Here is a 144,179-nt window from a genome sequence, read left to right as displayed (position 1 = left end):
ATATGATAATAAGTGCATTCATTTGCACACTATATTTGCAAATGAACTTATAACGTGTGTACAAATGTATCAGAGACATAACTTACACTACTTTTTTTATCATACAATTGTTCAAAAATGTTTATTTAAGTTTTTCAGTTAGTACTATAGCAACACTTTAATATATATATATTATTAAATCAAAGTGTTGATTAGACTGATTGAAAAACTTTTAATAAATACTTTAATTTCTGAACCAAAATAAAACTTACCTGACATAAATGAATATTACAAAACTAAATTTTCACTAACGACCTATATACTTTACATACATACTTTTTTTTATAATATTTATGTCTGAAAAAAACGCATCAAAAAAAATATTGTTTTATAAATTAAATGTTACATTTTCAGACATAAAATAGCTTATAACATTTTTGTAATCTACAGGAGAAGTAAGCGATGAAACAATGGAAGAATACAGAGAATGCTTGTTGGAACAAATATCAAGTTTGACAGCAGAATTTAACAGCAAGGTTGATGAAGCAGTGGAGAAGATAAAGCAGAGCTACAGGTTCAATTACAATATATATTATACACAAACATATTATTCATATAATCATATACATATAATCAGATACATATAATCAGATACATAAAATTCATATACATATAATCATATACGTATAATAATATTCATTTACAGTTGCAATAAATAATACTTATTCTCACAGTAAATTTGTATGATATGACATATACAAACAAATAAGTATGAATCACATTCATTTACAGATGCAACTAAAATAAATCGTACTTATACTTACAATATATACAATAACATTTATTTACAGATGCAACTACACTTGCTACTTTAAAACTGGATGTTACAACTTCAACAGATTCAAGTACTCGAGAACTATGTGAGTTTTTGAATTAATACATATATGTATATATATTATAAGTAAAAATTTGAATAAATTATTTTTTGTTTGTAAGTTTACTCAAGAATTAGTGAGTTTTTTGATTAACATACAAAAACTATGAAAAATTTTTGCTTTATTTTGTTTTCAAACATTTGTTAGATTACAAATTAAGTATTTCTATTTTCATTTTCTCAATTGAATAGTTTTTATGTGAGCTGGTAGACATGAAAACTATGAAAAAATTTGTACAATAAATGTATCTCTTATTAGTACTTTGCCATATTTTACCAAGCAACTGAAATTTATAGTACTAATATTATAGTACCAAATATTACTTGATATTCTTGAAAACCTACTTTTTACTTTTTATACAAACTGTAACTCAATCAACAGTGTTTAATTACCAGCATTTTGTGTTATGCTAGAAATTAATAGTTAAGAATAAATTACAATTTATAGTTTTGAAACTAATGTAATTTACATATTTACTAATCGCAAGTTTTTGCAAACTGCTTTTACATATCAAAAGACATACTTTTTTTTTACTTTATATAAATTGTAACTCAATCAACAGTGTAAAGTTAACTGAGGAGATACAATTATGTTAATTTATATACTTATTTTTAACCAAATTTAAGGTTTTGCACACTGCTATTATAACTTATACAAACTAACCTTAGAACAAATTTATATATAACACAATTAAATCAACAGTGTAAAGTTACCAGCATTGAGAAGGTACAATTACGTTTACGTGAAAGTTCCACAGTTTAATGTGGATTGGAGTGGTGTTGAGTACAAGAAATTAGAAACTTGTGATCCAGGTTATTGATAAAAATACTTTTTGTAACAAAATTGTGTTTACACCAATCAATTTGAGGTTCAGTTGTGAAATAGCAGAACATTTTTCAAGAAATTTTGTTTTTTGACACACAAAACTTGCAATCAATAAAAACTATTTTCATTAAAAAAATTAAAACTAAATTTCAATAGACTTTAGTTATTTTATTATAGAACAAAATGAGGTTATTGAAAAGTTTTATTGAGGCTTTATACTTTTTTAAACAACCATGGTACTAAAGTATTATTAACTATCAACAAACAGAAAGTGAAAAGCTTGACGAGCAGAAATACAGAGACGACTTGAAGTTGAGAGCAACTGAATACAAAAACAAATTGGAAGAAAACGTAGCAGATTGGCAGCAACAAGTAGAAGATTGGAAGTTGCAAGCAACGAGTGAGTTGGAAGAAAGAGTCAAGTCGTCAGTACCAACTGACTACAATGGGTGAGAATTACAATTAAGTATATGTCTATGTATGCTATTAATAACTACTTTTTTAACTATAATTATTTGAGATTTAAGTGCTTATAATTAATGACTGATCAGCTAATAAAAAGTACTTTTATACAATTCTAGTTTGACAATTTGTTATCAGCACATTACTATTTATCAAAAATTGAATAGTGTTTAACACTTGATCTTATAGATATATCAACTAGCTGAGAATTACAGTTCATTTCAAAGTTACAACTTTTAATATGTCTTTATGTACAAATGCTTACTTAAACTTTATTATAACCTAACTTTGATATCACAACATAGTTATATCAAAATTAAAATAAAACTACTTGAAACAAAATGTTCAACAAAACCCATTTGTTCTTAAACAAAATTAATTATAACAGAGTGGAACTGACTGAAGATGAAAAGGACTCGGTACTTAACAATTTGAGAGAGCAAGCAACAACGTGGGTGGATTGCCAGGTGAAGATACTGAACATGAGATTGAAGAAGTTGCAGATGAGACTGGAAATCGGAATCAGAGTTTGGCTCAAGAGGGCCAACAGGTAGGTTGCATAACAGTTTAAAAAAATAAATTAGTTTCAAAAAACTAACTATCATTAGCATATACTAAAATTTGAAGTGTTTTACAATATGTTTTCATCTGTTTAGGTAGGTTGCATGCAAAACTTTTGATAACAGCAAGTTCTTCAGTTTCAAAAAACTACCCACCAGCATTAACTTATAGTTGAAAAGTTTTTACACAAACTTTCTTTCTGTTTTAAAATTCTTTAAGAAAGCTAAAAAGTGGGGAGTTTCAAAGTTACATGAAATTTTGTATAATAATTTCTGACATTAGTTAAGTTTTAATTCTTGAGAAAATGCTAAAATAAAGTTTAAAAAAAAAACTATTAGCTTTTTCTATAGTTAAGATTTAAGGTTCTAATAGTAGTTTAGGAGGTATTTTATATGATTTGTTCTTATACTTTTACTATTATATATTTAAACCAGGTATGTTTCAATGGTAAAGAAGAGGTATGAAGACTGTCTTGTCATGAAAGCAAAGAAAGTAGCAAGCTACAAGGAATGCTTGCAGGAAAGAATAAATGCTTACAGAAAACACCTTGAAGACAAACTTGCTAAAGTAGGATCCTTTTATTACTTGATAATTAATTTAACAACAAATATAGTGTTTTAATTAGGGATAGTTTTTAACCATTTTAAACTAAAAAATTAAAGCCTATAAAGTTTCGAATTAATGACAAGGTGCTTTAAAAAAATTTGGTATTATTCCTACATGCATTCACTTTGATTAACAACCCGAAAAAAAGTTTTAAACAGATTTTTGATGACTAAAAAAAGATACTTTCGTAGCAGGATATGTTTCTATTTTTGTTGAACAAAGCAAAACTCATTATTAAAATCAAATATAACAGTGTGTAGAAATGCAAATGAAATACTTCAACTCATTTTACGAGTGCTCATTCAAAGACATTCCAAACAGTGACAAATTCTCAAGTTTGAAAGAAGCATACAAGAACAAGATCGATGCAAGAGTTCAAGAGGTATTTAATGATTCTATTTGTTCTAGTACAGTTATTATTTTTCTATTTAAAATAACTATCAATCTAAGTTGGTTAAATAATCTGATATTTTGTTTAGCAATTTGTTTGCATTTGTTTAAACATTTGACATAAACTTTGACTTAAAGTTAATTTGGATTATTTAAAAAAAAAGAGTACATACTTTTTCTATTTTATGACACCAAATTGGTATAAAGGTTTACTAATTTATATTTAAGTATTCATGTTTAAGTTGACTACAATAATATTATTTATGCTAAAAGTAAAACTGCTGCAATTATGATACATCAATTTAAAAGTTTAAATTATCTATAATGTACATATTAGGTCGTGCAAAATAAAAAGTTAATATAATTACTGTATCACTGTATATTACGCTATGCAAAAATTTTATGTTAACTTTTTTTTTCTTTTTGTATTAAATAATCATCTGTATTTTATTTACTTTCATTTATACTAGGTGATGCAAAAATTCGATGATTACTGGGTGAACTGGCAGCCTCAGTTAGAAGCTCATTTCGAATGCGGAGTCAAATGCGTGCACGAAATAGTTGCTTCTTGTTACAACGGCAAGTACAAGTGGCAACTGGTGGCACCCTGCACCAGCGATCTCGTTTTCCAATATTAAGTTGGTTTTTAATAAAGTATTTATAAAATGTACACAAGTTTTCTATATTAAAACGCTTCCCAACAAATTTGATAAGCTTACTTGCACCAGCGATCTCGTTTTCCAATATTAAGTTGGTGTTAATGTAAATATTTAAATTAGATATTTAAATGTTTTTGATGAACTAAAAGTAATTCAATACTAGTAATTAGTGTTTTTAATATCAAGTTGGTTTTAAAATATTTTTATTTTATAAAATATTTTTATTTTGATAAACTTGAGAAACATTTTAAAAGGTATTTTTTATTAAAAATAAAAACATCGTTTTTACTGAGTAGGTAAACAAACCTCTTTAATATAACATATTGTTATCTAACATAAAGTTAGTGTTTAATATATTATTAAAAATATTATACTTGTCTTTGATACATTTGTTTGTTATGTTGTTACAGCGATGTTGTTTTCCAATATTAAGTTAGTTAGCATGTAATTCAATTTTAAGTGTGATTTATAAAGTTTTGATTAATGATCTATTCTAACGATAAGTTAGTTTCATATTTTATTACCATTTTATGTTTGGTTCCTCTGTGTTATTGGAAAACTTAAGACAATTAGTTATCAGCCAGACAAGTAAAGCAAAACTGACAGGCAAAACTGACACGTCAAATTTATATACTTTTTTGTCCAGTAACTTTTTGATTATCTTGTAAGGACTTTTTAAAGACTTTTTGTAGTTCTGTCTATTTGATAATACTCAATGCGCATATAAATTACTTTAAACATTAAATACATTAAAATAAAACAAAAGTTACTAACTAAAATATTTTGTATTATAATATTATATAATATATTAAATAATAATATAATATTTAATATTCAGGTTTTTGAAACACTGGATAACAAACTTGGAACAAAAAGTACAGCATATTTTGGTGGTGGTGATATTTGGTGAAATTATGACAAAATAAATTTGTACAAATGTCTTTGTTTTGTTTGTACTGTAGTTCTTTTATATTTTAGTTACTAATGGTGTTTGAATACCAAAAAGGATTCAATTACAAAACTATTTTAACAAAGATAAATTTCAAAATAGAATTTTAGAGAACAGGTTTGACTATTTGGCAGAATCAAATAATTTGGTATAATAGCTTGGACTAAACACAAATTACATAAACAATAATTTTAAGTGTATACATAACAATTTAATAAAAATGATCTGTAACTTTTACATAGTATAAGTTTAGAAAATAACTCAATTCAAAACTTACTGTTTAACAAAAAACAAAACCTAAAATTTTAAATTTCATCAATCAAATAATAGAAGTAAATTAATTTTGAAAAGTCTGTATAAAGTATTTAAGTCCAATAAACTTTGGAGATACAACTTGCTAAGCAAAAAATTCAAGTATGAAAGCATATAATTAACTAACACTAAAATATTGCAGTTGGTATATTTTGTTTAGCGCTGCCTTTGAATTCTTTTAAATTTACATAAAAAACCAACAACATACAGAATTTCAATTTGAAGAACAATTTGTCATACATAGCTAATAGGTTAAAGCCAAGTATAACTAAATCTTTTTGAAAAACTATTGAAAGGATCACTAATTTTTCTAAATAAATTAAAACACCACAGTCTAGTAATTTTGCAAAAAAAAAAACTAATAAAGAAACACAAATAACTAAGTAATAAAGTTGTTTATTCTTAGGTATTATAAGTTTTCAAGTTTTAAAATAGCCACTTGCATAACAATATGTAACTAATAATAATATGTAAATAATAACAAACTTTGAAGGAGCAGGTTTCTTTTGAGAGAAACTTTCTTCAAATATTCCACTGTACATTTGAGTGTTGAGTTCTGATAACCATTCTTCATTATTCCAAGCTGAAATATGTAAAATATAAAATAAAGTTAACCTAAAGTCAGTTTTTTAAAGTTCTGTTTAAAGGCATATTTATTAAATCTTCATTGTTCTTAATTGATAATAAAATAAAAACAGCTTATTAAAGTTTAAGATAAAATGTAAACAAAATTAAAGACTGAAGCACAAAAATAAAATTTTAACATAAAAGATATGATTACACAATTCCTTGATGGAAAAACTGTATTATCCAAAAAAAACTTAAACTAGTTTAAAACAAAACCTTAAATATTTTTAGAAAATAGTACTTTTAAAACCTTTAAAATGTAAAGCAAAACTATAATCTCAAAAAAGTGATTTAAAATAAATTTTATATATATATATCACATGCGATTGAAATGACATTACATCAGTAATATCTTTCTGCCTAGCTGACTTGACACATTTTATATTCTAAATCAAAAAAATAAAAATAAAACAGCAGAAGAATTATATTACATTATAAAAAAAAAAGTACAATTTTACAGACAAAATTTGCATATTTAGTGTAATAATGACATCATAATACAACAAAAGCAGTTGAAATGTCTTTAATTTATGCCTATAATTATAAGCTTTCACTTAAGATATAAATTATAAGTCTAGGACATGTATAAGTAATTTTATTACTGTATAAGTCAAAAAATCAAAAAATATGTGATTTTTGGAGTTTAAATCAGTTTTTTGGGCAGCAACTTTTTTTTTTTGTAAAATTATATTTTTTTTTTAGATTCTTTAAAACAAAGCAAAAACACATTTGAACCATATGTACTTATTTAAACTTTACAATATGACAAAAAAAAATGTGCTGTACTACCTGCCCCTACGTTTTACAGACAAATTTTGCACATTTCGGGTGATTATGACATCATAATACATCACAAGCAGTTTAATAAATCTTTAAATATATGTCAATAAGTATAAGCTTTAATTTAAGACCATTTAGCAGCTTGTACAGTTTATATCAATCAAATAATGTCTATTACTTAGTTTATTTTTTGTTATATAAAAAACACATTAAATATAATTTTTACATTTAACATATTGAGACTACTTACAATTAAAACATGAAAAACTTTTCTTGTTTTGTAATATTAAAACATCATTAGTATTAAAAAAAGTGTAATGTTTAAAAATAATTATTAAAAAATACATAATGTCATACCTGTACAATTTATTTCATTGTCTTTTGACTTTGACTTTTGATCACTCATGAGTGAGTTCCATTAAAATTTTCTTTCATAAAATTTTTAAAGGCTTTAAATAAGAATATAATGAAAAAAAACTTATAGTAAACCAAACACCAAAAAACAATGATTTAGCAAAATTAGATGCTGTTATGAAAAAGAGTCTAAGTCAGGGGTCAGCAGGTCAATAAAGGGTTTAAATGTGCTTTAAAATTAGCATTTTTTACTAATTGCTCAAACAAAAAAATAGGAGATAGATTATATTTGAAGATAAGACAAAATTCTTATTTTCTTGAAAAAAAATATTTTCAATTATTAAAACAATATTTTGACTAAGCAGGGTAGCACTCATTTTTCAATTTTTTTCCAGGTTTTCCAAATTTATATCAGGTTTTTAAAATTGCACATTTTGGGTCTATTAAAATTAAATTTAAGGTAAAAAAACTGTGTAAAATAGTAAAAAAAACATTGATAGAATACTAGTTTAAATATGTTTTTGAATAAAAGAAATTTTTGATGATGACAAAAATTTTCTATTTATATGATAGATTTTTTGAGTCAAATTGAAATTTTACTACTGAACGTGTGGAAATTGTTAAAATTCAAGGTTTTTCCAGGTTTTTTTAATTATTTTCGTTTGAAATTTTAGATTTTTTCAGGTTTATTTTTGCCTAAATTGTCAAATTCCAGGTTTTTCCAGGATTCCAGGTAAAGTGGCAACCCTGACTAAGGCCAACAGACCACAGTTTGCTGACCCTTGGTCTATATCAAAAAACCAGCATGATAATAAAAAAAAATTCCTAAATAGCTGAGTTATTCAAAAATAAATGCCTGGGTCAGCCAGAGATTTTAAAAAAGACTGTAAAAATAGGCTGATAATGTTTAAACCATAGTTTTACTTATATTGTTATTAAATTTTATTTTTTGATGTATAAATATTTGAAGTAAAAATGTGCTATACTGTATTTTTTCTAACTTTTTACTTCCACAGAATGTCATTTTTATCAAAATCTTTGTCCGCAAAAAAATTGTGAAATATACATTTTGTATTGCAAAGAATGAATTTGTGAAAAGAAATTTGCATTCTGTGTGTTTACATAAACAATAACTAGTAAAACTGAACTGATGATTATTTTTTAAAGCTGATTAGATACAGTGTATTTTTAAATTATTATTTAAAAATTTAACCTAGATTATCATTACAGTCAAATGATGAAGAAACTTAAAAAAAAATAATCATAACAAAAATCTAAAAAAAACAGCTAACTTACTAATTATTCAGAATTTAGATTTGGTCTGGTGTTGAAAAGCTTATTTACTAATAAGATTTTTTTTGAGTTTAATTTCAATTACAATTTTGTTACTATAACAGGATTGCCAATAGCTTTTTGATTTTTTTATGTTTTTTAAATTTATTTCAGATTTTAAAAACTACAATTTTTTTGGCCAATAAATATAGGTTACTATAACTTCAAGGGGCAGCAGTTGAACAACTAAATTTCAAAATTATAGGAATATTTTTGCTTTATACTATATTTATTCTATACCACAGCTAAAAATATTTCTTGCTTGTTATTAATGATGTTTATTTAACTGCTTACATTAATGTCATTTCAACTTTTATCATGAACTTATTTTGTTATAAATAAAATTAAGTTTTACTTTATTTTGAACTTATTTGCTTTATATTTATCAATGTACAAAACTAAATCAGTAAAATATAAGAAAATGATTATACTTATTTTAAATTATCAAGAACTTAATTAATTAACAAAAAAAAAGAAATATATTGTAAACTAAATAAGTTTATCTATAATATAAAATCCAATGTTGTTACTGATATGTTTCAAAAATTTAATAAAACAACAAGTTATAGATCAAAAAATTAAAAAGTTAATTTTTTAGATGTGTTTTATTTCAATTCAACTTAAATTTAATTTTAACTATAATGTCACATGTACTTCATCTAGAGATCTAAAAAACTGGCTTAGAACTAAAAAGTTTCTGTGAAATAAAAAAAATACTATTTTGTAGCATTTCTAATTTATTGTACCTAAAAGTTAAGTAAAGGTAGTCTTATTATCTTAAATTACATTGAAACTAGTTTTTATCAAAACCAATTTGGAAAATATAACTTTTGAATTATTTTTGTATACTCACAAACTTAAAGTAAAACAACAACAACTGAAAAACATCAGTAAAACTTAATCACTAATTAAAAGTTAAAAAATAAAATTAAATTAAATAAAACAAAAAACCTTCCTAATTATGTACATCTTTGTTTTCAAATATTTTTTTTTGTATATGTGTTGACCACTGGGTTTTAGTATTGCAAAGTTCAAGTCAGAGATTTTTCAATTTGTCATTAGGACCACATCAGGTCACAAACTTATAGACAAAACTATAAAACTTTTTTTAGTATAAATAAACATATTTATTTACAACTAATTACCCTTAAAGTAATCCAGCTTAAAAAAATGGTTCTTTACGTGCTATTTTTAATTGTAATTAAAACTTTATTTTTGATCAATTTTTTATATGTTTGGGTGTCTTATGGATAAGGGTAAAAGACATGAATAAAAGCTTTAAAAAAATTGCTGACTTAGTGCTTTTACAGATCAGACTGATCTTTAAGTATACTTTCCCTATGCAATGATAGATTCAATAGTGTTTAAATAAATTTCTTACTTTTTTAAGTTTGTTTGTATATATAGAAGCTTGGTTTTTAAATTTTGTTCAAAAGTTCAAATGAAAACCAGAAATACCCAAACTTGAATAAGTTGTATCTGGGCAAAATTCAACAAAAAATATAGCTTAATAAAAGCCTTTACTTTGAAAAAGATTTAATGAATTGACAATGAATCTTTTTTTTTTAAGTTTATATATAGTTATTTTAACTTTTAGTATTTCTGCATCGATAAAGATTATTTTTATAACGAAGTCATAGTCAGGCTATACACACATTTTATCAGTTTTTTAAGTTTTGATAAAACAAATCCGGCAGAAAAAAATATAATAGAATTTTTAATGCTTATTACGGGAAAACTTTAGCATAAAAACCTCTTCAATAAAGAGCAAACTTGTATTTTATTTTAAAGGAATTTTATCTTGTATTCATTTTATTATATCTTATATCTTATATTTTAAATTCTGTTCAAAAGTTTAAATGAAAACCAAAAATAACTAAACTTGAATAAATTAAATCGGGGCTAAAAATCAACAACGAAAACAAGCTCATTTAAAACCTTTACTTTAAAAAGTTCTAAAAAAAAGACAGTATTTTTTTATTTTTCGAGTGGAGCTAGTTTTTGAAATTTTTACTATTTCTTTATATAAATATATTATTTTTTAACTAAATCAAGATCAGACTTTTCACATAACATTTAAGCAGTTTTTAAAACTTTGATAAAACAAATCGTGGAGAAAAAAAACAAAACTTAACATATATAAACATAAAACTTATAAATATTTTTTACGAGAAAATTTTTGTAATAAAAACCTCTTCAAAAAAGAGCAAACTGGTGTTTTATTTTGAAAAACTTTTATATTTAAAAAATCGTTAAAAAGATAAAGAATTATAAACAGATCAAAGTTTATGTTTAAAGTAGTGATGTACCGGACCCACAATTTCGGGTCCGGCCGGACCCGGATCCGGACTTTTTTTTCAAATTAGAATCCGGCCGGAACCGGATCCGGACTTTTTTTTCAAATTAGAATCCGGCCGGAACCGGACCCGGACTTTTTTTTCAAATTGGAATCCGGCCGGAACCGGACCCGGACTTTTTTTTCAAATTAGAGTCCGGCCGGCACAGTTACCATAAGTAGCTATAAAGCTATAAATCTTAGTAAAAAAATTGCTTTTTTGGAAGGTGGTAATAAATTAGCTTTTAGCCCTTAAATAATTGCGATAAGTGATTTTACACTATAAGCTTATGGAAAAAAATATTGCCGTTTTGATAAAAAAATTGCTTTTAGAATAAATAAAACCCCCTTTTTTAAAAGCTTTAAAATTTTTAAATTCTGGTGACTCAAACATTTAGCTCATCTAGTAATAGCTTCTTGCTCTAAAGTAACCTTTAATAAAGAGTAAATCAGCATAAATAATTAGTAAACTGAAATTAATGTATGAAAATGAAATTTTTTGTCAAAATAAGTTTTAAATTAACTTAAATTTTAGCTTTAAGCTTGTTGAATGATAAAAGTAAAATTATTACAATCAGTTCTTTCCTTAAAAAATATTTAGAAATCTTATTAAAAACTGTCATTAAAAAGGTTAAGTTGATAATAATCTTGTTTGTTAGTTTAAGATAATTAAAATAATTTCATTGTTTGAATAAAATAAGGAGTAGAGTTTGAGACTGAAATTTATTCACCATATAGAAAAAATCAAACAGCTCAATTCATAGTATATTAGTTAAAAAAATGTCTATTCATTTTGATAGAAAGTGTTTTATCATTTCATTTTATACATATTATATCTTAAAAATTAACTTTATAAACTTCAAACTAAAATTTCCAGAATATTGTTCTATAAGTAAAGATAGCAATGTGAAAAAGCAAATTTTTTAACTCTTTTTTGCACTTAGACATTTTTTTACGTTTTTCATTTAATTTACTTAAATTAAAACAAACTTTATGCTGGTTGGACATGTTAATTGTTTTATTCAATAAAACAAGTTTACAAATCAATAAAACAGTTAAGCAAATATTTAAAATTTTTACCTACATACATATACAAAATTTTTCTAGACAATATTTGAAATACATGGTGCTCTTAAGTATTATGATTATACTAAACATTTTATTGTAGTGAATTTACTAATTCTTTCCTTTTATTTATTTTTGAGTTATTTATTGCATTTTTTTGGTTGCTCTTGTAGTAAGGGAAAAGTAAAATTTAAATGATGTAAAAATCAAAATTTAGGGTAGGAGACAGTGTGGGCGGAGCCCATGGTAGACTATAGTTTCCACGGTCAATATTAGCAGTAATAGGTTAAAAAAAGTGCTTTCCATTTTTTTTGTTGTTGTATAAATAGTTGTTAAGTTTTTTGGTTATTTTTTACTTATTATTATTGTTTTTAAATTTAGCTCAAAGTATTAGTCACAAGCAAATGGTGCACAGCCCATGACTGAAAGGTCCTTCTGCACACCAATCCATTGACCTTAGTTGTGAGCCACACATGTTTTCTTTTTCTTTTTTTAATAAATTTTAAGTTATAAATTGAAAATGTGCTTTTTCTCTGGTTGCTAATGGACTTATATTTAAGACAAAATTTGTATGAAGTTTGTGAAGTTGAATTTTTGGTAGATATATTAGTTTAAGATTATAAAATACTAACTGTTTCAAAAGGATAATCTTTAAAGGATATTTTTATAAAAAAAATAGAAAGGATCTGTTTTGATACAGAAGTGGTAAATTTGTTTTTTAAATTCTACCTGTAGATACAATATTGCACATTTTAGTTTTTATAATCAAAGTTAAATGTGTTTAGTGTATACAAGGTTCTCTCTGGCCCAGACTTTTAAAATACCTAATCTCAAAAAACGGAGGAGAAGATAAATTTTTAGTGAAATAATCTATTTTTGCAGTTTTAGTCTGCAACTCCTGTAAGGAACCTATTTTTGCCTCTTACTTTGACTGGCTTTATCTCAAAAATTATTTTGAATTTTTAAAAGCTGTAAAAAGCATTTTGTAGCTTAGTAAAAATATATAAGATAAGATCAAATTGTGAAAAAAAGTGTTTTATGATTATATGCCCCATGCCCTTAAATTATTTTCAAAATAATTACAAAAATCACTTCTTGATTTTTTAATGTCATTTTGAAACATTTGCAACTGTTTTGTTCGGTTTGTTGTTTTATATGGTGATTGGAAAATATTGATTAAAACAATAGATTTAATTTTGCATAGTGTTGAACTAGTTGTTATATTTTTATATATACAATTTACTTTGATGATTTTTTAAATAGTTTCAGACTAAAAACAAGTTTGATCTGTTTTAGGAGACTACTAACACTTTGTCATATTATATTGGTTTTCTATATTTGTGCTCCTGCACTTAATTTTACACTGTTTTTTGAAATACTTTTCAATTTGATTATAAACAGGGTTGCCACTATACCTGGAAACCTGGAATAACCTGGAATTTGAGAAATTTTGAAAAAAACCTGGAAAAACCTGTAATTTTGATCAAAAAACCTGGAATTTTTCATAATTTTGATATATTCAGTAGTAAAATTTCAGTTTGACACAAAAAATCTATCATATAAGTAATTTTTTTTGTCATCATCAAAATTTTTTTTATTAAAATACACATTTAGAGTAACTTAACAGTTTTTTTTCAAAGTTTTTATACTATTTAACACAGTTTCTTATATAAAAATTAACTTAAAACTAAAAGTGTGTACTTTTAAAAACCTGGAAGAAATTTGGAAAACCTGGAAAAAAAATTTAAAAACAAGTGGCAACCCTGTATAAAGAAACAACACACTTTATAAAATTTTCTCAAAAACTTTTAAAAGAAAACTTATTTAGTTCCCCATTTTACCTTGAATTTTAAACTAAAAATTTAAACAAGTTCTTTATAAAATGAACTATTATATACTGATAATATGTTTAAATATTTTTCATATTTTTGTTTAATAAAAAACCCATTATATTAAGTAGCTGTATAGTATCTTTTCATTATTTTTTACCTTTAGTTTAATTTTATACTTAAAAAAACAACTAAACTTGTACTTAAAAACTAAAATGTAGAACGAAATCAGATAACCAGGAAGAATTTTTTTTTAAATCACTGGCTACCCTGTTTATTAAAAATATTTTAACAAGTGGTATGGAATGTAAAACAGACCCAACTAATAAATTATTATAGAAATTATGTAAAACATAAAGATAAACTTTTGACAGAGTGGTAAAAAAATCTAGAACCCTGGAAAAACCTTGAATATTCAAAACAAATTACTAGAAGACCTGTAATTGTTAACAATTTTTACATATTAAGTAGTAAAATTTTAGTTTGACATGAAGAATCTCTCATAATTTTTTTTTAACACATTTGAAGTAGCTTAACTGTATCTTTTTAATGTTTTTATACTACTTAACACAGTTTTTAACCTTAACTTTAGTCTAAAACTGGACTGTGTACTTTCAATATCTGTACTCAGAACGGATATCAAATATGTCAATATTCAGCTTCCCTGTTAAATTTGTTTATGAATTACATGTTGTTTTTTGTTGCTCTACTTGTTTAAATTCTTAAAAAAAAACTAAATTTTTTAAAGAAAAAATAATTGATACATTAAAAGCAAGCAGGTTGATTTGAAACAAATTTTATGCTATGAAATGTTACAATTTGTTTAAATTCTTAAAATATTTTTTTTAACCTTGATTGTTACATCAAAAGCAAGCAGGTTTATATGAAATAAATGTTGATAAAAGAGAAATGCATGAGCATGAATGTTTTGTTTTAATTTTTATAACTGCATGCATATTTTTCAGCAGATATTTGTATAGTTTGATAAATTTCTAGATGCTTTTTAGTTTGTTCACTTTTTTTTCTAAGTAAAAGTTATAGAATATAATAAACATAACAATAAACTGTACAGACATAAACAAAACCTATAAATAGTATGGACAGATTATATATGTAATTTATTTATTTTTACAAAATAATTGATGGGTTTTAAATATTACCGAAATACTAAAAGTTTTACTCTAATGCACCATGCTATAAGTAGCCAGCATTTAACAAATGGTAGTTTTAATTAATTTGAGCTAAAAACATTTCATAAAAATATAGCTATTATTTAAAGTTATTTTTTGTACATTTGTAAAACTGTGTTAGTTGAATGCGCCTTCTGTAATATGGTGTTATTAACTATGAGTGTTCATTCGACATATATGAATTTTTATTTATTAAAAGTTTATTAAATGTGAATCAAACCTCACCCTACAGAAACTTTGAAGTACTCTAAAAATATTTTTGTAAATTAATTATGTAACAGTGTTGTAATTGTTGCTTAATTTGTAAACACAAAATTAATTAAACTTAGAATATAAAAACTAAATTCAAAAAAGTAAGTTAAATTTAAATTAATTAAATTATAAGTATACTTGGAAAAAGAGCAAAGGTCATTTTTTAAACTTACTGATTTTTTTTTGGCCTCTAAGACTTTTTCACAAAAGTTTTTGTAGTATGACTTTTTTTAATTTTAATAAAGAGAATTTGAGTAGATTTCTGAAATTATAATTACTATTAAGTTACAATCAATTATTTGTAGTGGAGGCTTAAAAACAAATCTACATCAGGCTCCCTCATCATTCACAATAGCTGTAATACATGTTAAAACTCAAGCTAAGATGCTTGAGGCAATACTGGGCATAAGCAGCTGCTTGCTTAAATGTTTGATGATAAAGTACAAGCTGCTCGTTTGAGGCGTACCGAGTGCACAGCTGTAATAAAACATGACCTTTGGCCCATGTGCAAGGATTACTCAAAAAGAAAATTGGAGATGACTTAAAATTTCCTTTTTGTTGACAAGGCTACTGTTAAGGCTGGCAAAATCAGCTATTTTGGTAAGCATCCAAAAGTTGTAACTATTTTTTATATACCAAATTTATTAACATTATGTAATATTGGTTCTGCTTGAAAAGAGTTATTTTTTTTAGAATTTAATTAAGTTCTTCTAGTTATTTAGTAGAAAGGTTTTAATTTCATATTTAATTTTTCAGTTTTTAATTTATAAATTTGTGATAATATTATATATAATTATTATTTATTTGTAATCATTTTGAAAATTATTTTAGAGTCTTTTGTAATATGAATGGGTTTAACCAAGTAACAGTTTTTTTTACAAAAAACGCTTGTTATTATAAATTGTAAATTTACCCAAAATTAAAAAGCAGTAAAAGTTGTTTAAAGCAAATTAAGTAAAACAAGCTACAAAAATTATACATATAAATTGTAACGCTTTTCTTATGAAATAGTTTTAGAAAATAGTCAATTCTAATTCTGTTGATCATCTCGAACATTCAAACATTATTATCAAAATCTCTTTAATCACAAGTTCAAAAATTATATGAATAAATTGTATATAGCTTGACTTTTATTTTTGACTTTGGTAGGTCTACTTGAATGCCCTTGTTCATGCACTTTTCATAACCAGTATATATATATTAAAACTACTTTATATATTATGTAGGTTGATATGAAAAATACTACCAATGAAAGTGGTTGGATAGAAACCTCAAATTAGCTTCTTTGTCCGAAATTAAAAATTTCAATTCAAAAAACAGCAGACCCACATTAGATGCTTCAACTACCCAATAATATAATTCAAGAGGTTTGAAACTTGTTTTTTTAGAATATGTTTTAGTGCTAAAAACATTTTTAAATGGTTAAGCTGAAATTTTAAACTTTGTAAAAGTTTTTTAATTACCTTTATACATGTCTTGTAATTTAAGATAACAGTATGTATTATTATGAACAAGTTGTTGTGTTTCCTAGAGGTTTTGCAATCTTTATTAAGATTTAAGTGTAAAATCACAAATTTCAGAGCTAGGTATGCTTGATATATTGAAATAGTTTGTTCTTAGTGTTTTATTTCATCTGAGTTTTTAGGAAATGAAAACTTTTTAGAGATGTTTTTTATTTATTAGTTTAGTACATATTTGTAGTTTTATCACTCACAGTTTTTTTTCTAAAAAGTTAAACTTAATTTATTTTTAAACAAAGAACATGTTCCTCTATTGTTTAATCATTTTATTAGAATTATAGTTTTATCAATCACTGATTTGTGTAAAAGTCTTAACAATTAGATAAAGTATTGTTTTTTAACTTAAAATGTGTTTAATTCTATTTTTTTGTTGTATTAAACTATAAGAGTGTGTTAATCTACTTTAAATTGAACAAAAAGATATATTTTTGCTGTTTTTGTTTTCTACATGTTAATAACAAATCATACATATAACATTTAAACGAACATTTTTATATAATTTTATGTTTAAAAGGTAAAATTTTCAAAAGAAAGTTCCTTCTTGTGTGAATTTTCTTTTAACTTTGATGCTACTTTAAGCTTTTTTAAAGAAGTAGGTGACTCTAAAAAAAAGTAACTGTTTAAAGCAATTTAGTTTTTGATTGCATTAAAAGTTTCTTTACTTTTTAAGTCAACTTAAATACCGACAAAAAGGTTATTATTTAGTGTTTTTTTATACTTATTTTTATTAAACTACATTTAAATAAGTTTATGTTTAAAAATTGATTTCAAAATGTTTTGTTTTAATTGATTTTCATATTTATGTAGAACAAACAGAATTACTCAAGCTTGCAATATAAAATGCATTTAAAAGCTTAGTTATTTAAAACTTATTTGAAAGTTGTATTGTAGTAAGTTATTTGAAACATGTAGTTTAATTTTTTTAATCTCAGAAAAAAAAAACTTCTAAAACGGAATTCATATATACTATATGATCAAAAATGTTGTGTAGTAAATTTTAAATTAATTAGATTAAAGGAACATAGCTTATTGTTAATTATTGTATATAAGTAAGCTCATGTAATGTTTTAAAACATTTAATATTAAATTTGTTTTTTTTTTTTTAAATCTCTGTTTTTTGTTACATCATTGGTAATATATGAATGCTTTAAACTAATTATTTTTTTTACCTTGTACATTGGAGGTTAAGTGTGTAATCTTTCAATTAATGTTGTAGTTTTTGATATTCAATTTTATATGAGTGTAAAAAGTATTTTAAGCCATATCTTCCCATCAATTTTATTTATTTTTAAAAGTATGGATAAAAGTTAGTTTTTTTATTACACACTGAAAGTTTTTAATTCAATTTTTAAAACTATAATTTTAAGCTCTACATTTTGATTAAAATTTAACTATTATGAATACCAGTGTAGATACTATTCTTAATCAACTTTTTTACATTTCAAAGTATATTTACTGATGTTGTTTGATCTTTTTTTTCATTTTCACTTAGCTTATGACATAAAACTACTAGAACAAGAATGTAAATAGCATATATATTTTTTAATTAATTTTAATAAATACCAATGTAAGTAATTTTTAAAATAGCTTTAATCCATATGTTTTCTCATTTTTATGATGAACATAACGGATTATAAGACCAGCTTCAAATTAAAAATAAAGCTTACATGTATCTTTCATTAATAAATAGATTTTACTGTTTTTAGGGTGTATTCACACTTTTAGTTTTGCTAAGTTACAAATAATAAACTGTTTCTTAACTTTTTCAGTTTATATATTGACATTTACTTTTTCTTTGATTTTTATTTGTAAAAAAGCTATAGTTTTTATTATTCTTTTTAAAGCGTTTTTTTTAGATTAACTTATACCATTTGAATTTTTTTTTTCAAATCTAAAAAATAATCAATAAAAAATAACCGTTAATCGGAAATTCTATTTTCTATGATTCAGTTTTAATAAGTACCAATAAAAGTATCTATTTTCTTTTTCAATAGCTTTAATTCTTATATTTTTCATTGTTATGATGAACAAAAAATATTATAAGACCAGCTTAAATTTAAATAAAATTTCTTCTATGTATACTGTTGTTGTTAAATATATGTTACTGTCTATAGGGTTAATTTACAATTTTTTTAAAAGTTAACCATTTAAAACTTTTACATGACTTTCACATGTTATAAAAATATTAATTATGAAAAAGCCTTATTTCTTTTTACTGAGAGCTTATAAATGTTAAAGGTAATGTAAAATAATTTAGGTATTGATAAAAATGTAAACATTGAATGCAATATTTATTACAAATAAGGTAAGTTTTTAATAAAGAAACAAAAGTATTTAGGGAATTTTTTGTTTTTAAAGGCATAAGTATTGATTACTTATATAAATTTAGTTTTAAAATATCGCTAAAACTGCAAACTAGCGAATGGTTTTTGTTGATTAGACCATTTAATGTTAATGTAATTTTTGCATTGTATCATAATATTTTTTAATATATTTCGTTGAAGTATATTAAATAGAAGTTAATGAATTAAAAATAACTACATTTAAAAAAAGTTTTAAAGTTTTATTTACTTAGCAAAAAATAGAAAAGATACTATTAACACAATTTCTTAAAATGCAAACTTAAGCAGCAGTGCAAACTCATAACTTGCACATTTAACCGAATGTGCGAACTCACAAAATTCTCCATTTAGAAATAATTATTAGTTTTATAAACAAAAAATTATAATTTTTGAAAGTAGCTTTTCAATCACCTAAAAAACAGTATAGGAATTTGCTCTGCTCTGATGCAAAGGCTTTAGTTTAAGTATTTAGTCATGAAAAAGTTTACTTTCATAAACTTTAAGTTTGTGAGAAAAGCACTTTACTATAACTTTTTAATAGTAAGCTAAGCATTCATTGATATTCAAAGTAAGTCAAACTTAGCTCTTGTGAGATACCAAACGGTTAAAATATTTTGTATGTCAAGTTTTCATTGAAAATTATATAAGGGCAAAAATAGCTATAAAATTCTGGCAACTGTGCCGGCCGGAACCGGATCCGGACTTTTTTTTCAAATTAGAATCCGGCCGGATCCGGATATTAGACAAAAATGGCAATATCCGGCCGGACCCGGATAGTGAGTCCGGTACATCACTAGTATAAACTAGCCTAAGTCAGAATGAGGTTTTTAAAAACTGAAAAAAAAAGAACTTTAATATAATAATAAGTAGAACAGCTAGCCACAAGGTTTACAAATTTAGGTCTTATTTACAATTAAAAATCTGAAATCAAGTTCTGGAACAAAATACACTAGAAAAATACAAAATATTGAAAACTGGATCAGCTCAAACTCATTCAAAATCTAAAAGAAAACTAGCCTGAGTTTTTATAAAAAACTAAACTAGCCTGAGGCAGTCCAAGATTTTCAAAAAATTCCCAAAAATTTTCAAACAAGCAGGGTTGCCACTGTTTAAGTCAATAAAACTAGCTAGAGTGATTATAAACAAGCCGGAGTCAGAATGAGGTTTTTAAAAACTGAAAAAATTACTTTAATCTAACAATCAGACAGCTAGCAAAAGGTTGACAATTTGGTAGTAAAGTTGTGGACTGATTGTGGTACACTTAACTTATTATTACTACCCATCATAATTAAACCCTACCTTATTTAATTAATATCTAACAAATACTAAATTCTAACTGAGACTACTTTCTATAATGAGACACGACAGTTTTGAGTGATGAATCTTTTATATAAAACACAACAAGAAATACTAGCATACACAAAATTATCAATTACTTTGGTAACACTTTAAAAACTGGAAGCTCTTTAAATCTATATCAAAAGACTTAAAACAACAAACTAAAAATTAAATAAAACTTTTAGTAAACAAGAAACTGTAAAATTTTTAATAAACTATTAAACTTTAAACCTGGCTTAAATATTTAAACAATTAAACACCAGTTGAAATATTCACTTTTAAAACAAAACACTACTTACAATAAGTATTCACAAAAAAGTTCAAGATATTTTGTTGCTTCAAGCTGCACACTAAACTAACTAACTGCTTACATATAAACTGCCTGTCATGTTCTGATGTTTTGTTACATCAGTATTTAGTTTGAAACATTTTGTCATATGATTCTTATTTGCTCGTACATTCAACGTATTAACTCTAAATATTCTCTGAGCACAACTTAAAACAATAAATAATGCAAGTATTCATTCCAAAGCTTTTAATTTTACAAGATATGTAAAGAGTTGCATTTATGAAATGTTTATTTCATAGTTCAAATGTAAACAAGTGTAAATTAGTCTTGGTACAGAATGAGCTAATCACGGTAGGTGTTTAATTTTAACTGACGAAAATGACTCTTATTAATTTACACAGGGTTTGTTTTTGAAAAAATACTTTTCAGTATGCTCTTTTTTACTAACTAGATCCGGGTTCGGCCGGATCTCTGTTTGGATCCGGCCGGACCCGGATCCGGACTTTTTTTTTCAAATTAGAATCCGGCCGGAACCGGACCCGGACTTTTTTTTCAAATTAGAGTCCGGCCGGAACCGGATCCGGACTTTTTTTTCAAATTAGAATCCGGCCGGATCCGGATATCAGACAAAAATGGCAATATCCGGCCGGACCCGGACCCGGATAGTGAGTCCGGTACATCACTAGTTTAAAGCAAAAAATTAAGCTCAAACATCTAAACTTATAACATATAGCAGTCGCCGTAGCAAAAAGTATACTTAGTCAATATTTTTAAACCGAGCTTAGCATGTAAAAGCTTGTTGACTACTTGTCGCGTCAGCTGCAGTCAAATGGCTTTCAGATTGGCTACTATTTTACTTGTTTGTTTTTTAAGTATGTACAAATAGTTTTTTTCGTTTTATTTTTAAAAAATTGGGTATGGCAGGTTAGATATGAAGGTATATATTAAAACAGATGGGTAACGTCGTCTGGGATAAAGGTATAGAATATAGATATTTTAATGCTGAATCGTTAGTTACCTCATGTGTCGAATAATATGAATGAAAATTTTTCTCAAACCTTACAATTGCAGCTCACCCAAAGTCTTAGTTTAAAGTCCTAATGAACATGCAGAATGTTTTTGTTTTTTGATAAAAACAACAATGCTAGTCATGAAGAGACAAGTTACAAAGGTAGAATTGTTAAATTTTACTCATTAACTTTGTTTTGTTTTTTTACTTTTAGTATGACCGTAAGCATAGGTTTTCTTGTGTTACGATAATTTTTGAAAAAAATCATTATTAGATTTGAAACACAAAATTTAAACATATAAAGCACGATTTGAAGTTAAAATAAAAAAAATCTCTAGAAATACTTAAATAAGACTTTGTATATCAAGTATGTAAAACCCTTTAATAAAACGCTAGTCAAAAAACCAACTATTAACAAGAAAAGCTGAGTCTATCAAGTAGAACTACGAGCAAAACAGCTTAGATAAACAAATTTTTTTACCAACAACAGATGCAGAGACACTATTTAAGAAAACGTTAAGTATACTTTAAAAAAAGTTTCTCGAAATAAGAGCATGTACCAAAATGTATTCAGTCGTGAATAGGTGATACAAATAGTAAAAAAAATCTTAGCTGTCAGAAGTCGGCAATCTTCAATATGGTTAAAATTTTAAAATTTCCAAGTATAGTATTTTAATCCTATGCCTTAAATAGTTTTTATATAACTATATTATGAGTTATTTTCTCTATTGAAAAAAACCCTACTTATGTACAATGAAAAAACTCAATTACACCTGTGTCTTAATTAGTTTAAGTCAACGTTTTGCTAATTTAAACTTTTGTTGATTGAATTTACTTTTTTTTTTAATGACTAGTGTACAAATTTCTTTGCGTAGTATACATTATCTATTTTAATTAATAATGTGCCGTTTCATTTGTAATTTTCCTAGTTAAAATTAAAAAAATTATATTGGGAATTAAAACTTGAGTTGGTATTTTATTGAGTTTTTTATTGACATGTTATGATAAGTAAAACTACAAACGAAACCTCCATCACGACGGTTTAGTTAAACTTAAAAGTATACATAAATACATACCACAATCTATTTATTTAAAACTTTTTGTTTTGTACAAATAATTTTGAAACATAATCTTACAATTTTGTAATTTAAATTTGTACAGTGTACACGTAAACTGTACTTCCATTATTTTAATTGATATTTTGTAAAATCGAAAAGTTACCATTATTTTTTTTTAACTTTTCAACTTTTTACTTACAAAAACATATATAGCCTTGTGCAAAATGATACCATTGTCTAAAAATGTGTAAGTTAATTCAACATGTATACTGCTGTTATAATTGATATTTAAGACTATTGCTACAAGCATAATAACGTTTTGACAGTTTAGTCGTTAAATGTAGATTATATTTTTGTTTGCTTATATAAATAAAATATAGATAAATATTTTTTAAACAGGGTTAAAAACACTATATTTTACATTTAAATATAGAAATAAGTAGTTTTTACTACGTTTATTTTTTCTACCCTTTAAGACCTCAAAATAGTAAAACACATAAAGATTAGGTTTAAAGAAGTATTTTTTAACTGACAATATTATAAAATTTACTTATTTTTTAAGCTTTCTGAGTAGTTTTAAACTAAAATAAGTTTGATAAAAATTTAATAGTACTTTATAACATACTGATTATCTTTTATGCACTTAAAATTTTATAATTAAATTTCCTCCGGGACAAGTTGCATTTATGCAGTTATATATTGAATAAATAAAATATTTCTATTGTGTTAAAATCCCTGATGTTTCGAATATGGAATGTGTGAGAATATTTCAACTGCTGGTTTATTTAATTAACGAAATCATATTACAATTAAGCATATTAACAACTTGTTAGTCAATCGTTAGTATTTTTTAAAGAATATTTCGTAACGAAATCAATCAAACTAATAAGTAAAAAGTATTATAATTAAAGACTTGTTTGCACTCAGCTACATTGTAAAACTAGTGAAATAGTAAATATAAACATTGTAAAATTAACGCTTAAAAACTGCCAACCTAGGTGTACTAGGTAATATAAAGAAAAGAAAAATTTTAGTATGTAGTTTAAAATATACAAATTACTTTGGATGTAACTTTAACATATAAATTTAAGATTAATTTTTATTCAAAACTGAAACGTTAAGTGTACATTAACTTTAGAATTGCTACAAATAATTACTATTTAGTATTTGAAATTTTTTGAAATTCAGGTTTGTTTAAAATTAAATAGTAAAACTACATTCATCACGCTTCCGTTTAAAATATATATTTACTTTTCAACTTTTGGTAACATATAAGGGTTTGTGAATAAAATATACTTAAAGCTGTTGGTTTTAATTCAGCAGCTTTTTTAGAATCGTTATACATTTAACTAGTTCATATAAAATATATTTAAAAAACCTAGTTGTAACTATTTCTTTTGTAAAAATATATTGTAAAAAACAAGATATGTGTTATAGTAGTTTTAATTAAATAAAATCACTCGACCAACTTCATAATAAAACCAACAAAACCTACAAATTGCGAAACTAATATTTGAATTCACAAGAACGCTTGACAATAGAACCAACAAATTGAAAGTTGTTTTAGTGCCAAGTTCACTTAAATCACATGTTGAAACTTTTAATTCCTGTGCCAATGAATGCAAACATCTTTCCAGAAATTTTAAAACCTGGAAAAATCTTTGCATTCATTGGTAGAAGGCAATAAAGCCGCAGTTTTACAAAAATAGCACCTTATCAAACATACATCGATCAAATAAATGCTCAACGGTTGGAATGAGCATGATTGAAAGTTGTTTTAAGGCCAAGTTCAACGCGATCACATGTTTGAAAGGTTTATTCAGTGTCAAGTGTTTCCAATTGCAAAATGTAAAATTGTGATTTGCTTGTAGAAAGGATGATTCAGTGGTCTGACCAAGGTTGGGATTTGAGTATCTTGTTTACCAATTTTTACAGAGTTTCGTATGTCTAAATTTAAAATGTTTCAATTAAGTGTGGTTCGTTTTAGATGATTTTGGTCAGAAATTGATTTGTTATTGCATATAAAAGATTAAAGTTTTGCTTGCTGCATTTAATATTAAAGTTTTTAACATACTTTAAATTTTCAAACAATTTAACAATTTTATTTGCAAAATTATAGCATTTATATCAGTAGATACTTTGCACATCAAGTAAATAGATTATTATGATTTTAAGCCTTGATATTTAAAAATACTTAAGTTTCAAAGAAATATTTGATAGCTTATCTACGTGTTTTAAAAATATAAAGATCAAAGAAATGTAATAAATATAAATTGTAGACTATTTTTTAAAACAATATAATTTTAAACGAAAATTTTCGAGTATTGGACTCATTAGTTTTCTTAATTATAATATGTAGTTTTTACAATATTTAGAAAAATGCATATGAAAAACAGGCGCGTTTTTTTACTAGAGAAGTAATTTGTTTTAAAGGAGTTTACTACATTCAGAGCAATTGACTGTAAAATCACAATGTATTTATAAATATAGAAATGTGTGCACCTGGGTTCAGAGAGTAATTTCTTGAGAATTTGTACAAAATCCATTTTTTAAAATTAGCTGTACCTCTAATATGTAAGTTGATTTTGTTAATTTGTTAATTATATTAACTAGTTTACAAATATTTTAAAACCTTACAGCAAAAGGTACGTGAAAATTTTTGCAACATTATTTAATGGTTTTTATACTTAAAAAAAATTTTAAAGTTAAAAATTTTTAAGAGTAAGCTTGATAACCGCAAACCTAAGCTTTAATAAAGACATTACATAAACTGTTTTTTCAAAAAGATAAATTTTGATACACATAGGAATAAGTTTGGCTATTTTTCTATTATAGATTTTAATCTGTAAAATTCCAATAAATTGAATTCTTTATGGTTACAAAGGTGGAAATGTATTTGCGGTACAAAATTTTTCTTTAAAAAGTACGGTATTAAGATAGATTTTTTCTTTGGATAGCTTAAAATGTTTTTATAAATCCAAAATATTTCCAAACATTAATATTCAAAACTAAATTATATCTTAAAGGTCACAAATTCTTACGTGCAAATAACTTCATTAAAAAATTAGTTATTAATAATTTTAAATTCTTACCAACAGGGCAAGGGCGACAAGTGATGACGTCATATATAAAACATAGTTTAGATTGTGATTTTTTTCTAAATTTAAAATGCAGCTTAGAGTTAGTTTTTATAGGAGTATCAGAACTATTCTAGATATAACATTTAAGTATAAGAAATAACTATTTACAAACAGTTTATGTTTTTCCACACCTTACTACATTACCCGCGTCTATGAAAGAAAATTTTTAATAAAAAACAGCTTTTTCTTAGTTTAAATTAATTGTTTTCCAACAATGTCTATTACCGCAATGTTCAAAAAAAAGTTTTGTGTTTAAAAATGATTTTATTAAATGTTTACTACTGAATATTGTTGCTTTTATTAAGTACAACAACTTTTTTTATACTTTTGTTTACTTACCTTTTCTTTTTTCTACAACAATAAAGTATTAAATTTATAAGCATTTAAGAACGTTAATTACACTACTAATTGAATTCTACTTCAAATGTTTAGAAAAGTACTTTTTATTCTTGATGTTTTTTACAAAAGAATCAGAAAAGTATGCAAAACTAAAATAAAACAGTTTTGTATTGATAAAACGGTTTTATGATTTTTTAGGTAATAGAATGATATTAGTTAGTTAGTTAGATTTTTCATAAAAAGTATATAAAGAATCTTTAGAGATTTCATGATATAAATTGTATATTGCTTAAACATAAATAAAATGACCTAACATCAGCTTTGTTGTAATATTTTTTGTCTATTCCTTGATTTAAAACAAAAATACATGAAATTAAAGAAATTCGATGAATTTAATTAACAAACACTTTTAATTCTAGGGAAGTGGTTTGTTCATTCACAAACAAAATTCCAAAATGCATCACAAGACTTTAATTTTGTATATAAACACTTTGGTTTTTTATAGGGTATTAATCTCATTCAAGAATTTAATCCGTTTAAAAGATATGTGGTCTATTGTAAAGCCCACAAAACTATCGATTAAACCTTAAGTAATTTGTTAGAAAAAAAAGCATGATATCAATTACTTATTCTTTCTAAAGTTATTATTTGTTGATATTAAGGAGGAGTTGTACTAAAAAGTAGAGCTATTTATCTAACAACAAAAGACAACAATATATTCTTTCTAAAAATTTAAACAGTTTTAATGTGTTCTTGAATATTTCCATAGTGATAAAGTTATCAAAACATTTATTTTTTATTTGCTATTTTTTAGTAGGTTTTGAATAAAACAAGCAGAATAAAAGTGAAGTTTTAAACAAATCAAAGTATTTTTTTTACAAAGTTAGCTATTAAGTTTATAAATTTTAAAATTAAAGAATAAATGAAACTTTAAAAATAAAAACTTTTTAAACGTTCTAGCACTTAACTGTTGCTGCTATTTTTTAGTTTTGTTTATAGTTTAGCTTTGAATCCGGAAATGGAAATTGAACTAAGATTATTTTAACTTTATTAAAGTGAAAATAAGTGTTTGCTAAAAACTTTAAGTTTTCTGCAGTGTTGTTATATAAATATAAGTAAATGCTAATTTACAATTTCGATAAATTACAAGTATAAAGTATCATAAAATAACTTTACTGTAGAATTAGCTACCTCATGTTTTAATTTTAATTTAAAATTTTTAATCAAGTATTGTTTTGTTTATCAAATAGAAATAAAGGTCAAATAAAAAGTTGAAGTTCATCGATAAGCTTGAAAGTGATTTTTTATTAAATAAAAACCAAGGGCATCTATAAAGCGTTTATCTCGAACGATAAAAATGATGAGTTATCAGTTTTTGAGTTTATCATACAAGAAAAATTTTAATAAAAATTTCGAGTAATTTTCCGTTTACAAATGTTCAAACTTTTTTTTGCCTAATTACGCGACTTGATAGCTTGGTGAAAAAATCTCAAGTAATTCATTTTGATTCGAGAGAATTTGAGCGGAAAAAGAGAAAGTTTTTGTCAGTACGAGAGAATAGATTGGTAGTTATTGCAAGTTAAAGCGAAAGTTAGCAAAGTTGTTAACTAGCTTGAGATATAACTTTGTATTTTGTCTATTATTTTCGATATATATTGCTATGTTTAAAGTCAGATAATATGCTAAGTTTGTTTTAGTGCGTTTCGTTATTGTTTAGTTTAGTAAACAGTTTTTTATTAAACTAACATTTAACTTTTTTTGTGCAGTTTAACTCAAGTTTTACTAAGAAACAAAAAAAAACATATATTTTCTTTATTAACTCAATATTAACTTGAACTTGATTTAAAAAACCCACTTGGTTGTTTTTGTTTATTGTCTAAACAGCAAAAACTTTTAAATTATTTATCGATGTTGAGAAAAGTACTTAAGCACATGTACATTATTTTTCTCCAGCCCATGTAACGCCTTTGTGCTTTAAAACGTTATTCAATCCAAACCGCACTTTGGCTTCTATGAAAGCTTTTTAATAATTCATATAGAATAGGAGCAGAAGTTAAGTTTTACTTAAGGGTTGCAATCTAAATGTATTAAGTTTTTTAAAAACAGTTGTTCAAAAGAAGGTGTTTTTTTTTATTTTACAAATTGTTCGTTGGAAATAGGTAAAGTTAAAGTTTTGTATAATGTATGTAGATATGTATGTTTTATATGTATATAAATAATGTGTATTATAAAGCTGTAAAGCCTTTTGAACAATTCATATATAGAAAAGAAGCTGTAATGAAGTTGTACTTTTGAAAGTAGGGTTGCCATTTAATTGCATAAAGTTTCAAAAAGCAGTTATTAAAAAAAAAAAGAATATTTTTATCATACAAACTGTTCGTTATGAAAAGTTAAGATATAACTTACTTAATATAGATTTTTGTACCACGGATATTATTTTTTAAACTAAGCTTTTAAAGATGTATTTCTGAGGAAAACCTATGTTTATAAGTTATAATTGTGCGTATACTATTCATTTAGATAACAAAATTAACTAATTGTTACGATAACTTTTATGACTCTCATTAGATAAATAGTCAACATAATTTAAAATTCTAATTATCATTTTTGGATAAAACTAGTATAAAATAGTCGAAGTTCAAGCGTAATTTTGAGATTAGAAAAAAATAAGCTACTTAAATTTGGTTATTAACTATATTAAAAAAGAAAACTTAGCCATGTAAACTTTTAAGAATAAACTAACTACAAAATTAATTTACATGCAAAGACGAATACTAATAATATTAAATAACAAGTTTTTAGACTTACTTAATTTTATACAATATTTCGCTACCATGGCAACTATCGGACTGCAACAACCCAACCACGTATTGGAAACCCAACCAGGACAAATTTCAGGAGTGACATTCCTGGCTGAGGGTACCGTGGGAGAGTTCAGGAAACCTGAAACTTTTACTGAGGTTAGAATAAATTTCTATAATAATCATAATTATATGTTTTAAAATCTTGTCTTTAATTTTATTTTTAGGTAAAACCAATTTTCATAATAAGTTTAAATAATTTATTTAAATTATATTTTAAGTTCAAATTAATTTTTATATTTTAAAGAGTATAAATGTTTAAAGAAATAGTTCCATTACTACTATCATATATTTAACTGATTTTGTTTTTATTTTTATACCTTTTAAGCTTGGTTATAACTTTTTTAAGTTAAAAAAATAGTTTTACAGCTACAGTTTTATAATCGTTGAGTTTTGAAACAAACCAGATTTTACAACATAATTACTTTCAATGTATAGGAAGTATACAGTGTATTTACATTTTTTAATAATAGTTAAATTAGAAGGAAGTTGTAAATTTTATAATTATCATGCTGATAAAGCGCTTCAGCTATAATAAAATTAAAGGTAGTAATAAGTACCAAATGTATTTTTTTCAGTAGAAGTTCTTCTAAAACCTTTTTCATTTTAACCATTGATCAATTGAAATTAAAAAAAATAAAATATTAGGTACTGGCAGGATTGAACAAACTGTTTAACCAATTGCAAAAAGTTAAAAAAAAGTTTAAATAAGTCTTAAATGTAATTATTTTCTACAAAAAAAATTTCTGTCGTAAAATATTTTATTATTCTACTAGTTTTAAGACTGTTCAGATATTTTAATTTGTTAGGTCTTATGTGAAACTTTTAAATAGTGTTAACCAACCAACTAAGCAAAAATTTAAACAAATCTTAAACACAAATATTTTCAACTTTCAGACATCAAATACTAAAATATCTTATTAGTTTTAAAAACTTTTACAATTTTATTTTTTATTAAACTTTGTCAAAAACTTTCAACCAATAAAATCGTAATTTCAGGTAGTAGCTGGATTGAACAAACTGTTCAACCAATCGCACATCAACATCAACCTCGTGAAGGCTTTCCTTGCCTCCTATGACGTCACAAAGGAAGATTGGAACGACTACGTCACATTCGCTGATGACACGTCAGTTGTTTGTTTTAATTAACAGTAGATTATAAAATAATAAACAAATGATATAAAGTAAGCTGTTTGTGTTTATATTTTAAAAAGTTCTAAAAAAAATATGTTTTCTGCTCAATTAACTGTTTTATATGATTTATTGTAAGAAAGTTTTTTAGTTTAATATTATTAAGTTTTTAATAAAATTTGTTAAAAAAATTCATTGAAAAAAGTAAAGGCATAGTCGAGCCATTTGACCAAAAGTTTGAACTCTTTAAATTTTTAATACTTATTTCTATTTAAAATTATTTTATTAGCTATGTATAAGTAGCGTTAATTACGTTGACACTTTATGATATTAGCATGTACTTAATCTAATTTGCATTAAATCATCGGTAGCTATGATAAAACATATTTACAAACTTTGTATAAAGATACATAATGTATAAAAAATTCAAATAAATTTATTTTATTTGTTTTTTAAACTTAAATAGTATTTAAAATAGTTCAGTTATTTTTAATAAAAAGTTTCAAAATTAAAACAAAGTCCCGAAAAAAAACATATTAATTCAAAAAGAGATTGAAAATTAGTTAATTTACTTTTTATATTGTTTCCAATTTGTAGAAAACAAGTAATTAGTCGTATAGTAAAACTAATTACGCTTCTTAGCTAGGATTTGGCATGCATTACCATAAAGTTAATCTGTTGTTTATTTGAAAACATGCGTTTTTGCAGAAGTTAATCTTTAGACAGTTTAAATATGGTACAGTTATTAGCTTATGCATTAAACAAAAACTTAAGTATATTCGAATAATAACTTTTAATTAAAACTTGAATTTTGTTTTTATTCAAAAAAATTAGAAATTTATAATGTATGTCTTAATTTTGAACTTTTAAAAAGTTTTTGTGGATAGTAATTATGATTAGTAGTAAAAGATTTTCTTTCTAACTTTACCTGAGAATAATTCAAATGTAAAATATATCTTAAATAAGTTATCATAAAGACGTGACATTTGAACTCTAGTTTGATAAAATTTTATTTAGTATTTCTTAAGCTGTTATAGTGTTAAAAAAGTTAGCAGACACTATATATACTTAATATAAATTACAGCTTAATAAATCAGTTGTTTTTAAGCGTAATATTAAAAAACCTACGGCTTTTGTCTTAATATACTCCAATTGAAAAAGTTTGTATGTAAGCCAAAATAGAAAACAATCTCAAGTAATAAATAGTTTTAACTTTTATACCAGCATTTTACAAAAAGCTGTCTCAAATATATCGCCTGTAAAATTTAACTCAAAACAAAAAATTTCAAAACCATATGTACATATGTCACGAGAATATTGTGAATCGTGACAAAAAGTTTATAACATTCATAATAAAAATAAAATTTATAAATTTATAATTGATCCAACTACAACAAACCTTTGTCAACTTTCCAATTTGACTTATAAAACAATAAACTAGTCTTATTGGTTATTTATACTTTTTAATAAAACGAAGGTTTAACCTATAGCTATGACGTTTGCTATTTAACATATTGTATCGTTTCCAATTTTTCATGACCAATCGTTTTGTCATTTACTTATAACTGTTATACAAAAGAAGTTTTAAACTATAGTCAACTGTACTTTAAATTAACATAAGCGTTTCCAACTTTTAGTTATAAACCAATCAATAAGTTGCATTGGTCAATATAAAACACAAGGTTATACAAACGCAATAGTCAATAAACAGGTATGAGCTTAATTTTAAGATATAAACTAACTGAATGATCAATTAAAAGTAGATTTAAATTTTATAAAACAAAATAAAAAATCATTTTTTCAAAGGTTTACTTAACAGTAAAAAGCACAAAAAAACATTTAGTGTTGTTAGAAAAATTGAAAAAGTAGTTCTAAAACTTAATTTTTGAAAAATCAAACAATATATGTGTATGTTTATTTTTTTATTATTATAAAACGTGACAACTAATTCAAGGCAACATAGATTTCTTAGCATGCAAAAAGGTCAATCAATAATAGAAATCATGACATTTTGAATAAACATTTTGTATAAGTTTGCGTTTTGATTTAACATTTATATACATTACAGTGTAGATATTTTTGTTGTACCAAATATTATTTTGAACCAAATTTGATGTAAGCAACGCGTAAGATAATCAAACTTATCTTAAATCTAAACTGTGCAATGTTTTTAATTTTAACTGAAAAAGTTCTTATAAGTGCCACTACTAATTTATAATGTTAGCTGGCAATAGAAAATTACAAACACTAAAAGTTATTTGATAGCTGAAGTGTCAATAGTTTTTTCATATTTAAATCTCAGCAAATAGTAGGTTTTATAAACAATATATCTAAATCATTTAATTTAGATTACAGCACTATATTAAACTCTATGTGTTTAAATTTTAAATTTTATAGCTTTAGCATGTGAATATACAAGTAATTTGAGTTTTATTGACAACATATTTCAACAACAGATACACAAGAAACCTGATTTGGGAAGGTGATGGAAAATTCAACATTGTACTTACTTGCTGGAATAAGAATCAATCGAGGTTGGTTTTAGAAAATATAACTGAATAAGTACTTAAAAATATATAATTTAACAAAATATTTAAATATAAATTTAATAATGTACTTAGTTGTTGGAACAAGAATCAATCAAGGTTTGTGTTAAATTAAATAAAACTAAAAACAATATTATAAAAAATATAATTGCACGAAGTTAGTAAACTTAATATTGCCCTTAAATGTTGGAATAATAATTAAATAAGGTTATAAAATAAAAATACAAACTTTAGAAATCACGAAACACGTTTTCAAGTAAAAAACAACCGAGCTTGCACTTTAAAAACTTTTATAAGCTATGTTAGTGTAATCATTTATATTTTTAGCATAGTTAAATCCTATTTTATACAAAAACATTTACTTAATTATTTTTTCAATAAATATGTTTTCAAGACAAAAAAAAAATTTTAATTATTAAAACATGCTTATTTTCAAATTACTTACAACAAACACTATAAGAATAAAAAGTATTTATCCAGTTCAATCCACGATCATTCGAAATCTCACTGTTTTATGAAAATGTTGGATGGAGAACTGACTGAGACGTTGTTCGACATCAACAGGGATTCCTGGAAACTGGAAACCAAAAGAATTTACACATTGCAGACCAATACTGTGTCTTATATTAATGGTTTGTAAAAACTTATTTTTCTTTTATTTTAGACCAATACTGTATCTTATATTAATGGTATGTATTTATATTAACTATTTTATTTAAACTAGTACTATGTCTTATATTAATGGTTTGCTACTTTGATAACTTATTAAAAAGAACTTACACATTACAGACCAATACTGTTTTTGATAATAATAGCTTTTATTTGTTAAATTTTACTAACTTTTTAGATAAATAATAATTCTTAAGTTAGTTTTTTTGTATTTGGTTAAGTTAATTAAATACTAAAAGATATTTTTTAGAACAATACTGTTTTATATATTAGTGGTTTGTAATAGAATAAATTTCCACAAATGAGTATTATGATCTGTAGCGCAATACTGTTTTTTAAATTAAGTGTTTGTATGTTATTATTATTTTTTAACGTTTGATACGTTTCACACCGATACAGTTTCATGAACTAATGATTAGTAATAAGCAAAGTAAATTAAAATTTCACTTACTATTCCAACAAACACTACAACTTAAATAAATGGGTTGTTACAAGTTCACTGGGTAATTTTCATTCTATTTAAACTAATCTACCCAAGCGAAGAGTCCTATAAAAAATATAAAAAAAAACTTTGGATATTATAACATTTTTAAAAGTATCCAAATCGTATTGCGGTTAAATTAACTTGTGGTAGATGTTATGTAATTTAAAATTTTTTACCAGTTTTTACCACAAAAATTGATAATTTAAAATATAAAAAAGATAATAAATTTTAAGAGTTATATAACATGCAAGGTCACGTATTAGTTTTTTAAATAGTTGAAAGATTAATTATAAAACAATAAGTTTTTGTATTTAAAATTGTAGTGTAAGAGTTGCTTATTTTCTAATTTAAACTTTTGTCTAGAAAACTAAAGTGCACAACAATTAAAACTAAGTAAATTAAAATAACAGTTTTAATTAGACTTGTATTTTGTCATACAATTTATTTAAAATATATATCTATGTGAAAACTGAAATAAATAAAAATCTTACAGTAATTAGCAAAATATGAAATTACATATTAAAGCAAAAATGTTTTTTCAAATGATATAAAATTCAAATTATTTGCATAATTATTTTAGAATATAAGAATTGTAATGAATACAATTCTTTTAGAATATAAGCAAACGATTTGACTTCCAATTTAATATAACTCACAAGGCTAAACAACACTACAAAACACATTTCTTTTGAAAGAAAGTTATATGATAATATTTGATAAGAATTTGATCTTAATTGACCGTTTACAGTTTTAGTGTTTAATCTTAAAATTTAAAAGTTAGATAATATTTACTAAAAAAAATATTACCGTTTAGATAGCTTTTATAAAATATAAAACAGTTCTCAAAATTTCTAATTTTGTATTATTTTTTATAGTATGTACTTTTTCCCTTTTTTTGATGTAAAGCTTAGTATTGTATTTTATTAACTATGGGGTTTATGTTTTTTTGAGTTTATACGGTTCTATATTACTAGTTTTCCAAATTCATTCGGCCGCACTGTATATCAAACGAATTTTATTTAAACTCCGCTGATTGAATAACAATTAGTACTGTTTATATTTACATTTTTATTATTCAGACTCATTCGGCCTCCACCGAATTGCAAACGAATCATGTTCGAACTGCGCTGATTAAATTAGTAAAATACATTTATTTTAAACTTTATCATTAGTCCACTAAATATGTAGCGTATTCAATTTGTATGAGTCATTGTTTTTTGACGTTCATTAACTTTCCAGACTCTTTTGGCCTCCATAGAATTGCAAACGAATCTTGCTCAAACTCGGCTGTATCCCTCCACATCTACTCTCCTCCTTTTAGGAAATGTCAGATGTACGACAAACATTCGTGCAGACCTGTTGAATTGGATATGACTTATAATGCCCTGTTCAAAGAAAGAATACTGCAGGTTTGTATGTAAACACATGTTTTTTTTTAAAATAAATATTCAACTAAGCTTGACTTATAATGCCCAGTTCAAAAAATATCTTTGTAAGTATGCAATATTATAGTTAAAATTTTGATTCTCGAGTTTAATTAGAGATGAAATTTTAAGCACTGGTCATAATAAAATGTATTCTGCATGTACAATACTTAATATTTTTATAATTTTATATCAAAAAGAGAAAAATTAAGGTTGAAATACTATACTTATATCAAGGCAGTGCATTACACAAACATTAACATCATTTGTATTAAAAAATATTTACTACAGAAGTTTTATAAAACATGACATGTCCAAAGGAAAAAAAAAACATATCGCGGGTACATATTCTAAAATAAATTTACAGCTTGGTTTTTGAAATAATAAAGATCAAGTGAAGTAAAACTTTAAAAATTAAAATTAGAAAAAGTTGAAAGTTGTAATCTTCTAAGCATTTAAGTTTAGTTTAGTATAAAAGTTATGTTTTATACATAACTAAGATACAATTTAAAGTTGAAAGCTTTTATCATAACGCTTATCATTAGAATAAGGGAGTCATAAGTTGACTGATAAGAACTTTAATTTTAAGACATCTTTAGCGTAAAACTACGCCCATTAAATTGCTAAATGACTAAGTTAAAACTATAAAATAATCATTTTTTAACAGTTTATGATTTTAGTTTGATAAAACTATACACCAAATAAATAATATCAGTTTTTAATAATTGATGATTTTTATTTGATAAAACTATACACCAAAGAAATTATATCAATTTTTACTAACTGATGTTTTTCATAATTTAAAGCAATTTAAACTACTGTTTTACTAATCAAAGTTTTGAAAGTTTATTATTTATTAGACAAAATCATAAAGCTGTTGTCTTATGTTTTAATTTTTTAAACTTTTTCTAATTTATCTTTTGTTTTACGATATTTTAGTTCAAAGCTTGAAATCGTTTTCAAAACGGAAAGTATTTTTTAATTTGTAAAGCTAATACAAAAGCTCTTAATATTTTTTTTATAAATCATGGAACGTAAGTTTAACGAGACAAAAGAGATAATTAATATGTTAAGCTAAAAAAACTAAAAACACACACTGAGCTGGAAAAATGTGTAAAATAATAGCATAAGATAGCCTTAACTATAGCTAAAATAATAATGCTAAATTTAGAACAAATTAAAACATTTGAACTACTTATAAATACTTATAATATATTCACAAATAGGGTTATACAACCATTTTAAAACTCAAGTGGATTTTGCTAGCTAAAAATACATATTTTAAATACTTATTAGATTTTAAAAGAACAACTATTAAACTGTCAATGAAAACATTATTTTAAACTCTTTCGTGATCAATCTTATCTACTTGACTGTAAAATGTTTATTTAACCAGTTTTACATGATTTAAACTTGAAAGCGCAAACCTTTAAACTTTAAAACGTAAATAATAGTTTAAATATATTGAAGACCAATTAAAATATTGAAAATATGCAACTTTAAATACAGTTACTAAGGAAAACGTCATGATATGGAAATTTTCGAGCGAATTAAACATTAAATTATTAACTTTTGTCCGTTTTTATCGTTTTTATGTCTTTTATGTCTGAAATAAACAAGTTTAATTTGTATTTTATAATGGAAACTGTAAGTCAAACGTTTTACCACTATTTGAGCGAATTTTTTCAATGTTATTTCTGCTGTAAAAATGAAAAATCCAAAAAAGTAAGTCACTTTTAAAGTTGCTCTGTTATTATTTAGCATAACAATATTTTTATTATAGTTTTTGTACGTTATCTATGAGGTAGATAAATTTGTCAGAAATTGAAAACTTTAAGTTTTGTTTAAGTTGAAAATAATTCGTTAAAATCCGGTTTTAGTTATTTAAAGTTTATAAAAAAATATTTTTTTGAATCACGTTTTACTCTATGTTAGGTTTGGAGTTTTCTTTATGAACCTTTGATTCAATCTAAAGTTTTTAAAAAAAAAGCATCTTAATTTGTTAGTAGTAGCATTTATGCTACCTGTTGTCGTTTTAAGCAAAAACGTACATTTGAAAACGTCATTCAAATTTCAGAGACAACTTTGCGACACATAGATAACAATAAATATGTTTATTTTAACTTTAAAACTCCCAAGTTCAAAGTTAAAATAACAAGTAATTTTCTTTTGCTTACTTAAAACTCAAGAGGAACAGTAAAACTGTTTTTCTTTTTCGGATGTATATAAACAATTTTTTGAAATAAACTGAGCCAAAGTTTTTGAACTCAAAGTAAACTACGTCATAAAAAAGTTAAATTGAATAATTTGGACAATTTTGTTTTTCATTGAAAAGGTTATTGTTTTTGCAGTTGATAAAAGTTAAATTAAAAGTTTAGACGTTTTAAGAATTATTAGCAACTTTATAGAACTTAGGAAATATGTTTGTGAAAATTTTGGAAACAAAAATTGTTAGTAATTTGGTTTTTCATAAATTTAGTCAATAATAGACTATACTTTGTTAAAGTTCATATGGTTTAATGTAACTTATTACTTTTAGTTAGTTCAAAGTAAACTTAATACTTTTAAACATTTAGAAGTAAGTATAAACAACTATAGGAAAATATTTCTTTAGACTTTAATCATAACTTTGTTTATATTTGTTTATAAATAAATTTTTCAAGAACTTTCTTTGTTTAACCATTTTTGAAAATGTTTGATACTTTATTAAACTTTATCGACTATAAAAATATCTTTGCAAGGAAAAACTACACAAAAACTTGGTCAAACTTATACTTTTTTTGAACTCTATTTTGAAATATATTAAGAACTGAGTTAAGGACTAAATTTATTGTAAGACTTTGAAAATAAAAAGGTTAATCTACTATTCAAGTAAAGTTTTTTTAAGTAAGGTTATTTTTAGTAAGATGAAGTTCGAGTTCATTCAAAAATTATTTGCGTAATACTCAAAATACGTGTAATAACATTTTAAACTATTATGCATAACTTATTTTTTACAATAGAAGTTATGGCAAGAATTTATATTGGTTTTTATTACTTTTTCTAGTCAGTTAAATATGTTTTCTTTTCTAGTTTTCAAGCTTATCTCTTGACTTTATGGTAATTAATTTAATTCTAGTATAGATATAAACTTATAAAAAATGATTAGGTGAGAAACAATGTATTTTGTTCTGACATAGACAAGGAATTATTAAAAATAATTTTGAGGAAAATACTTTATAAGATAAGACGAGTAAAGTTTTATTACTTTTTTGCAACTGTAGTTCAGAAATTTGTATAATCATATATTTAGAAAAAGGAAAATTTTAAAAACTATTATGATAAAACCACTAAAATAAGTGTATATCAGATTAATTTTAACAAATAATCTATTATTTTCCAAAAAGCAAGGTTCATAGATACTTAATTCAAAAATATATTTAAAATAAAGCTAATTAAGCTCAAGTTTCTAGTCTTATATATAATTAAATTTAACTAGTTAATAAAAACACTTCTCAGAATTTTTTTGAAACTATAACTAAATAATTAAATCAACTCAACTGCTAATTGGAGTAACTAGTTATACTCAAGTTAAAAATTTCAGTCGAATCTATGACTAAAGTTTATATACTGTCTATTAATTTGGTCTTGGACTAGACTTTGAAAGGTATCCGTGGTATGCCACTCGAAAACCGAAAGGTTCTTCGTGCACCTGGTCCGAGGACCAAATATTTTCAGTGATTTTTTTTGTCGTTAAACAAGTAACACAATATAAGCGAATGTTTAAAAACTCAAAACAAAACTAAAACTTTTATATAAACTTAACTAATTGCTAATTGAAGCTACTTTATACTACTTAATTAAACTTACTATTTGGATCTAAAAACAAATTTCATTATGTAGCTACGTTTTATCGTAATTAAAACACTTTAAATATATTAATCTCGATATAACTATACTGATTATGTTTATAGTAAAATTTTACAAACTGAAATGGTCTTTTTATTTGTGTATAAAGGAAAATTTAAAGTATAAGTTCCTTTACAAAAAATATTTCAGCGACATCAACTAATTTCAGATAACTATGAAAATACGGTAAATTCTTACAAATGTTCTCTTGTTTTTTTATAATATATCAAATACTCTTAAGGATAGTTATGTTTTATTTTAGTCTTAGAAGTAAATTTAATAAACAAATTAAGAAACTTAGTTATTAAACATATTTTTTTGAATACTTTTAAAACTTACCTATAATTCAACAATTATTTTAAAAGTTTATTGTTATTTATTAAAATGACAGATATGGTTGCTAAATAATTTTTTCATAAACTTATTCACTTATCCGGATGCTCACTTATCCGGACAGTTTCAATAGAGAAAAAATTTCAATATTAAACACCAAAGTTTTTGTGTGATACAAATACTTAAGCTTTCATGATATAAGAAAATTTAAGGGTGTATTATAAATTCTGCGATTAATTCGATTATTATGACGTTTTAATACTACTAAAGCTTACATACAAACTTTGTTAAAAACTAGTTTAGTTATCAAAAACCTTTGTATGTTAAGTAGGTCAGTTTTAAATTTTTTTAAACAATGTTATTTAAAATATGACTTAAAGTTTTTCATTTAAGTTTTTAAAGTTTTTGGTAGTTGATTAAATTCTAAGTTTTTTAGATAATAAATGCATAACAGTACTTTAATGTTTTAATTTTAATTCAAACTATAATACAGAAGTTGTTAATTTAAACACTTTTCGTTTAAGATGAGGTGCATGACATTTTTTTTTTGATATTAAGGTTGATAAACATACCAGGTTTTAGAAATTGACGAAACATAAAAAAACATAAGTTGCACTAACCATTGATAATAAACTGAAAGTTTGTAAAGTGGTAAAAAAATGTGCCAAAGTTTGTTTTTTAATGGAGCAGTTTAGCATAGGCTGGTCGACTTTGTACGACTTTTGAAAAAATTGAAATTAAAAAGTTTAAAGAATAAAAAAGAGGAACTTAGCTTTTGTTACCTATTATGCTTTGTATAATATAAAACAGTTATATTATTTTATTGAATAAAAAGTACTTATCCGGAAAATGCTTATCTGGACATGTTTACAGAAAAATCTTGCCCAACATGTCCGGATAAGTGAATAAGCACTGCATTAATTTTGATAAATTCATCTACTTTTTTTTTCATCTTCTGCCATTAAAATTTTCAACATAAATTTAAAAAAAAATTACGCACAGATAAAACCATCGATGCGCGACGAGAAGGTGACGTTCAACAGCGGTGACGTCACAGAGTTCGTCAGACCGGAAAAGATGAGCGACGTCATAGAGGGCTTGCTGGATTACTTCTCCACTGATGACGTCAACATCAACCAGGTATTTAAATACCACAGTACATAGTTTTAAATGTTTTTATTAGTAATCCGGCCGAGTCGTAATTTAAAAATTGGATACGTTGAACTTTGTAACTTTGTGGACCACTACTTTTACAAGCTTATCAACTTTTTTTATGGTTAGGGACTTTTTTAGAACAAAACCAAGTATCATTATATTTATATTTAGCTTTTGAATACTTTTTAAAAATAATTTCAAAGTCTAAGGCATTTTTCAAATCGTATAATATAAAACTTTTTCTGTTTAGTTTTTGAATTTTTGAAGATTAATTTGTTAACTTTTGATATTTTCAAAGGTTCAGGCCTTCCTAGAATCATACCAGCCTAATAAGGATGAATGGCAGGAATACGCTATATTCGATCAATTCAAGTTTGTTTGTTTATTTATTATATTTATACGGGGCAGGAATACGCAATATTCGATCAATTCAAGTTTGTTTGTTTATTATATTTTCTATGTTTATATGGGGCAGGAATACGCAATATTCGATCAATTAAAGTTTGTTTATTTGTTATATTTTTTATGTTTATATGGGGCAGGAATACACAATATTCGATCAATTCAAGTTTGTTTATTTGTTGTAATTGTAAAGTTAATTAGTTTAATTTTATGTTTAAATAGGCAAATACTCGAACATTTCTAGTTTTCTTTGTTTTAATGTTTTAGGTTAAAAATTGTTGACTTAATATTTAACACTAAGGTATTTTAACGCACTCAGGAAACTTTGTAATTATACCAAAAACTGTGAACTTCTTGTAAATTATAAAGTTAATCTTTATATTGCTGATGAATATTGAAAGACTAGTACAAACTTTTTGTTCATTCAAATACTCTTAGTAAAAAGTACTCATAAAATGCGCTCAGCTTTTTTTAAAATATTTTTGAGTTTAGGCTTTTAGTTAGTTTAAAAGGGGTTTAAACTGTTTTAAAATTTTGTGAACTTTTTTAATTTCTGTTATATAGTTGTTTTTTCAAGAAAACTGTTAAGATATACATTTAAATTTCAAAAAGACTACTATGGTTATCAAGCTAGTAACATTTTTCAGGTTAAAATACAACTACTTAGCGTTTTCTATTGTACTTAAAAAGTTGTTGTTAAGACATTTTTAATTGTTAATATTAGGCTATTCAAACAAAAGTAGCTGGTAAAAATTTGCTGCATTAAAAAATACATAAAACTAATGCATGGGATGATTCATTTCTTATTCACGCTTTTCACATTTTGATCGAATAAATTCAACCCTTTCGTATTATCCAATTAAAAAACAGAATTTCGCACGCGTTTGTGGAAGCTTATAGGTAGGCGTAAGTCAAATAAAGAATAATAAAATTCGTAAAGTTTGTTTACAAAAGAAAATATTGAGGAAATCCACATTTTTTTATTTAATAACTTCACTTTTGACTTTTGACCACACTGATTAAGCTGTATATGAAAAGATAATCAAAACTTATAAATAGTAAACTAATAATAAATTACGTAAAATTATAAACACACTGATTAAGCAGTACTAATAATATTATTCAAACTTATACGTAGTTCCTCTTCTATGCATGTTTAATAAAAAAATAATTGTATATTCTATATTCTCTATGACTAAGTGTTGTTACTTTTTTTCAAATAAGCAAGTGTTTAAAGCTATTATGCTTTAAAACTTCAGTTTAACTAACATGAAAAGTTTCAAAATAATAAAAATAAATTTAAATGCATGTTTAAACAATCAATTATTTAAACAAATTTTTATTTTTCAGATATACAAGGAACTTAGTGCACGAAGGGAACGGAAAGTTTAATTTAATCCTACTTTGTTGGAACAAGGACCAATCTAGGTTTGTTTATAAAAATTGATAATTCAAGTGTTAAATAAAAAAAATTCTTGGAAATTTATATAAATTTTAATAATTTTTAGTATATATTGAACTTTACAACTTTTACAAAACTAAAAAAATCGGTTTAGAGCTTGTTGTCAGCAAAAATTATTTAAATACAAACTAAACTAATTCATGACTTGATTAGATTACTAAAAACTAGTTTTTGATTGGTGTCCACGTAATAACTAACTAATAACGTCCGATAAAGTAGACTAATTAAAAGCTTAACAAAACCAGAGAAAACTCAAAACAAAACTAAACCGAAATGATAAACATAAAAAAATTAAAACAGTAATAATAAAATAAAAAAACTTGCCAAACTAAAAAAACAAAACTTCTTCAGTTCATTTCATGAATACAACTTAAAAAACTCAACTTTAGTTTCGGCTCAGCAGCTAAAAAATAAAAGCAAAATTTCATTACAAACTGAATAATAAAATGAAGAAACAATTTTTTTATTAAATTGCAAATACAATTATTTTAACAACAACACATTTTTTAGTTAAATCCGTACTCAGTGAATTAAATAAACTCAAAATAAAAATTATTGAAATAAAAAAAAAATATATATATAATAAATAATAAATTTCCAAACAGTTCGATCCACGACCACAGCGACGCCCACTGCTTCATGAAGGTCATGGACGGGTCGCTGACCGAAGTGTTGTACGACTGGCCGTCTCAGGAGGAGCAGGATGAGATGGACAAGAGCAAGGATGGGGGCAAGACGATGATGAAGCCGGTGAGGAAGACCGAGCTCCCGTGCGGATCCGTCGCTTACATCAACGGTTGGTGTGACGTCATAATGTGATTTTATTGATACGTCGTAAATACTTTTATGATGCGTTTAACCAACCAGTGTATAATACCTTTTTTTATTAATGGTTAGTTAAATTATGACACTAGTTTTTAATATGTTATAACAGTTATTTTGATACGTTTTGTTTAAAATAATTTTGATTTGTCTCGACCAACCTTTGGTACTTCATAATATCTTTTTTCGTATAACACCATAACTCCATTTGATCTTTAACGTCGCATGCATCGACGGTTACTGTGACGTAAAAGAATTAGCTTATAAAAATTCACAATAGGGTACATACTTTCGATAATTATTTTGTCTTAATAAGCTTGGATGAACTTAGCCCCCATTTGTAAAAACAAATTTTTTCTGGAAGTTTTAATGATATTGGGTTCTTAAATTTTTTGAACGTTATGTATCTGCAAGAAACGGTTTGTAATTGTCATCGCATTTAATGTAATTATTACATCAACGGTTTCGTGATACGTCATAATTACATTTATTACGTCAAATCTGTTTAGCAACGGTGTTTTTTTGTCCAAGTTATGCTTGAAACATGTATTTTTTATTAGTGTTGCACATACTGTAAAACGTAATTTTTTTAACCATTATTATGTGTCAAATGCATATAAAAAGGTGGTAGTTTTTAGAAATTTACTTTTAGAAACAAACAGTCAAACAGCACACTTCAACACTTAATTTTTTTTTTACTTCTTTTACTACTTTACCTATAGTTGTTTGAATTTAAGAACACTTTTAAACTATTGTTTGGAAAACTTTACTGATGATCAATTGATGTCATTTGTATTAATATTTTTTATTTTCTGGCGATAACAGTCAAAACTGTTTATTGTTAAGAACAGTTTCTCAGTGTAGTTTGTAGTTTTCATCTTGTTTAGAAGAAAGTGTTTTAGTCTTGCCTCTACCTACAGCTACAGGTAAAAACAATGAATAGTTTATATACTGTCTTAAGTGTTAGATAAGAACCTTACAAAGCTCAAATAAGCAAAACTTCGTTTTGTCCAATGAGATTAGAAGTTTAAATATTTAGCCTATTTTAATTTAAAACTAGCTTTGTAAGCTTTATTTAGTGTTTTAACTCAGTTTGAAATAAAAGAGTTCATAATATATACATATATATATGTATGTACTAGTGTTGAAAAGTTTGAACCGTTTTGTTTTCAAATACATATAATTTTAATAACAACATAGAATAAAGTAACCTGTTTTAATCATAATCTGGCAAACTTATTAAAACAATTAAATGGTATAAATGTTTGCAATTCAGTCGACTTAAGTAACCAAAACTAAATGATAAGAGAAGTTAGTAGTTTCAAGGTAGTTATAGAAATAAACGACATACATACAAATTACTCTAATAAACTTTTTTCTGCTCTTTTGATATCAACATATAATCATATTTAAACCATTTTCTAAACAATAATAATATTTACAAACCATTTATTTTAATAAACTTTTTGTAAAAGTAATTAATATTTATCATTAGTTTCATTTATAACCGTTTAAACTGTAATATATGGACTCTAATACTAGTTTACTAATGCAAAACTAAATCTTTTAACACAACAAAAATGAAACAAGTATAAAGAAAAAATATTAGATGTCCTATTTAGTTTGAAGTTTTTCATAACGAGACAAGAAAAGCGTTTGTTTTAAATGAGTTTATTTAAAAAAATGTAAATGCTGAATGATAGCTTAAATACACTGTGCTGTTGTCGATAATAACCAAAAATGAGCTGAAAACATTCTCAATGTAATTTGACGAATTTCGTTTTCAAGATGACAAAAACTTACCAAATATCCACCCATTGTCAAAAGGCTTGTAAAAACACGAAAATTTTCAAGTCTAATTTACTTTGCAGCTACAGGTAGCATTGTGCAACCTACTAGTTAATGAAACCAGCCAACCGTAAAAATTTTCGGCGTGTTCATTCATGCATGGACGTATGTTCACAAGACTAGACTTTAAAACAGTTTTTAAACTCAATTTACTTTAAATATTTCATTTCTGCTTTTTAAGTATATGATTTTGTTTAACTAATATTACTTTTTTTAAGAATATATTTAATTAATTTAAACGGTTAAATACAAATTGTATGAAAGTTAAATGCTTGTATACTACGTAAAAAAAGTTAAATTTAATAACTGTTCCCTATAAATTATGGATTTGATCTTATTTTTTTTAGTATTTAAGACTAAAATGTTTTAAATATAGTTAAAAAAAAGTTACAACAAAAGGAATAAAGCGTGGGTGGTTTAAATTTTTATAACACCAGTTTTTAAGAAAACAGAACTAACTTAGTAACAAAGCGTTTTTTTATTTATGTAAGTAAAGGTATGTTGCTAAAAACTGCTTTAAGTTCTTCTTTTTGAAATAATATTTTCTTAACATTTTTATAAAAACCTCTCAATCATTAGTTAAAGCTTTCACAAACAATTAAAACCAAAATTTATACAGTAATTTATCATGTTACGAAATAAGAAGTTTGCTCCTTATGTATTACAAAACGTTTTGCTTTTTTAATCACCTTAAAAAGAAATAAAAGTATTTTTTTGCCTACAAAAATATTCTTACCTTCTTGTATCTCGAGTACTTTGTTAACAGCAATAAAGCATAGGTAAATTAAATCTACACATCGTCAATTTTTAAGAAAACAGAACTAGTTTAGTAACAAAAAGTTTTTGTATTTATGTAAGTATACGTATGTTGCTACAAACTGCTTTAAGTTCTTCTTTTTAAAATAATATTTTCCTAACATTTTTATAAAAACCTCTGAATCATCAATTTAAGCTTTCACAAACAATTTAAACCAAAACCAAAACAGTAGTTTATCATATTACGAAATAAAAAGTTTGCATTTTTGTATTCCAAAACTTTTTATTTTCTTAATGACCTTAAAAAGAAACGAAAGTATTTTTTGCCTACAAAAATATCTTTAGTTCTTCTACTGTTTGAAACAGTACACTCATGTTAAAGGATAGTTTATGATATCGAGTTTTAACAAGTTATAAACGTTTTATTAACTTTTTTTCTCTATATCGTTTTTAAGTTTTAAATACTTTGCGTATAATGTTAATTAGTTCCCTCTCTTTATCAGGTTCTCGTGGTCTCCACAATTTTTAATTTAGTAGTTTCAATTAAAACGGAATTTCACCAAAGTTTTTTTTATGTTAAACTTTTTTTTTACCTGCAACTTTAACAACTTTTTTTAAATATATTAACCCATTCCAGAGCATAGAATAAGTTAATATAATAGCCTTGTTATATCTTAAGCAAATCTTAATGAAATTTTTTTCTTCTTGGGTTTGCCTTCAGAGGGTTTAGCTAAACACTTAACTTTTAAAACTGATTATTGTTAGTTTTTTTATAATAAATTATTTTATATACAGATTCCCTGGGTCTCCATATGGTGTGCAACGAGTTGCTAAACAATACAGCCGTATCGTTACATGCTTACTCACTTAAACAACTAAATAAAAACAATATTTAATATACATATATACTCCACACAAATTCGCAGAATTTAACTGAAAACTTTAGGTTATACAAGACAGGATATTGTTATTAAGTTACTTAGCTATTATTAATATTTCTGTAATGAACTTTTCATTGATATTTCCCCTCGCACAGATTCCCTGGGCCTCCATAGGGTGTGCAACGAGTCACTAAGCAACACAGCTGTGTCCCTGCACGTCTACTCGCCCCCGTTCAAAATGTGCCAGACTTTCAACGAGAAGACGGGGGGCAGGGCTAAGAGCAACATGACCTTCTACTCCAAGTTCGGCAAGAAAATATCATTCAAAAGACACGTTAGTTAAATTGTAACTTATCTTAGATGAAAAAAAATAAATAATTTAAAGTATAGTTAGTAAAACATCGTTTATATGACACGTTTGTTGTTTAAGTTAAATATTAAACTTTTATCAGTATTTCAACATCTGTAAGTAAAATTAAAGTATTGTTGTATAAATGGTTTGAAAAAAAACCTAGTTTAGTTGATATAACAAGTAGAAAAATACTTAGTTTTTAATCAAATTAAGAAGAAATAATTTTCATAAGCCTAATTTTGGTATATAAAACTTTGTAATATAAATATATTTTAAAAGAATAATTAAAATTTTTAATATGAGAATTAAGTAAAAAAAATTCTAATCACAAAGTAAAACTTTTTCTTTGTTCATTTCTTAAAAGTTTTAAACCATTAAAATACTTTAAACAGTTGTTATTAAACTTAATTAAAAAAACCTGAAAATCATCACATAGAAAATCAGCTTTAAACAATTTTTAAATGTGCTAGATTTTTTTGAAATCCGGTTTTGCTGCAACCCCTGAGTATTTTAGAACTATTCTACGGTTGTTGAATTTGTTAAGTACCTATTTTACTTTTAATGCCCAAAAATTTAATTGCAAAACCAACAAGTTGTTCAGCTGAATTTAAAACACTTAAGAGCAATCGGTAGTGCACTTAACTATTACGAAATACTTTAAACTAAAACATCTTCCAACTGAATTTTTTTCCATTGTACTAATAGACGTTTTTAGGAATTTTCTATGTTAAATTCTTCTAACTTTAAATTTTAGCTTAAAAAAGCACTAAATGAACCGTTTAATTGATTATGCAATACCTTAATCAAGTCACATAAGTTATGAATAAGCAAACTTTCTATTCAGCTGCAAATAAATTACTTAAGGGCATATAGCTGTGTATTTAGTCCGTATGTGATTTATAAGTGCATTTATTTTCAAGTTTATGTGTACTTAATACTTTCAAGTTTTTTTCAAGAGCTCTATGATCGCATGCAATTTCGTTTTTTCAACATACTAGAAATAAATTCACTAAACTGATTTAAACTGTTTGAAGAGTTTTTCAATAACCACTTTTTTATATAACTTTTAATTGCAGCATTTTAAATTTTTACACGTAAATACGAAAATATTTTATTTCAATTAAAAGTTTTATGAAGATTTTGATGTTATAAACTAGACAATTTTTTTAAGGTACAAGAAGTTAGTAAGACTTTTATAGCCTAAATTATACTAATTAGTAAACTTATACTTTTACAGGCCAAATGAATGAAAAAAAAAGAAAAAAAAAAGTTAGATGTGAATTGTTAGGAGGACTTTGTGTTTATATTATTTTTTATGTTATTCCATTTTTAATGCCATTTAATCCAAGTTTTACACAATTTACATGTAAAACTTTTAGCGTTTTAAAATAAAATTATTAATATAACTTTCTTTTTTTTATTACTAGTTTAGTAAACATATTGCTTTAGACACAAGCAAATAAAAGCAAATATTTAATTTTTTGCACATTCTTTTATCATTGTTGGTGCAAAAATTAAAATTTTTATTAATAAAAAAATAATTTTTTTGATTTATAAAGTTTTACGTATGTAGTTTTTCCACTGAGCTTTATGCTTATTTTTTAACTATTTTAAAAAAACATTTCGTAAAACAATTCGTAAATTAATAAACTTTGTTGTAAAATACTAAAATACATGACAAAATTAAGCTAGATATTTTAGTAATTTTAGTACGTCATACGATTTATTAATTTGTTATACTTCATTTAATTTTGTATTTAAACTCAACTCACACCAGTAAATGTATAATAACTTTATATTTTCAAAGTTAATTTTTCTAACGTGTATTGTCCAAGCAATTGAAATTAAAGTCATCACTTTGTTCAGTGTATCAGTTTATTATTTATCAAAAAAAAAACATTTTATAAAACGGCTAAAACTTACGATTGAACTTATTTGAATATATTTACGATGTGCATCAGAGGCACGTAAAATGCGATTTGTCCGATCAATTACATCAAATAACTTTACTTGAGTATTTTTTAAACTATATTTCAGCTTTAAAACTAGTTTTTATTTTAAAAATTTAAAAGTGATGTTGAAGTTGAGTTCTTAGTGAATTCTTATTTGTATTTCCCATGGTCCGCAGGCTGAATCCGGTTCGCCAATAAATAATTTCTACCCGCTGCGTATTTTTAGTTTGCAAACAATCGTTAAAGTAAAATAAAACTAAGCTTTCAATAAAAAATATTGCCAAATGTGCTCTAAATTTTACTACTCTAGTATACAGTTTTGCTTGTCTAAAGGTTTCACAACATTTTTCTTTGAATAGTATTTTTATTTTGTAATGCAACTTTTAAAACTACGCAGTCCGCTAAAAGTTTTTTCTGATAAGTGCCTATAATGAGAGACTGAGATATATAACCTACCGGCTAGTAGAGTTCCCAATCCCTTTGCTAGTTTTAAATTTTTGTTTTAATAGTTTTAGTGGTAAGAGAAGTTTAAAAAAAAGTTATTTTAGCAAAATTTTCAATAATAAAGCGGCCAGTAAATGGTTAATGTTAATAAATCCGGTACGTTGAATACAATAGCCTGCCTTATCTTACCTAATCTATTAAACGCTTAATATTACAAAAGACCTAAAATAAAAAAGTATTGATACCTTTGTTTTGACTTAAACCTGTACTTAAACCTGTATTTATAAATGAAGTAAAAAATTGCTTATGATAAACTATTTATAATAAATATTTTATTTAAAGTTAACTACTTTACTGATAAGATTGACAATTGCAAACACATTATGGAAATTAAAAACATTTCTTATTTGACATACTAGATTCATCATGTTTGAGAAATTTTGTTATAACTAAATTGCAAATAAGGTTTATGAAGATTATACATAATTCTAATTAAGAAAAATATTTTATGTAGTAGTATTAGCTATTTTTCTCTGCACTTATAGTAATCATTACAAAATAAACAATCCTTAAGACGATTGTTAATCGCTTTCTATACCGTTAATAAGATAATATTAATATTAAAATTAAAAACTTAGATAGAGTCTTTTACTTTTTAATTCGACATAAGCTAAATTTTTAAAATCTACCAACGAATAATGAGATATAGTTTTTGAAACTTCATATTGTTTACGAAGTTTCGATTATTAATAAAATAAAATTATTCACTTCTAAATTTTATAATACATTTTTACCAAGTATTTATGCGAAAAATATCACTGGCAGAATTTACCTTTTGGGAATTTTGTTTTTTTAGCAACTGAAATTTTAAGTTTTTGACGTTGTACAAATACAACAATTTAAAACTAATAAGTACATAGCTGTACTGGACTTTTTAATGAGCTTTTTAAAATTTATGAAGTAATTCAAAATAATTAAGAATACCTAAAGCCGTAAAGTATAAGTTTAATACCACTTAATTCTATATCAGCTTTTACTATCTTTGTTCATATTTAAGGAGCATGAGAGGGTAAAACTCCAGTATCTAGATTTAAAATAAATAAGTTATAAATAGACAAACTATAAATAAACCTTTGTAGCAATATACTTGATCAACTTCCTAAGTGCAATAAAAATTAATTAAATGTTCAACTTTATTTGTCACGACAACTACAAGGAAAATATAAGTAATCTGCTTTTTCTGTTTTTTTAATGATCAGTTATTAGGATAACTAACACAATTTGCACAACTCTTTTTTTTGCCGAAGTGAGGAACGTTTCTCTGAGTTAAACAAGTTAACACAGTTCTGTAAAGTTTCTATATAATAAGTACTGAAAATAAGGACATAAAATAGGTGAATGTGTGTAAAAAATGAACTTAACTTTTTATTGTTTTAAATAAATAAAATTCAGCCGTATTTATCACGAACAAAACTTTTTATCGAGTCATAAATGCATGTGATACTTCTTTAAAAGTTGCTTTATGCCTAAAAATTGTTTTGATTTTAACTTACTTGTTTATTGTTTTTTTTTAAATAATAACAGTAATAAAATTAAGACAACCATGACATGTTAAATATTCATTAAAAAAAGCATTGTTGAGCGTTTAAAATAAAAACTTGTTCTTTTAATTTTTAGTTGTCTAACATTTTGAAAGCATTTTTTGTAGTCTCTTTTCATAACTGAATAATTTTTTGATAAATATTTTTATCTACAATGAAGTTTAAGTAGTTAGCCCTTTTAAAAACATTCTTAAAGATTAAATTTTAAACAGAAATAAACTATAAGGTTTATAATAGGAGTATTTTCATAAATAATAAAATCAAAAATTGTATAAATAGAAGTTCGATTTCATACGTTGTTGGTCAAAATGATTTTTTATTTTTAGAATATAGAAGTTTTAAACTATAAAATTCGAATAAACTGGTTATATTATAAAAATCATATTTTTCTATAAAATAAAATTTATTTTAAACAACCATAACTTTTAATCATTTCTTTTTCTTTCACTGTTCACACCTTTTAGGATTTTTACACTTTCGATATTCTAAAAAAACGTTTTTTATTTATGTGAACAACAATATTTTTATAGTGCTTAAATTTTTGTTTTTGATTTTTACTTTTTAGTTGTTGCAACAAGTAATTTGTTTATTAATTTGCAATGTGAAAAAGTACTTACACTAAAGATAACCTTTAAAATTAAACTTAAGATAAATTTTTAAACTTAAAAGAATACTTTTTTAGGCTTTATTTAAAAACTACTAAAAGAATTACCTACCTTAAACATTTCTAAGCTTATTAATAAAAGATATAAACTTTAACAAGAAACAACAAACTTTTTCTGCGGGTCTGACACCGTTTTCTCTTGTACTTTTTCTTGCAAACACAAGTGTAAGTTAAATCGGGGTTTTTACTGCTTTTCTTAGTTTCCTTGGGTGAACATTCTTGGTACGTTTCTTCAAATGTAAAACAATTAAATTATTTTTATTACTTACATGCAGTAATAAACAACAAAATTAAAGCGCACGAAGGTTGTTTTTGCTATTTTTAATAAAAGTTTAGTGCAGAAAATCTACTATCTGTTTTTCTCAAAAGACAAGAAATAGCTATTTTTAATAAAAGTAAGTGTAAAAATCTTTAATACAAAGTTATATTAAATTAAAACTTTAAACTCAAATACATTGATCGTGTACATAATATTTAACAACTTAACTTTATGCTAGTCTAAGAGTATTTTGTAGTAAACTATTTGGAGTAAAAACAAGTTAAAATGTTTTCTAAACAATAACAAACTTGGATCCCTAAATGGAATCCTCAAATTACATCTATCGCCAACCCACGGAGGGTTGCATTCACAAGAACCAATTCCATCCAATAACTTGCAACTTACTGATTGCCAATTGTTAGTACCCATAAAACAGTACCCAACACAACCCGCTGAAGTATAACATTTTGTCAGTTTCCGAAAGCAAGCTCGTTTTAAAAATGTTTAGGTAGTTTTTTATATAAAGCTTTTGACGGTAAAAAAAAAAAACAATAATACGTTTTAACTTAAGTATGGTCAAACTCTATTACTCTGGAAAATCTTAACAAGCTATAGGACTTCTTTAACAGTAGAGATGATTATAAGCGATTTTTAAAAGATGTTGAAGTTTTGTGAAACTTATTTGTGTTATATGTTGTTTTTCACAGTTTACTGTTACAAGTTAGCTTTATAGCATTTTTGTCTAAAACTCCATATTTTTCAAAATCTTTTAACTAGTCTTTGAAAATAAAATGCACAGAATAGTTTCAAAAAATGTTTCTTAAAGTATATTACAGTCTAACAACAATTTGAAAACTACTACAAAAAACTCATATTTAACTTTAATTGTCAATGTTACAAACTGCAAAAACGTTGTCTGTAAAACTATTTATAATCATATTAATAAATTACTTGCAGTATTATTTTTTTGGCTTAAAAAGTAAAATTTTTGTTAAACAGTTTTACTTTTATACCTTGAAAAAGTCAACTAACGAACGACAAAGCTGTTTAATTACATTTAAAGTATACTATGTACATTAAAATAAGCCGTAAATCAGTCCATAAAAAGTTATCTTTATTCATATCACTAATTAGTTTTAGTTTTATTTCTAAAATTCATTTAATGAAATGTAATTAACAATTAAGCTAATCAATATTTGTACTAACGCCAATTGTTAATTTTTGTACATTTTGTCCAAACACCTTTAACTTTACACTCGCACTCTATACTGCCATAAGGTTTCACAACTTTACATTGATAGTTTTTCAAACAAGCACCTTCATCACACGAAATAGTGGCATTTGATTGGCTGGTTGTTGAAACAGTGGTATTTGATTGGATAATTGTAGATTCTGTTTGTATTATATGTAGCAGTAGATGAAGTTGTTAAAAAAATTGCTATTGGGCTTTTAATAATACTAATGGTTATCTTTAAGGCATTTTACAACTTTTTTTAACACTTTAAAGGAACACTATAAAACGAAAACATTGGTATAACAAACCTTTATACACTGCAAGCATAGTAGTTCTAAGTATCATTTGAATAAATAGTCAGTGTTTACTATTTTCCTGGTCATTTATATACTAAGTTCAAGTTTGTACTTGAAAACATAGGCATCAAACTTATTATTTTTGATTGCAAAATTAACCTGGCTCAGCAGATACAACCGAATAGAAAACAAAAGCGATGAAAAAAATTATGAAGAACTTCATGTTATGCAATCTATCTACATAAAAACAAACTTAGTAGTATTAACCGTCTATAAAATCTTTGTACTAGGTTTTTTTAAGTATGTTACTTTACTTATGTTTAGTTTACAATTCTAAAAGATCAAGTCAATAAAATACATCTTTGTAGACAAATAACTGTACTATAGTATAAAATTAAACAAAGTTTTTGAATTATAACGGCCTATACAACTGGCTATGTAACTTTTTTAGTCATTAAAAAATGTTATTACAATCAAGTTTACTCCCATAAATAATTTTTTTTAAATTCTTTTTATATAGTGTCTTAATTTTTTTTTTCGCAAGTTAGAAAAAACAGTTTTTTTACTTCTTTTTAAAAAACACGTATATTTTCATCAAAACAGCTTTATCTACTGATAAAAATTTGAAAACAAAAGCATCCCACATTTTTGTTCAATACTGTTGTCATCAAAAATTTAATACTTAAAGTTTTGTACGACTTGAAACTATTCAGTTTCTTAATGTAGTAATGCATAAAAAATGGTTGAGTTTGAGTCTTAATATACATAAAATATCCTAAACAAAGTAAATAATTATGTTTTAGATGATTTCCAAAAACTTGAAAGCTTTTTTTACATCTTGGAACAATATGGTATAGATTTATCCAACATTTTCACCAGCCAATGAAGCGTTTTTATAAAAATTTTTGATTAGCAAACCTAAATTTTTACTTTTTTTAAGTTTTTTTCAATTAAAAAAGTAATAAAAAAATTTTTAAATCTATGCGAAAATAAAATAGTTTTATTTAAGTAATTCATAATTAAACAAGTATGCTATTTTTGTTTTAAATAATGTAATAGCCTGAATTCTTAAGTTTTTAAAATAAGCAAGCCTTTTTGTTATTAATAAGTATTTAAAACAAGCAAAATTGTTTTCAAATATTTAAAGAACAAATTCAAAAAGCTACTAGAAAAAATAGTTTTTAAGCTTTTAGGCAATGTTTAGTAGGATGTTTTTATTTTCGAATTTTTATCAGTAGATAAAGCTGTCTTGATAAAAAAATTCGTATGTAAGTGTTGTTTAAAGGAGTCAATAAACATTTTTTTCTAAATTTTGGAAAAAAAAAGAAACAGAGTATATAAACAGCATTGTAAAAAACAAACTATGAAAGCAAACTTGAATGTAACAAGTTTTTTTAAATGACTAAAAAAGCTACATAGTCAATTATAAGTCAACAATTTTGTTTAATTTTATACTTACAATACGTTATTTTTCTGTGAAGAAGTATTTTATTGACTTTATATTTTATAATTATAAACTAAACATAAGTAAAGTAACATATTTAAAAAAATACTTAGTTTAACGATTTTATAGAAGCTTTATATTAGTTTTTTAAATTTTAAATTAGTTTTCATGTAGATTGTTGCTTTATTATGAAAATTTTCATAATTTTATTCATCACTTTTGTTTTTTATTCGGATGCATCTGCTGAGCCAGGTTAGCTTTGCAATCAAGTAAATTTAATAAGTTTATGTTTATATTTTCAAGTAACTTGTACTTTGTATATAAATGACTAGGAAAGTAGTAAAAAACACTGACTATCTATTCAAATGATACTTAGAATTACTATGTTTGTTATACCAATATTTTCGTTTTATATTGTTCCTTTAAATGTATTTATTACTACTTAACAATTAAAAAAAACAGTTTAAAAGATAGTCGTTAGTATTATTAAAAAAGTATTTTGCCCGTTGGCAAAGTTTTTTTTTACAACTTTTTCAACTGCTAATAAATACAATTAGAATCTACAACAATCCAATCAAGTTTCTCCATTTCAACAACCAGCCAATCAAATACCACTGTTTCAACAACCAGCCAATCAAATGCCACTATTTCTTGTGATGAAGGTGCTTGTTTGAAAAACTACCAATGTAAGGTTGTGAAACCTTATAGTAGTATTGAATGTGAGTGTAAAGTTGAAGACGTTTGGACAAAATGCGTTAAAGCTGAATATTTGCGTTAGTGATTACGAATAAATTTGATTAGTGTGATTTTAATTACATTTGAATAAATCATACTAAAATTAAAAAAAAATCATCTTTAATACATATATTTTAGACTAAATAAAATAAAAATAGAATGATTAGAACATTATTTTGAGAATTTTACAATTTTAGAAACAATTCCAAAGCTCTTGATAAGCAAAAATATTGCAAACAAAAATTTTCTAACTTTACCTTTATTCCGTGTACAGTATGATAAACATGATAATAAAGCAGTTAGTTTTTATATTTTTAAATCAAAATATTTCTGGAAATTCTAATTTTTACCAGAGGTTACTGCTAAAAAACTGTCGTACAACTTATTACGATTTATCAAAGCAACAGAGCTTAGCGTAGTTAAAGGATTTTTTTTTTTTAAATTATAAACTTTCTGGCCGACTAGTTGAAAGAGTTTGAAAACAAACTTGAATTCAAAAACTGAAAAAAACTTTAGCACCACGTTGCTATTGCAACTTTCCAATAAATCGATCTGTCGGAGGGGGCGGTATAGGATGCAGGTACGTAGATGGAATCGGTTCCTGCGAGTGTGGTCCCGGTTGGGTAGGTGAGAGGTGCGGAATTAGAGTTTGGATTTCAAGTTAGTTTATGAGTTGTTGACAAATTGTTTGTTTTTACAAAGTACTTTTTAGACACTTAGTTCAGGTCATAATAAAGTTTAGTTGGTAAAAGTTATTTACACGATCAATATATCTGAGTTAAGATATTTTTTATGCAATTTAAATTATATAAAACTTTTACAAATTACTTTAAAAAAACAAGCACCTTTTGGTGTTTCCAAAATTAAATACTAATTAGAATGAAACGTTTTTAGTGCAGTTTGCCTGTACGACATAAAGAATATTTTTTTGTGCATAATATTTTTGTTACGTGTTTCTACACGTGAACAAAAAAAAACTAATATTTGAACTTGTTTTATATTTGAAGAGAAGTACCAACGATGTTCACCAATAGGAACTAAGAAGAGCACTAAAAACCCCGATCGAACTTATACATGTGCTTGCAAGAAAAAATACAAGGGGAAACGGTGTCAGACCCGCAGAAAAAGTTTGTTGTTTCTTGTTAAAGTTTGCATTTTATATTTATGAGCTTAGAAATGTTTATGAAGTAAATAATATTTTTAAGTAGTTTTGAAATGAAGTTTAGAAATTACATAATTTAAAGTTTTAAATTAAAGTTAAAACAAAGTTTCAATTGTTTTCTTAAATGCAAGTGCTGTTTTTTATATTGTACGTAAGTAAGTACTTATGGTAACAACTAAAAAATATTTGTGGGCAAAAAACAAACTTAGTTTGTTTATCGTTCTTTTAAATGGAATTTGAAAACTTTTTATAGAATATCGAAAGTGCAAAAAACCCAGAAAGGTGTGTAGAAGTGAAAGAAAAAGAAACGATTAAAAGTTTTAGGTAATTTGAACGTGATATTTATATATAAATAAATATATATTGCTAAAGCATAAGGTATACAGATTCAGTAAAATTCGATTTCTAAATTCAAAAAAAAAAAAAAAAGTTCGGTCAAGAGCGTATTTGTACGTTTTTTTTTTTGTAATCACAAGTTTTTGATTTATGTACTTATTTTAATACTCTACTTTTATTTATTTATAAAATATACAACTTAATAATTTATTTTTACAAAGGGCTGCTTACCTAAATTTAGTCGTAAATAAAAAAGATATTAATTAAGTTATGTAAAGCGACTTAAAACAACTTTCTTATTAATGGACAATATAAAATTAAATGCAATAAGTTACAACTCAAAAACGAATTATGTTGTTTTAATTCAGTATATAACAAGTTATGCTTGTCTTAAATCTAGTAAGTTTTAAAATATTATAAATTTAGATATTATGCTTTATGATAATATGACTTTATATGTTTAAAAACAAATAAAATAATAAAATTTATAGGTATGAAGCAACTTTGGAAGAAATCCAACATGCTTTATTGGTTCAATAAAAAGTTCTGAAAAAGATTTTTATGTAACATTTTCTTTATTCTAAAAAATAAAAATACACATTTATTTGTTTTGTACAAATTGAATTCTTAAATAAATTATATGGTTCGCATCAGTTAAAACTTTTAAACACTTAGTTGTAGTGTGATTAACAAATACTTTGCATAAGTACCTAACAAACACAATATTTAAGTTTGTTTAACTAATATAACCATATTAATAAAATTTTGAAAGTTGTTTTTCTCAGATATTTCGTTCTTCAAAATAAGTAAATTCAACTTTCAAAATCAATTGAATTTAAAAGTTTTGCAACATTAGATCACCAATCTTAAGATTAATTGAAGATTTAGGAACAGTTCTGCACGAGCATCAAAGCAAATTGATACAAATACAAATTAATAATATTAGTAAATGTTTTTTATATGGTTAATTATAAGAAACAGCAAGTATAAATGGTTTTATAAAATTGGTCTAGTAAATTACTTCTTAAGTTAACACAAGTTGATCAACATTGGCGTTACTAAGATTTTAGAAATCAGTAATGGTTGAATGTCATTGCAATATTATTTTAAAATCAAGTTAATATACTAAAATAAACCACTTAAATGTTTTAATATGAAAAAATATAAACCAGTTAGTAAAATAAACGATACATATTATAAAGTAGAAAATTAAGATGTTTTTTATTACTGTGAAGGTATGTTATTTTTTTTTGGCGATCCCTAAAATATTTTTTAAATTAAATCAAGTATCACACCCCACACTAGTAACTAAATATGCTTTACTTTACACTTAAAGTAAAGAAAAAAAATAGTCAAAGTAATAAACATAGTTGCTATTTGTTTAAAGTTATGTATAAGCACATAAAAATTATAAGTTTTGCTATGTAATGAACTTTTATAAAAATGTACTCTACAAAATTTAAATTATTTAGGTTAACTTGAGATAATAATTAATACGGTAGTCTTAAATTTAGAAATTATTTTCTAAATATTATGTTTTCTTTTTGATGCTTAGTTAAAAAAGTCATGGAAATTCTTAACATACTAAATCATTGATTTTTTAATACTTATACATTATAAATTTCCTACTCTTAATAACAACTATTATATTTCTGTGTTATTAATGAGTATCAATGATTCCATATGTATCAATGAGAAAACAACTTTTAACTTATATATTTGAAATATTTCTACTTTGTTGTCTTCAATTGTTGTCTAATTTATTTGTATTTTATTAAATTAATAAACATTAAATATGTTTTCAAAAGCACGATTCGGTTTAAATGACTTCGAAAATATTTATAAAAATAACACAATTTGAAAAAAAAATTGTAGAAAAAAATGTGCAACTGTGAAACAAAATATAAGCCATGGACTAAAAAACAACATTATTAAGTATTTAAAGTGTACTCATCTTATTTATAATTTCAAAATAATAAAAATGCATCCACTAAAATAAGGTTAAACAAATGAAAATTGTAAAAAGTTACATGATTTTAGTAAAAGCACCGTTGTTAAATATATGATACCATATTTAGGCACCGTATTTATCATAATTCAAACAAAATAATATTACTGTACAAAATATCAAACATAAAATTTACATTTAATTAAACAGTAAACGAATGCTTTCAAATTAAATCAAAAATAATATGAAATTTATTTTGTAATCAGGTAAGTGGTATAAAAATATTAAATTGAAAGTAAGAAAAATGTCTTACTCTTTGACAATACAACAACTAAGGCATCAAAATACTGTTAAAAAACAAACATCAAAAGTACACTTTCTCGTAATAGAAAAACAGATTGTTTTCTTTTTTTTAAGATAAATTTTGTAACAACTATTTCAAATAGTTGTTATATAACATACAACTATTTGTATGTATAACTATTTCGTTATCTTAAAAGCAAAAAAATTGTAGAGTTTTACAAAAATTACCATGATATGAGTTTGAATACAACCAAGAGAAAATATAACTTAGTTGTCACACATGTTTCAACTAATAAAGCTTTTTTGCCGTGTACCATACGAACTTTCTAAAATGTCTCATAGTGAGACCAACATGAAAATATTCTGTGCTTTTATATTTAATTTTTTCATCAAACTTGAATATTTGTGCCAATTACATCGTCTGTAACATCTCCGTAAACACCCATCTCAATATTTTCTGATGATGGTCTTGAATTTCTGTTTTTTTTTGTTTATTTATTTAATTAAAATATTTTAATAAAAAACCATTTCAAAATTTTCTAAATTTTCTTATGTAGGTTTTTATATCCTTTTTGTGTCCAAATATTTTCTATGCATACTTATTTAACTATGATTTGTTTTAAATAAATATCCAATTTAAATACTTCTCAAATCTCCAATTCTAAACTAATTAAAAAGTTTCAATATATGTTATAGTATTATATATACTTATATTTTATAGTAAGAGACATTTTATCAGGAGCTGGCATACTGCGGGCCAAATAAAAAAATATAAAATACTGTGCTTTTAAAGATACTGTTTTAAGTTGTTTGATATTATGGAAAATAAAAGAACGTTGTTTTTAATTTTTATTTTAACCATTATGAATTTTTCAATCACATAGAAAGAATTAAGTATTTATTTAATGGGGGTAGATCAGACTGACAACTTTCTGTTTCTGGTTTTCAACCAGTTTTAAATTTTATAAACAGTTTTACTTAAGTGATAATCATTATCACATTAAAGTTATTAGCTAAATTTATATTGCACAAAATGCTATCATACTTATATTTTTAATTATTAAATATGATTAAGTTTTATTTTTTTCTCTTTTCTTCTTGTATTCCTATTTAAGTGGCTCATGTTTTGATGTCTGAATCTAACATTACACAATAAAGAATATTATAATAACAACCTCTCATAAATATTTGAATTTTTAGCTTTAAACTTCACCTGGGATGTTTTGAAGTTTTCTTCTTCGGTCGCCTCTTCTTTTTCTCGTTCAAATTATCAACACTAGATGGCGCCAACCGATCACTTGAAGAAGCAACGTTGCCACTTGATGACGCTACACGGTTGCTTGTTGAGGCTCCATCGTTCAAGAGTTCTGTTGAAACCGATTTGCGTGGCTTCGGTTTCGGCCTGGGGAATTTTTTTGTTAAAATACTTAAAATAAAAAGCATTAAGTATAAAACCAAGTAAGATTTATTTATTGCAAACAAACTATCTAATCCCTTAATTAATACCATGAAAATAATTAATTTAACTACTATTATAAACTGACAAAAAATGTTTTATTTACAAAAATATATTACTAAGAAAACTTAAAAGGTTACTTTGACTACCTTAAGGATTTTTGATACATACCAACTATTGGTATTGGCGCATAACAAACAAACGAAAAAATAAATATTTCAGATAAAAAAATTCATTTTTTGGTGTATAAGCTTGTGAGTCTTGATAATTACTGACTAATAATAAATATAACTAAAAAAATACACACCCCAATCTCTCTTGCGTATATGTTTGCGAGTTCTGATAATCACAAAATAATAATAAATAATAATAATAAACTTAGGTACTTGATGGAAACAAATATGTAATATAATAAATATCAATAAAAACAATCAACCTTTCTTGCGTATATGTTTGCGAGTTCTGATAATCACAAAACAACAATAATTAATAATTAAAAAACACTAGTAAACTTTTATTTAAAAACCAACCTCTCTTGCGTATATGTTTGTGAATTATAATTTTCACAAAACAATAAACTTAAAAATAAAATAATAAACATCTTATTAAAATTAAACAAACCAACCTCTCTTGCGTATATGTTTGCGAGTTCTGATAATCACCGACTTCTTCCACGGTCGCCTCGTCCGCTCCTGCTGACGGGCCTGCACCACCGCTACCCGACGCGTCTCGCCTCTCCCGCGCCTCCTTCACGCTCCGCCTGGCGTCCGTGTATATCTGCTTGGTGGTCTGCTTGATCTGCTCGAACGTGGGCCGGTCGTCGGCTTCGTGTTGCCAACATTCAGATATCAGCTCGTACCTGGAAAAATAAAAACTTAGTACTTTTTAGTGTATTTAGTAGATTAGTATTTTTTTTAGTATATTCACTTTATAATATACTTAATTATTTAGCTATATTTTATTTCGTGCTGCCAACATTCGCATCTTCTGACAAAACATTCATATTTTTAAAGAATGATTTTTTTTTTATTAACTTAAACCGTTTTTAAGCTACAAAATTTAGAAGTATTGTCAAGTTTACCTGTAAAGTTTTTTTGAACCAAAAAACCTATATTCTAATAGTCGGCTTAATTTTTAAATCCATATCCTAAAAACTAAACCCTATACCTTAAATTCTTAACGAATATTCTAAACTGTAGCCATCTCAACAAGTAAACTCGTTAATTCAACTTTATTTCAATTTTATTTGTTTTCCGGTTTTGATACATAAACCATCACCCTTAACCGCATACCCATTAGCTTTCATATTTTATTTTATACCTTAATTTGATCCTTATACATAATCATTAATTTCTAATATTTTGTTGAACGTATAGTTTAACTAAAATAAATGTACCATCAAATATTCAAAATTTAAAGTTAATCGTTTGCTAATAGAGATCCTAGCGAAGCACCTTCACTGAAATATATAAAAAAATTCACAATACTCTTTCTTTACTAAACTAACATATGTATAGTCTCAGAGACTTAGTATCTCTGGACTTCTATACTCCGTTTAAGTTAGCACAAAGAAACATATGTAAGTTTTACAAACAAAGAGTACTGTGAAAATTTCTTATTACAAATAATTTCGTAATAAAAACATAAATCTATCTATTTATTATTGTAAGTTTATTGTCATACGAAGGACCCAGGCATCAAAACCTAGGCCACTTATACAGAAAGACATACAACAAAAAGACAAAAATAAACCAAAATTGTACATTAAAAATGAAAAAAAAACTGAGTTTAACTAATTAAAGTTTAAAAATTAACATAAAAACACCAAAAATTATAACACAAAATTTATAATTCCGGTGCTTCCGAAAAGAGAACAATAATATCCTACTTCAACTTCACCCGAACAGATGGTTTCACTCCAAAACTGGTTTCACTTTCATTCGAACGACTGGCTTCACATTATTTGAACAACTGGTTCAGCTTTCATTTGAGTAACCGGCTTAACTTTTATCCATACAACTTGTTTCACTTTTATTCGTATAACTAGAACAGCTTTTATATGAACAACGTTTTTCATTTTTCTTAGGAGAGCCTGCTTCATATTTACTTTCAAATCTTTAATACTCAGATAACTCAGCGTTTGTTGGACTTTCGTAGTAGCTGATAAATGTTGAGAACACTGACTATAAACAAAACTTAAGAACCCAAGGCCTCTAGCACTTTAACAGCCCAATAAACTATGTACCAAGGAACAGGTTTTGTTATACACAGAGGAAAGGCGCCGCTAATAAAATAAAGCTATAGGTTAAACCAAATTAGACAAATACAACCAGTGGTTAATGAAGAAATAACAACAAAAAAATCACTTATGAATTTTGCTAACAAAATATTTATTTAAATCAAACTTTTTTAACCTTAACCGAAAATGCTCAACTTTTTTACAAGAAACTAATTCGTTTGGAAGCTTGTTCCATAATTCAACTGAACGATAAAAAAAAGAATTATGCCAAACATTATTATTGAAACTATGTCTGCATGTAAATTTTCTGCTGTTACCTCTCAGTAAATAAGTACATTTATGAGGTTCAAAAATAGACAGTAAATTAATTGTAGTTTCACTATTAATCAGTTTGAAAAAAGTAATTAAGTCAAACTCAATCCTTCTATACTCTAAAGACTTAATACCAAGTTTTGAGAGTCTATCAAAATAAGATGTGTATGAGATGTTACAACGGTTGAAGACTATTCTTGTATATTTTCTTTGAATGGATTCAAGATGGTTAATATCTTTCTTCAGGTATGGAGACCAAGTTGATGTGTTGTATTCTAACTTAGGACGAATGTAAACGAGATAAAAAAAAAAATTAGAATGTTTATATCTGTAGATTTAAAACTCTTTAAAACTTGAAAAGAAATAGTTGATGCAATTTGATAAACGTAATTGATATGGTGGTTCCATTTTAGGTTTTCAGCAATAAAAATTCCCAGATCTTTAAACACTTTAGTTGAAGGTAACCTTATGTTGTTTATTCTAAATTCAGAAGTGATACTAGATGTATTTTTTTGAATGTTTAGAACCTGACATTTACTAGGATTTAAAACTAGTTTTCTTTCTTTTAGCCAATGATAAATTTTATCCAAAGATTTTTGTAGAATTGTGTTAGAATGGCTAAAAATTTTTGTATCGTCTGCAAAGAGATTTATGTTGCTATCAACATTTACTTCTAAAGCTATATCATTGATATAAATTATAAATAAAAGTGGGCCAATAACCCCTCCTTGAGGCACTCCATTGAAAACAGGTAAAGACTCTGAAAAAGTGTTACCAATAACTACTTTTTGGGTTCTGTTTTCAAGAAACTCTTTGAACCAGCTAACTAAACTTTTATGAATTTTGTATTGAGTTAAAGTCTTTATTAGTTTAAAATGGGATACAGAGTCAAAAGCCTTTTGAATGTCTGTGTATATAACTTTAGTTGACTTATTGCTTAGAAATGAAACCAACCATGAGTGTAAGCAATTCAAAAATTTTATAATTAGCACATGTATCATCCCCACACTAGTAACTAAATATGATTTACACTTAAGAGTAAACAAAATATTCAAAATAATAAACATATTTACTATGCGTTTTAAGTTACGTATAAGCACATAAAAATTATAAGTTTTGCTATGTAAAGAACTTTTATAAAAATGTACTCACTAAATTTAAATTTCGAAAAATTTAGGTTAACTTGTGATAATAATTTACACTGTGGTCTTTGATTTAAAAATTATTTTCTAAATTTTATACTTCCAAGTTTTGTTTTTGATGATTAGTTAAAAAAGTCAGGGAAATTCTTAACACACTAAGTTATTGATTTTTTAATATACTTATACACTATACATTTCTTTCTATTTAAAAAATAGATTATTTTTGTTTTATTAAGTATACTAAAAATTATAACTGTTTAAAAACAACTGTACTGTAAGATTCTATATGTACGGTATCAATGTAAAAACAACTAATAACTTATATTTTTTAAATAATTCTAGTTTGTTGTCTTCAATTGTTGTATAATTTGTTTAGATTTTGTAACTTAAAATAAAATTTTTGTACTTGTACTGTATAGGACATTTTAAAAACTGTATTCTATTGAACTACACATAACAAATTTATATACACATTATTTTGAGATTTAATTATAAAACAATATATTAAAAACAATAATTCTGAAAATAAATTAAAATAAATTTTCAAACAAAAATAAAACTATATGTAAATTATAATTAAATAACGATAAAATTTAATTAAACAAAAAAGCAGAATGTAGCATTTCGAACGTTATAATTTATATGAAATTAATAATGACTATTAAGACAATGCAAAAAAATAAAGCTCAAAATACTTTGTTCCAATACAACAAACTGAAAATTTAAATTACTAAACATTAAATAAAGGTTTTCAAAAAGCACGATTCGGTAAAAATGACTTCGAAAATATTCATAAAAATAACACAATTTGAAAAAAAAAAGAACTGTACAAAAAAATGTGCAACTGTGAAACAAAATATAAGCCATGGACTAAAAAACAACATTATTTAATATTTAAAGTCTGCTCATCTTTTTATAATTTCATATAACAAAAATGCATCCACTAGAAAAAGGTTAAACGAATGAAAATTTTTTAAAGTTACATGATTTTAGTAAAAGCACCGTTGTTAAATGTATGATATTTAGTTAGGCACCGTATTTATTATAAATCCAACAAAATAAAACTACTGTACAAAAATGTCAAACATAAAATTTACATTTAATTAAACAGTAAACGAATGTTTTCAAAATAAAGTAAAAATTATATGATACTTGTTTAATAATCAGGTAAGTGGTGTAAAAAAATTAAATAGAAAGTTAGAAAAATATCTAACTCTTAGACAATACAACAACTAAGGCATCTAAACAATTTTCAAAATATAACATAAAAAGTACACTTTATTCTTTAAAAAAACTGATTCTTTTCTTTTTTTTAAATAAATTGTTTGTACACACTATTTCGTTATCTTTAAAGCAAAAAAATTGTAGAGTTTTACAAAAACTACCATAACATGAGTTTGAATACAACCAAGAGGAAATATAACTAACTTAGTTGTTAGAAAATATAACTTAGTTGTTATAAATGTTTCAAGTAATAAAGCTTTTTTGCCGTGTACCATACGAACTTTCTAAAATGTCTCATAATCAGACCAAAATGAAAATATTATCTGTCCAATTAAATTATTTCATCAAACTTGAATATTAGTGCCAATTACATCGTCTGTAACATCTCCGTAAACTCCCATTTCAATATTTTCTGATGATGGTCTTGAATTTCTGTTTATTTAAAATTTAATTAGTTTATTTTATATAAAGTCTTATCTCAATATTTTTTTTAATTTCTTGAAGAATCTCTTGAATTTCTGTTTTTATATATTCAATAAATCTTTTTAATATCAACAATCATTTAAACATTTTTTAAATTTTCTGATGATGGTTTTGATGCTCTGTTTGTAGTTTATTTCTTTACATGTTTTAATTTAACTGTTTTTATTAAAAACCCATTTAAATATTTTCAAATTTTCATATGTAGTTTTTGAACTTTTGTTTAATTTATTTCTTGACTTATGTCAACTTAATTTCGTTATTCATATTTTAATTTTCTTTAGAGAAAAAACTCATTTCTATATTTTCCTATGAAGCTTTTGATACCCTGTTTGTGTACAAGTATTTTCTATGCATATCTATTTAATTATCATCTGTTAAAAAAAGACATTTTATGAAGAGACCTTAAATCACAGGGATTGGCTAAAGCTTTTTTGAAAAGTTTTTTTTCTTTAACAAAAAGTTATTAAATTTTTTTGAGAAACTTCTTCTAGGTTTTTAAAAGTACACGTTTTTAAGTCTATTTTTAGTTCAAAGCTAAGTTAAAAATTAAAATCTGGGTTAAGAAGTATAGCAACATAAAAAATATACTGTGAAACTATTTTAAATGTGATTTTTCATAAAAAATGTTGATGATTTTTATCTATATGGTAGATTTTTGTGTCAAATTAAAACTTTACTACTAAACATGTAAAAATTGTGAAAATTCCATGTTTTTTAGTGATATTTGTTCAAAATTCCAGGTTTTTTTTCAAAATTTCTCAAATTCCAGGTTTTTCAAGGACTCCAGGTTTTTTGGTAACCCTGTTAATATTAAGTATTAAGAAGTTTTTACACAAAAAAGTACTAAATTGGAGACCACAAAACTTATAATATATATCTAGATTTCAGACAGTCTTTATTTTTATTATTATTTTGTTTTAAGTTGAATGTTTCAGTGTGTAACAAAAAAAAAACATTTAGAAATCTTATAAAATTTCTTAACAAATTAACTTTTTACTTTACCTGGGATGTTTTGAAGTTTTCTTCTTCGGTCGCCTCTTCTTTTTCTCGTTCAAATTGTCAACACTAGATGGCGCCAACCGATCACTCGAAGAAGCAACGTTGCCACTTGATGACGCTACATGGTTGCTTGTCGAGGCTCCGTCGTTCAAGAGTTCGGTTGAAACCGACTTGCGTGGCTTCGGTTTCGGTCTGGGGGAAATTTTATATTACATATTGAAAGAAAGATTTAGTTAGAAAAGCTACATGGTTATTTGTCTTTACTAAAAAAGATTGCTCAATTTACTGGAATGTAAACAGCTTGTCTAAATAAAGATGTGCAAATTAAGTACTTTATTCAGGTTTCGGAGGCAAAAAATTCCGACTTTTTGACCAATTTTTTGGCACCGAAACCTGGTTGTAAATAAAATATTTAATTTGCATATCTTTATTTAGTTAGAAAAGATACAAAAACTTTGAGAAATATATTTTTTGAAATCAATAAACGTTAATTTTAGATAAAATTTTATGCAACTAAAACATCCTAAACTTATCAAAAAAATACTATTTAATATATTATTTTTTTAGTATAAAAACTAAAATATAAACTTTTATCTCACCTGCTTTGTGTGTACATTTGTTTGTTATGGCAAATGAAATCAAAAAAATTAAAAATAATAATGATATACTTTTATTAAACATAAAAACACTTCATATTAAACAAATAACTTCCCACCTTCTTGCGTATAAGTTTGTGAATTCTGATAAACTTTATTAAAATACTTAAATATTAATAAAAACAAACAATTAACCTTTCTTGCGTATATGTTTGCGAGTTCTGATAAATTCAAGTTATAATAATTAAAAAACGCTAGTAAACTTTTGTTTAAAAAACAACCTTTCTTGAGTATATGTTTGTGAATTATAATTTTCACAAAACAATAAATTTAGAAATAAAATAACAAACATTTTATTAAGGCCATAGGGGGGGGGGGGGTAGACCATGTTTTTTACAAGTTGATCTTATTTTATAGAGTTTTTACTAAGCTTCAAGATGCTTTTTACCGTTTTTAAAAATTCGAATTAGTTTTTGAGATATGACCGGCCAAAGTCGGGCCGCATAACAGGTTCCTTATGGGGAAGGAAAACTAAAACGGCGAAAAAAGACTAATGCATTCAAAATCTATCTCCTCCTTCATTTTTTAAGCAATCTTCTTCAAACTTTCACAGTCTATTCTTTATACAATAACAAAAAAACGTTATTTGTGACTTTAAAAAATTTCAAGTAAAAATACCTTTTTTTTGTAATTTTATGACAAAAATTAAAAAAAAAAGTGAATTTTTATCAAAAAAAATTTTTTTTTACAAAAAAAAGGTATTTTTACTTGAAATTTTTTAAAGTCACAAATAACGTTTTTTTGTTATTGTATAAAGAATAGACTGTGAAAGTTTGAAGAAGATTGCTTAAAAAATGAAGGAGGAGATAGATTTTGAATGCATTAGTCTTTTTTCGCCGTTTTAGTTTTCCTTCCCCATAAGGAACCTGTTATGCGGCCCGACTTTGGCCGGTCATATCTCAAAAACTAATTCGAATATTTAAAAACGGTAAAAAGCATCTTGAAGCTTAGTAAAAATTCTATAAAATAAGATCAACTTGTAAAAAACATGGTCTACCCCCCCCTATGGCCTTAAAATTAAACAAACAACCAACCTTTCTTGCGTATATGTTTGCGAGTTCTGATAATCACCAAATAATAATAATTAATAATAAACTTAGGTACTTAATAGAAATAAATATGTAATATAATAAATATTAATAAAAACAAATCAACCTCTCTTGCGTATAAGTTTTATTAAAATATTAAAATTAAACAATCAACCTCTCTTGCGTATATGTTTGCGAGTTCTGATAATCACCGACTTCTTCCACGGTCGCCTCACCCGCTCCTGCTGACGGGGCCGCACCGTCGCCCCCCGACGCGTCTCGTCTCTCCCGCGCCTCCTTCACGCTCCGCCTGGCGTCCGTGTATATCTGCTTGGTGGTCTGCTTGATCTGCTCGAACGTGGGCCGGTCGTCGGCTTCGTGTTGCCAACATTCCGATATCAGCTCGTACCTGGTGTAGAAAAAAGTATAAATAATTAGTTTGTAATTAAAACATACTTGTAAAAGCGTGTAGTATAAGAAATTCTACTGGTAAAATCTAAATAAAAAATTGTTATGATTTATAATTTTGTCAAGAACTTTTATGTGTTTTGTTTGTTCCTGTTTAATTAATAAGTTTTTACAAAACAGAGTTAGTGTCAGATTGGTACGTTTTGTTTTTAAGCACTTTGTAAACCTACATTTAAACGGCCAGCTAGATTTTAAAAATTCTAGTCCTTAAAGAAAAACCTTCCAGCATAAAACCTCGACCCAATAATCTAAACACTTGGCATCTCAACAAGTAAACTCAGAAACTTAACCCTATTTTAACGTCATTTGATTTCCTGTTCAAATTCATAATCTATCACTTTTGACAACATACCTTTGAGCCTTTGATATTTTGTTTTATACTTTTAATGGTCTTTCTACATAGCCAGTAACTTTTATTGGTTTGTTGAATGTTAATTTAAACTAAAATAAATGTATAAATAAATTAGTTAAAAAATTATAAATGATACTACCTTTACCCTTTAAATAATAACAAAATTAAAAAAAAATTATTTAGTAGGACAACATTTAGTAGGTTTGTCCATTATTTTAATAAATACGTAATTAAAATAAATTAAATAAACAAACAGTTTAGTGGGACAGCACTGTGGTTTGTCCATTCTTTTACCTTCTTCCAAATAATGCAAAATATCAATCGCTTCAACTGTCGGGTACGGGATTGCACCCCTGGTCATAATTTCCCAGCAAACAATACCGAATGACCACTGAATAATAAAAAATTATTTATTTATATACATGCTTATTGTAAAATTATTATTTATTTTTTTTAATTATTTTTTTACGGAATCGCACCTCTGTTCAGCACTTTACAACATACTTTTCCAAAAGAAATACCACTTTTAAATAGATAATATTAATATGTTATTTAAGTAGTCAATAAATAATACTTCTATTTCAATTTAGTTTTGTATGGAATTGTTCCACGAGTCGTAGTCGTTATTTCCCAACATACAATTCCGAGAAACTATTGTTAAATAAGACGTTATGATACAACAGTAAACTACATGCTACCTTTTGATATAATTATTATTTGGTTCTTATTAGTAAAATCAACGAGATAAATTTTGACAAGTACCTTTAAGACTTTCTTATTTCGTGGGTTTAGGCGTTTAAAAGTAAAACCGTTCATTCCAAAGATAATTAAAATACTTACCCTATATTATTATTTAAAAAAACTAATTTTCAAACTGAGATAAAACACAAACTTTTTCAAAGCTGTCAGTAAATAATATCCAAAAACATATTTTTAAACTATATACATACACATCTATCGAGTTTTATGAGCAGTAATTGTTTTAAAAAGAAAAAGTGCAACTCAAGTGGTTAAAAATACCACAAAAAGTTTTAAGTAGCTTTAAAACAATGCGTTTGAATATCAAATGTTTTTAATGACAGTTGGTAACATAAAAGTTAACGAAAATATTGAGTTTTAATTAATTGAGTAACTAATTCATAATTTTCAAACTTTAATAAAATAAAAGTTTCATTGAATCTAATTTTAAATAGAAATGCTTGAAAATAAAATTATTATGAATTTGGTTTTATTGAGTGTTTTTATAAGTTGGTAAATATTGAAGCTTAAACTAAGTACAACCTAAAATTTGACTTGAATAAATTAACTTTTTTTCGAGACAACAATTTTTTAAAGGGAGAAATTAAAAATAAGCGGTCAAACAAAAATTCCATTAAAAACTTAACTAGTTTTCAAAACAATACATTTAACTATTTAAGATCTTTACGCAGATTAGAACTTGCTTCATTTTTATTTGAAAGTTTTTTAGGTTTTATTTATGATGAATTTCTATATTAGTTAAACTTTTTATGTAAATGTGTTAATTCAAATTTATTTTATGTTTAAAAACACACTAATTTTAAATATTTTTCAAGTTTTTTATGAAAAACTTAAATTATATTTGCTCTTGGTACAAATTTTCGTAATAAATTGGCAAGACGAATAAACTCTGTCGTTCATTTAAATTTAAAACTTTTAAAACAAATGAAGCATACAAAGTATTTATGATGTAACAATTACTTAAATTTTTTATATAATCCGAAAAACATAAATGAGAAGTAAAAACTAAAGATAAGTTTGTTTAAAATGTCAAAAAAACAACACAAAAATTTAAACAATTTAATTTTGTATTAATATTTTTAATTTAATTAATGTGTTATCATAACAAAATAATATAAGTTAAACTTTAAATAAAATAGAAGCTAAGAGTTTTATACAAGTAAGTTGTATGCTAACTCATATACTGTATTTAATCATATACATAATCACTAATTTATCAAAAAAAAAAATTATTAAAACACAAAACTAAAAAAACATATAATAACAAGATATATCTAAATCAACAGAGCTATTATACAACAAACTTAGAGAAATTAATTTAATGAATCAGTTAAGTACAATGTTACAAAGGAACCAACAAAAATTAAAGTAGAGTAACCTCTCGCTTATTTACGCACATTGTGTCCACAGAAAAAGAGCGTAAAGATACGAGAGATCGTAAAGAAACGAGAGGTACCAAATATACTCACTATAATGGATATTTTTTGATATTGCTTCTAGTTAAAAGCAGACTGAGGACTTTCCCACTTTTAACAACTTGTTTACTTTTTTTATATATATGAAAACAAAAGATAAAATTATACATACATTTGAAAAAGGGTTAAATTAATATAAAACAATAATACTTGTAGAAAATTTTTAACAATTTTAATAATAAGTAGATTTTATCTTTATTTATATGTGACTTATTTTCTACAAAACATTTATATTCTATTCTACTTAGCAAATTCAATTTTTAATTAGGCATTTGTTTACAATTAAGAAATGGTGTGGTGTCTATACTAAAATTCGTTTCTATAGCCTTTTACAGAAGTATGCATTTGGTGCTGTAATGGATTTCTTCTTTTAAACAAAAGTATAAAAATTAATCTCTTATTGTTTACAAAATTTCTGATATACTGAGGTATAACTAAATGTTTATCAATTAGTCAAGGAACAAAGTCTAAATAAATAGAGAGGTGAGTTAGCAAATATGGTGCTTAAAACTTGTTACTTATTATTTTGAGTCATAATCAAATAAAAGTTTACCAATGTAAGTATTTATATTATACTGGTTAAAACCAACTTAAAATTTTTATTACGATTTCATGAATAGAAATTAAATGTTAGACTTTAGTTTAAAAAAAAATTATACTATTATAAAACTTTAGATTTAACAATTTTTATAAGAATCATATTAAGCTACTTATAATAACACATAACATGTATATTTTTTAACACTTTTAAGTATTATAACAACTTAAATTTTAACTTTAACACTTTTTATAAATATTTACCAAAGGATGGGAACATAGTAAATTTTGTTTTTTGTTTACTTTTCTTGTAAGGTATAATAAAATATTTTAGCAAAAAAAAAGTCTTTCCTTTTACACTATAAGCAAAAACTTCAAAGATTGTTTATGTTTTTATTAAATCTAAATCAGGTCAATGTTGTAAAAATGCACAAATTTAACCTTTAAAAAGTGTTAAAAATTTATTTTTTTTGAACTGAAACGCGAACTTTGTAACTTTTTTAATGGAAACACAGTAGTATAAATTTTTTATATACTAAACGACGTTGTGTCATTAAATTACTTTAAATAACAAGATAAATTTTAGTTGTAAAAATAATAAACTTTATTAGTATGAAAAACTTCACATTAAAACTGTCTACATTCATAAATTTTGCTTGCCAATCTTTTGATAAGGATATAAAAATAATGTTTACATGTAAAACCACATGAACTATATCAAGCTCTTTTAGTAAAAACTAATGAAGAATTTGTTTGAATGTTAGAGTAAAAATTGCATATATTAATTCGTAATTATTTACTTGTTTATAAATGTTATCATATAAAAAAGTAGTTAGTTGAATTATTATTTTTAAATAAATAATGTTATACTTAATACAAAACGAAGTGCCCTAGATACATTATGTTTTATTTGTAAATTAGTTTGATTGTAGTAACAAAATAGAATTTATAAAACTATTATATATTCAATAATTTATAACTTTAAACAAATTTTCGAATATTTTGTTTTAAATCAAAATTCTTGAACTAATAAATTTGAACTATGTACTGAAATAATTTTAACTGTGGGAACTAATTTAAGTTAAGAACAATTTAAATAAAATTGCTAAAACACCGTGGAAGAAATTTATTTATTAATACCTTCAATTGACACACCTGTTAAATAACTTATTAAACTTTCCCTTCTTGAAATTGTTGGGCAGTAAAACTATCTAGCAGCTTAAACAACAATTTTAAAATTAAAGCTTTTTTTAAACACGGTGGACCTTTTAATTTAATCAACTTTTAAACATTTGTCACCTTTTGTTTAAATAAAAAAATCCATTGTTTTTATCATGTAGACATCAAAAACATACCAAATATTTAAGAGGTATACTTTTTTTAAACAGTTGAAGTAATCAAAAAAAACCACAATACTAGTTCTTTGAACTTTTTAATAAAAACAAACCCTTATTATAAACCAATAGAATAAAATTATAAGTTATAGATTTATAAATTAAAAAACACTATTTTTCTCCTGGTTTTCACAAAATAGACTATCTCTTACACACTTTAAAATTTTATTAATGTGTATATTAATAATAAGTAAAAATATACTAAATAATTAATACTACATAAAAATAATAATTAATACAAACCACATCGCTTTTCTCTCCGTAACGTCCGTATTTTATTAAAATTATTAATTATTTCAATACTTATTTTATTAAAAACAAACCACATCGCTTTTCTTCCATACATCCCGTAGTTTATAGTAATTAATTATTAAAAAATATATATATAAACTCAACAAACTAATAACTCACAACATCGCTTTTCTCTCCGTAACGTCCGTACTTTATGCTCTCGGGCGCCATCCACTTTAGCGGAAGTTGCGTTTTAACACGTGACTTGTAGTAGTTGGAATCTATGAGGTCACGTGACAATCCGAAATCAGCAACTTTTACTGTACGATCCGAGTCGATCCTTAATGAGAAAAAAAATTACATTTATAAAAGTAGTATTATAATAATATAGACAAAAATATTGAATATTTGTATAACATATAAATATGATAATGAAATTTTTATCCAAAATCAGTCACTTAAATGATTATTTGATGTAAAATCAGCAAATTTGACAGTACGATCTGAATCGTCCATATATACACTATAGAATAATAATATTATGGTGAAATTGAAAACTCGTATAACATATGAACATAAAAACGTATAGAAATTAGTACTAATTATCACAAAACTTAATAATTATTTTGTTTTTCTGTCCGATCGGACCCTGTGAAAAATGCATGATACATAAAAAAATAGGTTACATGCGATCCTATAGTCGACCGTAACGTAAAGGTGTAAAAAACTATTTGGGGTAACAATTAATCATATATGCTGAATAATATAAATATTCTTAATGCATTAAATTAATTTTATAATTTAATATTATTAATTTATCTCACTCACATTTACATTTATAATAGTACTTCTAGTTTCAGTCAATAACTTAATTTTGACCCCGGTATATGATTGGTTGAATATCAAAAACAATGTTATAGTTCCAATTGTAAATAACTTTTTATTATAACTATAGCTATATTGTATAAATTAATTTGTTTTGGTTATCGTACAAAGATCATAAATGTAATAACAATATCACTGTAAACTAATTTATGTTGTTTATCACAGTTCTTATTTTATTTATTCTTAAATAATTATAATATATTACTTATATTTCTTTAACACAGTCAAAAACATAATAGGTTTAAAAAATAAATTTAATCACTGAGTATCATTTAGACCGTTTGTTATTGGTACTATTCCAAACTGTTTAAACTGTTATAAAATAAAGTTAGCAGAAATAGCTATTCATTGGAGAAAACTTTTGATTTCACTGATGTGTCTAGGTCGATTTAGAAGAAGTGTAAAAAGTTGAATGGGTTATTGAGTAACAACTTAATCATGTTCACTGTCTTTTGTTAATTACATTGATAATATATGTTTTTACAACAACGAAACTGCATTGTTATTGTGTCTGAATCGACCCTGTTGATTGACTGAATATTCATTTTATTATGACATTATTATTATTAATTTAGTGATAGTTTTACTTATAGAAACCTGTAGAAATATAAAAACTCACATCAAACAAAGCAGTAATTTATAGGTACAAAATTATCGGCAGCAAAATAAAAATTATAATAAAAACAAAAACGTGTAAACTTGTTTACCTTAAAAGTTCATATTAGTTTCACAATTAAAATTTGATAAACAACGCTCTTAAAGAAAAACAATGCAATTAAAAAAGTATAAAACTTTATGAACTTTGATCATTTGTTTTTTTCTTTTTGTAAGATGTACTTTTATGTGAAAACTTGAAATGTTTATGGTTATATTATTTCCTCATTTTGACATTTTCAAATTAATAAAAAATATATATAATTTAATAGAAATTTATACAATTTAAATTTAGTACTTACATAAATATTTGCTATAGAGTATTTCTTTTAAATCTAAACAGCAACTGAAATTTTGACATAAAGTTTATCAATAACCTTTTAAATATACAAACCCAATTTTTTTTTACTTAAAAACAAGAGATAAACAACGAAACAAGTTTCTGACATATATAGAAAAGAATGAGTAATAAAAAAGTTTTAATTATTGAGAAATTATATCTTACATGCTTCAGTAGTTATGTAGCAACTACTTATTACTATGAAGTAGAAAGTATTTTTTTAGAACTTAAATTTTCAAAACTAATAAATAGAAATTTAAAAAAAAAATACTTTGATGTTTTGTTTAAAATGGCTAAGAATTGAATAAAAAACATATTTTCAATAGATAAAGCGATAAAAAATTGTATTAAACAAAAATCTCTATCATTAAAGTAAAAGAAAGGTCATTCATAAATTCTATTTACAATTTTCTATATTCGAACAAAGAAAATTCAATATTTCTTTGTTGCACGCATTTTATTCAAACTGTTTTTTTTTCATTTATAAAATTACATTGATTTAAAATTTTTTTGTTTTAATTTAACTTTTTATATCTTTAAGAGTATTTTTTTGTTCATAGTAATGTAGTTGTTAATAGTGTCGAAGATTATACTTATCACTTCTATACAAAAACATATTTTATAGTTTTTATATTCGTTCGTAATAACAATAAACAACTATTCAATCAAAAAATCACATTAAACATGCATTTAAATAATATTTACACAGAAAGTAAATTCATATTTAATATTTATTAGCACTTGAAGAAAATTTGCTCACTACGTTAATATCACACAATTTTACCGTGATTAAATTTTAAATGACAAATATTGTAATGTAGTTCTTAGTAGTGTCAAAGAAACTTATTACGTAGTTTTAAACAAAAACATTTTCTATGGTTTTTATACTCTTTCGTAATGATTGTAAAAAACTATTCAACCAAAAAATCACATTAAATATGAGTTTAAGGATTAAATAAATGGAAAGTAAATTTATACTTTTGTTCATTACTTTAATATAACTTTTAAATAAATTAATACATTAAATTGTACTGTAAATAAATTTCAAATCCCAAACTTTAAAAATATCTATTCATTGTAATCACTATTTTCTAAAATATTTGTTATAATTGAATTAAGACTTTGAGAAAATAATATTTTTAACTAAAGTGGCTTGCACAAGCTTAAATAAAATATTAATTTCTTTCTAAAACCTCTTAATAAGAGAACTTGTATTACATTACTATAAGTGATGCTAATATCATTTAAGTTGACTTGTATCTCTTGGTGTATTTTTATGTTTCCAATTTTTAATTGCTATTTAAAACATGGCTCATAAAATTACATTTAATTTGAATAACTTTGACTGTCAATTATCCATAAATAATTATGGTAAAATATGTAAGTTAAACTTTTCTGAAAGAATATGCAGCAAAACTATTGCCTTTTTGTCGAATCAAAGACTTAGATCAAACTAACATACAATTTCTGGTTAACTTATACAGCAAGTTGTTTTTTACATTAAATCAAATATTTATGACTTACATGCAATTTCTAGCGGCAAGGTCTCTGTGAACGTATTTCTTTTGTGTCAAATAATACATTCCATTTGCTACCTCATAACAGTATTTCAGTAAATTCATCACTGTAAGAACCTGTGTTATGTCATGAATATTAAAAACTTTTATTTCATTTCAGTAAACTAATAACTGTAAGAACCTGTAAAAGCCATAAGTATTAAAAAAATTATTAGATATAAGTATTTTAGTAATAAAACTCTAGTAAACTGTGAAAAATTATAAAAAAAACTAGTTTTAAAAGATATCTTACTTTTCAAACTAAAAACATTTAAAAAAAAAAAACCAAAGTTTATAAATGTGGTATAAGTACCTCACACATTCTATTTTTTTATTTCATCTAAGATCAACACTCAAATAGTAACTGTTTACAAAAGTAAGTACAGTTTTCAGAAACTTTGTTGACTGAAAATAAAAGAAACTGAATAAAAGGTTGCATTGAAAGTTAAAATAGCTATATAAAGTTGATATATATATTTTCAAAACTAGTTATAAAGCTTTTAAAAGCACAAACACCTGAAAACACTTATGCACAACAAATTTAATCACTGACAAACTTAAACAACGATCTTGCTCAAAAAAAAAAACAATTTTTATAACTTTAATATAAAATTACCAAAAACCTTTTTTCATCAAAATAACAACTTTAATCAATTTAAAACTCACAATGTTCTGATTCCTTAAAAAAGTCCTCAGATCCCCGTTTTCCATATATGGAAGCACGATCAGTGGTGATGATTGGCCGGTTTCAACCAGCTCATCCACGCAAACGCCCACTAGCGGAAGGATGTTTCTGTGTTGCAAATTCGACATCAGCACCCCTTCACGGAGGAACTTCTCAATATCTCCCCTGTCTTCCAATGCTGCAAAAATTATTGGATTGAAAAATATTAGTTATCAAAAACTGCCAACTATACTAAAAAAAATTATTATAAACAAGCACATCTGTCACTAATTTAAAAGAAACTTAATACTCTGAGTTTTTAAAGTTATCAGATTTTTAATTTATCAAAGAAATAGAAATTGTAACTTCTCAACATCACCCCTCTCTACCGATGCTGTGAAACTAATATTTGTTTTATAAATTATATAACTCGGGGTTTAAATGTTTTTAGCAGCTTTTTCCAGGTTTTCAAAATTTCTCCAGGTTTTTAAAAGTACACATCTTAGGGTCTATTAAAGCTTAAGGTTAATTTTAGGGTAAAAAACTGCATTAAATAGTATATAAACATTGAAAAGATACTGTAAAGCTACTTAAATGTGTTTTTTAATAATAAAAAAAAATTGATGATGAAAAAACATTTTTACATATCTTATATATCTATTTGATAGATTTTTGTATATAATCAAAATTTTACTACTTAACATGTAAAAATTGTTTAAAATTTCAGGTTTTTCCAGGTTTTGTATAGGGGTAGGGAGTACACCACATTTTTTTGGTCATGTTGTAAAATTTATATTTTTCTTTTTGATTTAGATGTGTTTTAGCATCATTAAGAAGAATTTAATATTAAAAAAAAAAAAATTGCCAAAAAAAAAAATTCCGAACCCAAAAATCACTTATTTTCATTATTTTTGACTTAAATAGTAATAAAGTCACTTATACATGTCCTATACTTATAGTTTTTATCTTAAATTAAAGTTTACAGTTATAGGCAAACATTTAAAGACATTTCAACTGTTTTTGTTACATTATGATGTCATAATCACACAAAATATGTAAATGTTTTCGATAAAATAGTACTTTTTAAAAATTTAATAAGCATAGCTCTATTTAAAATTTTTTATTCTAAAAGTAACAGTTACTTTAACATTTTAAACAAACTTCTTACTTACCTTTAAAGATTTAAATGATTTGGTACAGGTATGTATATTAGCGTGATGTTTGATGTCATAACTCATTTAGTCATAAGTGTTTAAAAAACTCTTAGATAATTATTCAATTAGTATAACAACAAAATAAATAACCAAACATTAAAAAATTATAATGTATTATAGGCAAGATAATTTTTTATGGCATCATCAAGTTAATGATTAGTGCTAATGATAGTACTTCTACCATCATTTGAATTGGAAACTGAAGGTTCAACATCAACTTCCAAAATGTATGACTTCTCACACATGTCTCGCTTCAGAGCTGCTTGTGCTAATTCTAACTCAGTTTGCTTTTCAGTTACATATTTCAAATCAACATCTTCACTTATACGGCCACAACGGGAACTTAGTTGATCAGTATAAAAACATGCCTCATCTCCAGTAAGAGTATCCATGTTTTTGCCTATGTCAAACAACTTGTTAACAACTAGAGGTACGTTTTTATGTCTACCTGTAAATATATTAGATTGTCTCCATTCTTTGTTGAGCTGCCTCAAACTCTTTTTGACACCTGATTTATCTCGGGTCTGCTCCTTATACACTTTACTAAAGTAATTATTTACTACAGTTAACAACTTTGATTGTACTTGTTTTATTTTCAGAACATATTCTTCACCAAATGCTTTGGTCCACTGTAAAATGAGAGCTGTTGCATACGCCTTAACACAATTTTTCATCTTTTGTGATTTTGGGTTAGAACAAATGTTAAAAATGTTAATAGCAACATCATAAGTTGTTGGTAGGCAATCTCCCAGAATTATACTTAAATTACTACTATTATTCATCTGTAAAAAATTAACAAAAACTGTTTTTTTTTATCTTTAACAGTATAGTGAACTTTATAAATCTTTAGTACAAAAGCAACTAAGAAGTAATCAAATTTTTTTGAGTAAACTATAAAACACTTGAAGATCTTGTAGATATCTAATACTTTCAAACCACTTAAACAATAAACTAAAAATTTAATAAATTTCTATCTAGTGTGTAATAAAACTATAAAAAATTTAATAACTATTAAACTTTTAAAATAAATAAATTAAAGCAGATAACATATAATTTAACTTTAACTTTTTATCTAAAACTCAAAATTAATATATTGATGATTTGTTGCACTAGCCAGTTTTACTGCACTGATAAAATAAAACTGATAAAAAGTTGCATCATTGATTTTAAACTTCATTTCTCATAACTGCAACAAGCTCTAAATATTCTCTTGAGTTCAACAATGAATGATGCAAGCATTAGTTCATTACACTAATGTAAAAGCACAACAGCAGAATAAATTAGCTCTTTTTAATAAAATGTACCCTTACAGTCAAAATTTACATATTTTGTGTGATTATGACGTCATAATGTTACAAACACAGTTAAAATGTCTTTAAATGTTTGCCTATAACTGTAAACTTTAATTTAAGATAAAAATTATAAGTATAGGACATGTATAAGTGATTTTATTACTATTTAAGTCAAAAATCATGAAAATAAGTGATTTTTGCGGTCAAAATCAATTTTTGGGTTCGGAATTTTTTTTTTTGGAATTTTTTTTTTTTTAATATCAAATTCTTCTTAATAATGCTAAAACACATCTAAATCGAAAAGAAAAAAAAGTCTAGCAAACATCACCCAAGTACTCCCTACCCCTATTTTGTAGTGATTTTTGTTCAAAATTCCAGGTTTTTTAGTCTTTTGGCAACCCTTAATATAATGATATAAGATATACATTACAAACAAGATTCTTTCCGATAGAATTTTCTAAATATTTCAAAAAACGCTTTCTAAAATTTTGAGGTAGTTATCTCAAAAAACGTAGTAGAAGATAGATTTTCAGTGAAATAGTCTATTTTCGCCGTTTTAGTTTGCGCCTCTCATAAGTATCCTATTGCTGCCTCCGAATTTGACCGACTATATCTCAAAAATTTTTTTGAATTTTTATAATCTGTAAAAAGCATCTTGTAGCTTAGTAAAAACTATACAAAATAAGATCAAATTTCAAAAAAAGTGTTTTACCCCCCCTATACCCTTAATGAAATTTCAATTTTCATGAAGAGTTTTTTAATTTGTGATCATTGCATAACGCATAAAACACAGTGTTAAATAAAAAACTCTGAATTTGAAACTGTCTCATTAATGTAAATAAAATTAAAACAAAATTAAATAACTTTCTGTACTTAGGTACATAATATGCGAGTCTAAAATGCAAACATATTTCCTTTTAAATAAATCTTTCCAGCTAAAAACAGCAACTGTTTGCGACTAACTATGTCTTTAGAATATAACTATAAAAGAAGCTAAATACTAGAGTAAATGTAAAAATCTATTTATACAAGTAGTCAAACATTCATATTGACTTAATAAACAACTTGATACAATAATATCAAACATTCGAAACGCTTTAAAATTACTTTTCAAATTGTCATTTTTGATGAAATATAACAAAATAAATTTATAAAAATAATTATTTAAAATAAATCTCCAGGACTAACCTTTCAAGCTCTTAACAGCAACAGTTTGCGACTGGCCGTCCCTTCCCTTCAACTTGCCCTTAAACACCTCACCAAAGTTCCCGCTCGAAATCATGTCGCCTAATTGCAACCGCTCCCTCTCAATGTAACATTTGCTCAACCCCAACGCGAGCTCGTTGTCGACCACTTGCGGCAACGGTGGTTGCGAGTAGTTGTTGGTGCTTCTACTCCCAGTTCCTTTAATATTATGTTGGTTTTATTTTTAAATAGTCGAAGTTTCAAAACTTGGTATCAACAAGCAGCCGTAACAGCACATGCAGCTTGATTTAGTAAAAAGATTGCAGGTTATTTTTGGGAAAAATATATAGAGAACTTTAACACAGTATCAAGTTTGCCCCGTAATGTTTGTTTTGTTTCTACTTCCAGTTCCTGTGGTAGAGGGTTTGGTTTGTTATAAAGGGGATTGCTCAGTTGTGAGTTCTCAGTTGAAAGTACTTTAGTTGAACACTACATCAGTTTGTTCAGAAAACTCATTATAAATTTGAATCGTACAAACTACATTAGTTTAGCAACACTGATTTCTTTACCACTGACAACTTTAATATTATTAAATTTCTGTTTATTTTTTGCAATGCATCTAACTTCAAAAAAAAAAGTTACACAGTAATTTTTAAATAAAAATTTAAGCCGTTAAATTTAAAATTCATTTAGGATGATAATAATAGCACAATATTTAAAACAAACTTCTTGAGTTCTGAATGATGGCCATAATAACTATTACCCTAAAAAATATCACTAAAATGCATTTTCTAATATGGAATTAAAACAAAACAAACTTCTTGAGTGTGCGTACTGAAGCATGGGATACTGCTGATAAGACGGTGGTGGTGAGTTGGGTTTGGACCTGGGAGGATGCTTTCTTCTGTACCAGGCAGTAAGTCCAACAATGACTAATACCAACCCTAATAACCCGAACACCACACCTGAAATGTGAAATACAAATTCAATGAAAAAATCATGTATACAATAAATAAATATAAAATAGTTAAAAATTAATGAGAAATTTATTATGTTAAAAACATGGTAGCTGTCAAATTTGCACGAGAGGACAAAATTGCACTAGTGCATAAAGTTACATTTGCACAAAGACACTTTTGCACCAGGGGATAAAATTGCACTAGTGCATAAAGTTACATTTGCACAAAGACACTTTTGCACCAGGGGATAAAATTGCACTAGTGCATAAAGTTACATTTGCACAAAGACACTTTTGCACCAGGGGATAAAATTGCACTAGTGCATAAAGTTACATTTGCACAAAGAGACTTTTGTACGAGGGGATAAAATTGCACTAAGACACTTTTGCACGGAGACATTTTTGGACAGGTTGAATTTTTTTATTAATTTCAAGCTTTTTTTTTACTATCACTGTTACTCCCAACCCTTACCCTTGGTCAGTAACTATTTTTCTTTTATTTTTTTCAGTAATTTATGTTTAGTTTTTTTTCTGCTTTTTTTGTATATATGTATTTTTTTACTCTTGTGTAAAAATGTAACTTGTGCAAAATTGACCCTTGGTGCAAATTTGTCTTCCTGCAAAGGTATCTTTGTGCATTTTTGTGCCCTTGTGCAATTTAGTTGCCTTGTGCAATTTTGACCCATTCTTTAAAGTCATATAATAATATAATCTGAACACCAAAATTAATATATATGATAACTGTAAAAATGATGCAAACAAATTATATACAATATTTTACCTAAAATGATGGCCAATGCGTTGTCATTCTGTTTGTCTAATTCCTCCTGGATTGCATTGTAATCCCTCCAAAATTGTTGCTGCAATATAAAAAAATAGTTTCAAGAAATATTTTATAAACGCATTGTGTTTTTATAAATTGCATCCTGCAGAAGTTTCGCAAAATAGACAAATATGTGTAAACGAATTTTAATATATTTAACCAAGCAATTTAATAAAACAATTACGAATTTTCATTTCTTGTGCTATTTGTATCATTTTATAAAACCAATCAATAAATGTGTTGAGTTTTTTTCTAGATAGCAGTGTAATCCTACCAAAAGGTTTACTGTTTGAAAATATGTAAACATTTTTTACATAGATCAGTAAAAATAAACAAACTAATTAAAAATTGTGATGTTGTAGGCTGAATTGGAATTCGGTCAGATAACAGATTAAAGAATGTGATGGAGAATAAAAAGCATAGTTTTTACAAAAAAAAACATTTGAAAACTTATATAAAACTTTCGATAGAAAAAATTACTAATTGAATTTTTGAGATATAATTAAAAATATAAATGCATGGTCAGCAATAATTTTCCAGAAACTAAAAGTTCACTATAAACATTCGTTTTCTTTTACTTTTGAGGCAATTACCTCAAATTTTCAGGAATTGATTCTTGGACTATAAGAAAATAAGAAAAAATCTTATTTTCTAAATATGATTCTATAACCAAAAGAAAAACATAATTTATATGTTCTAAAGAAAATAAAAATTATTTACTTAAAGTGTTTAATATTCGTAAAATAGAATGAATCATTAAGTTAAGACTAGATTTTAAAAGTTTGAGAACAATTGCTTTAAAACTGTAGAAGATATATTCTAAATCAAATAGTTTTTTTATTTGCTTCTTTAACTTTGCCCTTCAAAAACTAATCTATCAAACTATTCAAATTTGTACCTTTATACTACAAAAACTACTTTGAACTTAACGATTACACACAATTAAAAAGACTAATAAAGATTATAAAATACATCATTTAATTAAAATAAACATATAAAAAAGAACCTTTAAGTCCCTATACCAGGGTTTCCCAAAGCGGGAAAATTTTAGTGAGTTGGGGGGAATAACTAATACAGGGGCTAAAAGGGAGCAATTTAAAAAATTTTAAACTTGAAAAAGGTCTTAGGTGTTTTATATGGTAGTTTTTTTGGAGGGGGCAATAGCGTTTTAAATCTCTTTGAAAGGGCAATTTGAAAAAACAGTTAGGGAAATCCTGCCCTATACCATTACTGTAAATTTTGGTCTCTTGTGCCTAATAAATTGTTTGGAATGTATTTAGCAAAAATACTTTTGCACATAAAACACAGTAAGTTGTAAAACATTAATAATAACCATAACAATTTAATTCCATTAAAAATTCTTTAAAGAACAAGACCCTTAAAGTAGCTTTATTTTTTTTTTATTTTTTTTTTAAATGCATGGTGTTTGAAAAATATTAATTATATAATTATTTTAGTGATACTTTATTAAAAGTAACAACAATTACGAAAAACATATTGTATACATAAAAAACCATTTTTTATAATAAACAATAATTGAGTTCTGGTTAAACACTTGTTATTGTATATATAGTTCATAAAGATTTAATTCAAAATAAACACTTAAGATTTTTCAAAAAAACTGCTCCCTTAAACAATAAATACAGTATATTCCCACTTGAATTATTAAAATTCCAACTTAATTTTTTTTATATTCTATCTTCAAGGTTGCCCTAGGTTTTTGAGAAATTTCTTCCAGGTTTTCTGAATTTCTTACGGGTTTTTGAAAGTAAACATTTTTGGGTCTATTTTTAAGTTTAACTTTAAAAACTGTGTTAAGTAGTATAACATCATTGAGAAGATACTGTAAAGTTACTTTAAATGTGTTTTTTGATAAAAAATTTTGATGATGACAAAAACATTTTAGCTATATGATAGACTTTTCATGTCAAATCAACATTTAAAAACTGTTTTAAATTTTAGGTTTTCTAGTAATTTTGTTTTTGTTTAAAATTTCTCAAATTCTAGGTTTTTCTAGGTTTGCAAAGCCTAATTGTCAAATTCAAGATTTTTCAAGGACTAAAAGGTTGTTTTTTCTGCTAATAATAGATTATAAAAATGATTTCTTCAAAGAGGGAGTAAATTAAAATCAGTTCAAGAAAACCTGTTATACTTAAACTTACTTGTATAGCTTATTACTTTTTTTCAAAACTCTATAAAACGATATACTTTTCTAAAACATAACCTTATAACAGTGGTTGGCAAACTGCGGCCCGCGGACCACATTAAAATTTTGATTCAACTAGTTAAATATATTAATATTCTCATAATATAATTAAATTTTAGTGTAATATTTAAAGAATAATCTATCGACTAAATTTTTTCTGTTCAAAAAATTACCTTCAAGTATGTTTTTTAAAGCACATAAAAAATGTTTCTTTTTTGACCTGCTGACCTCTGTCTTTAAAAGTCATTAAAACCCTACAAATATATTTTATATAGAACTAATCAAGCTAGCAATGCATGTGTACACATAACACTCATTTCACAATTTTTACATTTCATGTTACATAATTCATATTTGAGGGTTTTATTTCTTAAAAGCCAGTCTGAGTGATGAAAAGCTGAAATACTTTTAAATTTTAAAACATTAAAAGCTGAAATACTTTAAAAGTAATTACAGTCCATAGGGGGGTCCACCTTGATTTTTACAAGTTGATCTTACTTTATACAGTTTTAAATGAGCTATCAGACATTTTTAACCGCTTGGTAAAATTCAAAGTAATTTTTTGAGATATGAGCAATCAAAGTCGGTGACCTCAATAGGTTCCTAATGGAAGGAGCAAACTAAAAACGCAAAAAAAAGACCATTTCACTAAAAGTGTATCTTTTCCTTCATTTTTAAGCAATTTTCTTAAAACTTTCACAGAAAGTGTATTATTAAATATAAAAAAAATTAAATGCAGGAATTTTTTAATTTTGAAAAATATTTTTTTTATTTAAAAAAAAAACTTTTTTTTTGTTTTTAGATTAATTTCTTTTTATTTTAATATTTTTAAAATTTCAACATTCAAAGTCTTTTAAACTATAAAAGGAACGTTTCCTGAAAGTTTGAGGTCTCTAGCTCAAAAAATGAAGGCGAAGATAAAATTTTAGTGATTTTTTAAATTTCTGAGAAAATTGACCCCAAAAAATTTGTGGTCAATATATATATATCGGAAAATTTTATAAAAATTATAATATCTCAAAAGTTATTTTTTTTTTATTCTATAAAAACTGGCTTGTAGTTTGTACTTCAAGCTTTCATATAAAATCCAATGTTATTTTTAGTAAAAAAAATGTAGGACCCCCCCTATGCCCTTAGAGAGCTTATTATTAAAAAAAATTAAAGCTAAGTTTTAAAAAGTAAAAGCTGAATTTAAAGCTATAAACCAATAAAACTGTCATAAAACTTAGATAAGCAAAAACTTCTAACAAGCTTAAGTTACTTTATTAACCATAAAAAATTTCAAGATAATTGATTTGGTCTGAGTTTTAAACTAGCTCAAGCTAGCCTTAAGTACTTTTAAATGTGTGACAAACCAGCTATTTATCTATTAATAAATCACTAATAAATCCAAATATATCAGTTTTGAATATATCCCTGGTCTACTATTTTACTTAAGTGAAAAATTAATTACAAAAATTTCACTACGCGTTAAAAAAATACAAGTTAATTCCACAATATAAGTTTAGAAATATACATTTTATTCATTCTTTCAAGAATTTATTTTAAAAACTGAGTTTCGGTCAAAGACCTCGTCAGTGCTTAAATAAATCTTATTCATTTTCTAATCATATTCTATTTGAATAAGATTTATTTAAGCGTTGACAAAGTCTTTGACCAAAACTTGGTTTGTAAAATAAATTCTTGCAACAATAAATTCATTATTTCTTCTCTAGTAGTTCAGATCTCTTTAATTGTTTTCTAAAAACCAAAACATATAATATACATTTTATAATAACTTTTAGGCATAAAGTTCATCAATTACTGACCAAGCCAACAATAACAGTTTCAAATATTTCTCTCTCCTTTTATTATACTTTATTATAAACTCTTAAATGTTTACTAAAATAATTCATATAAAATACTTACAAAGCTAACAATATCAGTTGAGACATTTATACATACTTCATTAGCATTTTACAGCATACAAATTTAGTTTTCAATTCATTTTCATTTCATTATAACTTTACGACAAATACATTAATTTTTCATCAATCACTGACAGCCGCATAATGTCAGTTTCAAATACTTCTCTTGCTTCCTATTTTACTAAAGTGTACCACAAACTACCACTACACAGTTCTTATAAAACACTAATGAAGTCCACCAGTTTAGACATGTACATTTAATTATTACTTTATGACCCAAAAGTTTAAATTTTCACAATTGCTAACTAATCTAACATTATCATTGTTTGTTTAATAAAGTATAAACTTAGCCTGCAAAACCAGTCAATGTATATTTACTACATATATATATTTATAATATTAAAAGTTATATAAAAAAGTTCTGATCAATAGTGCTCGACAAACTAAATTGGAGCTAAATATTTATCTAACTATATAAAAACTATAATTTATACAGCTGTTTCTCACATGAAATGTAAAATTTCATGTAATTGTCAGTACATTTTTTCAAAATTACCTTTTTAAACTTTTCTAAAAAGAATAAATTAACATTCACAGTGTATTATTTAAAATTCAGATAATCGTACAATAAACTGTACCATTACTACATCACAATTATTATAAAATTTTAAAATCAAAATTTCTGTTTACAATTGTAATAAACTGTAACTTAATGACGATCACATGAAATTTTACATTTCATGTGTGAAACAGCTGTATAAATTATAGTTTTTATATACTTAGATAAATATATTTATAATATATATATATATATATCAGGGTTCGTGCGCGAAATTCCTTTTCATTTAGCCTGACAGAGACCTATTTAGCCTGACATTTTTTCAAAGTAGAAAAAATCACCTTCAGAAGGCATTTTGGGTATTGGGGGTCTTAATTAGCAAATTAACGCAATAAAAGTATTCACAAAACTACTTTTAAAGAAAATAAAATTTTAAATGAATTATTTTTCAACATCTATCAATCGCTTACCCAGCAACTTGAATATTTTTAACTGGTCATTATAATTTCTGCTTCAATGAATTCATACCTTTTTTAAATTTTGGGGCTTAGTTACATCCACCACTTATAACCCATATACAGGGTTCTTGTCAATTAGTACTTGAATTCGTCAATTATAAGTTACATGACTGGACCAGAAGCTTTTATTAAAACAGAAATGTGACTTAACAAACTGCTAAGAGTATTAATCTAAAAAGTATTTGGTATAAAGCCTTTATATGAGAAATTAAAACAGTTCCAACTAAGCTCTGAAAAACAAAGCTCATGTAAACAAATTCAGACAAACAGCTAAGTTGTTGAACTAAACTGTAATGTTTAAACTGTACTTTTTTATGAATTTTTATAATTATGACGTATATAATCTACTATAAACAAAATAATGAAGATTCTTAAAATTATTTTAGAGATTCAACAAAAGGTTTTAAGCACTTATTTTTACAAATACTGACTGATTTTGTCTTTAATAACTAAATCTTTATTTAGAAATTAATTCACATCTCAATTTGATCTTAATTAAAAAAATTTCATGCATTTGAACTGACAAAAACTGATATTCTCAAATTTTTAAACATAAAAACTGATTTAGCCTGACGCTTTTCAACTTTTTTCAAAAAAACTGATTTAGCCTGATTTAGCCTGACTTAGCCTGACGCGCACGAACCCTGTATATATATATGTAGTTTCAATAGTTTTAATGCTTTGTGCATATCCTCAGAACAAAATAAAGAATAAAGCAAAATTTTTACAGAATCACACAAAAAAACACATTGTGACGTTTCAACTAAAATTGAATAATTTTAGTTAGCCTATTTTAAAAACAACTTGTGTACTATATATACATATATCTATATATACATATATGTATACATACTACATATTATTTTTAAATAATTTTCTACTTACCAATCCCGGAATGTCACTTTCAAATATTTCCCTTGCTTCCTCCCAACTGCACCGCTCCTCAATGCACTCCGTCTCCATGTTTCCCTGCTGGAACATCTCGCTCCAAAATCCCTCGTTTGCTCGCTTGTGCCGCTGGAGGAAGTTGTTTGCTGTTTCTCTGTCAATCACCACCATTATTAAATGTTTTTATTAAACTTAATAAGCTGGAAAAATTAGTTAAATTTGAAGCTTATGTAAAATTGATCTTAGAAATTAATTACAGTTTTTAAAACAGTTTGCTGGAGGAATTTGTTCTCCTTTCTTATAATGATTACCACCATGATTTGACTTTATGTTAATTTTGTTAAGCTAAAAAAAGCAAGCTTTTCAATGCATGTTTAAAATTCAAATTTGTCTGAAGTTTTAAAACTTAGAACTACTATAACTTGTTTTTCATTATTTTAATTACCTGAATATAAAGAAAAGTGAATTTGCTATTGTACAAGTATTTACCTAGTTTTAATTATGTGTTGTTTTACTTAACCATTCTTGTAATTAGTTTGTGAATAAACTTAACCAAGAAAGATATTAGATATCACCAGGATATTATATTTTATTAATATTAATGACTTGATAAAACTACTGCTTTCACTTATTTTGATCTAAACATTGTTATAAATACAGATTTATTTTTATAAATGAACATGGTCAGCAATCTATCATTGAAAATTAGCTTTAGACAGTTTTCTGTTTCTCACTTGAATAACACTCAAGTTTTCATTTTTCTAGTCATTTTAAAATGTTTTTTTTTTAATCTGTTTATCTTACTAGTTTTTGTATCATCAATGTTTTAAAAAGCTTAATAAAAGACCCTTACAGCATAAAAGTTGAAAGTAAAATAAAGTTTAAAAAAAATTAATATTTAAAAGAAACTTTAATTTATACCCTGATAATAAGCTTTTTTTTGTTATAAACTGCCTCTCAAAAATGCAGAAAACTAAAATAATACAGCATTATTTATTTACATTTTAACCAAATTTATGATTCCAGAAAAAGTAGAACAAGAGAAATAGTCAACTTTCATTGCTCTATAATTAATAATTAAAAATAAAACTGCTTATAAACACCATTCATATTTCATAACAATAAATAGGACTTATCTGATAATAATCTACCAATGTTATTTTGTTTTTAAAAGACAACTTTTAGTTGCATACAATTTCAATATTAAGAATATTTAGACACTGTGATGGAGCTAGCTTTTGTAAAAATAGTTGTTTGAGCTTTCAGATTTAGCACTGATTCATGCATTTTTAAGGTAATTAGAATCAAAACTTTATAATTTAGATCTCATGCTTTAGATTTTGCTTAGAGCAGCTTGTGTATGGAAATAAATAAATAAGTATACTTTTTTTTACTACTTAGAAAGAATAAAAATTGAAAAACAAATCTTAAATTGATAATTTCAAATCATTAAATTTGAAAAATAAAATAAAACTTTTAAACTAATAACCTTAATCAACATTAAATAAAAACTTAAACTTAACAACTTTTTTAATTGTACATGTGTTGACCACAGGGTTTCAAACTTACAAGTCAACTCATAGAGTTTCAAAGCTGCCATCAATTAAAATTTATTAAGTATTAAAAATCAAAATATTGGTGAAAAACTGATTTTTTTACTTAAGTTCTGTTTTTATTTGTTTTACTATACAAGTTGAGTTAGCTTTGTTTTAGTGGAATGTTTAATTTTAGTAAAATTAGAAAAATCAACATTCACAATGTTAGTACCTTAAGTATTGACTAACACTAATAATGCTTCAAGTAAATAAAAGTTAGTCATATAAAGTATTCTTACCGATTTTAAGTAAAAAAAATATTTATACAAGTTTTAATATATAACTTCTTTGATAATTTTGAAAAAGCTGAAAATATATTACTTCTATTGTTTTATAAATGTTTTATCTTTATCCTTACTGAAAACTTTTTTCAATTTAAATAATTCCATGACCACTTGTCTCAGAAAAACTTTTCGTGCATATTTTTTTTAACTTGGTTTAAAAAAATTCCAAAAAAATAGTGCTTTTTGATAAGGACTACAGAACAGTTAACACAGAGTATATAAAGTTTAGAAAATGTAAAACCTATGTTGTAAAAGTTATAACTCATAACTCATCTCATCCGTTACCGTACTGCTTCTCAAAAGTCAAACTTCTACGTAAAACAGCATTCATAAAATACTTTCACAAACGCCCATTTGACAAAAAAAAAGACTCCATCTAAAACATATTGTACCAGTTTACTACTTATTGCCAATTTAATTTTTTTTTTGCCTGACTAATAAACGCCCCTTATCAGACTTTATAAAAAATTTGCGTTCAGTGTTAAAAAATCTCCGGCGGTAGGACAAAGTTTATAAAGTTTATTTTTTGAACTAGATTAGATCGTACTGTGAGTTTTTTTTTTACTACTAGACACACTGATTTTTACAAGTCTGCCCCTGATGGCCAAAATCGCCCAGATGCATTACAATTTTAACTTTGACAAGCCCCAATACAAAAGAAAGTTTAAGATATGTTATAAAAAGTGTTTCTAACATCATATTAATTAAGTAATAACTCACTAGCTTAGTTGTGGATTATTACCGAAAATAATGAATTTTCAAATAAGTTTATTTAAGTAAAACTATATTTTATAAAGGTAAAATGTTTACTTAGTCAGAACAAACAATAAGCTTTATTTAAAAGATAACGATAACAATGATATACAAACAACTTTAAAAAATTTATTTAAAAAATTTAAATTTAACAAATATATTTAACAAGTGTTTTTGTTTATATAAATGTAAGTATGCTTGACAAAAAGTAAAAAACCTTAAACATCAACAACTTATTTTTGTAAAAGTAAAAGTTTGTAGTTCAACCTTGTTATTGTTTTAAACGGCAAAGTAAAGTAGTAAAATAATAGGTTTAGTATTTAAGTTTTAAACTAAACAAAAAAGACCTATGGTTCAAGCCAATGTTTGTAAAAGTAACCAACTGAAATTAAACTGTTTAAAAAAACATATCGATAAAATGCAGCGAAAAAAACAAAATAAACAAAAGTATTTTATTAAACTTTATTGAAACTGCTTCATCTGTGAGTTTTTGAAATTGTGGCAGTGTCAGATTCACAAAATTACAAACGCCATTTTCGTCTTCAGATGGTGAACAGTAACTCAATGCTGATAGTAGTTTCGGCGTGTTTGAGTTCCATACACAGGTGTTCTGTTAAGGTTACGTTAATTTGTTTTTGTAAGTTAACTATATATGACAAAATAAACGGAAGACTTCTTTTATAGAGTGCGGCCTACGAGCAAGTCTTTATGGGAAAATTGGTCAATGAATTACCAAAGACTGTCAAAGCCTAATTTAGTATGAAGCTAGTTTTTGTATTAAAATAAGCATTTTGGATAAATAAAGAGATAAAAATTTAACAAGTTTTAAATGATCTTAGTATGCGTTTGCAATTAAATTAAAACAGATCTTGTTAACTAAGGTAGGTATTTTACAGAGCTTTGATAAAATTATCACAGACTTTAAATGAGCTTAGTCTAAGTTTTAAACTAGACAAAAACAAATTTTGTTTATTAGTTTAAATATAAAATTTTAAATAGCTGCGTGTCTACTCATTCAAACTTATTTTACACTTACTCAGTGAACTGTATCTCGCTGTATAAATTTCAACTTTAATTTTAAGACTTATTTTTTCTAAAAACTCACATTTTTACTGCATGTTTCAGGTTCATCAGAGCAGAACTGACATGTTTGGCACCCTTTCTTCCAGTTACTCAGGAGATTGTCAGAGACGAATTCAGATGTTGAGTTGTTCTGATCAGTTACATCCATGTAAAAATCACACATGCCTATGCTCATATGTCCGTCTAAGTTGTACCTACCTAGTTTAAAAAATATATAATTTTAGAAATTCTATGTTTTTATTAGTACTTGGCTTAGGAAAAATTAATTGGTTAACAAAAACTAAAAAAAAAACTTGTCAAAAAAGTTTTTTTTTATACAAGTGTTAAGTATTAAAAAACAGTTAAATGTTTAAAACACCTTAGTATTAAGTGACAGAAAGACAAAATTAGTTAGTCAAATACGAAATTGTAGCTAATCCATATTCCCTGGTTTAAGAGAGTGAACAGAAATTAACTGATGTGTTTAATATGTCAAAAAACACATAAGTTAATTTTATGTTACTGTTTCGTACTTATATATCTAAAGACTAAACTTTTAATGATCGATTAAAAGTTTATTTTGAAATAAAAATAAAATATTTTACGAAATGGATAAAAGATTCTGTTTTAAACGGTTTATATCTTAACGTATTTAGTTAACATTTAACATTAAAAAAAGCCGTTGAGAGTAAACTGTTCATACCTAAAGTATTACAAAATTATAACAGTAAAAAATGTTTATTTAACAAACCAGTCAAAAAGTAATAACGATTTATTTCAAGCCGTAATCCGCACATAGAACTACTGTGAGGTGAATAAATCTTTTCTCTTGTGTGATCTGATATGTTTCCTTTGTATGTCTGATAGTTTAAGACTTTTTTCATGAATCATAATACTTATCAAAAGAAAAAGTAGTATGTTTAAACTTTATTGTAAGAAAATTTGTATCTAAAACGATATAACACTTTTGTATGTTTAATATAAAACGAAATTAATTTTTGTACAGTTTTAATTTGGAATAATACATTGTATAGTTATAATATAAACAAAATTTTAAAAGACACAAATTTTTGAAAAGTATGATAAATTCATATATATGTTTAGAAAAACTTACTTTTAAAACTTGAACTTCAAATTCTAAATGTACATTTTGTCTATCTTCAGAAACTGTAAAAAATAATAGTAAATTTTATAATTTTTAAATAAATAAACTGGTATATACTATTATCTGTCACATTGAAGTTGTTAATTTTCTATTTTTTAGTTTTTAGGTTATATTAAATTTTATTAACCTTTTAAAGGTAGCAGATAAAATGTCACTACAGTTAAGTTTTATAGTGCTAGTTTAAAAAAATATCTTAATCCAAATTTAAGTTTTGAAATTAAAAACTAAATTCTTTACAAGTAATCTTTTTGCAAAACAGTTAAGTATAAAAACTACGGTTACGATCTAAATTTAAAACAAGTTAAAGTATTTCCTAGCAAATCATATTAAATGAAAGTATTATTTTTATCTTGTTTGAAATTTAATATTGTTTTTGCTGTGACGTATCATAAAAGTGACGTAATTGATTTTAATTACTAAAAACTATAAATACAACTTAAAGTTTATAAACTTTATTAAAGTTTGATCGAAACAAACTTACCGTTTTTAAGGTACGTGTGGTTACCATCTAATCTTAATTCTATAAACCTTTTCGAGTATGTTAGAACTTTGATAGCTGAAAATAAATTATTTTTGATCAAAGTGGTTTATATGTATTTTAGAGTTATAGCACAGTAAAGTATACAGCAATAAGTATTGTAACTCTTAGTGTATTGAAACATTAAAAGTAATAAATTTGTAATGTTACTTGTTTTTATACAAAAGCACTTTATCTCAACTGCTTAAGTACGTATAAAAACTGTTTATAAAGTTATTAAAAAAGAAATATATATAGAGTTTTAACCAAATTCAGAACTGCAATATATTTCTTGAGGATGTTCTTTAAAACAAAAACAAGCTTTGTTTTTATGAACCAAGTAGAGCAAAAGTAAAACAGCTGCTAAAATATGCTTCATTGAATTTTAGTGAGTGATCTGTAAACAAAAAACGAATTATAAGTTAACTTTCGGACAAACAAATCAAAATAATTTTACTCTTACTATTTGAAAAAAGTGTATGGCTGATTCAACATAAGAAACTATTTTCGTGAATTAAAGCTCAAGACTTATATCCTGCAATTTTACATACTTTGAATCAAGAGTGTGTATAAAGTTAAAGTATAACTGCTTTATCCAAATTAAAAAACAATTACTAAACGGTTTTTAAGAGTACTAATACTTTTAAATTTAGCAAAACAACTTTCTATACTTTTAAACTTTGGAACATAACTTTAAACAAACTATCTTATCAGCTTTAAAATTACTTTTACAAGTTTAAAAAACTTTTTCTAGGTTTTAAACATAATAAACCATTCAAAATGTATAAACTTAAAAATTTTTAGTTTTTAGCTTTATTTGTGTGTAGAGTTTATAACACCTTTTTCGTGTTTAATTTAAAATAAATAATTTTAATACTTTAACATAGTTTTACAGTTTTCTACTTCTTTTAAATTAAAAATTTATAATAGCATAATTTTGTTATAATATCTACTTCATTAGAAGCAATGTTTAATGAATTGAATTTTTTAACACTTTTTTTTCTTTTCAAGGATATGACGCTTTAAACTTGACCTTAGAATTTTTTGTATAAATGGATATTAGGAACGTGTGCAAAACTACATTTTTATTACGATTAGATATTTAAAACAAACACTAAAAAATAGTAAAGTTTTATATCCAAATTAAAAATCATTTCTAATTCTTAAATTGGATGTTCGTATATTTTATTTTTATATATAGATTTACTGTAAGGAAAAGTTTAGTTTCTTGATGTTTTTCATTGTACTAACATGACTTTGTTTTTTTGTCGACTTTGTATACATTGTATTTTTACAAAAGCGTATAATTTATAGAAAAAAAACTATATTAAGTTTTCCATTTTTGCCAAGTTTTTTAATAAAACAGTAATTTATAAAATTGAATGTAACAAAAACACAAACTGTTGTTTAAATATTTTAAAATTTCACACTTATTTAAGAATTAGGAACAGAAAATTCACACAAAAAATTTTTAAATTTTGACAATAAGTAAACTTTTTTAAAATTTAAAACTTTTTGAGCAAAAGAAACTATACAAGGCTTTGTAGATTATAAACGCATATTTCAATTAAGTGTATAAAATTTTATTTGTAAACAAAAAGTATAAGCGTTTATTTAAGCTTAGATTTAAACTTAAATTTTTTAACTGCTGGAAACTAGTTTATGCATTTGTTTTTATTTTGTTATTTAATTTTTTTATAAACGTTAAGTGGTTTGCAATTGTTGTTTATATTGCACACATAGGACCTGCTTCAAACAACATCAATATTCTTAGAAATACAAACAGTCCCTAACTTGTGTATGATAATTTATTGAACTCAAATATATATTTAGTCCAACTAAGCAGTTCTTTGAAAAAACTAATTAAAACTTTGCGCAGTTAAATAAGTTAGTTGTAGTATCGATAAGATGTTGGTAAAAATTAAGTTCAACTTTAGATAACCATGTTGTAAAAATTCTAAATTTGTTGTATAAACTAAACAGTTTTAATTTACAGTATAAGGTTAAAACGATAAGGTAGCTGTTAAATTTGCACGAGCGTACATAATTGCACGAGGAAACAAAATTGCATGAGTGCACAAAATTGCACGAAGATACATTTACACGAAGACTTTTTTGCACGAAGACATTTTTGCACGAGGGGATAAAATTTTACAAAGATAAAATTGCACGAAGACTTTTTTGCACTAGCAGATAATTTTGCACTTAGACATTTTTGCACGGTTTTTTTTTTAATAAGATTTTTTTTTACTATCACAGTAACCCCTAACCCTTACCCTCGGTCGGTAAGTTATTCTTTTTAGTTTAGTTTTTTTTTTTTTTAGTTTTTTTTTACTATCAATGCTACCCCTAACCCTTACCCTCAGCCGAAAGGTTTTTTTTTACTAGTTTACTTTTTTTCTATATTTTTTTACTCTCGTGCAAAATTGACCCTTAGTGGAAAATCGTCTTCGTGCAATTTTGTTTCTTCGTGCAAATTTGGCTTCGTGTAATTTTGTTCTCGTGCAATTTAGAATCATCGTGCAATTTAGTAACCTCGTGCAATTTAGACCTATTCACAAAATAATGAACTCACAGGCTACTTTGATGATTAAAGCGGGTAAAAAAACTGTTTGTAAAATACCAAGACAACCAGAGTAAACAGGAAACTGATAAAATAGTTTACGGAAACTTTCAGAAAATTAGAAATATAATGTGGGGTTTTTAGTACTGTTTCAATGCGAAGCAGTTTGTGAAATATTCTAAACTATTTTAATGTAAATAACTTCTATTAAGGGGCTTTTTTGTTTCGGAAAATAGACTCGAATTTCACCTGTCGATCTTAATCGAAATATATACATCTTTTTGCACAACAAATATCAGAAAGATGCTACGTACAGGTTCAGACGCTTGTCTATAGAATTTTTAAAGATGACACACTAGATGAATATATAAATAAAAACTATGATTTAACAAACTACAGTGATGGCTATTGAAGCAAGTTTTTGCTTTGTTAGGTACAGATGTCGAAACTATGTATACATTTTTCGGGTTATATTAAAAAACAAACATAATTTTAAAATTTTTTGTAGTTTAAAAAATTATTACTAAGTGTTTCCTTTAAATATAAAAAAAACCTGATTGGCACAACTTTACCTGGTAGCAAACAAAGAAAAAGATTCAAACATGTTTATAATTTTCTTTTGTTTTAGTTTTTAAAAATACTACTTTAGTGAATGAATAACAATTAAAAACGATATCTACGGCTTTACGTCTGATTTAAGATGAAGACATTTTGGATAGTGGAATTTTTATATCAATTAATACTTAACAAAAGTTTAAACTGTTTTGTTATAATATGATGCTCAGCGTGACTTGGGTTTAATATTTTATTTAGATTTACTCAATCATTTTTTTAATCGCTTATAAAATTTATTAAATAAAATACTTATTTTTAACTAATCAACTTTTTGTTAAGTTAACTTAAAGAAAAGAAAAATAAAAGTAGTTCAAAAACGAAGTAACTTTCAAAACAAACACTAATCAATTTTTTGTGACTATTTTATATTAAAAATTAAGTTAAATAGTTAATATTTTAATTCAAACATATATAGTGTTTTTTTTTTCTTTTAAAATTTATTAAATCTAACAAAAATGATACTAACATTTTTATAAAAACAAACTTTAATCAATAAGAAAATACTTTCAGCTCTATTTTAATATTGAGTTTTTAATTAATAATTGTTTTTTTATATTATAACAACTTATTAAAAATCAGACTTAAGAAGTTTCAAAGCAGAAAAAAATGTTTAAAAAAACCAACAAAAACTGTTCTATTAACTGTATTATATTTAATAAGTAACAACATTTTTGAAAACGATTAACACGATACATTTAGAAAAAGTTTAAACATAAAAATTCATAGTTTACTTATCACTAAGAGGTAACTCATAAACAAAATTTTAAATTCAAACTCGTTCTTTTAAGCATCAAGCAAAATTTTAACCATATAATAACATTTTAGCAGTAAAAATTTTACTATGACTAAAATAGTAAAACTGTTTTAAATAAAACGTTCTAGGTTTAATCAATATGAATTTTGTATTTAGTAATTCAGTAAATTTTTGTACGGGTTGCAATATTTAAACAATAAACTATAAAATAGCTAAAACAAATGCATATAAATCACATGAAAATTATTTTTTAAACGTTAAGATTTAATCACATGACCATCAATAAAGTTTAAATAAAAGTGCGTATAATAATTGACAGAAACAATTTAGTAACTGTTTGTAAACGGACTTAATATTAATCAAGTAAAAAAAAACATTAAATCAGACATTAATTGGTGTTTATACTTGTAAAACGCTAAACTCAAAAGTTTATAGTTAAATATTAACTTAAAAAAGAAAAAAAGTGCTGAAAGTATTAACTACAAATAAATAAAACTTAATAACATTTTATGTTTAACTGTAAAATACTTTAAACAGTATGAGCTATAAAATATTTAATTAACTCTGAAACAGTTAAGTATTGTCAAATAAAAACGTTTAATGCCTAAACAACAAACATACAAAATAAATAACATGCAGTTCTTAAAAGGGTCAAATAGCAATATTTAAACACAAACTAGTCGGTAAACCACAACGTTTTAGTCGTACAAAGTTGTACAAACCTTTCAGAATGTACAAAAGCTAACAAACATATGAATTTGCAAGTGAAATAGCAATAGTTTAAATCGTAATAAAAAATATCTAAAATAACCTATAAATAATCACTCATATTTTACTAGAACTTTTAAAAAAGGTTGTGTAAAAAAGATGTTTCTGTTTACTAAAAAACATCTAGAAAAGCTTTGAGGTTTTATTTTATTTAAAAAACAAGTACTATTCGAAATAAAAGCAAGAACTTTTCTTAATTTTTTTTTTATCAAAGCCTAAACTTATAGACATAAAGCTAAATCAGAGTGAATACGTTTAAATTACAACAAAAACAAATTATAACTTATTTTTTCATTATTTATTTATTATATGCAGTTTCATATTTTATTTTTTGCTTGAAAAGGTCGCAATCTCTTGCCACCGAAACCGGTCGCGAATAAAATATACAATTTGCATAAATCTATTTTTTTTAAATACAACGGCCAGCGCAGCTTATATTTTAGATTTTTATACAAAATTTTTTATAAAATGAAGCAAGTTAAGTTTTTTGTTAACTTCACTGAAAATACAAAAACCTACCAAATTTACCTTTCAAAAGCACCGTATAAAATAAACAGCAGTAAGAAAAAAAACTTTTGTTTTAACAAAGTTGTTCAGTTTGTTGCTTGTAGTTATCTTTGGTGCTCGTGCTTGCTGGCATTGATTCAGACATGATTCTTCTTACTTCTCATTTCTGAACTCTGTTCGTCATTTCTCCTTTTTCGTTCGTTCGTCACTTTTCGTTCGTTCGTAATTTTTCGTTGGTTGACAATTACTCTGGTCGCATACTGCAAGAAAAATGAATAAATTGCTTGTTAAAAGTTAAACAAACTGTGAAGTATTGTAAAAACAATATTTTAATTGAAGTAGTCTGAAATACGAACATTTTCAGTAAAATGTATATAAACAAATGCCAGAATGTGTTAGTTTGACGAAGTTTATTGAGCAGTTTCAAAAATGTGACTAATATAAAACTTAGAGAAATGTTTGTTCAGGACAAAAAAGATTAAAAAAAAAAAACAGTTTAAGCTGAACCTGATATAAGTTTAAAAAACATCTTAAAAACTGATTTTTTTTTATGTCGCCTTGTTTTTACATTTTCAAGGCAAAGCAAAATATAAGATTTAGATAAGTTAGATAATTAACTCAAATGCTTATAATGAAAATTTTATTATAAATTTGTTTATATTTAACAAGTTTAAAACAGAACAAAACAGGCAACTACGTAGTAAGAAAAATATACTTTGAATTAAAACAAGACTATTGAGTTGTTAAATATAAGTTTGTAAAAACAAGCTATCTCTGCTTTGTTTTGTATACAATAAATTTTAAAACTAAAAAATATGCTGGAAATTTAATAGAAACAAAGTCCTTACTGGTATTTTATTAAAATGGTTTTTTATGTATAACAGAAAGCTTACGTCAGCCATAAGTTCGCTTGAAAATTCGAGTTTGTATTCCCGTTGGAGGTTGTAAATATCATTAAAGTCTCTGAGATTTCTATATATCACTTCGTTTCCAATGGGTTCTACATCATTTTGAATTTCTTGGTCAAGCTTAACGACAAATACGGTCTGTAAATGTTTAATTTTTCTAAAAAATGTACAAACTTTTTAAAACCAGTAAAAAACAAAAAAATAAAAGTTTTAGTTTAATAACTTTCAGTCTATATTTAAAAAGAATAAGAATAACAACACTTTTAATTTTTTTTTTTAAATAATATCTATAGTATATACTGTATTTTGTTAGTACAATAATTATTTACTTTCTAAAGTTAGAACAAAATAAATCAATTAAAATAAGAAAAAATTAGAGTTTTCTTGAAAAGTTTATTTTAAAATATAATTTCATTTTCATTTGTTTAAAGGAAGTAGTTTGTATTTTCATCAATAAATAAAAACTTTCAGTAAAGCAAAAACAAACCTCTTCCTTAAACATTTTATCTTTCAACATCTCATCAACTATTTTGCTTCTTCTCAAGTTAATTTTGTGTTTCGGATCGTTCTTGAGCCTCTCACTGATGTTTTCTGTGAAAAATGTGGATTCTACGGATCCAATGTGAAACGGAATCTGGTTTACTGCTTTGCCCTCCAGAAAACCCGGCAGTTGACCGAACGAAAGAACAATTTTATTTTCCTGGTAAAAGTTGTTCGTGAAGAAATAATTTTTAACAAATGTGGTTTTGACTAGAAATAGATTTTCAAAAGTTCAAGGTGAGTTTTATTTGGGTGGAACTTATTAAATAAAAAATAATGTATAATCAAAATACTACGATATGCGTGTTTTTAAAACACTTGATTTTTCATGTATCAGAAGAACACATAGTAGTTCTTTATATCATAAAAAAAAAATAAAACAAACTTTAGCTTCTTCCAACCAGTTAGTGTACCATTCGTTCAAACCTTCAGCGCTAATTTTACGTTGGGACTCCGGTTTGTTGCGAAAGAAATAGTCGTTTGGAGTAGCTTGACTCCAAATGATTACACTGTTGTACCTACGAGTAAATGTTTTAGATTAAAATTTAAATTATAATGTTTAAGTCTACTACAATCTTAACTTTTAAATTAAATAAGAACCTGTAAAACCTTTAAAAATACAAGATTTTATCTTTTGTTAGTAGACTGTACTAACAATTAAGTTCTTAGTGAGCTTATTTCATCAAAATAATTTTAACAGAAACGTTCAAAAACTTTAAAATTTTAATCAGTGCTTGTTGCCTTTAAATTAGTTAAATTTATTACGTTTAACACAAAATTATCATTACTTTTATTTTAGAACTAAACTTTCACTTACCCAGCATTTTTAAAGTAGCTTAAAACACTTTTCATGATCATTTTATAAAAGCTTCTTCTTTGCCTAGAATTTCCTTTGTAAAGTTTGGCGGAATCCAAGTATGAAATATAAACTGTATTTTTGATACCCATGTGTCCCTCATTGTATACCTAGAACAATAAAAATTAATTGTTATTTAGTATAATGTAAAACTTCTCGCTGTGGTGTATGATTTTAATAAATAACTAAAAAATAACTGTTCAAAATATAGTTTTCATCGTTTGTTAACAAAAAATCCTAGTGAGGTAACTTCACTGGAAAATAAATGAAAACAAATTATACAGTAATCTTCCTTTATTCTACCAACATATTTTTCTGTGTGTCAACGAAATATACACTTCAACTGGGTTGTAATCCTAGTTATCTTTCCCATTTACAACCCAATTGAAGTGTGTTGATTCGTTGACACACAGAAACATATGTTGGTAGAATAAAGGAAGATTACTGTACAATTTGTTTTAACTAAAAAATATAAATATATTTAATATGACTAATCAGTATATAAACTTAAGCGTTTTCTAATAAAGATCTTAGTGAAACAAGTTCACTGGAAAATATAATAGAAGCAAATGTAAACAGTACTATTTTCTTTATTACACTAACATAAGTTTATATGTGTTATTAAGTTAAGGGAGTTGGGGGTTTTCTTTTTTTCACAATTTGATTTTATTTTATTGAGTTTTAACTAAGCTACAAGAAGCTGTTCACAGATTTAAAACTTCAAAATAATTTTTGAGATTAGCGCAGGTCAAACTAGCAACAATAGGCTCCTTATGGAAAATGCAAACTAAAACCGCAAAAAAAGACTATTTCACAATAAATCTATCTTCTTCCATTTTTTAAAAATAAATATCTTAAACATTAAAACAATATTCCTTGCGATTTTAAAATAATTATGATGAAAAGAATTTTTTTTTAATCAAAAATAAATTTTGTATAAAAAACTAATAAAATTAACAGATTTTATTGTTGGCGGAAATATTTTTTTTAAACTAGTTTCGACAGAATTATCTAAATGTTGCAAGGAAAATTTTCTAAAAGTTTGTGGTAGTTATCTCTAAAAAGTTAAGAGGAGATAGATTTTTAGTGATTTCTAGTTATTTGTCATTTTAGTTTGCGGCTCCCATAGGGGGTAGCTGTCTAAATTGCACGAGTGTAGAAAATTGCACGAGGTACAAAATTGCACGAAGACACTTTTTTAGATAGACTTTTTTGCACGAACAGACAATTTTCCGAATGTTAAATTTCTTTTTTTTTTTAATTTTGTTAAATAATTTTTTTTTTTACTATCACTGTGCCCTCAACCCATACCTTCGGTCGGTAGATTTTTTTTAATTTTTATATATATTTCTATTTGTTTTATTCTTTTAATAACTTTTATAAGTAATTTATTAATTTTATATTTTTTTTACTGTTACCCCTAACCCTTACTTTCGGTTAGTAAATTTAATATTGTTTTTTAAAATTATTATTATTATTAGTTTTTATTTCTATTTATTTTAATTTTTTTTGTAATCTTTTTACTATCGTGCAAAAATGTAACTAACTCGTGCAAAATTGACCCATGGTGCAAAATCGTCTTCGTGCAAATTTGTTCCCTCGTGCAAGTTTGGCATGGTGCAAATTTGGCTTCTAGCAATTTTGTGCGCTCGTGCAATTTAGTCCCCTTGTGCATTTTAGTAACCTCGTGCAATTTTATCTTCGTGCAATAAAGACTTGTTTCCCCCATTGGAACCTACTTACTCTTCGACTTTGACCGGCTATATCCCAAAAGGTATTTTTAGTTTAAAAATTCTGTAAAAAGCAGCTGGGAGCTTAGTTCAAACTCAATCAAATAAGGCGAAATTGCGAAAAAAATGGTTATTCACAGAAAACATTTATTAATCATTAATATTTTTCGGTTTGAAAATTCTAATAAAAGAAGTAAGTGGGAGCTTTACGTCAGCACTTAAAAAAATACCCATTTTCTTAAAGATCAACAACGTTTCCCTATGTTAAATTAGTACGCTTAATATATTACACAACAAATGAAAGTTCTGTATAAAATTGGTATCAATTTAAAATAAGGAAAAACATTTTAGTGTTTTATAATTTTTTTTCAACCTTGTTGCACAGTTTGATAAGCCAATATATGTATATACAGTAGAAATTTAATTTAAATATCCATATAAATAAGAAACTCAGTGAAAATTAGTTTACAGTTTTACTATAATTCTTGTCAAACTTGAACTTAAAGCCCAAAGAAAAAATATTTAATTGTAATATTCTAAATATTTTTAAAAGCGATAGTCGATGTTTACAAACTTAAAAAATCTTACGTCGGCATGTATTGCGAATATGCATATTTCTTTTTTCTGCTGATTTTCGTCAAAATGCTTTTGGAAGACACCCAACACCAACCGAGTATATGACATTGGATTCTTATTGTATTCAAGACTGTTAAATATACACTAGTTAAATAAAAGTTCTGATGTTACATACACATTTAAAGCAATATAAGAATATGATGTTTTAAAATTATAAAACTATTTGTATTATGACCTAGGTATTTCAGTCTATGTTAGTTTTAGACTATATTAAGTGATAAAAGTGATATAAAAGTGATATTAAGTTTAAATAAGCCTTTTACGTGTAGATCAGGGTTTTTCAAACTTTTTCTCAAAAGGCCCCCTTTAAACAAATTTAAAATTTCTGGCGCCCTTTCAACACAATTAATCATAAAACCACCATTTAAAACACACAAAACCTTTTTTTTTTTGCTTTTCATTATGAACCTCAGTATATCTATTGTACGTTTCAAGTTATATACTTATGGCCTCATGTGGCTCCTTTACTGCTCATGGTTCCCTTTTGGCCCACTTTGGGAAACCTTGGTGTAGATAAAAGTGAGTAAAACGAAAACCGAGTAAAAAAAAGACTAAAACTAAAACTGTGGCCCGCTAAAATATTAAGCTTGAAATTTGGCTCACAAGGACCATTAGCCATCTGACCCCTTTTATAGACGCAAATCTAAAAAATCACCAGTATTTTATAGTAAGTTTGATACAATTTGAGTTCATAATTGTTTGGTTAAGCTTACAAAGTTAATTTAGTCAAATTATAAGTCAATAAACAAATAGGTATATATATTTAGAAATATTATGCTTTAAACCATGATAACTATTTAACTTTAAAGTTATTTAACATCATTTAGCTTACACGGTACCAGGGGCGTCGCGTGGGGTGTTGCACTGCCGCAATTACACCACCTTAAAATTTGTAAGAAAAAATTAAGTATATTAATTAAGTTATTAACGTTTTCGTTATTTTTTAAACAAAATCTCTTATAAAACTCCAATTTAGAAAACGACCATTTTGCTCTCTCACTGCCGCAAACTCTTAACTGACTACCGCAAATGAACTCAAAACAGCAAAGTTTCTTCAAGAACTACCGAAAAATCAATATCTTGTGGTAAGTAAGCTAAGTTGAATTTTCCCTGAAACAGTACAGGTTTAAGTATCATTCCAAAAGCGATTGTAAACAAAAAATGAAAACAAAGCTAAGCAGACCACAGGCGATTCAAGCAGAGGCAACTCGAGCAAAAGCGTTTCAAGCAGAGGCAACTCGAGCAAAAGCGTTTCAAGCAGAGGCAACTCGAGCAGAAGCAACTCGAGAAGAGGCAACTAGAGAAGAAGCAACTTAAGAATAGGCAACTCGAGCAGAAGCAACTCAAAAAGAAGCAACTCAGGAAGAGGTATCCCGAGAAGAGACAACTCGAGAAGATGCAACTCGAGAAGAAGCAACTCGAGAAGAGACAACTCGAGAATAGGCAACTCAAGAAGAAGCAACTCGAGAAGAAGCAACTTGAACTCGAGTATAAGTAACTCGAGCAGAAGCAACTCAAGAAGAGGCAACTCGAGCAAAAGCTACTCGAGCTTAAGCATTTTAAGCAGAAGCAACCTCGAGCAAAAGCATCTCAAGCAGAGGCAACTCGAGAAGAAGCAACTTGAGCAGAGGCAACTCGAGAAGAAGCAACTCGAGTATAAGCAACTCGAGCAGAAGCAAACTCGAGAAGAGACAACGCGAGCAGGAGCAACTCGAGCAGGGACAACTCAAGTAGGGACAATTCGATCACCTTTAACTCGGATTTTTTTTCTGAACCACCTCAGAAAAATACCACGCGACGCCACTGAACGGTACGTAAGTTTATTTATCTACGTGACGTACGTAAAGAATTACCTAATTTCAGTGGTAAGTAGAAAACAGAATCAGAGAATTAACACATTAAACTTCTTTATGTTAATAACCAACATTACTCTGATACACCATGACTTTAATGACTGATTTTTGCTTGTTTTAAAAAGTAAGTTTTTTGACCATGCTCACGAGCTTTTTTTTTCGCGTTGAATAAACTAGTATATTGTGCTACAAAAACGGGAAGTAAGGCATCCAACGTAGATCAACAAACTTTACAGGTTTTAGTTAAATAAGTGTATAAAGATAGCTTATTTTTAAAATAAACTTTATTTACCCGACATATACACTAAAATACATACATGTTTGTAAGAAAATGTTTAAAAATAGTTAATAATTTAACTAAATAATTTTGGAAAATTTAGTGAATTTTTAACGCTAGCATTAAAAAAAATTAAAGTAAGTAGCTAAAATAAAGCTATAAGATTACTGTGTGATTAGGGCGTGATTAAGGCGTGAAACATATCTTTGCTTACAATTTTTATCAAATAATAAATTAAAATTTACTCTAAATATTAATATTCATATTTTCTTATCTCCAAGTTTTGTAATAAATTAAATGTAATAGATATAAATGAAATAATTAATCAATTTTCTCTTTATGTAATATTTTAACCACTATTTGTTTAAACTTTGGTCATATTTCAAGCACAACAGTTTTTTTAAAATACAAACACTTTTAAATAAACTAAAACAAAACTAATAATATACAAAACAACTCACTATTTCATCAGTGTTTCACATTCTATGTCGTACTTCAACCGCTCATTGTTCAACACTCGCACGCAAATTTCACTTGTGATGTCATTATCATCCTGAAATGTCTTTAACTGAGCTTCCATGCTATCAGTCAGTTTGTTTCGGGGGAGTTTTTCGGCTGATTGTAGGTCTCCCTCGTAGCAGGACTTGCATCTGTAAAAAATGTTTATTATTTATTGAAAATTTATAAAAAGACTAGCTATTCTTATCTTTTTAAAGCAAAACTGTTTTAGTTACAACTTCGATTATGTTTCAAAATGTTTATTGTTTTTGTTTCTTCATCATATAAACTTTTTTGGGTTAAACATCTTTTATTGATTAACAACCACTATATATTCGTTATGTAACTAATCAAACAAACATTTTAGTACACCTATTATTTGATATAAATTAAAACTATATAAAAAAACATAAACGGAACAAAATATAAACTTTTCTAAGAAATCAATAAGTATCTCAAAAAGTAATAAAAATGGTCAACAATTAAACTAACTCTTTAATTTCTGGGAGTACTTTCATGCAAACAGTGTGGAATTTTCCTTTGCAATTTGTGCAGATAAATGTTGACATTTTGGCTCTCTTGTCATTTTTTAATTTCGCCAACCGATTTTTTGAGGATCCGGTTCTTATAATAAATTTGATACTTTATAAACTATTATCATATAAAACATTAGTAATAAGTAGGTTTAATGTTAAATAAAATAATAATGAAATTAAAAAAATTAAATTAATAAAATGTTAAACTATTTAAAGTTATTTTTGAACTGCTGACTATTCTTTAGTTCGTTAAAAAATAATGCAGTTCATTTGAAATGAAAAAATTAAACTTTTAGTTCTTTTTTAGTAAAAATAAGACCTTTGTTGTAACTGCAATAAGGTTTGACGTTTAGTTTGGTGAATTTTTTTTTGTTTCAGTTTAAACGATTTCAAAATCGATGAACACTTGTTCAACTTCTCGTCAAACACACTTTGTTATGAGTTTATTTGTTTGATACGGTTAAAAGTTTTCTACCTTTAGTAAAATTACATAAGGTTAATCATGCCAATTTGATCATCAGACCACAAACTTTTGGTAGAATGAGACCTGTTTTGGTCAACATTAGGACTCATCAGTCAGTCGCAACCAAAAAACTTGCAGTCGTCAAAATACAATTCAATTTTTTTTAATTTTACTAACAAACAAAATTTTTCACTGGTTTAATTTAGTTCAAACGAGTAAAACATTATTTTGATAATAAAACTTGAAAACTTAAAATGATCATTCTGCTTTTTATAAAGTCAAGAACTTTTGCTATGATTGAAAAAGTAAAAGGTACACAAGATAAAATTACTTCAATTACCCAAACTGTTTATAAACAAAATTTTGTCTAAATTATAAAAACTAAAGCTCTTTTACAATGCCACAAACAGTTTTTTTTAAGGTAGAACATCTGCTTTAATGCAAACTCCTGCTAATACACAGTTATAAGTTTCCTCACAACTCTAGCTGAACAAACTCTGTTTTGGTATGTTGTTGTTTCAACAAGTATTCTTTATCGAAAACCAGTTAGAACTTACTTTCTCAGCCAATTATTGAAACTCTCATTGTTTCCATCTTTGCAAATCTTGCAGATGTTCACAATTTTACCAGTTTTGTCACGTGACGAGTAGTAATCGACGTTGTGAAGGATGCCGAAGTAGCAACCTGATACGTCACATTCGATACGCTCAGCAGAGTAGAACAGCTGTTAAAAATGGATTGTAAATTTTAAAGTAGAAGATAGTGACTGTTTACATTAAATAGTTGATATTTGAACGCTGAACAAAAGAACATTTCGAAATAGACCCGTTTAGGTGGGTTACTGTGAAGAGGCTACAAGACTTAAAAAAAAAATTCAAGAATATTATTGCAAAAGTTGGAATGCTTTCATGTTATGAGCAATTAGAAAAATTAAGATCAAATGTTTGTTAATGAGAATAATAATCAAAATTTAAAAAAAGTGAGCTTGTTAGGTAAATTTTAAACTAAGTATAATTGGTTATATAGATACGTTTTTTTGAACTTTAAAAACATTTATTTAAAAACTTTAAATGTTATCAATTGAATAAACTTAAAAAAAATTTAAATGTTATTTAAAAACATATCTCACCACTTTTCTGCAGCAGAAATCTTCTCGTTCAACAATAGCTTCTGACATAATAATTTTTACAAAGACCTGTTAGAATTAGTATTTTAGTAATTTTTATACATACAGAGTTTATTGAAAAGTTTTTAGATTTTGCTTTGATTTTAGATGATCACTTTATTAAAAGTTATTTAAAAGAAAAACGCTAAAGACACAAAAAAGTTAAATAACATATCAAAAATACTCAAAAAACCTTAGTTGAATAACTAAACTAAACACTACGTCAAAATATTTTGAAAAACTAAAGATTTTTAAACTATTATTCTAAACAAAAAAAAAAAAGAAAAATTTTGAACTTTAACTAATTTCCAATTAATAACTGTGTTTTTTCACTTTAAAGTTAAGATAAAGTTGACAATGTCAAATAAACTAAATACTCTAAAAAGCTAAACTGATAATCATACTAAACGCTAGATAAGTGTGTTGTTGAAATGTAAAATATTTTAAAAAAGTTTTAAAAACACTATATTAAGTTGATACAAAATATAAACTTGAAGTTAAACTAAGTTCCAATTGATAACTAAGTTTTTCCTTCAAAATTAAGTTAAAGTTAACGATGTTATAATTACATAAAATTTACTAGTTGAAAGAGTATGTAATACTTTTAAGATTTTTAATTTACAACATATTTAAGAAACATAAATGGTTTTCAACAGAATGATAAAATTTGTTTTAATTAAAATACTGAGTATGCTAAATCTAAAAGTTTAAAATAAAATTTTTATTCGTTTATTATTTTAAAACTAGTAAGTCATTTAAAAACTTGGTTTAATAAACAAAAATTTCACCTAATCTACGGTTTGTTATAAAATTTTACAAATATTTAAACTTATACTACATTCTAGATTTCAAACTGACAAATATGGAAACAATTTAAAAAGTATTGTTTTAAAAGTAATAAAGTCTAAAAATTTATATAAAATGTAGTTGATTTAAAACCTTCAAACTAAAGAAAACAATAAAATAACCAAGTTTATATGAATAAACTGATCTATCAATTGAACCTGTTAAAAAATAAAAGAAAATGCTAATTAGTCTAGATAAAATAAATTATGTCATTTCAATAAAGAACTTGGTGAAAAAAAAACTTAATATTATACAAAAAACAGGAAAATTACCTAAGTTACAGATTTACTTATTACAGTTACAATGCAGTTTAAAAGTAGTAAACTAACAAAACTTTTTTAGTGCTTTGTATAAAACATTGAAACTATTAAATGACTTTTTTTCGGTAACAAAGCATATACATAACAAACTAAAATCGGAGTTGAATAACAAAAATCATTAAGTTAAGAAGTTCGAAGTTTAATTAACAAGGTGAGTAAAATCATTAAAACAAAGTGCAAATCAAAACATTATCAATCAAGCTAGAATTAAATTCACTTTTATATAAATTAAAACATCTATTGTTAGTTTTTTGAACATATATTTTTTTAAAACAAAACATTTATAACTATTAGCAAAAGTACATTATTATCAAAGAACGTATGTAAACTACTAAAAGAACATCATTTTATTTTAAACGCTTTAAAAAGGAAAAATAAATGTATCTCTGATGTTTACTGAAATTAAATAAAAAACTGTATAACTCTTAAATACAATGAAAAGTATTACCGATTAATATATTCCCTTACAAAATATTTTTTTTCTCAAAATCTTTGATTAGATTTGAAACTAAAATAGAAAACGCAATTTTAAAAATTTGGAAATTAAAACAACTTCTTTTTCTATAATAGGCAAGCGTTAAAGACCAGTTTTTATTGCTTCAAGAAATATTCAGAGAAAATAAGCTTTTCAATAGTTTAGAGTTTTACATTATAAAAAGAGATTTTAAATGAGTTTAAAAATTTGTAAACTTACCAATAAACTTACCATATTTTATTTATACAAAACAACATATTTTCATACAAAATACAATTAATTACTGTACTAAATTAAAATAGTATAAATATTATTATTAGTAATCATACAAAAATAATTTAATTATTGTTCACATTATGTATAAAACAACTTAGATACCAAAACAAGTATTTTGTATAAAACACAACTTGTATTTAACAATAGTGATAAGCTTTAAGACTAGAAGTACAACTATTTTGTTTTAGAAATTGTACAGTTGTAAAACCTACACTAAAGTATAAGTTTCTAATTCTAAATACTTTCTAAATACTAAGCTAATTCAATATTACTTGTTTGTACATAAAAATCATGAACAAAGAAACATGACAAGCAGTATCCAATCAGAAAAAAACATGAAAATGATAAATAACTCAAATTAAAAAAAAAAAACAAAGACATTGACGACCAACGTTAATATAAAAAGCCATTTTGTAATTCATGCAGTCTAGAGAAAAGCGAACGGGCTGATATAAAGCATTAGAATGCGGAATATCAGAAAAACGAGAATATAAATAAGAGAAGCAAAAATAAAGCGCCTTTTAGTTTCTAAACAAATAGTAAGTGGTACCATAAGACAAATTTCAAATTAAAGTAACCAATCTTTAAAACAAAAATAGTTTGAATTATAATTTAAATTAAGTAGATCGTAGTTTAATTAATAAGGTTGGAAAAACTAATAAAAAAAAAAATCAAAAAATATCTAAGTCTGTTTGTTCTTCATAATCATTTTATTACATTTAGCCCAGGGAGATAGCTAAAACATCAACACCTATACAAACTTAAAACAAAGCCTTAAAACACTTGAATTTTTTAAAACGAATATAAAAATAATGGTACAAAATTAAATATCAAAACGTTTATAAATCTAATTAATATGTGCATTTTTAATTTTAAAGTTTAAAGAATTTTTTATAAACTGACTCACTTAAACTTATATATAAACTAAACTTATTTTCCATTTATTGAATTGAAATTATTTTATTTTACTGTGTTTAAAGTTTGAAAAAAGTGTAATTTTGAATATCTTTAAAAATCTGAAACTTTTAATTCTAATTTTAGTTAAAAACTGAAATTTAGATTCATTTAAAAAATTATACAGTATTTTTATACGAACTATAATATTATAAAAATTATAACACAAAGTAAAAAGTTAATTCCGCTTGAAAAAAATAGTAAGGCAATAAAATTTGGAAAGGGGTATTATAATATGATAAGACTTACTTATAAAACAATAATAGACCAAAATAAAATGATTAATGTGAAACACAGTCTGGTCTTCAAATAAATGCAGATAAAACTTAAAATCTAAAAAATTTACACATCATACTAAGTTGTTGTTTTGAATTCAAAATACTAAGAATACTTTAACGGGTCTTTAAGTAAGCAGCACTAAGTTGTTATTTATTGAAAAATGGTGTTGTTAGCCTATAGAAGTATAAATTCCGTCGTTATAGCCTTTGTTTTTATGCTAAGTGCTAGTGTTAAACTAACTTATAACTGAACACTTATTTACACCAAAATGTTTACTAACGAATGAAAACTATGAATAGTAAAAACACAATTTACATTGAAAGAACAATTGAGTGTTCTCATGACAAGCTGAAAAGCGAAAAACGCTTATTTAATTAGGTATTGTAAAAAGAGGTTAAAGGCACAATTGAATCAAACTGTCTTTTGAACGAATCAAGAAAATATTTTGAAAGAAAAGTTTGAGTTGAAATAACAGAAGAAAAAAAAAACATAATTCTTAAGAAAACGCCCTCAAGCGAATGAAATAAAAGTTACGAACGCAATTACAGTCAAAAGCTCGTCAGAACATCTTTTCAGTTGCTATGTTATTATTATAAAAAAATTATAAGAAAAACATCTTTAAAAAGTTATTGTTAAAACATAAAAATGACAAAAGATATTGAATCAGATAAACAAAAAGTAAAATAAACTAAACATGTAAATGGTGAAAATAAAATGTTATTTAACCACTGATGCATGTACATGTTAACTATATACTTTTCAAATTAATTTCTAAAGTTGTAGTTTCTTTAAACACCTCTAAAGTTAAAATGTTAAACAAATAAAAAGTAAAAGTAACAACTCTATTTTTAATTACTTAAAACAAATGGTAATACTATTTTTAAAACACAAACTTCAAATAAATTTTAATACTTTTAAACTAAGTATTTTTTTAATAAACGAGACAAATGTTTAAACACTGAGGTATATATTCTATAACTAAACAAAACTTAGTTCGTTTATTAAAAATTAAACATCTAAAATACTAATATCTTGTAATGACAAAGCTAAATTCCTTGCATTGTCATTGTTTTAGAGATTATTTAAAGTTAGATACGGTTGAATGCACGAGCCAGACAACAAACGGTCATATTTGTACACTGACGAAATGTTTCAAACTGAATACTGATGCAACGAAACGTCAAGATATGACAATAAAATGTCAAGTAGAATTTCATTAGAGAGGAAGTTCTTGAGCATTTTGTATCAATAAATAACTGACATTTTAACCAAAAATATATTTAAACTTGAAATATTTAAGTGTTTATTAAAAATTAAAAAAAATTTGAAATCTAATGAAAATTAAAATTTAAACCTTTCGTATAATAAAGTGTACATTGACTTTTCTTTGTATAGTTTGTATAATACTTTTTAAGTCATAAACAAATCAGAAACCTTTCCATTAAAATAAAAAAAATAACTATTTTTTTGACTAAGTGAGTATTTCTGCGTAACTTTTAACGGCTCAAGTTTTTGGGCTAAAACATAAAATGATTCTTTTTAAAGCGGTAAGCTCTATCGAATTCATTTTTTTTTGTCAAAATTTCTTTTTTTTTCTCTCTCGTATTTAACAAATTAAAATAAAAGAAAGTTCTAGAATTCCCAAGAAAATGAAAATAATCTACAAACAGCCACTTTTTCAAAACTTAGTTGAGATAAGTTAAATACATGCAAAAAGAATAATTTTAATTAATGGTATTTCAGACTTACTTAAAAATTTAAAGAAGTTTTACGATTTTAAAAGTTTACAAATAGAATACTTATATTCGATGTTTTAATTAACAAAAAAAAATTGTTGAAATATAGTTGTTGACAAATTAAAAACCAGCAAAATATTTTACTTAATCGTAAGTTTTTAGTAAGATTGTCAATTATTCTACTTAATGCTTGTGACAGCTAATTAAAAACTGTAACAAATTTGTTATATTTAGCTGACGCAACTTTTTTCTGATGGCTGTTCGATTTCTACTTCTAATTATCCTTACGTAGACATAAGTTGGTTAAACTGAGCAAAAATTGTAAATATTTATTTCTTAGTCATTAAATTTGAAGTATCAGTTGTTGTTTTGAAAATAAGTTCTATTTATAAATAGCTTTAGCTCTTGCTTGACCTGTATAATTATTTTCACTATTAAATCTATTTTATCAAAGAAGATTTTTACAACAAGTTTATAAAATAACTACCAACTTATAAGTTGAACTTGAGTCAGCTAAGTTAAGGTGAAATTTTAGGAATTAAACACTCAAAAACGTATTTTCCAGAATTCTGAACAAGACGTTAAAAGGTTTTTTGGTGCACTAGATCCTAAGAAAACATATTTTGTTTGATATTAATTATGAAGACAGTAAAATAAGTGGCTGAAGTTATACAAATTTAATATTGATGATGCAAAGGCACAATTTTTTTATTCCAAAGAACACTTAGTCTACCATGGTATCATTTATAAATGTAGTAAACATTGAGTACTTCGTTAACTCTGGTCAAATGAAGACATTTCAGAATATAATCTATGTTCAGCATCTACAGATAGAGATTATAGATGCTTGTGTATAAAGATGGGGTTTTACTTCAAAAGAAACAATTTGACTTTGTTAGTTGGTACGACCTCAACAATGAAGTAAAAAGGTGTTTGCTCGATTTGAAAAACGACGAGGTACTGCAAAAATTTTCATACTTACACCTAATACCAAACTACTTTGAAAACAGGGTGACCAGTAGCCTTTTAACTTATATCGACACTAAAAACATTTCTGTACACGACGGTAATAATAAATCGTAAAACACTGTTGGTCAGCTACCAGAAAAACTCTTTTAGTTAGTACAATTTAAGCATTTAAAACAACTAGACGAAAACACTCTGGCATTAAAAACAGTTTTGAATTTGAAAATACTTACCAAGTAGTGTGATTTGATGTTCGTAAAGGCTACAGTTTTATCATTCGTGACGATCGATACATGAACATTTTTGTCCATCATCTTGCTACTACCAAAAATAAAAGATCAGTATAGTGAGTTGAGTATAACAACCACAACAAGTGAGTATTTTTGTTTTATACTTTTGTCGAATAAGCAATTTGAAAAAAATACTAAGTAAGATTTATTAATATGTAACGCTAAATCGCTGTAGGGCATATAATTGTGTAATACAATTTCACATAACATTTTACACGCTTTGATTGGCATAAAAAAGTAATTTGATATTTTGAAAGTTTCTCATTAGAAAAAAAACTTCCAATAAGTAACTTGCAAAATGTAGTGAGCAATAATTTTCAAGAAGCTAACTATTGTTGAAAAATATCATTAGTATTAAAATTTTCAAAGATTTGTTTTCTAAATAACTTGTTAAAGTGATCATTGTCTGAAAAGAAATCAGATTTATTAAGTAATAACAAATGGCCAAAGTTAAAAAAGATAATTTGGCAGAATTAAAAAGAATAAATAATAAATTTCTAAAACAAAACTAACAAAAATAATTTCTGAAATGATATAAATAATTTAGCGTGTCTGGTGTAGAAAAAAAAACTTATGAAGTTAAGTAACTTTTATTTTATAATTTTCATAAAAACAAGAAAATAAAATTACTATTACAAAAAACAAAAGGTAAATACAAAGCTACAAGCAAATTATTTGCTGTGTAGCTTTTTTATTCTAAACTGCTATGTCACAAAATTAAAAATGATTCCTTCCTACATGTATGACCTCTCTCATTTTTTTTTCTTTTCCGTTATCTCATGTTTACTAAATTAACAAAATACATTCTAGAATTCTCTAAAGAAAACTTTTAAAACAAATACCAACAGTCTTTTGACGCTTGACTTTGTTTAAATTATGTAACTTGCAATAAATTGTATTTGTAGTTTTATAACCTTTTTCTTTCAGTTTAAATAATTTCTACGATTCTAAAAGAATAAAAGACAGGATACAATAATTAAACCTTATATATTAAAGTGAAGAAACCGGTTTAAATATATTTTCTCACTAACTGGAGATTAAGGCAAAATTAGAATTTTCCTAGTTTTTTCTATACAATATTTAACAAAAACTATTTTAAATTAACAAGCTACGTTATGTACAAATAAAATATATAAAAAACTGTGAAAAATATATAAGCTTTTAATTAGCTGATGCAACTTTCACGGTTGATTAGTTATAACTCTCTTTTTTCACTTTACTCTTTCACACTTGGATTAAGTTAAATGTTGTTTGATTGTTAATTGTAGACCTTGTCTAACTTTTTAAAAACTTAAATTTTCAAATTTTATTGTTAGCAATTAATACATTAAGTTTAAATGAAATTATTTACGGTTTAGACTATTTTTTTTCATTTAGTAAGCTGAGAACTGTGAAACACTTGTCAATAATTTTAAGAGATTCTGTGTTTTTGTTGAGTTTCACTTTTAATATTAGTAGTGAAAACCTCTCAAGCGTCTAACTTAGTGGTATTTCAAACGCTTAACTTTATAATTTTAATTTTTATGTATAATCATGGTGCTTTGTTGTTTATAAGTATTGGGTCAAATTTATTAAATATTTTTAGCGGGTGGCTTTGTTTGTGAAAGTTTGCACAAAATGTTTAAAAATACTTTAAAAATTCATGGTTTCATAAAATAAACACTAAACTAGCAACTAAATTTATTCTAAGTTAAATCAAAACTACAGGAGGTGATTTTTAAACTTTAAAAATACGTTTTTTAGAGGTTTTGTATTATTTTTTTTATTTTAAAGACGTTTCGACTTCATACTAGTTTTGTAGTTTTGATGTAATATATAATAATAGTTTTAAACACATTTTAGTCAACTTGACTTATATGTTTATTTTTAAAGCTAATTTTAGTTGTTTTACACACTTTTATTGCTGATAACAACTAATGTGAAGTCGAAACGTCGTCAAAATTGAAAAAATTATAAAAAGTTTTTGTTTATCTTGTTAAAATGTTTTTCAAATAAAATTGCTTATTTAGATATTAACAATGACAAAGCATAGACTTTCTTGCTTTGCAAACCCTTTTTTTTTTAATAGCTAAATAATTAGCTGACAGCTAAATATTTCTGCTAACTCCTGTGTCGTATATTCTTAGAATTTTCAAAGTAAATTTTTTATTTAAATTCCACCTCAAGTTTAACAAAAGGACTGATAATAGAAACTCAATCATCAGACCACAAGCTTCGGTAGTCGGAATCCGGTTTTGTTCTTATTTGGACTCATCAGTCTTTCACTAGCGTACCAGATGTCTTGCCTAATGGACAATGTATCAAACGAAGCACGGCAAAAGACAATTCTGACATCATTGATCAATACCAACAATTGGGCCTCATGTAAAAGCATGACAAGCTGTTTGAAGATTGAATACTGTAAGTTTTACAGTTGTGACTGACTGATTAGTCCCAATGAGGACCAAATTGGCCTCAGTCTACCGAAGCTTGTAGTCTGATGATCGGATTGGTAACATCAAACCTTTTGTTAAACTTGAACTTGTCTCACGGCATACGAAAGTCCAGGCTTCAGCTCTGCAGAATTTCGGCGATGTTTTTGTTTATCAACTTCCACCTGTGACATTCAAACTTCACATTAAATTTGTATAAAAAAAATGTTGTCAGCAAACGGAAAACAACTTGATACACTTAAAACTAAACTTAAGGTTTAATTAAACTTAAAAGCTAAACGATCAAACGCAACTGATATGTTATATAAGACCTGGGCAAAGTATGACCTGTTGGTGAGTGACTTATATACGGCCAACGAAAAGTAATACTACGGTCAGCAATCATGCAAGCTAAACCAAATGTTGAAACCTTCATCGTATGTTTTCAAGTTTAAAATGAAAAGTAGAGGAAAAATAGTGATAAGCCTCAGGTACAACTATTAGCAGAGTATTTAATACCTTTACTAAATATAGTAAAAAAATCACATACAAATAGTATTTTATTAAAAGCTTTAGAACATTTGAGTAATTTTAAGGATTAAAAAAAAATAAATGCTCGAGCAAAAAAAGGAACAGCTTTTTTACATCGTGTCCGCCGACTACAAAAGTTGCCGACTCCACTGTTTTAAAAAAATAAATTTGTTTTATATGAGAAATAATTGTACCTTAAGTATAGTTTAATCTTAGTTACTATTTTGTGCTGACAAAGCGCAAAAGTGCGTACGCAACCAGCAGTGCAAACTTAAGAAATTCCGGTGGTGACTTACATACATTAACCATTACTTCATTGATATTTCTTTTTTTGTACTTTTTACATTCTAACTTTAATTATAGGGTACGTAAATGTTAACTGCACAGTTCATTAATTTGGTATATACAAATTTTATGTGATTTTTTAAATGTTTTTAATTTCTTTTTTTAGAAAATTGGTTGGGTTGTACAAAATTAAAAAGTGTTGGCAGTTATTTTGATCAAGATATTAGATTAGATATACAGTTTGTTACTTTATAACATTTGCTTTGGTACATTAAGTCTAAATTTTTTTTAATTTATCTTAAATTTAATATATATTTTTAATATAAACTTTTGTTTTCATTTTTTAGTAGTTTTTTTAGTTCTGAATAGAAAAAGAATTACAACTTTGTTTACTGCATTTTCTCATACTTATGTTATTTTTAATATATAGATAAATGTAAGTACTATTTGAAAAAATGTTCTCGGTTGACTATTTTTGTAAAGATATAATAATAGACATTGCCATAAATTTTTAAGATCTGCAGCACATATAAATGTAAAAAGCTTTGCATACCCTGTATTGCGTGAAACGTAACAATGGACACAAGAATAGGTTGTCAGATCGTCAAAACATCATGCCTAAATGACCGCAAGAGCTTGGATAACTATAAATTAAGTTTACGCAAAAAGTCTACGCATGTTTTGCCAGAAACTGTGGTATGGTGAAACGTAGACCTTGTCAAATGATAAAAAAAAAAGATTTCATCGTCGTTTCATTTAATAGATTTAAATTAAAGATCACTAACTAGATAGTATATTTAAGTAACTTTAATACTACTAACGTTTACTTTAACCGCAGTCATCTTTACTTTTGCGGTATTTATTATAAAATATAACGCAGTTACAAAATTCTACTACATACTTTAAAAATGTCTAACACAACTACTACAGCTTAGTTATACATAATTTATTGTATAAAATAAAATTTTATAAAGCAAACCGTATTATTTTAAACTACATAGCAATAAAAATTTATGTAAATATTGCAAAGTCAACACATATACCAGTGGTCATCAAAGTGCACACGTAATTTTTTTTAAGTGCTCAAAATTTTGGGGTACACGAAACTTTGCGGTGCATGAAACTTGTTTTGATGTATGAATTTCACAGGTGCCACAAAAAAAGTTTTGTATAGTTTATTGTTAAAATATGTGTTAGTTAAAGCCCTGGAAAAGACATAAAAAGTATCCATAGTGTGCTGACTTAATAACCAAAAGGGTTTTTTCGTGCAACGGGTCCTACAGCCAAATACTTTGAGCGATGTTTTTTTCTTGTTAGATAAACTACACTAACCACACCCTGAATATTTCTTTTTTTAATTTTTTTTTTTCTTTGACAAATTTGTTAAAAAAAGACCGCTTTTGTACATTTTAACACTTTCAATGTAAATATATCAAATCTATTCTTCTGTGAAGAAATTTCTGAACGTAAATCTCAAAGACTTCCAAATGCAAAACAATAGTATACTATTTAAATTTAATTTTATGAAATGTTCTAGTTTAAGCTTTGTGCTACAGCTTAAGTTACTAATATACTATTATAATTTAATATATATTATACTAATCAGCAGTTCAGTAATTTTTCATTATACAGATTATTTTAATATAATAGACAGAAGTATTTTTGATTTTAATAATTTGAAATTTAAAAGTTAATAACACTATCAGAGTTTTCCTTTACTCTGGATATTTCAGTTAAGTCATAATTTTTTTAGGGTTACCACTCATTCAGGATACCAGGGTTTTAATAAAACCCTGGAATTCTGATAAAGTCTGGAATTTTAGTTAAGGCATTAAAAACCTAAAAAAACAGGAGTTTTAGAAATCAAAAAAAGTTAAAAAGTTTTGAACAAAACCACTAAAAAACCTAAAAACCAATTTACACATAAATTTTTCTTCAAGAAATTTTTCTGTAAAATTTCTAAGTTTTTTAAATGAAATACACATGTAAAGTAGCTTTACTGTACAGCATTTTTTTAAAATTTTTATATATTTAAGACAGTTTTTTATCTTTAACTTAAATAAACTCAAAAACTGTTTTTTTTAAACCTGAAACAAACACAAAAATTTACAAACTCTCACATTTCACTTTCATTTTATTCATAACAAAGCAGTAATATAAAAATTGGTAGTTTGGAACTAGTTATTCTTAAAAAGGGTTGACCTGGTGATGTACCAATTGTATGTATTATTCTGTCTTTAAATCATCTTTTTTAACTTATATCAAAGCATCTAAATTAAAATTTAAATTTAATTAGTTTACTTTAGGTTGAAAACATTTATAAATGAAAAATATGTTTAAAATAAAATTTAATGTTAAACAAAAAGGATACATTAAATATAAACCAAATGATACAACTTTAAATGAAAGTAAGCTTAATTCAATAAAAAACAACTGTTTGCAGTCTCTTCAAGGTTGCCTGTCTTTAAGTATAAAAAGTAAACTGTCCTAAAAAAAAAAATAAAAACTTTTAATGAAAATGTGGTCATCCTGAGCTTTAGAAACAACTTTAAGCTAGCCTGACATTGCTTGAGCTTTTCTGACATTTTCAAAAATTTAAACTGTCCGAAGTTATCCTAATGTCTTAATGATCCTAAATTTTGTAAAATACAAAATTTTTAAAACAAAAACTTCAAATAAAACTTGAGTCATGCTGAGTTCTAGAAACAACTTTCAACTTAACATGACATGAAAAAAAAATATCCTGTCAATTTTGAAAATTTAAACTGTCCTGAATTATTCTGAGTATACTAAGTTTGTGAAACCCAGTTTTGTAATGTTACATAAACTACTTAACTTTGAAAAATAAACTTGTTTTTTGATAAATCCATTTTTCTTGGTATTATTTTGAGGTCATTTTTAAAGAAATCATTGTTTAATAAAGTAATGACTATTACCTCTACTCTCTCATATCACATTAGTCAAATTTAAGCCATTTTGCTGAATTCGACATTCAACCAAATAGCTTGCACGCAAGGATATTGCAACTCTTTACTTCACAAAATTCAACTTTATATGTTTTCTAAGATTAGATAACTTTACATGCAGCAAATTTTTTTATCTTTTAGTTTGCTTCTACTATAGGAAACCAATGAAAATACAAACTTCAGTTGTTCATTTTAATTTTTCTTTAATAACTGTAAAAAGAAACATACAAAATCAAAAAAGAAACCTGGTAACATTTGTAAAATAACGATATAGAGCTAAAACAACAAGTGCTTTGCTCTAACAGGCTTATAGCTAGGAAACTATTTTTTGTGCTTTCTGCTTAAGTGATTTTCCACGTACAAAACAAAAGGGCTAATCGAAATCTCAAGGTCGGGGCAATAGATAACTTTTACTATGCATACTAAGATAACAAAGTTTTATTTGAACTGTTAATAAGTTTCTGTTAGATTAATATTAAAAGTAGCAATTTTATGCAAATACGTTTTTATTCAGCGGAAAAATTCAGTTATTAGCTGGCAATAACGTACAAATTTTATTTAAAACACTAAAATATTTAAACGTTTTTTTGCCAAGATGCTAATTCTATATGACTATTTTTACTATGAAATTTTATTTTTTCAAAAATACTGGAGATTTTTTTTTTGCTGTACAACTTTTTTTTGCTTGTTTACTATCTTCTGCTAAAATTGCCATTCGTTCAAGGTTGCATATTTGGCAGATTTTGCTCGCGCTACTGATGTTATTGTCGGCGTGGACCACACCAACAATCCACGCCAATAATATCATCAGTAGCGCGAACAAAATCTGCCAAATATGCAACCTTGAACGAATGGCAATTTTAGCAGAAGATAGTAAACAATTACTAAATAAAAGACGTGATATTTCAAACAACTGTGCACACAACCGACGGTTCTTCTTCAAATAACACCTTGGCGCGTTCTCACCTTTCATATTTTTCATTCACTTTTCACACACACACACACATTCACTTAACATATATTAGTATAATTATATATCCTAAGTAACATATAGTTTTATTCATTTATTATTTATATCTATTTCCGCAAGTTCTTTCTATTCTCCAAAATTTCATATATTCACTCTACCCTCCGACTATAATTCTTCACTCCTTTATTGTTAAGTTCCAAGTTTAATTGGAAGCCTGTATTTAAATCACAGATAAACCGTGCTTTTTTACCTACTACGCCCAGAGAGCTAGTAGGTTTTTTTACTGCAGGTTTATACTTGGCATATGACTACCTTGTTGTTTTATATTTTAACTTTCATATATAACACAATTTACTTATTAAATTTTTAAAATATTTGTATGCAATATTTAAATTAAACAGCCGACTGCTACGTTACCAATAAATTACTTGTGATTTAATGTATGTCGCTGTAAATTAATTATCGGTCAGTACATTGTAAGCTCAATAACAACTTTGTCTTTCTTAAAGTTTAATTTTTTCATTTTTGATTTTTACATTTGAACTAAATCTGCTTCCTAATTGTATATAACTTTGATTCAATCATTACAAACTTCCAATATATAATATACACGTTACATCGAGTTTCTGTGACTTTTATTGCCTTCACCGTTGTTAAGTTTTATTAAATTTTATTGATGCACTAACTAATGATTAATGTTTTGTTTTTGTTCAAAACAGACTACAAACATAAATACTAAATTAATATACTTTGAAAAACAAATTAAATAGTTGAAAAAACCTCATTTACATTGTGACGTAATTATTAGTTGTAATGAATGTATTTTTTTCATTAGTTAGCAACATTAAAATTTGAATCAGTTATCTTTCCCATTAACGTGAGTTGTTTGTTTATATTATGATTTGTTGTTTTGTTGTATAATTTAGCTTACTTAACGTATTTTAAACTGAATAATCACAAATATCATATAGTTTTATAACAGTCGGATTTATTATTAAGTATTTTAACTATTATTAACTATTCTCTGTAGAAAATATTTTATTGTAAGAAAAACATGTATACATCCACTTTATTCTATGCTTCTATTCTTTCATTACAGTAACATTTACAGAACCCAGTTGAAGTGCGTTAATTCGTTAACACACATAAACAAACTTTGGTACAAAAAAGAAGATTACTGTACAATTTGTTTTTATTTATATTCTAGTGAGGTTACTTCATTAGGATGTTTTGTTAGCAAACGATTAAACCTATATTTTTGAACAGTTTTAACATAATAATCATTTAGTGATATTTAAATATTATTACTAAAGTTTTTTTTTGAATATTTGTCGAAAACAGGGTATAGGTCTAAAAGTTTTAACTTCCTATCCACATAATTCCTACCCGGTCAATTCCCATATATTATCAAACCGGATTTTATTTATTCTTGTACGAGTTAAAAATTTTAATACGCTTGGAACTCACATTAAAATTTAGGTTTTTGTATTTTTTAAAATCAATTGAAATATGAAATTAGTAAGGTAAAAACAATTTTTTTTATTTAAGCTAAAATTGTTATTGTTTCTTATTTTATCATGTTTTTAGTTTAATGTCAGTTTTGTTTGTTGATAACTACTATAATTAAATAATTACGACTTGCGAGCAACAGAAAGTTGGTCTGTTATTTGTAAAATGCTATCATTGTTACTAAAGTTTAATCCAGATCAGTTTTAAATTATAATTAAGTTTTTAGTATCGGAACCATTTTCTATCATGGTAACTAATTTATGTTTAATTATTTTTTTTATGTACGAGCTGGAACAATTAACATTGACACTTAACTATATTTTAGTTTCTGTAATTAATCAAAACTACAAAGTAATATAGTACTGTACAACATAGTTTTCTTAAATAAGTACTTTGGAATTTTAAAATTATATTAATGCTTATTTTATTAAACTCTAGACCTAAATAATTTTTGTTCGTTGATGACTAGATTTCTTAAAAGTAATTACGGCCGACAAGGAAAATTGGCCTATCTTTTGTAAAATGCTTTTGCGACTAATAAAATTAAGTCAAAATCAGGTTTAAAGAAAATTCAAGTTTTTTAGTATCCGAACTATTTTTATAACAAACTATTCTACGGTAACTGATCTATTTCCAATTAAACTTACCTTTGTAACGACTATAGAAAGTAATATTGCTCGGTATAGTTTTTTTAAAGTGAAATTTTAAAAAATATTTTGTTTTATTAAGCTCAATGTTTCATATTTCTTGTTTAAAACAATACTTCTTAGTTTAATTTAACAACAATTTTAATATTTGATGCCTGCGGCGCGAATAGGTTATTATAGAAAAATTGGTCTTTTTTTAAAAATATTTGTCATTCAAAAAAGTTCTTATTCAGTTGTTATTTAATTTTTTCTTTAAGTCGTAGCTTCTAAACCAACTAAATTAATTGTGTACTATATCTACCTAAAAATGAGCTTATTTTTATTGTAACTATGAATTTTTTTTTTCTAAAACATATGTTTTATTATTCATGTGAAAATAGATAAGTTATAAAAAATTTAAACAACTAATAAAAACGTACTGTTACACAAAGACTGATGTAAATGTCTAAAATAATACAGGGTAAAATGCATTTGTCTTACTGTACAAATTAAAATCAATATAATCTAAAATATGTTTAAATGAATATTTATCAATTGTCTTTTATGCTATTTTTAAACACCTCCTAATAAACATTATAACTTAAAATCTACCTCTATAGGACTTTTAAAAATTGATTTTTAAATATGTGTGTTCAAAGCACTTTCAATAAATTTATCTTCATTAAGAATGTACTATGAGAATTAACCAAAGATTTATATTTATAAATATTATTAACCAATTTCAGAAATAATAGAATTTAATAGCGAACAAAAACGAGAACTGACACAGATACTAGAAATATTTAAGTTGTTGGCTTAAATGCCTTGTATAAAAATTTATTAAACTGAATTAATCCCACTAAAGAACTTGGATTTTTTTTAACGTTATGTTCTACTTTTTTAAAATAACTAAAATATCAACATTATTGAAATTGAAGAGATAAAAAATTGAATATATATTAATAACCAGACAAATATTCAATAAACTTTATAAACAAAAGAGTTTCTGAACGAACAAAAACTTATACAGATACTAATAAGTTAAGTTATGAGCTTAAATGCTTCTTATAAAAACTGATTAAACTTTATCATAGCATAAATGATCAAATATTTTTTTCATAAAGTTTTGCATTTCAATACAACTAAAATTCAATATTAATAAAAACAAAAAAAAATACTATAATTTAATGACTTATTTGTTAAACGTTATTAAAGAAATAATTTTTGGTCGAAATACATGAGTTAATATAAAATTTTAAACTTAAAAAGAATGGAACTTGACTGAAACTTGTAATCAATCTTTCTTATAAACTTTACATGTACAAAAATTAAACGGATTAGAATTTACTCATAAAATCATTGATATAAACTAACCGTATAACATATATAAAGGTTGATAATTATTTTATTTGAAATATTTATGAACTGGATAGAGTCTAATGAGAATTCATTCGAGTGATAATTTACATGGATGGGAATTGATTTGGCCGGTATTTAATTCGTGTTGGAATTGTGCGGGTTGGATTTGATTTAGGTAGGATTTGATTCGGGTGGGATTTAATCAGGTTGGAATCGATTTGGGTTGGATTTGATCGGGTGGGATTAGATTTGGGTGGGAATTGATCCGGGTGGGAATTGATCGGGTTGGAATTGATCGGGTGGGAATTGATTCGGGTGGGATTTGATCGGGTTGGAATTGATTCGGGTGGGATTTGATCCGGGTGGGAATTAAGCGGGTGGGAATTGAACGCGGGTTGGAAATGTTAGTATACCAAAACTAATATAGTGCAAATTTAGTTATAAGTAGTAATTTTAAAATACATAGCTAAAAACTGTTACGTCATGAAGCATAAAAATATCTTTTAAATGTTTGAATTATAGTTGAATTATACTTAGCTGACTTAAAGTTATTTGTAAAACAAAACTGTTAAAACAAAAGTAATTAAGATAGTAGAAATTTTACTTGAAAAAAAACTAAATAAAAATTACAAAATTACGACAATATGCGACAACAATAAAACTAAAACACGCTACTTATAAAGTTTTAAATTGTAAAAATATTTTTGTTTGCAAATTTTCAGCTCACGAATTCTAATAAACAAAGACCCTAGAACTGAGAGATGGTAAGTGTTTCTCGCTCTAGATAGAATTTTGAAGATACTATCCAGGTAATTCTCAGCACAAACAGGGTTGTTGAGGAGGTGCTCTTGAATGGCTTTATGACGTAACAGTTTTTAGCTATGTATTTCAAAATTACTGTTTATAACTATGTTTTTAAAAGTATTAGCATTAAAATACTTGAGTTCAGCAGAACTTAACAAAATTATGATTTAAATTTAAGAAAACTTACAGTTATACTAAAAATACGTATACACTTGTCAAGTTTCTCATAGTATTAACAACTGTTTTATAGCTTGTTCACTTTGACTGTAATCTATAACTTTATTTTAAAAAGTGTGAAATTTAGTTTTAATTATAAAATCAAAATAGCTATAAATACTGACATAGGATACAAACTTACATATAGTCTACAATACTTATTGTTTTTGTCAACTAACTAATAGCTTCAGTTTTAATTTTTACGATTATGGTGGTTTAATAAAAGTAAAATTAAGATTCTACGAAATTGTTGAACTGTATTGTACAATAGGTATAAATTATTATTATTTTAGCTTGCTAATAATGATTTTTACCTTAAACAAACAATCTCAAGAATTTAACAAGTCATAAAACCTAAACATGTATTTTAATAAAAAAGAAAAAAACTCTTTTTAATAAAACACAACAATAACCACATTTTACGCTTTGCAATAGTCAATATACTTTTAAGGAAAAGTTTAATTTACTTATTTAAAATTTCAAAAATAGAATGATTAGTTAAAAAAAAATTAAGATATGCTAATATATATAAACTCTTTTTTGATAAATAATCTACTAAATCTCTTAAATAAACATTTTGAAAAATAAAGAAAACAACTTTTTTTTTGTGCTTTAGTAAAACATGTTGTTTAGTCTGAATTAGCCTCTAATAGATTAGAATCAATTAAATTAAATAAACTTTTGAATAGAAAACACTTAAGTTTACTGTTTATAAGCTAGCCAATAATAATTTTTAAGACTAGAAATTTCACAAATAAAACTTCAGGTTTTATGTAACTTACAATAAAACGTTTGTACATTTGTTTTCAACGATCAATATGTATAACGTTAAAGTAAACATTTTAATTAACAAATTCTGCAACTTCAACAAACGGTTGCTAGCAGTAACGAAGCGTAGAACTATTTGTCACGGGTATGCAAAAATGAATAAAACTTGATAAAACTCTAACTTGATGCTTTTCTAACTAATTTGAAAGATACACCATCATTACAAAACAAAGCTTGCGAGCAAGAGTTTATCTTTAAAATAATAGTTTGACAGTTTTATCAGACGGAACTTTTTTTTTTTAATTTAAGATTGAGCATTGTTTTAGAGATTGAGCAACATTTCAAGCATCCCACGCCAGGCTTCTGGTTGCTGGTAGAGGTTTCATTATAAGTTAATAAAAACTGTTAGAAATTTAGATTTTGTTTAAAACTAACCTTAAAGTTTAACATGAAACAAATTTTACGGAATTTTACGGAATTTTACGAAACTCATTTCATGTTGAAAATTGATAGTTTTTAAATGATATGTAATTTTTAAGAACAGTTTATAATAGTTTCATTGTTGTTGGACAATTTATTTTTGATCAAAAATTCCTTGAAATACTAAATTAAATTTGAAACATAAATAATTCATTTTCACTACTATGATAAAATAAACAATAGTGTTTTAAAACGTTGTTTTTGAATAACTTACTGTACATTTGTTTATACGAAAAGTTACCTACAAACTAATAACAATATACAAAAGAATTAAGAAACGACTCGAATAATTTATAGCTTATAGTGAGTTTTTATAGCAAGACTGGCTAAGCAAGCTTCATTAGTTGTAATAATAATTAATAGCGTTTCGCTACGTGTCCATAAGTCCATACTGAGTTTTAATGCAGTATTTAGCACATACCATAAACTTTGTAGTTTAGAATGAGAACGTTTCAAAAAGAGGAATGCTGAAACTTTTATTTCGTACAACAGCCTATTTTTAATTAGATATAAAGCATAAACGTAAACAACAAATTATTAAATATACATATTTTAAAATTTGGTTTAAATAAAAAAAATCAATGAACGGATCATCAAAGCCATTGATTCTGAATTAATATATAAAACTCAGTAAAAAAAAATTAAAGGTACAACATTAGGAAACAGTTACAAAGGTTCTTACTTTTAATAGATATCTATAAAAAGTAGATACAACTCAGTGTTAAAATAGTTTTTCACAGTAACGAAGTCATGCATTTTATTAAGAACATTAAAATGGATTTGGCTAGCTTTTTTTGTGTGTTTTTGTTACATTAATATTGGTTATGTAACCCTTAGAGATTAATGATTAGTTACTTTTTTTTTTACTGAATGTTACAAATTACAAAGGAGGTTGTAAGTGAATAACTGAGTTTTTTATTATTTTTTATTTAGTGTTGTTACGTTTTATTGAGTTTTCGTTACTTTAAAACAGCTAGATTGGTATTTAGTGTGATTGTAGTTATCACTTTCTTTTAAACCTTATAAGTAAACTAACAACGAATTCAACTTACAGCATACCTCTTTGGATGGAAATTGTCAAAGTATGGTTATGGAACATTTTGTTATTTTTTTATAACAATATTTTTGATAATATTCTTTTTTTTATATACTTAGACGACTAATCTATCGTCAGTTTAAACACATTTAAAATGCCTACGAGTCATTCTTCAAATTAAACCAACATAAAACTGACCTTTAGTATCAAATCAAATATCGCTTAACCAGCTTTTTTATAAACTGGAGCTATTGGTACCTTTTAAATAATTAATCCACCTTTACCCTTCATGGTTTACAGTTTGCCGACCCCTTTACTAATAAATGAGTACATAGCTGACAAACTATTTGTGTTTAATTAAAACAGATATGTAGTCTTTAACGAAAAAAATTGAACTTTATACGAAATAATTTTTTTTTTACTTGGTTGAAAAAAAAATAAAAAGTTGACCAATATCGAATTTAAGAAAAGTCATTTGTGATTTAGTTTTTTTTTTAAATTTAAATCGATTCTGTTGTGTTTTACTGTGGTTTTTTTTTTGTACTGTATGGAACACTCTACTATGTTTTTTTTTAATTTTAGGTTCTTTATTTTACAAAAAAATACAGTTAATTCAAATAGGAATATTGTATGCTGAGTGTAACTAAGCAAAAATCTATTTCTAATTAAAATTTAGAAACATCAGTAAAAAATGTACAAAATTTATTGAAAAAACGAAAACTGAATTAAAATAACAAAATTTTTCTACCAAGTTTTTAAGTATATTAACAGCCAACCAATTGTTTTATTTTAAAACTGCGGGCCTATTGTCGGAGCGGAATTGTTAAAGCGCGGGTTCGACAACCAGATCAAAGATTAACTCTCAACAAATCACAAATCAAAACTGATCTAACAAACACAACACCCCGATCTTATCCTGGGTCGTTTGAAAACTATTTAGTTTCTTGGCTTTCGATGAGTGTACTGACACTAACTGAGGGCGACGCTTGTCGCACTAGAAGGGCACTAGACGCGGTGACGACCCAACGGCCGTCTAGCTTTGTCTATTGAGGGCGAGGCACAAACGCATCCTCGCTTCTGAACTTAGAGGTGTTCAGTCATGATACCTGCTGTCGGAATACGCCCAGCTCTGAACTTCGACGGCCTCCTGAGCCTTCTGACGTCGCTGCATAGGGGACCCCGACTTGTAGGCGACTTTATAAAAAATAGTTTAAACTTCCCCATATCACACTTCAGAAAACTCATTTATTTTTCAAAACTTTTGAATTGATTCTGTTGAATTTTAAAACTGTTTTTATACTGTTTGGAACATTCTGCTAGGTTTTTTTTAAATTTAAGCTTTTGTACACTATTTAATATAAATATTTCGAATTTACTATTTATTCTTAAATGCTCTCGATAAACGAAAAACAGACAATTAATCAAATGAGCAAATTATATGCTTAAGGTAAGAAAATCAATTTTTCAATAAAACTTAAAAATGCTAAAAAAAAACATACAAAACTCTTTTAAAAACAAAAAAAAAATAATTCAAATTATTAAACATTTTACTAGGTTTTTATGCATAAATACACGCAACTAATTGTTTTATATTAAAATTGTTTGGAATTAAAGCTTTTTAAATCTTTTAGACATTTTTATATCAGTTATGTAAAATAACAAGCTGTTTATGATATCTTGAATTAAATGTATTTGTTTTCCTTTTAACACTTGTTAACTGTTTGGTAATATGTAAAAAAACCGCATGTTTGAATGAAAAATAAAACTAAACACCTAGTATGATATGAAATATTACTATGAATTATAAAACAACCTTGTGTATTTAAGTTTAAATGTTTAGTATTTTTTTATAGATTAACCCTTTTTTGTTTTTGCTTTTGTTTTGAAAAAGTGCAGTAAATTTTTAAAATAAAATTTAGCTCACAGTTAAATTTTTTTTTATATTAAAAAAAAATGTTAAGTTAAAAAATCTTACAATATTTACTATACTTTTTTATTATTTATATTTTTTAGATTTAAAATTACATATTGTATCTTTTGAATTTAAACTTTTATTTAAAACTCAGGGCGATAGTTTATTTGAGTTAGTTTATATTTTGAATTAAACTGTAGAAGTAATATTTTTTTTATTTAAGGATTTTATTTTCTTAAAACTAAAATAACCTTTCAAAAAAAAATTGCATTAGCAATAAAGTTGTTAACAACTCAACTGATAATAAAAGACAAGTTTAAAAATGTTACAACATAAAAAAAAATTATACGAGTCAAATTAAAAACTATTCAATAACCGTATTTTTAAAGTAATTACTAAACAAGCGTTGCTTATAGTATATCTGTACCAATCAAAATAAATTATTCGTAAATCTAACTTCAATTTTGTTATTAATTATATCTTAATGCAGTATATTTTATATGCACACGGCACTAATAAAACATTATTTAAGCACAATAGTTAAGTCAAAGCGTCATATCCTAGAAGAAATTACTTGCATGTTAGAAAATATCAATTCAGAAAGCTTAAGCTTATATGCGTTCAATTAAACAACTTTTTAGAAGCTAATTTAAAATAAGAAGAAACAAATTTTTATAGACTTTTTAAATACAATTTCAACTGACTATTGGAAAATTATAAATACTTTTCGTTGACAGGTTTAGTTATATTTTAGATGCAAATATACCTATTAGAATATATTTTCAGAAAATTTAAAAAAAGGTTCGGAAAAAAACTACTATATAAGTTTGAAAACAGCAAATAGTTCAGCAAATACTTTTTTACCTGATTAAAGTGTTGTTTTTATTGAGATTAAATTATTAAATAAAAAAGTATTAACACGTTTTTGTGATTATACTTAATTTTTTATAAATATTAGAGTTTTAAAAAGATAAACATAAATGTTTTTAAACTAAAAGTTTTCAAAGTTAAAAAAAACATTTGAACGATACTTTTATTTAAATAATAAGCATATAAAAATTATTGTCTATAGATTGCAAAGTAAACAAATAATGAAATATTTTCTAATAACTGTATTAGTTTCGTCTTTCTTAATAAATATAAACGAAGCTTGCTATTGTTCTAAACCACATCCACAAGAAGTATACTGTAATGCTGATTATGGTTTGTTTATTTTATTTTTTTTCTATATTACGAATTTAAAGTGAATAAGTAAACTTAATTTTAGAAAAAAAACTTGTATTTAAGTAATTTGATCATTATGTTAAATATTAAATTCAAACTGTACATTTTATTAAAAAAATCAAGATAGTTTGAATACCATCATCAAGACTTACGTTTAACAGTGTTAACGTTTTTACAATTCACGAATGAGTAAAATCATTTTTTTATTAACAACTACTAAACAAAAAACTTAATTACAAGCAAATGAAAAAAATATACTAAGTCATTTTTTACAGCTGTAAAAGTACTGACGCACTCAAAAAGATTGATAGTATTTAGTCTAGATGGTAACCATACTTATCTTCAAAACAGTAAGTTTACTTTATATAATTATCATCCTTATCAGTACGCATTTGGCTGTATTATAAATGTCAAAAGTATAAATGATAATCAAAGTGGCTTGTACTTTGTTATCTCTAAGTATAGACGATCTTTAAGTTTACAACTCAATTATTAAAAAGAGCATATGTATATATTAAGAAAACATTAAGTAAGCTTAGCTATAACATGATTTTTTTGTCTAAGAATATTTGTTTAATTTGGTTGATGTTTTTGATTAATTAATTTATTTGTTTAGTTTGATTTTGATTAATAATGATTGATGTTTTCGTTCTAAAAATACCTTTTTTACTAATGGTTTAAAATCATACATTTTTATTGTACAGTAAAAAACTATAAGTGTTTAACAAGTTAAGTATAAATAATTCAGCATGAGCAAGGTGATTAATGATTTTTTAATATTTAGTTGAAGAAGGAAGATACAATGTTCATATAGAATACGAAGTTCGAATCATGAAAGTTTGTGTTTTTTTACATTAAAAAATTGAAATATGTTAATGGTATAAAAATAATAATTTTAACGCAAACCTTAATCCTTTGCTAAAAGTTTAAAAACATATTTAATATGTATTGAAATTTAAGTTTCTGTATTGAAAACGTGTTTTAAATCGTTTAAAAAGTAATCATTTTTTAGATTTCGAATTATGAAAGTTTATGTTTTATTTTGTTTTAACAGAACACTGTTTGTAATAAGTAACTTGTTTTTTTAGACTTATAAAGGAAAGATATCAGACCATATAAAAGACAAAATTTACTCACCATATAGTGGTTCCATGTGTGGAATAAGACTTGAAATGGGTCGTTATTATTTTCTAATTGGTCAGTCAAAATAGTATTTCAAATAAATGGAATAAATTTGTAAGCAAAACGCAATGTGTAATGAAGTGTGTAAGCAAATCAGAACATATCTATGATATAACAATATAAATATATTCTTAATTTGTTAAAAAACTGATGCACATGTTAACTTCTACGTTAAAATAATTTTTTGCTACTTAATGTAATTATATTTTTAAGAAAGTATATAAAGCAATTTCAAACTTATTTATAATTTTATTTTTTTTTTATAAGCTTTTTTAAAACAACTTTTTTAATAATTTACTTTACTTTAGAAAAAAAGCTTTAACCTTTAAGAAAATAATAAGATTTTAAAATAATACAGCCTTTATTTTATTCGATTAAAGTATTAGAAAGTTACTTTAACTAAAACATATTAGTTTTTTTGAAATTTTAATTAACATGTTAGTTGAAAAGTTATACAAAACCGTTTAATTTTATTTTTACGTTTTTTATGGTTTAGTATATATATATTATTTACTTTAAACGTTCAGTACTATAGAATGCTAAATTATATATATTTTTAGATCTGTTAAACTTATTTTTGTACATACATAGTTTTTTGAAATGCTTCAAACTTGTCATACTTATAGTGAAATTTAAAATGTATTACTTTAAATAAATATTAATTAATTTGGTTAATGTGTTTAAAAAACCTTTTTTTTTAGTTTTTTTAACTATAAAATATAAGCTTAAAGTTTAAGAAAAAAAGTATTTAGTAAAATTCAAAACATTTTCTTGGAAAAGGTAGTGCAACTTTCAAGTATATTTGAAGAATAATTTAGTATATAGAATGTTTCAGTTGTGGATACCTATCCATGCAATAAAAAGTTATAAACTATTATTTCTACTAAAATAATTTTTAATTTCCGAATTTATCAAAACTTGAATGCTCAATGTACATATACTACAAACAACGATTTTCTATGGTTTTCAATTCTAATTCTTAAACTTTACTTCACCAGGACGATTCAACCTGGATGGGTACATGAGCGTCGGTATGTGCGACTTCAACATGGACATCACTCATCATCATTACCTTACTTCCAAAATTATTTCCGAAAATTTTTTGAGAAACTGGAATAAAGGATGTAACAAGTGTCAGTTTTGCAGGGACAAGCCAAAGAAATGCAGCAAATACGTTAGTTTTTGATTATGTGGGTGTTAGTTTTAAATTTTCGACGTCTATTTGTTGTTTATGAGTTTGTATTTTACAGTTATTTGTTTAGATAAAATTCACATGTAGCTTTTTTTTTGGGATTGGGAGGCAGTAGTGGCCAAAATTTCGAAGTTAGAAATCTTTGCGGGCCGAAGTCCTAGTTTTACTTTTTCTTCGCTCGCCATAGAATGTGTTTCAAAGAAGATGAAATATTATGCAACATACAAAAAAAACTTAATTACAACTTTTAGTGCACTGCTTATCATGTGATGACATACTTTAACTACGTCACAGATTTAATTACGTCACATATTTAGTTACGTCACAGATTTAATTACGTCACAGGTTTATTTACGTCACAGAAACCTTTTTTAATACAAAACGTATTCGCCTTCCGTTGACCCATGTTTTAAAAAATCTATTTTTTTACTTTCAGTATTTTAACGATGTTTAATTAAATTAAGAAACTATTCAGCGCACTTTTTCACTATGAGATGTTTGTTTATGTTAATGAAAATAAAAAAACATAAAACTGTTTCTATTTTATTGTTTGAATGAATTTACGCTTAAGTAGTAAATACTTATCATGATAGTAGTTAGTTAAACTTTTAATTGTTGCATTATATCTGTTAAAAATTTACTATTTGTTTTTTAAATATGCTTAGTTTATTTATAAATTTGAATTTTGAATCAGTTAAATGTAATTGATTACTTTGTATACCTTGTTTTGAATTAAAGTAACAAATATTTTAGAACACCTGCATATGGAATTCCAAAACATCTAACTTACGGTCAACACTTAGTTACTGTTCACCTTCAACTGAAGAAAGTGGGACATGCAATTTGTGGGCATACGACACTAAACTGTTGAAAGAAGGAGGTAGAAGAAAATTTAATAAAATTTATTAATTAATTTCATTTTTTAATACTAAAAAAAGTGAAAAATTATTTTAATTAATTAATCTAGTAGTTCTTGTAAGAGGCAAGCATTTTATTTATTTTATTTTATTATATTTTATTAAAGCGATTTTTGATATAACTTACATCTTTTTGTGTTTTCTATTTTCACATACTCACTTAAACTGTTTTATTATCTATCATCTTTAAAAAACTTAGTGTTTTTTAAATTTAATTAGCATAAAAATAAACTTTGAATGAAACTATTTTTTCTCATATACTACTTATGTTAATAAGGTCGTAATTTCTGGAATTACTCTTTTACGAAATGTATACTGTAAAATAAACTTATATCTAGAAAATATTATTTTATTTTTTTATTTTTTAAGTTTATTAGATAAAATATAAAGCTATACCTATAAAAGGTACATTGAAAATGTTCAGTTTAATTATATGGTTTTTTATTTATAAATAAAAAGACTTTCTTATTGCGGTTTTACAGATTATAGATTATTAACTTAAGTAAGTGTTTAAAATAAAGTTATGCAAAGCCATTATTTAAAAATTAAGAAAAAAAAAATAAGGGTAATAATTTATGCATAATATGTAAAGTTCATTTTAGTTATTTATAAGTCTATTAATTTGATTTTTTTTCATATTGTATAAGAATTTTTTTTTAATACTATTTATTAAATTCCGTTAACATAGCAAAAAAAGGATCTATTTCTAAACAAAACTAAAACTTTGAAATTAAATGCGACCACAATACTATATTTATAACTTATAAAATACTAACAGTAAAAAAACTATAAACAGCTAATGTTTTATTAGTTTATCAATTGCTTTTGCATTTTCTAAAGAAAAAACAAGCTAAGTCATCTTATGTTTAAATTTTAATGTAATTATTTTACATAATAAAGAGTAATAGTAATATTACTTATATTTATATTTGCATCTAATAACTATTCTAATAATGTTGATAGAAAAGTATTTTAGAGGCTTTTTTAATTTTTTGTTTAAAAAGTGTTGCTTAGATTTATTGCTTTGTATCAAATACTTTTAAAACTAAAACTAAAGCTTTTTTAGCTTTCTATTGCCTCTAGTGGACATAAAAAAATAGCTCAAATTATGTTTGTTGCGAGAGAAAGTATGAATATAAGCGATTATATTTTTGAAAACAGTTTGTATCAGTAATCTCATCATCTGAATCAGTGAATTATTTTAAGGCGGTTTAAACTCCGTCAACAAAAACTTCATATTATCAATATTAAACCTGCAGTTGCTCAGTACGAGTGTTTGAAATTTGAGGTTGAATCAGGATTAATTAATATGAAATACACAAATATCGTTGTTAACTTTTTCCAAATCGATTGTCTTAAAGTGTGATAATATCATAAAAAAGAGTTTATATAATAAAAAAAATATAAACTTTTAGCTTGAAAACAGTTTTAAAAGAAACACTACCAGTGTTAATTTAGGAGAAATTTATAATTAAGTTGTAAATAATTATCTTTAAGTTTTGTTTTAGAATTTAAAATCTATAAAACTCTGTTTAGTTATTAAAAATAGTTTTATCTAAATAATCTAAATAGCTAATTTATGTTCATTAATATTAATTAAGAAAACGTTGTCCATTAAACATAAAATATCACTATTACTTTTTTTTTTTAATTACTACTAACCTAATTTGAGGTTTCTTTTTTTATTTTATTTTAAGACTTTGTTTAGTTACTCTTAATGTTAATAAAAATTATCTTTAATTCTTTTTTAAGATTTTCTTGAAATTACGACTAAAGTTCTTGAAATAAGCAATAGTAAATTATAATAAATCTATTAGTTCTCTGAAAGTTAAAAATGAAAATTAATTACATATTTTTACTAATTGCGGTGTTCCTAAACAACATCAATAGTTTTTGCATAAAATATTTATACCAGTAAGTGTTAAAATATGATAAAAAAGTAAAAAAAGTTTTTATATTTTCAGTTGCTAACAAAGCTTTATGATTGTTGTAAGCACTGCAAATGATAAAACTATCTTGTTAAAAAACATTCATTTCAAGTAAAACTTTAACTTACTCAATTTTACAAGCAATTTTATTGCTTATTGCAATTTTACAAAAAAATTGGTCTATTTAACTATCAAACACATATACAAAATGGTATTTATGAATATGAACTGGCTAGTTTTATAACTGAAATATTATTCTAAGATGGTTGTAAACTTTGCCTACTTAAAGTTCATTTAAAGCAAAACTGGTAAAGCAACCTTCCGCTTTGAACACTGCGCAAATATTTGTACCCAGCCAGTCAAAGCGTACCCATAATATGCGCACATAATCGACAGGTTGTATGGATTTGAAAGCTGTTATTGATTCATACAATTTCAAGAAAAAAAAAATGGTAAATAGACGAATTAAATGATAAAACTAGAAAGCTACAATTGATTTTCATTAAATTAAAGGAAAAACTTATGTAATAGGGTATACTATCAAAATCCCCCAGATCAAAATCCACCCAAGTTATTTTTATTTTTTTATTATTTTATAATTTATTTCACATATTTTTCGCATTTATTTAATTTTTTACTTATTAATTTACACTATCACTTTTACCCCAAACCTTTATCCTTAATCAGTAAGCTGTTCTCGAGTTTGACTGGATGGATTTTGATCGGGTGGACTTAGAACTCGGGTGGATTTTGAATGTGTTTTGTAAAAAGACAGCTGGATTAAGTGTTTGATGTTTAAATTTTTGTAAAAACTGATCAAATTTAGACAAACGGTGAAAATCTAGAATAAAAATTGCTAGAATTAAAATTTCAGTGAAAAAAAAATCATAGATGAATTTAAAAAAAAAAAAATAATATTGTAAGATAAAAATTAATATATTAAGAGGTATTTAAACCAATTTTTAGTGTAACTTTATATTTTTTACAAAATAAAAATAAGTTTTTAGACTTTTCGAGCATACTTAGTGTAATAGAGTACTTCTAAGGATTGTTATATTAATACCTAAAATCAACATCTTATAAATTTAGTTTTTAATTAATCACAATATAATAATATTTTGCTAAATTTACTTAAGTATGTACTACTGAAAGCAGATCAACATATATAAATGTAAAGAGGTTAAAAATAGATTTAAAATACTAATTAACATTGAAAATTAATTATATATAAAGTAGATATGTATTTAAAATATTTTAAGTAGTTTTCAGTTGTTAATTAATTAAAAAATGAGTTAAAAATATTTTTTAAGTATAAGAAATTTTATTAAGTCAAATACAAGAAGTTTTTGCATAGAAGTAACTGTGTATTTTTTACAAAACTAACGTGACCAGTTGCTCTTTCATAATAAAAAGTTATGCATATAAAACCTATTAGCTTGTATTATCAATAATTTGTCTCAAAAAATATCAATGACAGTTGTGAACACTACATACAGCAAACTTACCTTTTTTTTTTGATGTAAAAATTTGTTTTTTATCTAAAACTAAAATTAAATTCTGCGCACCTCTAGTGGTAAAAGTAATTTAAAATAATATTTACATGTTTTACTGTAAAATATATATATATGTACAAACGAGTATTAAGGAAAGTATGTTGATGTTGGACATCTGAGTATGTATTAATTTTAAAGGCAGTTCAAAAACTGTCAACAATAACCTCATTTTATTTAAAAGATCTAACAAATATAATGTTTTATATCGATTGTTTAAAAATATCATGCCTTAAGCTAGTTTGCAATTATCTAAGTTTTCTCGATGTTAGCCATTAAAATACTCCTTGAACCTGACTCGAAAAGCACTTATATATATATTAGAAAAAGGTTGAAGATACAAATAAAATTGAAGATATAGTACAACTTCTAAGAGATAAAAAACTTGTTTAACTAAACACTTGATGGCGGTATGTTAAAAAAAGTACGTAAAAGACATAAAAATAGGTCAGTCTAGCTATTATAGAGTTGAAGAGGTAGCAAAATGTAATGCTAGTCGGGAAATTACCAGTAAAGAGTTTCGCTTGATGGCCTCGTTAAAAACCTCTACAGACTTGTCAACTGGTCTTAAATGAGGTATTCAAGGTCATACTTAGCAAACGTGAGAACAGTCGATAGTTGCTAGAACAAGACAAATTAAATTAAAACATACAGTTTTCTATTTAGTACAAGAGCTAATCTTCTTTTTTAACATTCAAATAGTTGTTACAGTTTACAAAAAGATTTTAAAAAAAGTTTTAAAAGTAGCTCTAAGTTTTCTTTAAAACTATATATTTCAAACTTTATTAAACTTGTTCTACAAGCAACATTTTTGATATTGTAGCAGCCCATGTCGTCTAGTTAACCTAACTAGTCTTCAATAATATACTTAGCAGTTTTTAAGTGTTGATTCAATTTTAAGAAGTCAAGACCCGCCCTTATCCTACACAGTCTAGTTTATTAATTTTAATTAAACTATTTCTCTACAACGTTATTTTACTTAAAAAATCTTAGGTAAACAAGAGATAGGATAAATATACATCTGCTCTATGAAAAGTTGAATACACTGTTACAGGTGTTTCTAGTTATATGTTGTTCAAAATTTAAGGCGGAATAACATTTTTTCAAAGAAATGCAGTTATAAATAAAGCTTTTTTATTTCTAGTGATACCAGACCCATATATTTTTTAATTAATTCATCAATACTAAAAGCATTACAAACTAAATTTAGAGAAAAGTAGGAATTATAATTTATTAAGTAATAAAACATATAATTATGGTATTTCTAGGTCAAAAAGTTCAGGTTTATGGATTACGATATACATATTCAATTTTACTTAAAGCTTATAATGTTTATTTATAAAAGCAAACAGTTAAATGCTACTGGATTCGATAATATTTAAATTTCAACAAAATCAAACTTTAGTTTACATTTTTAAAAAACGAACAAGTTACTTTTAATGGTTAGTTTTATAATAATACACGTATAAAAAAATCTAAATTTAAGGGATGTTAGTGTTTGTATATTTTAATTCAAACAAATGACACTTAAAGCGGAAATAATATCTTCGCAACACTATCAAGTTTTATAAATATACCAGTAAGTACAACATTGAATATGGTTTTGTTTGTTAATTAGAGGCTATCGTAAATTCCTAGGAAGAGATTTTTATACAACAAAATAAAAGATAGTCTTAGATTATTTTTTCCTGTGCAAAGAATGGTTACAATGTTTGAACAAGCGAATATTATTACCCGAGTTATTGTTATTGTTACCACAGCCAAGTGTTATAAGAGCCTCACAACTAAACACTTTCTGCCGACGTTAACGAGACAAAATTAACATTCTGGCAACTCTGTTAAGTAGTAGTTAGTTTGAAAATCTTTAAATAATCTAACGCTTTCTATACTTTTCTTCCTTGTATAAATAGTTAGTTGAGAAAGCTATTCATATACTTTAAGACTAGTATGAGCTATCATTTAGAACAGCTAGATTTAAGTAAATTTATTTTTTCGCAAGACTGATTAAAAGTGGCTTAAAACAATTAAAAAATTGAATTAAACTTTTTTGACAAATTTATTTGTCTCAAATTTTCTTAATAAAAAAAACAGTAATCAATAATGTTATACTTGAACATATTTTAATTTACTATCAACAAAAACCGATGTTTTTTTAGTATTGTTTAATTAAAAATACATTAATGTTTAATAACACCAACTGAAATAAAAAATAAATTTGATAGATATGTGCTAATACAAAAATTTTTAATACACTAGTTAAATTATAACATTAATTGTGCATCCTCTAAAAATACATACTTATTAATTTAATTAAACTTTAGAGCTCCAGAGAATTTATAATTTCTTTGTATTTATTTTATACAAATTCTTCCTTTATGTTACCTGTTTCAGTAACAAATTTAAAACTTTCTTGCTTCACTTACAATTTACATGATTGGAACTTTTTATAAACAACTCAAGGAAATGTAGTTAGCAAACATTTAAAGTATTTTGAAGAAAAGTTATAATGTTTTTAAGAAAAAATTTATTATGTTTATTAGTTTCTGTTTACTATCAAGTTTTGTTTATTTTCGTAGGAATAATTAACTTAATATACTTAGTTATTATACAACCAACAAATTTTTAATATTCAATTATTTTCCATTTAAGTTATGCAAGTATAGCATATATTTCTTTTTTAAAATAATATCAACAAGTACAACAAGATAATTTAAAGTAAAAATACTTGTTTTTATATTTTAAGACTTTGAAATCTATTTAACAGATTTTTAATTTTAAAAGTGGAATTAAATGTGTTTTCCAATTTCTTTACTGTGCAGTCCAGTTCTTAAATTTTTATTTTAGACTTGTTATGTTTAACATTTTAGAAGCTGTTTGTAATTAAATAGATTTTATTTAATAAAAATTTTAAAATAGAAGCAAAAAAAAAAAGAATTTACAGTTATTTTATTTTCAAAACGATCTTTTTATGCATATTATAAATTTTGATTTATAACTTTACAACTTTATTATTGCACTCTAGCCAACTTATAAACAGTACTTAAACAATTTAGTTGTTTTATTAATTTTATATGTGAACTCCCAATGCACCTACTACATCTAATTATAATTTTTTCAAACATTTAAAATAATTTTACTAGCTACAGATCCTTACTCAATAGATTATGATTTATAAGGTAAAAACTTTTAAGAAAGACTACTTTTTTGTCTAGTATAATAAAAGCTACTTTTTATTAAAACAACAATACTCTATATAGTGATTTCAACTTAATACTAAATACTAAAATATGATATAAATATAAAATAAGCAATATAAAAAAATTTAGCTACTTGTTAAAAAACCTTACACTTATTAGTATTACCATCAAGATATACAATTTTCAAAGCATATAAAAATACCCTCACTAGGTAAATTACCTAGTAAAGAGTGAAATTAGAACACCAATCTTTAAAACAAAACGATTAACCAACAATAAAAAGTATAAGAACTAGTATTAGAACTTTACGCTATTATATACAAATGAAAATTAAAGAGGACGATTATATAGTTTAACTTTAATTTTTTCTACAAACTACAATGTTGTATTGCTTTTTCATCAAGAAACTGTGAATATAGTCATTCTTTACTTTTGAAATAAAAAATTAATAAATAAAATAGATTTATAATCGTCTTTTAATAACATCAGCAAACAATAAAAACGAAAAGTAGTTTTTTTTTTCATCTTACTTTTATTATTACTACAAACTTAAAAATATCAGAGAAACATAAGTACAAGGAAAAATTGTAAAGACTTTTTTTTGGTATTTAATTTATTATATGGTTATTTAAATATGTGTAAAAAGAAATTACTTT

General features: G+C 25.2%; 4 protein-coding genes across 4 annotated transcripts; 2 read left to right on the top strand and 2 right to left on the bottom strand.

The window, feature by feature from the left end:
- The first annotated feature begins 29,249 nt into the window (after positions 1 to 29,249).
- LOC145840928 (uncharacterized) lies at positions 29,250 to 49,162 on the top strand. Its single transcript, XM_082948284.1, has 11 exons — positions 29,250 to 29,437; positions 30,338 to 30,465; positions 32,926 to 33,003; positions 33,496 to 33,647; positions 35,408 to 35,577; positions 40,816 to 40,953; positions 41,267 to 41,340; positions 42,721 to 42,798; positions 43,438 to 43,628; positions 47,295 to 47,473; positions 48,729 to 49,162. Exons 1-11 carry the CDS (start codon positions 29,312 to 29,314, stop codon positions 48,735 to 48,737), a joined length of 1,323 nt encoding a protein of 440 aa, XP_082804410.1. The 5' UTR covers positions 29,250 to 29,311; the 3' UTR covers positions 48,738 to 49,162.
- A 16,864-nt stretch (positions 49,163 to 66,026) lies between these two features.
- Positions 66,027 to 90,468, bottom strand: LOC145840374 (hepatocyte growth factor receptor-like). Its single transcript, XM_082947619.1, has 11 exons — positions 90,271 to 90,468; positions 84,154 to 84,232; positions 83,233 to 83,379; positions 82,418 to 82,633; positions 78,726 to 78,922; positions 78,028 to 78,137; positions 74,805 to 74,964; positions 70,483 to 70,619; positions 69,584 to 69,817; positions 67,728 to 67,916; positions 66,027 to 66,674 (listed from the first exon to the last, which is right to left on the bottom strand). The coding sequence occupies exons 1-11, from the start codon at positions 90,442 to 90,444 to the stop codon at positions 66,587 to 66,589; spliced, it is 1,731 nt and encodes a 576-aa protein (XP_082803745.1). The 5' UTR covers positions 90,445 to 90,468; the 3' UTR covers positions 66,027 to 66,586.
- A 2,526-nt stretch (positions 90,469 to 92,994) lies between these two features.
- On the bottom strand, positions 92,995 to 96,186 carry LOC145840836 (metalloproteinase inhibitor 2-like). Its single transcript, XM_082948175.1, has 7 exons — positions 96,113 to 96,186; positions 95,917 to 96,046; positions 95,614 to 95,688; positions 95,082 to 95,134; positions 94,719 to 94,827; positions 94,011 to 94,186; positions 92,995 to 93,515 (listed from the first exon to the last, which is right to left on the bottom strand). The coding sequence occupies exons 2-7, from the start codon at positions 96,026 to 96,028 to the stop codon at positions 93,303 to 93,305; spliced, it is 738 nt and encodes a 245-aa protein (XP_082804301.1). The 5' UTR covers positions 96,029 to 96,046; positions 96,113 to 96,186; the 3' UTR covers positions 92,995 to 93,302.
- Positions 96,187 to 133,409: 37,223 nt separating this feature from the next.
- LOC145840895 (metalloproteinase inhibitor 3-like) lies at positions 133,410 to 137,108 on the top strand. Its single transcript, XM_082948242.1, has 6 exons — positions 133,410 to 133,536; positions 133,833 to 133,907; positions 134,342 to 134,394; positions 134,646 to 134,754; positions 135,738 to 135,913; positions 136,685 to 137,108. The coding sequence occupies exons 1-6, from the start codon at positions 133,425 to 133,427 to the stop codon at positions 136,838 to 136,840; spliced, it is 681 nt and encodes a 226-aa protein (XP_082804368.1). The 5' UTR covers positions 133,410 to 133,424; the 3' UTR covers positions 136,841 to 137,108.
- Positions 137,109 to 144,179: the final 7,071 nt, after the last annotated feature.

Source organism: Thalia democratica, chromosome 7, assembly GCF_965202585.1.
Source record: "Thalia democratica chromosome 7, ktThaDemo2.hap1.1, whole genome shotgun sequence".
Lineage (NCBI taxonomy): Eukaryota > Metazoa > Chordata > Thaliacea > Salpida > Salpidae > Thalia > Thalia democratica.
Note: the sequence above shows the minus strand (reverse complement) of the source record. Positions and strands in the feature narration are given on the sequence as shown.

What these genes read in the sequence shown, in the direction of transcription:
- LOC145840895 (XM_082948242.1), top strand. Translation starts at nt 133,425, where the DNA reads ATGAAATATTTTCTAATAACTGTATTAGTTTCGTCTTTCTTAATAAAT. An exon ending in ATACTGTAATGCTGATTATG is followed by an intron (nt 133,537 to 133,832) that starts GTTTGTTTATTT and finishes CATTTTTTACAG; the next exon opens with CTGTAAAAGTACTGACGCAC. An exon ending in CCATACTTATCTTCAAAACA is followed by an intron (nt 133,908 to 134,341) that starts GTAAGTTTACTT and finishes TTTAATATTTAG; the next exon opens with TTGAAGAAGGAAGATACAAT.
- LOC145840374 (XM_082947619.1), bottom strand. Translation starts at nt 90,444, where the DNA reads ATGGTGGTGATTGACAGAGAAACAGCAAACAACTTCCTCCAGCGGCAC. An exon ending in AAAGTGACATTCCGGGATTG is followed by an intron (nt 84,233 to 90,270) that starts GTAAGTAGAAAA and finishes TTTATATTGCAG; the next exon opens with CAACAATTTTGGAGGGATTA. An exon ending in TCAGTACGCACACTCAAGAA is followed by an intron (nt 82,634 to 83,232) that starts GTTTGTTTTGTT and finishes ATAATATTAAAG; the next exon opens with GAACTGGGAGTAGAAGCACC.
- LOC145840836 (XM_082948175.1), bottom strand. Translation starts at nt 96,028, where the DNA reads ATGAAGCATATTTTAGCAGCTGTTTTACTTTTGCTCTACTTGGTTCAT. An exon ending in CCACACGTACCTTAAAAACG is followed by an intron (nt 95,135 to 95,613) that starts GTAAGTTTGTTT and finishes TATTTTTTACAG; the next exon opens with TTTCTGAAGATAGACAAAAT. An exon ending in TTGAAGTTCAAGTTTTAAAA is followed by an intron (nt 94,828 to 95,081) that starts GTAAGTTTTTCT and finishes TTAAACTATCAG; the next exon opens with ACATACAAAGGAAACATATC.
- LOC145840928 (XM_082948284.1), top strand. Translation starts at nt 29,312, where the DNA reads ATGGCAACTATCGGACTGCAACAACCCAACCACGTATTGGAAACCCAA. An exon ending in AACCTGAAACTTTTACTGAG is followed by an intron (nt 29,438 to 30,337) that starts GTTAGAATAAAT and finishes TCGTAATTTCAG; the next exon opens with GTAGTAGCTGGATTGAACAA. An exon ending in TCAAAGAAAGAATACTGCAG is followed by an intron (nt 35,578 to 40,815) that starts GTTTGTATGTAA and finishes AATTACGCACAG; the next exon opens with ATAAAACCATCGATGCGCGA.